This window comes from Schistocerca gregaria, chromosome 5 (assembly GCF_023897955.1).
Source record: "Schistocerca gregaria isolate iqSchGreg1 chromosome 5, iqSchGreg1.2, whole genome shotgun sequence".
Classification (NCBI taxonomy): Eukaryota; Metazoa; Arthropoda; class Insecta; order Orthoptera; family Acrididae; genus Schistocerca; species Schistocerca gregaria.
In genome coordinates this window covers 407,348,404-407,492,582 of record NC_064924.1, presented here as the reverse complement: position 1 = coordinate 407,492,582, position 144,179 = coordinate 407,348,404, and positions in this window count along the sequence as shown.

Below are 144,179 nucleotides of genomic sequence, written 5' to 3'. Positions count from 1 at the left end.
GTTCCTCGCGTCGGAGGTTCGAATCCTCCCTCAGCATAAGTGTGTTGTCCTTAGTGTAAGTTAGTTTATGTTCGATTAAGTAATGTGTAAGGTTAGGGACCGATAACCTCAGTAGTTTCGTCCCATAAGAACTTAGCACAGATTTCCAATTAACCCCTCAATTGAATGGAATCAATGTTTTTCTGTAGAGTTACTGATAGTTTTCGTAGATATCCTGTGCATTGCGAAAAGGAAGATAATCTTATAGATCCCCCCCCCCCTCCCCATCTGTCTTAAGTAACGTATCTCAACTATTTCTTATTCTGAATGTTACGAAAAAGTAATACTGATCTCCACAGATTAACTCTGTATTTTTTCGTTAGGTGGCAAGTAATGACAAACTCTTTCAGAAAAAAAATGAAAATGTTCTGGTGATGAGAAATGCTAAGTAGCCTAGGATAGCAGCACTCCGTCAAAGAAGTTACAAGAAAAGAACAAGTCATAAATTTTGCTAATCGCAGACCATACACGATTATAAGCCAACTTACAATAAAGTATTTCATTACCAATAAATATGTTAACCCTTAGCCATTCTTTATGGCACAGGAGCGACACCCAAGTCACTGCTATTACTGCACAACGCTTCCGTTGTCGCGGGGTGGCCGCGTCGCGGCAGCAGGCAAGGGTGTGAAGTAACCATAAGCCCTCGCACGGGAGGGCTAATAATGCGGCTGTAATAGACTCCACTGTAGACCCCCCTGTTTGCAAGCAGACGGGGAGCGTGGCGGTAATGAGCAAATTGTGGCCGGGGGCGACCGCATCTGATGAAGTCATTGTTGGGGATAGCGGCGTATTGTCGGCGCTGGGGACGCCTCCCGCACAAGTCACAAGGGAGTCTGCTCCCCCACAGGCGACATTAAACGCGTCGCAAATCGCTGTGCCAGGATTTCCGAGTCTGTTGCTCGCAATAAACAGTTATAAATAGCACGTTATGTCGACCTCGTCTCTCCGGTTGTCCGCCCATTACGGTGACAATAACGTTTTTGCGATGCTCATGTTTCCAAAGTCCCGTATTTCCCCCTTTCTCCCTGTGACTTATACAAGTAGTATACTTTTATTACACTCTTTGGTCGACGTAGGAACATTTGTTACAATTAGAAGCACTATTGGAAGACAACGGCTGCTTGTAACACACACATCAAAAAAAGTTCTGCATCACCATGGTTCCCAGAACTCCTGAAGATAGACGTTAACTGTGGATGTTGTATCACAGAGACAGTCCCTTTGACTGTTCAGGGATGGTACTAAACCCGCCCAAAGATGTAAACAACCGCGCATGAGCAACACCTATAGACGGAGGCGGCCCGACGGCCGATCAGTTCCAGTCATTCCACTGGGAAGGAGGTACACGGCTCGTCTTGTCCGTAGCTCAACCATGCCTAGTTGGTCATTACTGCGGTTCGATCGCTTTCGCATTGTTACTTTGTGCCAGGAAGGGCTCTCAACAGCGGGAGTGTCCAGGCGTCTCAGAGTGAACGAAAGCGATGTTGGTCGGACATGGACGAGATAGAGAGAGACAGGAACTGTTGAAGACATGCCTCGCTCAGGCCGCGTAAGTGCTTCTACGGGATGACCACTACCTACAGATTATGGCTCGCAGGACCTTTACAACAACGCCACCAAGTTGAATAATTGTTTTTCGTGCACCCTCAGTACATCGAGTTCCGACTCAAACTGTGCGCAGTAGGCTGCATGATGCGCAACTTCACTCCCGACGTCCATTGCGAGGTACATCTTTGCAACCTTGCAGCGTGGTACAGATGGGTCCAACAACATGCCGAACGGACTGCTCAGGACTGACATCACGTTCTCTTCACCGAGATGAGTGTCGCATATGCCTTCAACCAATCAATCATCGGATGCAAGAAGAAACTCATCGCGAGTTAAATGACAAACTATTGGCTGTGTCCGCCGGTAGATAACGGTACACAGCCATACACTCTCAGCATATCACACGGCAAAGGCAGCCTCCAGTCTGTTGCCACATCGTTATGGTCAGACATCGTAAAGGGTGCACATTACGGATCATACAGAGCGTCCTAGAAACAATGGTCAATATTGAGGTATATGACACGGAAGATCAATTGAAGCAAAAAAATTTCATAAAGACTTATGTCCTATTCCGATTAGTTTCCGAGATAGAACAAATTTAATGCACATTTTTTGGGCTAGTGGAGCGCACATTTATGTCTCACCCACCCATTCTCTTTGAATTTTTTTTTAGCTCATCCCATCTCCTTGCTTTCAACCACTTTGCTTGAGATGTCTTTCTGCCGTTAAAAGAGCCTGTTGAATGCGCAGTTGTCATTGGCTTGTTGTGGTTGAAGTATTGCAAGGGTTCTAGAGTGTATCAGAGGGAAACACCTGTTAACTTTTGTTGTAGACGCGATGGCTAAAATGCCACTCCTCTACACTTATGAGTAGTACGCAAATATGGTATATGTTTAGGGCTTCTATGATGGTATGCCTCCTACTGATGTAAAAGAATACCGTCGTTGCTTTCCGACATGTCGAGTTTCTGATCGTAGAGGGATTACTAGAGTGCTCAGCACAATGAATGAAACAGCTGGTATTTTTCCACGTTCCCATATGTTTTGAACGTGTACTTCAACAACCTGTGTAGGAACAGCAACACATTGTTGAAATACTACCAGCACTCAGCGATTCTCCTTACGCATCAATGCATCACGAAGACGTGCATTACGGACATTATATGTGGGAAGCTTGTACCCATTTCTCATACAGCGTGCCCACAATCTTCACAGAGCTGACTATGCCACACGACTTGAATTTTATCTCTGATTAAATGACGGTCTTCATTTACTTCCCTTAATACTGTTCACAGACAGAGCCAACTTTCCTTGAAATGGAATCAACAACACACATAATACTCATCGATGGTGGCAGGAAAATCGACCCACTACAGAGGAAATCATTTTCCTACCTCGTTCTAGAATCAACGTTTCTTGCGGCATGACCGACAACCTATCGGTAAGTACGGCCTTTTTAGAAGAGCGTATGTCGGGAAAGAATTACTAGCAGCTTTTGGAAAATTCGTTTCTTAAACACGTTGTGGGCGTTCCATTGATCAAGCGGACTGCAGTGTATTTCCAGAATGAGGAACTCCTCCACATTTTTCCAGACATGTGAGGGATTATCTCAGTCGTACTTTCCCTATGCTCTTGATTAGTGGTGGTTGTACTCGTATATTTAACTGGCCACCAAGATATTCAGACCTCACGCCGTTAGATTTTTGTTTATTGTGTTGGTTGAAAGGTGAACACATGACATTAACTGCTTTCTCGCATGGACGTTGCTGCACTTATTAGGAAACACGCACTGAAATACTGAGAAAAGAAACACAACAAAATTGCCACGACTCATCCTCATCATTATAGAAAAGTTGATTGCTTGTAAAGTTCTTTTAATAATTGTTATTAATTTTCACATATCAGTGGTGCTAGCATTATTTCGTTGTAGCTCCATTACTCCGTTTGAGATAGGGAAAAAAATGGCTCTGAGCACTATGGGACTTAACACCTGTGGTCATCAGTCCCCTAGAACTTAGAACTCCTTAAACCTAACTAACCTAAGGACATTACACAACACCCATCCATCACGAGGCAGAGAAAATCCCTGACCCCGCCGGGAATCGAACCCGGGAACCCAGGCGTGTGAAGCGAGAACGCTTCCGCACGACCACGAGATGCGGGCTTGCGATAGCAGATTGGCTTCTCCATAGTTATCAAGCCACCTCAATAACAGCAACTACTTTTTGTGGTAGTTGGTTCGCTTCCTGCCATCTTTACGGACACCAAGTGTAGTTAAATGAAAAATTGGGTAAGAGAGAAACTGGGCAAGTGAGAAACTGGGTAAGCGAGAAATTGGGTAACTAAGAAACAAGGTAAGTCCTAAATTGATAAGTGAGAAGCAGGGTAAATGAGAAACGGGATAAGTGACAAATGGGGCAATTAAGAGACCTCTATAATCTGGAAAAAGAGTCATGTGCCCTTAACTCTTGCGCATCGAGATTTGATTCTACAATAGCAAACCTTGCCAAGCATACAGAATGCAATAAAAAAACAAAAGAAAAAGCGCAGTCGTAAAAGGCACCATTTAAACATCTGAAACGTAAATCGTAGTGGCGTTTCTTTACTGCAATTCCTACGACACCGCAGGAATTTGCCTCTGCAGGTGAGCATTCCGTTGGGACAGGAAGTGAGTGTTTTATGCAGGTGAGCTTTACGGTCAGCGCATTACGTAAAAGACTCTACACCGACGTTATCGGCTTGATGTAGGCAGGCTATGCTTGTCAGCAGATATCGAGCCCCCCCACTGGGAGGGAAGCGCATGTGTGAAGAGCGCCACGCCCACAGGGTGATAACATCGCTAGCCGCTTACGTATCCGCCGTGTCGCAGGACGCATCATTGTGTGAAACGAACACAAACGGACTGCGTGGCTGTCAATATGATTTTCAGTGCTCTCAATTGAAGACGAAAGATGTTTCCTGAGAAGCCGAAAGATAGAATGTTACGTAATTAAGTTCATCTGAACCCACAGCTAAATGCTGTAAGGACATCTGATATCAGGTCCTTCACATTAATCACGCCCATCCTCAGGTTTCAACTCAGCCTGTACCTTCACAGCCATCTGGGATCACACAAAGCCTTCATGTCGTACTAATGAAAATGTCACAGAGAAATTTATTTATCGTCAGTTTCTCAGCACGGCGGGTAGCAAGAAGTATGAAAGCGGAACTTGGTTACAATTATTTCAAATCTGTTGTTCGAAACTGATAAACAGTATTTTATTCAAAATAATCTCCATTACTATTTATACGTTTCTCACACCTTTACGACAGGCTATAAATACCAAGCCAAAGAAACAGTTCTTTTGAAGCCAACCAGTCAGCGAGCCGTTTCCGTACATTTTCATACGAATTGAAGCGTTGTTCAGCGGCAGCATATCTCAGTGATGCAAACAGACGATAATTGGACGGAGGCAAGTCTGGAGAGTAAGCCGCATGCTCTAGTATTTCCCAAGTAAACGCCTCTATCGTTTCCCTGACACGTTTTGTTGTGTGTGATGGGGCGTTATCATGGAGCAATATGACCTTGTGTTGCCTTTTCCCATATTCCCGTCGTTTTTGACCTAATGCTCGATTTAAATCGATCATTTCCTGTTGGTAACAAGCAGTGTTAGCTGTTTCATGAGGCTTAAGGAGCTCATAATAGATGACACCCTTCTCATCCTATCAAACACAAAACATTGTCTTCTTTCCAAAGCGATTTGGTCTTACATTGGATGCCGATGGTTTGCCTAGATTCACCCATGATTTAGAATGCTTAGGAGTCTAAAAATATATTCATTTTCATCACCTGTTACTACTCGATGAAGAAATGACTTTTCTTTTGTTTTATGTGGCAAGCAGCGTTTCGACAGTAGTCTTTCGATTTGCTTGTTGTCTTTCATTCAGTTCATGCAGAACCCATTATCCCACTTTCTGATCCTTTTCCATAGCTTCCAGCCAAAGAGAAACGGCTTTCCGCGTCCCATTCAATTTTTCCGTTAATTCATATTGAAATTTACTATCACTTTCATCTAATAACACCTGAAATTCGTTGTCTTCGAACTTTTTTAGCGGTTTCCCACGCTCGTTGTTCCTCACGTCAAAATAACTACTTATACACTTTTTAAACCGCATGAAACACTGTGTTTTCCCAAGAGCATGTTCGCCGAAAGCTTCGACAAGCATTCGATGCGATTCTGCAGCAGTTTCTTTCAAACTATAACAGAAAACCAATGCTGTCCACAAATCGTAGTTCGTAGGCACAAAACTCGACATGTTTACGGGTTTGAAACAGATACCATTGTGTGGATCTTGCGATATTGTGTGCTAAATTCATCGTCAGCCGTTACATGAAGCAGATGGCGCTGCAGACGCGGTCTCACCGACGTTACACTGACGGCTAGCACCATATATAGGGAAATTCCGGTTTGATATTTGTAAGCCTGGTGCATATACTATGTGATCAAAAGTATCAGGACACCTGGTAGAAAGTGACTTACAAGCTCGTGGCGCCCTCCAACGATAATGCTGGAATTCAATATGGTGTTGTGCCACCCTTAGCCTTTATGACAGCTTCCACTCTCCCAGGCAAACGTTCAATACGGTGCTGGAGGTTCCTTGGGGAATACGTGCCCTTTCTTCACGGAGTGCTCCACTGAGGAGAGATATCGATGTCGGTCGATGAGGCCTGACACGAAGTCGGCGTTCCAAAACATCCCAAAGGTGTTCTATAAGATGTAGGTCAGGACTGTGTGCAGGCCAGTCCATTACAGGGATGTTATTGTCGTGTAACCACTCCGCCACAGGCCGTGCATTATGAAGAGGTGGTCGATTGTGTTGAAAGATGTAGTCGCCATCCTCGAATTGCTCTTCAACATTGGGAAGCAAGAAGTTGTTCAAAATATCAGTGTAGGTCTGTGCTGTGATAGGGCCACGCAAAACAACAAGGGGTGCAAGCCCCTTCCATGAAAAACACAACCACACCATAACACCGCCACCTCCGACTTTTACTGTTGGCACTACGGCCGCTGCCAGATGACGTTCACCGGGCGTGTGCCATAACCACACCCTGCCATCGGATCGCCACATTGTGTACCGTGATTCGTCACTCCACACAACGTTTTTCCACTGTTCAATTGTGCAACGTTTACGCTCCTTACACCAAGCAAGGTGTCGTTTGGCATTTACCTGCGTGATGTGTGGCTTATGAGCAGCCGCTCGACCATGAAATCCAAGTTTTCTCACCTCCTGCCTGTCATACTACTTGCACTGGATCCTGGTGCAGTTTGGAATTCCTGCGTGATGGTCTGGATAGATGTCTGCTTATTACACATTACGACCCTCTTCAACTGTCGGCGGTCTCTGTCAGTCGACAGACGAGGTTGGCCTGTATGCTTTTGTGGTGTACGTGTCCCTTCACGGTTCCACTTCACTGTCACACCGGAAACAGTGGACATAGGGATGCTTTGGAGAGCGAGAAACTTGCGTACAGACGTATGACACAAGTGACACCCAATCATCTGACCACTTTCGAAGTCCGTGAGTTCCACAGAGCGCCCCAGTCTGCTCTCTCACGATATCCAATGACTACTGAGGTCGCTGGTATGGAGTACCTGGCAATAGGTGGCCACACAAAGCACTTAATATGAAAAACCTATGTTTCTGGGGGTGTCCAGATACTTTTGATCACGTAGTGTATATCAAGTCACTTATCCTTTCTTTCCGATAGAAATAACTGATTATTGTAGAGGTGTTTTTTATTCTCCCCTTGTAACTAAAGGTAGACAACGTTCTTCATGTCGGTAAAATTTTCTGGCGGGGAGATCCAGATTTTTGAGGAAAGATACACTCCTGGAAATTGAAATAAGAACACCGTGAATTCATTGTCCCAGGAAGGGGAAACTTTATTGACACATTCCTGGGGTCAGATACATCACATGATCACACTGACAGAACCACAGGCACATAGACACAGGCAACAAAGCATGCACAATGTCGGCACTAGTACAGTGTATATCCACCTTTCGCAGCAATGCAGGCTGCTATTCTCCCATGGAGACGATCGTAGAGATGCTGGATGTAGTCCTGTGGAACGGCTTGCCATGCCATTTCCACCTGGCGCCTCAGTTGGACCAGCGTTCGTGCTGGACGTGCAGACCGCGTGAGACGACGCTTCATCCAGTTCCAAACATGCTCAATGGGGGACAGATCCAGAGAGCTTGCTGGCCAGGGTAGTTGATTTACACCTTCTAGAGCACGTTGGGTGGCACGGGATGCATGCGGACGTGCATTGTCCTGTTGGAACAGCAAGTTCCCTTGCCGGTCTAGGAATGGTAGAACGATGGGTTCGATGACGGTTTGGATGTACCGTGCACTATTCAGTGTCCCCTCGACGATCACCAGAGGTGTACGGCCAGTGTAGGAGATCGCTCCCCACACCATGATGGCGGGTGTTGGCCCTGTGTGCCTCGGTCGTATGCAGTCCTGATTGTGGCGCTCACCTGCACGGCGCCAAACACGCATACGACCATCATTGGCACCAAGGCAGAAGCGACTCTCATCGCTGAAGACGACACGTCTCCATTCGTCCCTCCATTCATGCCTGTCGCGACACCACTGGAGGCGGGCTGCACGATGTTGGGGCGTGAGCGGAAGACGGCCTAACGGTGTGCGGGACCGTAGCCCAGCTTCATGGAGACGGTTGCGAATGGTCCTCGCCGATACTCCAGGAGCAACAGTGTCCCTGATTTGCTGGGAAGTGGCGGTGCGGTCCCCTACGGCACTGCGTAGGATCCTACGGTCTTGGCGTGCATCCGTGCGTCGCTGCCGTCCGGTCCCAGGTCGACGGGCACGTGCACCTTCCGCCGACCACTGGCGACAACATCGATGTACTGTGGAGACCTCACGCCCCACGTGTTGAGCAATTCGGCGGTACGTCCACCCGGCCTCCCGCATGCCCACAATACGCCCTCGCTCAAAGTCCGTCAACTGCACATACGGTTCACGTCCACGCTGTCGCGGCATGCTACCAGTGTTAAAGACTGCGATAGAGCTCCGTATGCCACGGCAAACTGGCTGACACTGACGGCGGCGGTGCACAAATGCTGCGCAGCTAGCGCCATTCGACGGCCAACACCGCGGTTCCTGGTGTGTCCGCTGTGCCGTGCGTGTGATCATTGCTTGTACAGCCCTCTCGCAGTGTCCGGAGCAAGTATGGTGGGTCTGACACACCGGTGTCAATGTGATCTTTTTTCCATTTCCAGGAGTGTAAAATCTCTGCTATCGTGTCAGGTGTGTATGAAGAGTTTTCAAGTATTTGAGATCCTCTTTCCTTACTGTAGCTAAAGACTGCGTTGTTATTTTCCACGTCTCTTCGGTTTCAGTAATTTACGAATACATCTGTAAACGTACGAATGACGATGCAGATATTCTGTCAACACCACATCTTCCAAGTCACAAAACGCAATAGCCGTCACCTATCCGGACTGGATCGCTTTTTTTTAACCTTTTGCTGTGTATTTGCTGTGTAATTTCTTTAATTCAGAACAATATGAAATGTGCGGCTCAACATAACCAGTTACATTTCAATAAATAGTACATCTCTACAAATGTGTTTAGAAAAACAAATAATAATTTGCTTCATGATGATTTAAATACTTCCATTTCTCCAGGTCTTGGGAATGATGTTGTTGCTGTGGTCTTCAGTCCTGAGACTGGTTTGATGCAGCTCTCCATGCATACAGTAAAGCTCCATGCCCTCGGGAAAAATTGCGGCCGTAGTTTCCCCTTGCTTTCAGCCGTTCGCAGTACCAGCACAGCAAGGCCGTTTTGGTTAGTGTTAGAAGGCCATATCAGTCAATCATCCAGGCTGTTGCCCTTGCAACTACTGAAAAGGCTGCTGCCCTTGCAACTACTGAAAAGGCTGCTGCCCCTCTTTAGGAGCCACAGGTTTGTCTGGCCTCTCAACAGATACCCCTCCGTTGTGGTTGCACCTACGGTACGGCTATCTGTATCGCTGAGGCACGCAAGCCTCCCCACCAACGGCAAGGTGCATGGTTCATGGGAGGGGGGGGGGGGGATGATGTAAAATTTCCATTTAAAATTAAAAGTGGCCTTCACATACAGCTGTCATGGAATGGGTATCTAATTAGCCTAAGTTCATTAAGATTTCAACAAATTTTTCTAGGCACCTTTTGTTTTTCAGGTCTGCTGTCCAGTCAGAATAATATTAGGGTTGCATTTCATATGTGTGTGGATCTGAATCAGTTCTAAAAATCCGTATATTGTCCACTATGCACATGTAAGATATTTAACCACTCTTCCATAGCACGAGCGTTACGTTTCAGCTGTTTCAAATGTACTCCAGATGCTGACTGTTTATTTTGGTTTACGTGTTCTTGTCTTAAATTTTCTGCCTGTCTGTCCTATATACTCTGATCAGCCAGAACATAACGACCACCGATTTGCTCTCGAAATAAAGCAGCCCAGGTGATAGCAGCGTAACCTGGCGAGGAATAACTGCTAATGAGACACGCAAGGTGCAAGTAGTATTAGTGAGCGAACAATGTATCTGAGCTGGACCGCGGGCATATTGTGATTGCCCGGAGGCTCGGCGGAAGCATTTCGGAACCCGCACGACTTGCCTCGTGTCGCAGAGTGCTACAGTGTGCGTCTTCAACGCGTGGCTAAACCAAGGTAAAACCACGTCCAGACGTCGTAGAGTGGGCGGCCAACCCTCATTACAGATGACGGACGTCGTAGGCGGCGAACTGTGGGGGCATTAGATTTTAATGCTGGACAATACAGGTGTGTCTGAAGAGACAGGGCAGCGAACACTCCTAACGATGGGCCTCCGCAGCCGACGACCCTGGTATGTGCCGATGTTAATAACGCGACATCGGCCGCTGCAACTGAAATGGGACACATGACTATCAGCATTGGATGTTGGGGCAGTGGTAGAGCATTGTGTGGACTGATGAACACCGATACTTTCTTCATCATGCCGATGAGAGGGCGCGAATCTGTCGTTTTCCAAGGGAACAGTCCCTTGCCACTATGCTGTGGGACGGGGACAAGCTGGCGGCGGCTCCATTATGCTCTGAGGAACATGCACGTGGGCGTCCCTGGGTCGAGTAACGCTCGTGGAAGGCACTATGACCACCAAGGAGTATCGTACACAGGTTTCAGACGACGTACATCCCTTCATGACCATTACGTTTTCCGATAGCAGTGACATTTTTCAACAAGATTATGCGCCATCTCACAAGACTATGAGTGAGATGGAGCGGTTCGAGGAACAAAGTGGCAAGCTGAAATTGATGTGCTGGCCACACAACTGCCCAGATCTGAACCCTGTCGAAAACATATGTGATGTGATTGAACATGGCTTCAGAAGGCATTGCCCCCTGCCCAGAATTTACGGGCATTACGTCACTTGCACGTGCAGATGTGCCAACTTCCTCCAGCGAGCTACCAAGGCCTCATTTGTTCTCGCCACTAGACGTCACCCCTGTTACCCGTGTCAAACATGGACATACTGGCTGATAGGTAGGTGGTCATAATGTTCTGGCTGATCAGTGTTTGATACATTGACCGCAAACTAATTGGTACACACCTGACTGATCATACGTGGAAATCTTGTGAGCAATGTGGATGAGTTTATCTCGAATCTCATTGTCTGTCCGAAACACTCCCAGTATGTGATCACACAACTTTTCTAAATTATCAGTGTGCTTCCTTGGAATATTAGCAGCTCGTTTTCCGTTTGTTTGAATCCTTAAACGCATATTTATTGAAAAGGGTATCTGGATATCTCAATGTAATGATCGCCAGTCACTCCCAAACGTATGGCCCTCGTCAACTAACACAAATATCTTGTTTCTCTCTTCAATACCATTCTCTCTTGCACGCTTGTGCTGTATCTGTTGTTTCTTCCATGGTACGAATGAAAGCTCAGCACTTGGGAACATCTCAGTGTTAAACAATCTCTGCCGTGGCTTCCCATATTTTCCTAGCTATTGAGTGGGATCATTATGTTTAGCAGGTTGCCACATAATTCTGGGTGGTTCATAAGGAATGTTATTGTTTCATGTTAAAATTCTATGTATGGTTAATAATTGTTGAAAACGACTGGTCGATTTTGAATTACGTAAGTAGCCCTGTGTCCCATTATCCAAATTTTTTGGTTCTTTTTGGATCGTGAGGTTTTGCGACCTACAATATCCCTTATGCCGATGCAACCTGACGTTGTGCAGTCTGTATACTACTACTGTTAAGACCAGATCTTAGATCCGGTTCCTCACCTCAACCTGTGAACTTACGTGTCGGCGAGACAGTGTGTTTCACACGGGAAAATTGTACTGACCTGGATATTGTGTAATATTCATTAGTTGCTGTTTTTTCTTTGGCGCTCATAAACGACTTTAACATTACATGATAGGATGTTGCTACATGAGTTTCTTCAGATAATGTGTCACATTGTCTGAGGGTAGATTTCCTTTATGCGGTTTTGCTTGCTTTTTAACTAGAACATCAGTGATCTATTTGTTTTTTTTTTTTTTTAATATGCTGTGGCGTGTAGTTCTTGTGTACATATTTTAACTGTAAAAAATTATGTAAAGCTCTTGGTATCGCTTTTATGTCTACTAATAGTTCAATGCTTAACTTCTCCCAACTTTGGTCTTATTAAAAACTGTCTATCGCTTCGTAAATGTCTTTTTTAATTGCATTGTTTCGTCTACTGCTATTATCAGATATCAGACAACATAGAACTTCCAGAATGGAGTTCAGAGTCAGTACTAGGAACCTATGCCTAATCTGGGCGTGAACTTACCCATCTGTTTACCAAAGACTTAATAATTCTATTTCCCGTACTTCTGCAAATATGGTCGATCAGGAGAGATCTGTATTTTTGCCATCCCTCATGGTTGGCAATGTTAGGGAGCCATAACGCACTTTCAGTCCCCCCCCCCCCCCCCCCCCCAAGAGAACCAGCATGGCCCTCGTTGGATTTTATAAGCTATCGCAACAGGCTCCGTACGGATCTCCGCAAAGTAACTGCTTAATTAGTACCGATATTTTGAGTGGACGCACTTTTTGTAACAAGCTCAGCTGCCTACCTTAGCATTATTTGATGTTTCCTCTAATTTTGATTTAGCATGTGTGCCCAATTTCGAGCCGCGTTTTGTCGAGTACTATTTCCAGTCGTTTGTCGGCTGATTTGTTCAAAAATGTTCAAATGTTTGCGAAATTTTATGAGGCTTAACTGCTAAGGTCGTCAGTCCCTAAGCTTACACACTACTTAACCTAAATTATTCTAAGGACAAACACACACACCCATGCCCGAGGGAGGACTCGAACCTCCGCCGGGACCAGCCGTAAAGTCTATGACTGCAGCGCCCAAGACCGCTCGGCTAATCCCGCGCGGCGACTGATTTCTACCAGCTGCTTTGTTGTTACCTGTCACAGTGCTCCGTATCACCGATGCCGCTACCGGTGTGTACTAAGGAGGTTTCTCTTTCACTTAATCGAGCACCCGTTACTACACCGTAATCACTGTTAATGCGTTTTGCTAAACATATATTGTCGAAAGTATTTTTCGTGGCAGTTGGGGGAAACCACATCCAAAGACTTTAAGAAGAATTTTCGTTCAACCAAATTTACAGTACACATGATTACTACCGCAAATTTGAGGGTTGGAACTTGGTGTGGGTTCCTGTAGTCATGTCCTAGTTCATGAACCACGGGCAATGTATGAGTGGCCAAGTAAGTGGTCCCGACAGTCGGGGTACCAGTTACTTTGGAAGAAGGCTGGGCATCTCGGACATATTCTGAGTCGAGGTCGCCTTTGTGCTCATACGGCAAAGACTACCAAATCCACCGGTTAGTCCCTCAACCGTTAGGGGTAAAACATGATGGGACTCGGGGCAAGTAAGGCTAGCAACTTGCTTCCCTGGTACTTCAAATATAATGCTGGCAACAATCAGAGCAAAATGCCTCGGACCTTTGGAGGTGACGGAGTCCCACCTCTAACTGACAAACCAGGGACTCCTAAGATACGACTTGGCAAACAAATGGTAATGAGATGGGGAGCTATTAATATCAATGGGGGCTACTCTGGGAAGAAGGTAGAGCTGGCAGAGGCTGCAAGTAAGATGGGGCTGGACGTTTTAGCTGTTAGTGACATTCGGGTAAGGGGTGAGAAAGAAGAGGAAGTGGGAGAATACAAGGTCTACCTGTCAGGAGTCAAAGCAGGAATAGCACAATGGGGTGTAGGGCTTTACATCAGGAAAGAAATGGAACCCAGCGTAGTTGCAATAAGGTACGTAAACGAACGACTGATGTGGATAGATTTGACAGTGTCTAGCAAGAAAATTAGGATTGTGTCAGTACATTCACATTGTGAAGGGACAGATCAAGATAAGATGGATAGTTTTTATGAGGTACTCAGTGATGTAGTTGTTAGAGTAAAGGACAAGGTCAGTGTTCTGCTCATGGGTGATTTTAATGCCAGGATTGGAAATCGAACAGAAAGGTGTGAAAACGTTATGGGTAAATTTGGAGAGGATATGGAGCCAAAAGGAAAGGGAAACAACTCTTGGATTTCTGTGCCAGTATGGGCTTAGTAATCACAAACTCCTTTTTTAAACGCAAGAATATTCACCAGTATACTTGGGAAGGCAGGGGAACCAGATCTGTCATTGACTATATCTACATCTACATCCATACTCCGCAAGCCACCTGACGGTGTGTGGCGGATGGTACCCTGAGTACCTCTATCGGTTCTCCCTTCTATTCTAGTCTCGTATTGTTCGTGGAAAGAAGGATTGTCGGTATGCTTCGGTGTGGGCTCTAATCTCTCTGATTTTATCCTCATGGTCTCTTCGCGAGATATACATAGGAGGGAGCAATATACTGCTTGACTCTTCGGTGAAGGTATGTTCTCGAAACTTTAACAAGAGCCCGTACCGAGCTACTGATCGTCTCTCCTGCAGAGTCTTCCACTGGAGTTTATCTATCATCTCCTGTAACGAAGCGCGCTGCTCTCCGTTGGATCTTCTCCATCTCTTCTATCAACCCTATCTGGTACGGATCCCACACTGTTGAGCAGTATTCAAGCAGTGGGCGAACAAGCGTACTGTAACCTACTTCCCTTGTTTTCTAATTGCATTTCCTTAGGATTCTTCCAATGAATCTCAGTCTGGCATCTGTTTTACCGACGATCAACTCTATATGATCATTCCATTTTAAATCACATTTAATGCGTACAATATTAAGAATGAAGTTTTATCATCGGCGCCTGGTGTACGTATAATGCAGACAGCACATTTGCTGACTAAAATGAAGTTGAGAATAGGTGAAAGTAGATCATTGTCATACAACACTACAACAGTCAAAAATTATAACTCTTTTGGGACGGAGGACAGGCAGATTAAGCTAAAGAAACATAATATACACTCAGTTGCTCGGAAGTGAAAGGCTTTAAAGTATTTACATACGAGGGATGTGTTAACGTACATGAGCGACGATACGAGATGAGACATTCTGCGGCTTCTTCTAACACATTGCGGGCACATATGTCATTGGGTAGCGATATGAGCATATAGAGATGGCAGTAGTATCGCGTACATAAGGTATAAAGGGGCAGTGCATTGGTAGAGCTGTAGTTCGTACTCACGTGATTCATGTGAATGGGATTCCGACTTGATAATGGCCGTACGACGGGAATTAACAGATTCTGAACGCGGAATAGTAGTTGGAGTTCGACGCACTAGACATTCCCTTTCGGATATCGTTAGGGAATTCATTATTTCGAAATCCACAGTGTCAAGAGAGTGCCGAGAATACTGAATTTTAGGCATTAACTCTCACCATGGACAACGCATTGGCCAGCTGTCTTCACTTAACGACCGAAAACAACGGCGTTTCCATGAAGTTGCCTGCGTTAACAGACCGGTGCATGAAACAGGCACAGAAATCAATGGGAGACGTACGACGAGCGTAAGCGGTAGGGCAGTGCGGCAAAATTTGGCGTCAATGGACTGTGGCGACCGACGCGGGAGCGTTAGCTAACAGCACGGCATAGGCTGCACCACCTCTCCTGGCTTCGTGAGAATATCTTTTGGACCCTAACTAACTGGAAAAACCGTGGCTTTGACAGATGAGTCCCGATTTCAGTTACTAAGCGCTGATGGTAGGGTTCGTATGTGGCGCAAACCTCACGAAGCTTTGGACCTAAATTCTCAACAAGACACTGTGAATACTAGTGGTAGCTCCATAATGGTGTGGGCTGTGTATACGTGGAATGAACAACACGATAATACGAGGTGTTTCATAACTCGAGTCACTTCAGTGTACATTTCTTTGAAGTCTTTGCTCAACGAAGAATGGTTAACTTTGATGTAGCAGCTCTATAAAAATAAATAGGGCATCATGTAACACTTTTAGTACGGAACTTCTTCCTGCACTATTACCAATTTAAATTGCTGTAGCGTTCCCAGAAAACACCAGCATAATTTTTAAAGATGTAAAAGACTCCCAATATCGTGGAAGGTTTACTGGTTTATACGACGTAGTTTCAGAGGTGTAAGAGATTCTAGTAAATACCACATCATTGAAACACAGACTTGTAAATATGTAAGCACTGTAAGATAAGGGTCCTCTTTAAACTGTTGGAGTACCTGATAAGTATTTAGGCGCGATTAATACGTGACGCGCTGAACGGTAACAAACTATCCGCTCCTGTCAAGGATTAAGCGGAAAGCATTCCGCCGTAATGAGTCAGCTGGCAGCTCCTCCCCAAAGCGGCCTGCTGCCTTCCCAGCAGAGTCGCCGCGCAGGTAGAATCGGCCTGTTAATCCTCATTAACCCGATCTGGCGCACAATGGCATGACGGATTGGACACAGTGTTTTTCCCGCGCCGCCTGAGTGACGTGGTAACAAGGCAGGCAGGGCGGCCGTGCTTCGGAAAGTCAGCCGCCATCTCGTCTCCATTTTTTGGCGTTTATATGCTGGCAGCGGCTGCCGACGGATGATGGATCACCGACCCACCTAGGGATGTCCATAAACAGCAACGATATCTTCGGAGAACTACCATAATCGCCCCCAGTTTACTTTCCCATAAGAAATTTCAACCTCCATAAAGACGTCCGCCGAAATCTACAGTGTTCGTCAATGAATCGTCAGAGGGTCAGCCCACAGGATGGACAGCACCTTACCCAAGGCAGCCGAGACGTATCATTCGGCGCAATATAGCCTAGAATATATCTTTTGCTAGCCGTTGCAGAGATCAGCGGACATTCTCCGATTTAAAAAAAAAAAAAAAAGAACACATTACAGACCGCCTCAGTAGCTCAGTGGTCAGAATCTCTGACTCCCAATTGTAGGACTCGGATTCCACGATAATGACAGGGATATTCCTTGCTGAGAGTAGTAAAACGGCGTGCAAACAGATCCGTCTATTGAACACCCACTCGAATTGGAAGTGGCGCCTCCTATGTCTGGAAAACTCACAAGGTCCGAGAGAGTGGTGTGCTGTCTCCATGACCATGCTCACTGTATCTACATCAGGGCCGGCCAAACGCTGTAAAGTGTGCAGACGTGCGGAAGTGCTGCACGTGTGCGACAGCGACATCTGTTATTAGACATGTGTCCTAAATGAACGGCGGCGACTCCTCTTCCCTGTTTATGTGGTACAAGCAAGAGCGTAACATACCCAGTCTCGTTTACCCGTGGTGACTGTAACTTTAACAGAGAAGTACTGAGAAATGGCAGGTACTGTGAAAAAGCAAAGAACGGAATATCTATGTTCTCAGTCGTTTCGATCAAGCATCAGTGATGAAAATCTCCCGCAACTGCTTGCGTTTGTCAATGAGCCGTGGTATCGTGCCCGATATTAACTATATCATTTTCCATAACCAGTGATAAACGTGTTTGGATTTATTCCTTTCATAATTAAAAATCATTGTTTATTAACTGTGCATTATTGCCTCATTCTGCTCCATGTTACATTATTATCAGTAAAATTGGTCATTAAACCGATTGTTGTATACTTACATTTAGGTTTTTTTATGTGTGGAGGGCTACGCTCAGCTTAAGTCGATAAAACATAACATTCATCTAATGCAGATTTCAGACGGAACTGATGAAAGATGCAGCAATAATGGTACAGGTCATCGTCGAGAGGCCTGCGGTTGTCATTCTGTTCAGAGGTCAGTGAGACAGAAATTATGTGGGTGTAACTGAGGGCACCGAGAATTAGTTTTAGGAAACCTTGCATTGGTTTAATGTTATTTGAAATCAGGACTAAGGTTCGTTGGAAGTCGCTAAGTGCTCTTTTTCTTAAATACTAGGTCAAAAACATTGAGCGTATTTACGTGCCGTCAGTCAAGCTTCCTTAATAAAAGCCCACGGTTGTTAACCTTATTACTTGTCTTACTGGGTTAAACTGCTAACATAAAAGTAGACGTCTCAGTGAGTAGACTGTGACAGTATTTCTAAATGTTTAATACGCGAAATATCTTCTCATGGTTGGCTTGCAAGCTGTGGAAAGAGCACTGGATTGCGCCGGTACAGAGTCTCACAGCAAGTGGATAAAGCGACATCTGTGCGTAGAAACATGCACTACATGAGCGCTGACGGCTGCGGCGTGCACGCTGTGACCCGGAAGTTGCACATGTGCAGGAGCACCGCACGCGTGCACAATTTCTGGCCGGCCCTGATCTACATGATACCGTGTGGCAGGGGATGACAAGGCGGTCGGCAGCACCGAATTTTCCTGTCAGCCTGATCATGCAGGTACTTTTCTTTTACTTTGCTATCGCCGGTATCACACTACGATACGTCGATTTACTCATGATAGATACTTTAATAATGATTAGAAATTTTGCAGTTTTCATGTGTTTATTCACAAAATTCCAGCTTTTTATCTGGGCCGTCTACAAGGTGTCTATATAACAGCCGGTAATCTGGTCACGAAAGCTGACAACCGCGGTGTCTTGTCCATATGCCCCTCCATATCTGCATTCAGTGTCGTTTATCGGCTGAGCACTACACGGTGGTCCGTCGGTACCGTCGGGATTTGCGAGGCCTGTTCGGCGTTCCGGACGGAGACTGAGTATAGTATCCTGTCATGCACATCAGTCTCAAAAGAAATACGTTGCGGCGAAATATGACCAATGACAAAAAAGAAGTCCTGAGTTTTCGATTTGAAAGTGTACTTGACATCGCTTCTACATCTATACTTCGCAAGTCACCTTACAGTGAGTGCGGGGGTACTTCAGGTACCACCACCTTCCCCTCTCCTCCCGTTGTTCTGTTCCATTCATGAATGGTGATTTGGAAAAATGATCTAATTTCTCTAATTTTCTCGTCGTCATCATTTCGCGAGACTTATGTGGGAGGCTACGTGTCTTAGCTGTCTCTCCTGAGAACTTAAGCTCCCGAAATTTTAAGTGTAAACCTCTCCGTGACGTCCCATGTTTCTCTTGTAGCACCTGCTACCGAAGTTTGTAGAGCTTCTCCGTAACGCCCTCACGCCGAATAAACGATCCTGCGAAGAAACGCGCTGCTTTTCGTCAGATTTTCTCTATGTCTTCTAAAAATCTTAATTAGTAATGGTCCGAGACTGATGGACAATACTCAGGAATCGGTCGAACGAGTGTTTTGCAAATTACGGTTTCTGTTTTTTACGGACCTATTTCCTCTAAACTTGTTTATCAGCGTCTGGATACAATTACGAGGTTATGGAAAACAATTTTCGCTTCTTTATTGTGAACAGAAATTCACAGACCTTGTCAGTTTTTAATGAGTCTGTTCCTATATATTTAATAGTTTAGAAAGTAGTCTCATGACAGAAACGAGTCATGTGTGTCTTACTGTTGACACACCCGTTGGACGCCGCGGGCTGCACTTCTACACCTAAAAATATGCGAATATTTACAGAGTGAATTTTTCACCCTGCAGTGGAATGTGCGCTGATATGAAACTTCCTAGCAGGTTAAAACTGTGCCGAAACCATTTGAACAACTGAGCTTCTTTCAGGAGTGCTAGTCCCGATTCGCAGAACTTCCGTAGTTTGGAAGATGAGAGATGAGGTACTGACAGAGGTAAAGCTATGAGTACAGACCGTGAGATGTGCTTGGGAAGCTCAGTTTGTAGAACACTTGCCCGCGAAAGGGAAAGGTCCCAAATTTGAATCTCGGAAGGATCATTCTGTAGAGGAACAGTAATACATTTGACTGAAACGATCCTAAACAAAATTTTAAAACTGAATATCAATACTAAGAAATTTCGACGACAAATTATTTGAGGAAGTGAGGCACGACAAAAAATGTTAACAAATAGATTGTCATCTGTAAATGAACGGGAGGGAATCTGAGAAGAAATTATAAGCTTCAATCACCCTCTGGCAAGTTTGGCAATTAAGAAAATCATTTACTGCTCCAAAAAGGTATTGTACAGTTACTATAGGAATGAGATTTTCACTCTGCACCGGAGGGTGCGCTGATATGAAACTTCCTGGCAGATTAAAACTGTGTGCCCGACGGAGACTCGAACTCGGGACCTTTGCCTTTCGCCGGCAAGTGCTCTACCAGCTGAGCTACCGAAGCACGACTCACGCCCGGTACTCACAGCTTTACTTCTCCCAGTATCTCGTCTCCTACCTTCCAAACTTTACAGAAGCTCTCCTGCGAACCTTGCAGAACTATCACTCCTGAAAGAAAGGATATTGCGGAGACATGGCTTAGCCACAGCCTGGGGGAGGTTTCCAGAATGAGATTTTTACTCTGCAGCGTAGTGTGCGCTGATATGAAACTTCCTGGCAGATTAAAACTGTGTGCCCGACCGAGACTCGAACTCGGGACCTTTGTCTTTCGCGGGCATGTGCTCTACCACCTGAGCTACCGAAGCACGACTCAGGCCCGGTACTCACAGCTTTACTTCTGCCAGTATTCCGTCTCCTACCTTCCATTCTGGAAACCCCTCCCAGGCTGTGGCTAAGCCATGTCTCCGCAATATGCTTTCTTTCAGGAATGCTAGTTCTGCAAGGTTCGCAGGAGAGCTTCTGTAAATTTTGGAAGGTAGGAGACGAGATACTGGCAGAAGTAAAGCTGTGAGTACCGGGCGTGATTCGTGCTTCGGTAGCTCAGATGGTCAGTCTGCGTTCGGCAGGGCAACAGAGCGGTCGCATACGTGTTGACTTCGTGCGGCGCGCGAGCTCGCCTTGTTTACATCCTGACGGCCGTTGCTTAAGTGCCGGCTTACCTTGTACGATCCATGGCGAACCGTTACCGTAAATCAACACTCCGATTTACTTTTTGCAACGATTATGCCCGACGCAAAGCACTCGAGGTGGAACGTTTTCTGCGAGAGGAAGTGAAGATCCCGGCGACCGATATTATCGGCATACATGTGTCCATCGTGAGCAGCACGGTCTATGTGAAAATCATTAACGACGCGGAGTGCGAACGTATACTACTTGAGATCAAACAGGGGCTCCGCTTCTGTCACGCTGATGGCAATGTGGGGGAGGTAACCGTCGACCACGCAGGCTTAGGTATGCGAACGATACGCATTTTCGAATTGCCATTCGAACTTTCTGCTGAGGAAGTCGTCGCGGCACTACGCCCATACGGCACAGTCCACGGCCACACTGCGGTGAAGTGGACACAGTTTCGGACGTATCCTGTCCTAAACGGAGTCCGACAGGTCACCATTGATCTCCGAAACTACGTCCCGTCCTACTTACAGATCGGCGGATGCCGTATAATAATTATATACGACGACCAGCCTCGGACCTGTCCCGGGTGCGGCAAAGAAGGCCATCTTAGATCCGAGTGCCTACAACGGCGCATTACGCAACTTCTAACTGCCGAAGAACCACCCACGTCGCAACCTACGGTGCTACCGGTGACCTATGCCGCTGCTCAAGCTTCTCCTACCGCTTTGCAACGTCGCCCGGTCACCACAAACGGCGCCACCAACGAGCCCTACCAGACCCCGACGGGAGAGCGCCTCGGACGACCCGTCGCCTCGCCCGGCCATCGACGCCGCTCCGAAGATGCCGGCGCAACCAGACGCTGCCCCTGACATCGGAAACACGACGGACATCGACTCGCTCAACGTTCCTACAGCGGCCTTTCTGCGAGAACGACGCGACTCCCTTCCGTCGTCGGACACGGAGGGTCGCACAAGGAAACAACGTTCTTCGACGTCGCACCGTTTCCGGCCAAGAGGAGACGTTACAAGTCGAGGAGGACGTAACCGTCGACCAGCACGAGGCCTCAGAACCGGCTACTGCAGACGAAGACGTTATGAGCGCGGAGACATCTATTGGTGTGCCTGCGTCCCGTGCTGACGCTGAACTAAATCATGAACGTATCACAGGCGACACTACACCACGCACGATTACAAAATCTTCTGCAGACAAAATGGACGATACACCAGTTTCCGCTTACACGGCATGGCACGAGGAGGAGGTCGAGGGGCAGGACCCGTTACGGGGCCCCGCGCCGTCACGGCCGCACCACTGATCGTAATCTCCCCAGACTCCCCTGCGGGCCAGCGGGATAACGTTCCGCTGCGACGCCCACACCCTTGCGCAGACGGCGGAGTGGACCAGCCTCCAGCAATCCGACACCAGGCCTACCGGATAGCAACCATCAACACCAACAACATCCGTTCCAGGGTGAAAATCCGCCTTATGCAGGAGATGTTTTGGGCTTCGGATTTTGATTTCACCCTTCTGCAGGAAGTTCACTTGGCTAGTCTCCCAGATATCAATGGCTATACCGCCCACGCCTCCGCGAGTGATCCAATGGGCCGCGGAGTGGCCATCTAAGTCCGCCACGGGATTTCTGTGACCGATGTCGCGCCGGCCGCGGTGGTCTCGCGGTTCTAGGCGCGCATTCCGGAACCGTGCGACTGCTACGGTCGCAGGTTCGAATCCTGACTCGGGCATGGATGTGTGTGATGTCCTTAGGTTAGTTAGGTTTAAGTAGTTCTAAGTTCTCGGAGACTAATGACCACAGCAGTTGAGTCCCATAGTGCTCAGAGCCATTTGAACCATTTGAACCGATGTCGCCTTCCGTCCATCAGCTCAGGGCATGGCACTCACTGCCATGGGGACACGCATCATTGATGTCTACGCTCCCTCAGGCACCGACTGACGACATGAAAGAGCCCAGTTTTATTCCGAGGAAATCGCTCCCCTGTTTTTAGGGCGTTATGACCATTGCCTACTAGGAGGTGATTTTAACTGCGTTCTGCATTCTAAAGATCAGATTCCCCACAATACTACATGCCAGGAGCTACGTATAGAGGTGCGAGACCTCCTGCTTCACGATATCTGGGAAGTTCAACACGGTGACCTTTCTGGCCATACCTTTCTTACAAGTCATTCCGCAAGCCGACTAGACAGGATATATGTCTCACAAACTCTTAGATCTGCGATACGGGGCACAGAACGCTGGCCGCTGGCCTTTTCCGACCACTGCGCTTACATCTGTACGGTCCTGCTTCCGTCGCAATCAGTATGGCGCAGCCGTGCGCCATGGAAAGTCAATACCTCACACTTGCATGACCTGGCGTGTAGCCAAGAAGTCACTGAAACGCGGACAGCCTGCGAAGGACGCCTTCCCCGCTACCACTCGACATTGACATGGTGGTTGGACTGCGCCAAGCCGGCGATCCGGAGGATACTGATGAGATACGGTAAGGACATGGCCTACTGGCATCGCACCACTGTTGACTTCTATTACGCGATTCTCCGAGATCTGGATGCTCAACCGCCAACCCCGGATAACCAGTTGGAACGGCAAAGAACTAAGGCGAAGATAATTGCGCTGGCTCGCCGGAAACTGCAAGGGGTCGTGATACGGACGCGGCGCCACGATCACGCGGATTTAGAAATTCCATCCATGCACGATATAGTGTCCGACAAACGAAGGCGTCGTCGGCAGATCATCAGCTCTCTGACCACGCCTCATGGAACGCAGGTGACCACTCAGTATGACATCGTCCACGCATTCGTCGAGCACTACCGTCGTACTTATAGTGATGAAGACGCTGAAACTGCAGCAGACGACTCCACTTTGCATTACGGCACGCGCACCCTCCCCCACACGGAGGCGGATGCTTTGACAGTGGCGGTCACGCTAGACGAAGTCAACAACGCAATCGCCAAAGGTGCAGTCAACAGATCGCCCAGCATTGACGGCTTACCGATTGACTTTTACCGTACCTTTTGGGACCTCATGGCACCACGGTGGACGATTATGTATCAAGAACTGATGACATCTGACCAAGCAATCCCACCCGCCTTTGCTGAGGGCAACATTATACCAGTCCACAAACCAGCCCGTGGTTCAATGGTCAAAGTTACAGATCGCTCACCCTACTCAATGCCGATTACAAGATTTTCGCGCGTTTACTGGCAACGCGGCTCCGGACTACACTCCCTCATATCCTCTTGCCAGAGCAAACGACGCCTGGCGGACAGGTTAACATACAGACTGCCACAGGGGAATGCCGAGACTTAATTGCGATAGTGGCGGCCTGCAGACTCCGGGCAGCGGTCGTCGCTATAGACTTCGACAGCGCCTTCGATAAAGTGCGTCATCGTTTCCTGTTTTCGGTGGCAGCCCGAATCGGCATCCCCCCTCCGTTTCTCGACGTCTTCCGGCGTCTTTACGACAGTGCCAGTTCACGTGTCCAAGTCAATGGACGATTAGCAGGGCCGGTACCTATCTGCCGTTCGATACATCAGGGGTGCCCCCTCTCTACCCTCCTGAATGCCACTGCCCTTGAGCCCCTTATTGGTGGCTTGACGACCAAGCTCTCTGACCTCGCCCTACGCCAACACACTTTTCGCTGTCTGGCATATGCTGATGACCTCCTCCTCCTCATTCGCTCCGGCTCTGAGATTCGGGAAGTCCTCGAATTGATTACCTGTTATGGGGCTGCCGCTGGCAGTACCATGAATGTCGCCAAATCTTCTGCAATGCACATTGGACGAGGCCTCCAGGAGGGTGAAGTGGCACCCCTGCCGCTTGTGCGGACTTTCCGGTACCTGGGCATTACCTTTACCCCCACAGTCACACGCACAGCGGCAACGAATTTCCGTCGCCTGTTACACGTCATCCCCAACGACGTCCGCCAGAACCTCTTGCGCCGCCAGGACACACTTCAACGGGTTGAGTTTATTAATTTTTATGTGGCATCAAAATTGGTTCACATCGCGCAAGTTCTCCCTCTGCCAACCGTAACTGGGCGCAATCTTCAGGTGGCTTTTGGCTATTATCTCACGGCTGGTTCAGTGTTTAAAGTCCGTTATGAGACACTGACTCTGCCCTCACGGTATGGTGGCTTCGGGCTCGTCAATGTCCGTATGCGAGCTGCATCCTTATACATGGGTACCAAGAGAAAACAGTGGATGGGCTAGGGTACATCTCCAACACGCAGCTTGCTTGAGGTCCTCCTACCTGCTTCCACCTCACCACCGGTGTCTGTCGGCCATATCGTGCCTCATTTTTCCCATATTTCGACCTTTTTCGTGGACTACAGTTACATACATACCAGTCTCCCAGATACACGCCCACCTAGGACTAAGGATTTTTACAGCCTGTTGCTGCGCTGTGTTCCCCGGAATGTGATGGAGACCAAACATCCCTCCATCCAGTGGCCCATAGTGTGCACTACCGTCCACCAGTCCTTCCTCCCTACGAACGTGCGGGCACTGTGGTATCACATAGTCAACAGGAAATTTGCCACGAAGCAGCGCCTGCACAACATTGGCTTGTCAGAATCCCCTCTTTGTCTCCTTTGCCAGCAACTGGACACTGATGAACACCGTCTGACATGCGCCTCATGGCAAGATGTATGGCGCTTCGTCCAGCAAATCATTGCCTGCTATCTCCGGGTGCCACGAGACACAATCGAACCTCGATTGTTTCTATACCCGGAGGACCGACATTTTCCCGCCGCCAAATGTCATGCTATTACGTGGGTCCAAGGGTGGGCGGTCGCTTATCTCTTTCATGAGGGACCTAAATCCCGCTTCGACTTCTAGACCTATTTACGAACAACCCATGCAGCTCTCGAAACCACGCCACGTTACCGAACATTATTTGCTAACTATCTTCGAGCGGTCTTTGTTAGACCTCCACTGAGTTGGAGGGTGCCTGGCTCAGAGGGCACCCACCCCTCCTCCCCCGGCTGTGTCTGACTTTCAACCGCCTACGATCTATTCTACTTTATACCTCCACGGATGGGAGAGCGCGTCGCAGATTGCGCGGATTTTATTTCTTTTTGCTTTTCCTTTTTCCCTTCTTTCTCTTTAACCAGAATTTTTATTTCGTTTATCTTTCGCCGATGTGTTCCTATAATTCCATGATATTAGTGAATCTTACAAAAACACATGCAAATAAACAAATTACAACGCCTTCCACTACTGTTGATCCTGTGTCTCCCATTTCCCTAAGCACTACAGGCTCGGTGGTGGTGAGGAGAACACTGTGGCCAGGCCTCGGGTTTCGACCCATGCCCACTTTGCCCCCGGAGCCCCACCGGTCCACTACATTGTGGTCAGCACGATAGTATGTCAATCCTAAGGGTCCGGGTTCGATTCCCAGCTGGTTAAAAAATAAATAAACAAAAAAAGATAAAACAAAAAAACAAAAAGGTGGTAGACCACTTGCCCGCAAAAGGAAAAGGTCCCGAGTTCGAGTCTCGGTCGGGCACACAGTTTTAATCTGCCAGGAAGTTTCAGTTACTTTAGGTCTTCTCAAAATTTCACACAATATTAATTGTTGTTGTGGTCTTCAGTCCTGAGACTGGTTCGATGCAGCTCTCCCGTGCAAGCTTCTTCATCTCCCAGTACCTACCGCAACCTACATCCTTCCGAATCCCATTTTCTTAGCAACAAGAACAACTGCACCACAAGATGATTCCTCCTGAATCTACTTAGTGTATTCATCTCTTGGTCTCCCTCTACGATTTTTACCCTCCACACTGCCTTTCAATGATAAATTTGTGATCCCTTGATGCCTCAGGACATGTCCTACCAACCGATCCCTTCTTCTAATCAAGTTGTGCACAAACTTCTCTTCTCCCCAATCCTATTCGATACCTCCTCATTAGTTACGTGATCTTCCCACCTAATCTTCAACATTCTTCTGTAGCACCACATTTCAAAAGCTTCTATTCTCTTCTTGTCCAAACTAGTTATTGTCCATGTTTCACTTCCATACATGGCTACACTCCATACAAACACTTTCAGAAACGACTTCCTGACACTTAAATCTATACTCGATGTTAACAAATTTCTCTTCTTCAGAAACGCTTTCCTTGCCATTGCCAGTCTACATTATGTATCCTCTCTACTTCGACCATCATCAGTTATTTTGCGCCCCAAATAGCAAAACTCCTTTACTACTTTAAGTGTCCTATTTCCTAATCTAATTCCCTCAGCATCAGCCGACTTAATTCGACTTCATTCCATTATCCTCGTTTTGATTTTGTTAATGTTCATCTTATATCCTCCTTTCAAGACACTGTCCATTCCGTTCAACTGCTCTCCCAAGTCCTTTGCTGTCTCTGACAGAATTACAATGTCATCGGCGAACTTCAAAGTTTTTACTACTTCTCCATGGATTTTAATACCTACTCCAAATTTTTATTTTGTGTCCTTTACTGCTTGCTCAATATACAGATTTAAAAACATCGGGGAGAGGCTACAACCCTGTCCCACTCCTTCCCAACCACTGCTTCCCTTTCGTGTCCCTCGAGTCTTATAACTGCCGTCTGGTTTCTGTACAAATTGTAAATAGCCTTTCGCTCCCTGTATTTTACCCCTGCCACCTTTAGAATTTGAAAGAGAGTGTTCCACTCAACATTGCAAAAGCTTTCCCTAAGTCTACAAATGCTAGAAACGTAGGTTTGCCCTTCCTTAATCTTCCTTCTAAGATACGTTGTGACGTCAGTATTGCCTCACGTGTTCCAACATCTCTACGGAATCCAAACTGATCTTCCCCGAGGTCTGCATCTACCAGTTTTTCCATTCGCCTGTAAGTAATTCGCGTCAGTATTTTTCAGCAATGACTTATTAAACTGATAGTTCGGTAATTTTCACATCTGTCAACACCTGCTTTCTTTGGGATTGGAATTATTATATTCTTCTTGAAGTATGAGGGATTTTCACCTGTCTCGTACATCTTGCTCACCAGATGGTAGAGTTTTGTCATTACTGGCTCTCCCAAGGCCGTAAGTAGTTCTACTGGAATGTTGTCTGCTCCCGGGGCCTTGTTTCGACTCAGGTCTTTCAGTGCTCTGTCAAACTCTTCACGCAGTATAGTATCTCCTATTTCATCTTCATCTACATCCTCTTCCATTTCCATAATATTGTCCTCAAGTACATCGCCCTTGTATAGACCCTCTATATACTCCTTCCATCTTTCTGCTTTCCCCTCTTTGCTTAGAACTGGGTTTCCATCTGAGCTCTTGATATTCATACAAGTGGCTCTCTTTTCTCCAAAGGTCTCTTTAATTTTCCTGTAGGTAGTATCTATCTTACCCCTCATGAGATAAGCCTCTACATCCTTACATTTGTCCTCTAGCCATGCCTGCTTAGCCATTTTGCACTTCCTATCGATCTCATTTTCGATACGTTTGTATTTCTTTTTGCCTGCTTCATTTACTGCATTTTTATATTTTCTCCTTTCATCAATTAAATTGAATATTTCTTCTGTTACCCAAGGATTTCTACTAGCCTTCGTCTTTTTACCTACTTGATCCTCTGCTGCCTTCAATACTTCATCTCTCAGAGCTAACCATTCGTATTTCCTGTATTTCTTTCCCCCATTCCTGTTAATCGTTCCCTAATTCTCTCCCTGAAACTCTCTACCACCTCTGGTTCTGTCAGTTTATCCACGTCCCATCGCCTTAAATTCCCAACTTTTTGCAGGTTCTTTAGTTTTAATCTACAGTTCATAACCAATAGGTTGTGGTCAGAGTCCATATTAATTTAACATTAATTAAATAGTTAAATATAGTCTGGATTGACTTTGAGACACACGTCCACGAAGCTCTCGCTAAGTTATTAATATCGAAATAAGAGCTAATTTAATTAATATTACATTTTAGACTAATGCAATTGCTTCTTCTTTAGGCTGCGTATTGAAGTTTTCTCTTTTCTGAGCGTATTTAGACCGAAAAGAAAGTATTTCGTGAAGATTGGTAGTTGTTAGTTCAGTTTACATTTTAGGCGAAATTTCGTGTGAGTGTAGATCTTTGTTTTTGACTTCACTTAGCGGTTGAGAGTTAAGTTATTGAATTTAGGTAGTTAATTAAAACTATCGAAAGTAAGTTTAAAAGTTTGTTTACATTCGCGTTTAGGCACGTATTAGTAGATGTTACGAAACTTCAGTACTCTTGTGCCAAGTTATTCTCTGTTTTTGTGTAAATTTTTCTATAAAACTATGTGTGACAAATGTGATAGTTGCTATAGAAATCGGAGGCAGGGGGTGTTCTATGAAGACTAGGTTATGATTCCACTAGGACGAAAGGAGCGGCGAAGAAACAGGGACGGATTGTAACCTCCCTACAGTATATTTCCGTGACCTCTCGATAAAAATCTGACTAACCTCCCAATGAAAATGTGACTCATATATAATGTTTCAATAATTAAGTGACTGTGAGCCTAAACTGGTAAATCTGGATGGCAACAATGCTGCGTCATGGCCTTTGAAAATTCATTCTGAATAAACTGAAAATGCTTACCTCAATAAAGTCGGCAGATAACGCCTTTATATCTACTCCTATAAGAAATTTTTCTGGTACAGCCCAGTGCAATGCTGACCACTAGATTTTGTTATGTATGAAAAACCATTGATTTTATTTACGATAATTGGCATGACTATGGATAGGAGAAAGTAGTAAAAACTTAAAATTCAGAGGTATGACTGTCAAAAGTTATCTTTATAAGAACGATCATTATTGAATAATTATTGAAATTTATTTATCTGTGACTTTGATATAACAATAGTACAAAATGACTTGTTAAAAATTACATATTCGCGTGACAATAAATATTAATAATTTTTTTTGGCTTTTACCTTATACTACATCGCACAGGTACCGCCATCGTTCTCCACCACTGGCCTTGGTAATGCCATACAGGACACCAGTACTCTCTTTGAGCTATACAACTAGACAACTGCTCTCTAAGAGCGACCTGACGCAACCGCCCGACTGCGAGCTGCTGCAACTTACTGCTGTCGACACTGCCCTCTGGTCTGTGATTGTATTGTAGCTTACGTATTGCAGGCAGTGCATGAGCAATCCATCGAAATTACATCTGCTCGAGTGCGCTAGCAATAAATGCCTTAGTCATGGACCTCTTATGAGATAATGATGCTCTTCCATGGCAATGTATGTTATGTAGACTGGACAGTAAAATCGCTGAACAGCAGGCAAAAATTTGTGCTGTTAAGGCTGAATTAGAAAATGCAAATTTGGAATTATGTAGGCTAAGGGAGGAAAAAGAGACAGGACGCTGAGAAAAGGAAGCAAGCAAAGAGTGAAAAAGTGAAACCGTTGAAAAAACTGAGCAAAGATGCAAACAGACATCCATGAGCATCGTCTATTAGACAGAGGCAGTCTGACAGCCGATCAGTTTCAATCATTCCAAGAGGAAGGAAGTACACGGCTCGTGTTGTCTGTAGTTCAACTACGCCGCGGTTCGATGGCGTCCGCATTCTCACTGTGTGCCAGTTAGGGCTCTCAACAAGGGAAGTGTCCAGGCGTCTCGAAGTGAACAAAAGCGATGTTGGTCGGACATGGAGACAGGGACTGTCGATCATATGCCTCGCTCAGGTCGCCCAAGAGCCACTACTGCACTGGATGACCACTACCTACATATTATGGCTCGGAGGACCCTTACAGCAAAGCCACCACGTTGAATAATGCCTTACGTGCAGCCTAGGACGTCGTGATACGACTCAAACTGTGTGTAATAGATTGCATGATGCGCAACCTCACTTCCTCAATCCATGGCGAGGTCCATCTTTGCATCTACGGCACCATGCAGCGCGGTACAGATGGGTCCAACAACATGCAGAATTGACCGCTCAGGATTGGCATCACATTCTCTTCACCGATGAGTGTGGTATATGCCTTCAACCAGACAATCATCGGAGATGTGTTTGGAGGCAACCCGGTCAGGTTGAACGCTTTAGACACACTGTCCAGCGAGTACAGCGAGGTGAATGTTACCTGCTGTTTCTGGGTGACATTATGTGGGGCCGACGTACGTCGCTGGTGGTCATGGAAGGCACTGTACGTGAATGCCATCCTCCGACCGATAGTGCAACCATACTGGCGAGGCATTCGTCTTCATAGACGACAATTCGCGCCCCCATTGTGCACATCTTACGAATGACTTCCTTCAGGATAACGACATCGCTCGACTAGAGTGGCCAGCACGTTCTCCAGACATGAACCCTGTCGAACATGACTGGAATAGATTGAAAAGGGCTGTTTATGGACGACGTGACCAACCAACCAATCTCAGAGACCTACACCGAATCGCCATTGAGGAGTGGAAGAATCTGGACCAAAGGTGCTTTGATGAACTTGTGGATAGTATGCCACGACGAATATAGGCAGGCATCAATGCAAGAGGACATGCTAGTTGGTATTAGAGGCACCGGTATGTACTGAAATCTGGATCACCACCTCTGAAGGTCTCGCTGTATGGTGGTACGACATGGAATGAGTGGTTTTCATGAGCAATAAAAAGGGTGGAAAAGATGTTTATGTTGATCTCTATTCCAATATTCCGTACAGGTTCCGGAGCCTTCGGAACCGAGGTGATGCAAAGCGTTTTTGATGTGTGTAATCGAATGTAGGTTGATGCAGAATATTAGCTTAAAGATAAAGGACATTTCGGGATCAAATCAGAATAGGAAAACAAGAATTCTACTTCTACTTAACAGCCATGAGAGGGGTGTAGGCCAGCAGCTTCAGGAGAAATTAGATACAGTGTACCACATCACAAATTTTGTGAAACACAGCGGTAGCCTTAGATAGGTGACAGGAAACTTAAGTCAGCTATGCAGGGACTTTGAAAAGGCAGATCGGGTAATTATAGTTGGGGGAGCAGTAAACAGCCTGGCTATAAATCCAAAATACAGTATTGGGAGTGACCTGGATAAAATAGGAGCAGGAACTGGAAACACAAATGTGGGGTTTGTGGAGGTCCTTCAGCGCCATTATCTGCCCCAGGTAGAAACTGCTGTAAGACATGTTAACACTGTGTTGAACAGGATGCTCCAGACAATGGCAAATTCTCACATAAGTGGTGTTCCAGTTGATGCTATTGGTAGGTGGGGACATACTATACCTGGCTTGCGCCTAAATAGAAAGGGGGAAAATAAGTTAGCTTTTGTATTAGCAGATACTGTAAGGGGGCCACAGTCAGACAAGGGATGATCCTGTGGTTAATGGGATCAGGCAGAAAGGTATTTTAGGTTAAATCCAAAGAGCAGACAGACAACAAACAAGAAATATAGAATAAAATAAGCTTCACATATAGAAAATAGTGATGAAGCTAAAGTAACTATCAACGTACTTCCTCAAAATATTGGGGGAATGAAATATAAAGTAGATGAGCTGTTAGCGTGTTTAAATTATCTCAAAAATAAGAATGAGATTGATATACTTTGTCTCTCTGACCACAGTCTAACTGTGGGGATGGATAGTGTCAGTATAAATGGGTAAAATTTAGCATCTTACAGTTGCAGATCTAGAATGGATAAAGAAGGAGTTGCCATTTACACAAAACATGGATATAAATACGTAACTTTAGAAGTTAGCAAATTTTGTGTTGATCATCACTTTGAAGTTTGTGCATGTGAATTACAGCTAGATAATGTAGTCTTTACAGAGCAACAGTGTACAGGTTCCCATTAGCAGGTTGGGAGCTATTTATAAAAATAGTTTGACTCCCTATTATGCTGCCTGTCAAACAAAAAGAAGAATTATTAATCTTTGGTGATTTCAATGTAAACTTTCTCAGCAATTCTGATAGGGAAAGTGAACTAGAAGTTTTATTAATGACATATAACTTAGAAAAATTGATTAACTTCCATAAATGTGTATCTCAAGGCAGTAGCACTGTAATAGATAATGTATTTGTACAGCAAGAGGATATAAAACTAACACATGCTTTCCCTGTGATAAATAGATCATCAGACCATATTGCACAATTGATTAACTTACAAAATCTAGCAGGGTGTACAGTTCAGAAACCATTAAGTAAAAGTGTAAGGCTGGTCAACTTGATGCCTGTAGAGCACTTCAGAGGAAGCTTAAGAAATGGTAATTGGGGAGTTGTATGCAATGAGCCAAATGCTAATAATAAATGCGACACATCTCTTGATAAATTTATATTCCTTGTTGAACATTGTTGCCCAAAATTTACTAAATGTACCACCAAACAGTTTTCGAAGAAACCTTGAATTACTACGGGCATAAAGTGCCGTCAGAAAGAAAAAGAGAACTGTATGACACAGGAAAAATTGTTGAAGACCCAGAAGTAATTTTACTCTATAAAAATTATTGTAATGTGCTAAGAAATGTTGTCAAAAATCAAGAAACATGTATTTTAGACATGAAATTAACAACTCAGGCAATAGAATCAAATCAATATGGAATGTCGTTAGAAGGGAAAAGTAACCATTGAGGTAGGTTGTATTACTATTAAAGAGAATAAGACCATCTCAACCAACAATACACAAGTAGCTTATATATTTAACGACCATTTCTTAAGTGCAGGTGAAAAAATGGAAGAATGGTTCAAAAGAAAAAGCAAAGCACTACATAAAAAACTCAGTTTTGAGACATCTTAATCAGATTAATTTTCATCTAACAACCTCTTGTGAAAAACGAAAAATCATTAATTCTGTTCGAGTAGATGGCATCGCTAACAAGATATTAAAACTATGTTGAACCTTTATAACTGATATGCTGAGTTACATACAGTAAATAATGCATCACTAAATCAAAATAATTCCCCAGACAATTTAAAATATGCCATTGTCAACCCCATCTACAAAAAGAGGCGACCATCAATAATTAGTGGCCAGTATCCTTGCTTACAGCATTTTCAAAAATCGTCAAGAAAGTAATGTACTCAAGAGTGGTTAGCCATCTCAATAGTAATAGGATACTTAATAAATCACAGTTCTGATTTCAAAAATGCTGTTTCCCTGAGACCGCAATATACAATTTCACTGCTCACATAATAGATTCTTTAAATAGTAGAGTGTCACTAATAGGAATTTCCTGTAACTTATCTAAAGAACTTGGTTGTGTGAACCATGACTTTCTGCTACAGAAATTACAATTCTACGATATCAATGTAACAGCATATGAGTAGTTTAAGTCATATATACCAAACAGGAAGCAAAACGTTTCTTTATATGTTTTAAGTGATTTAAGGAAGTTTGCCATTTCATCTACCTGGGTTGAAATTACATTAGGTGTTCCACAGGGTTCGATCATCAGTCCCCTACTGATCTTGGTGTATGTGAATGACCTCCCTTCTTATCTGAAACAATAAGCTAAACACACACTGTTTGCTGATGACATTAGCATCATTATTAATCCAGTAAAAGTAACTACAGTAGAAAAATGATGCAAATAACGTCTTTGGAAAAGTTATTAATTGGTTTTCTGTGAATGGACTTGCTCTGAACTTTGAAAATAGACAGAAGTTTCAGTTTTCTGTTGCAAGGAGTAGAGTTCCTTCAATAAATACTACACATCAACAGATGTCAGTAGCCAGTAGCCAAGGTAGAGCATACTAAGTTTATAGGTGTGCATATAGATGAGAATCTTAATTCGAAAATTCATATTTTGGATCTCCTAAAGCGACTAGATTCAGCAACGTTTACAGTCAGAGTAATTGCTAATTTTGAGAAAAAATAAATTAGTAAGCTAACATGCTTTGTATACTTTCACTCTCTGATGTCATATGGTATAATATTTCGGGGTAATTCAACACCTAGGCAAAAAGTATTTACAGCTCAAAAGAAAGTGGTTAGAATAATGTGTGGAGTTCATAGTTGCACGTCTCGCAGGCATCTGCTGCAAAGGCTAGGAATTCTTACAACAGCCTCACAGTACACTTACTCGGCAATGGACCAGTTTTAAAACAACAGTGACATTCATGGTTATAATACCAGAAGAGAGAAAGACTTACACTACTTTCTACTTAACCTACCTTTGGCGCCGAAAGAAGTAAAATATGCTGCTGTAAAGTGTTTCGATAAATTACCAGATGAAATAAAATGTCTGACAGACAGCAGTAATAGTTTCAAAATCAATTGAAATCGTATCTCCTTGAGAACAGCTTCAATACCATAGATGAATTCTCGAATAGGAATAAATAAATATATAGGTATAATAGAAGCATTTTGTGCCATTGAATGGGATTTGGTATGTAATAAAACTTTTAAGCTTAAAAAAAAGGGACTTGATTCATGCAGTCATTTCTTATGCACTTGACATGTTCCACATCATAACAGTTACTGTAAAGTTGATCAATGGTACACATAACTAACTAACTATTAAAAACATTAGCCGTTTTATTGTTAGTCGTGCATGAGAAAGACCCGCTTGAAATGGTATGAAGTCATTGATGTATTGTAATCCAGTATAATATGTACTTCTGTGGGTTTGCTTTAATGTCAACTACCACACTCTGTAAGAAGAGAGTTGTGTATCTTTTAATCAGGGAACGAGCGCAGTTTTTACAGCGTCATGACATGCCCTGGGTTAACGGAGTTTTTAGCTATGCCTGTTGCTGTGACCAGGAAATGGGGATACGCAAAGCATGGCAGCTTCTGAATGAGAGGGGGAAGGAAAGGTTAACTGAGCATCTTGCAGAACGTGTACAAGGACCTCAAACACATGAGACAAAATCCCTCTGCTTATTGTAGCGAAAGGGATACATCATCTCAGGTCAGAGTCTGGTTGAATACAAACAGTACTGGAAGAATTTCGAGCAGAACAGCATCATAATATATGTTACAGAGTCCATAAAAATAAAATTAATTTGTTTCATCAGAACATTAGAGGGTTGAAAAAGGGACAGATAAACTTTTTGTAAGCCTAGAGGATGTGGAAAGCTCTGCACTGACAGGTGTTCTGTGCCTCTCTGAACATCACTTAACCACAGGGATGGCGAAGTTAAATATCAGGTACGACAAACTAGCATCATTTTTATGTAGAGTTAACATGGAAAAAGAAGGAGTTGCAACTTATGTAAAAGTAGGAAACAAAGTCAAAAATAGAGATACAAATGGCTTTGAGTTGTTACTGTAAATACTTCTCTGATGCCCTATAGAAAATTTCCAGCTGTTTGTGATATATCTAGATGCACTTTTAAGCTACCTATAAGATAAGAAGAAATGCTAAATAGTTTTTGGAGATTTCAGTGCAGATTTCTTAAAAGATATGGATAGAAAAAATGAATTAATATTATTAATTGGTTGTTTCAGTCTAATTTCAATAGTCACTTTTCAGAACAGTGTGCAGCAAGATAGGACACTGGCAGATAACATTTTAATAGACCATTGTCAGGTTGAAACTACTAACGTGTACTCAATGTTTCATGAACTATCTGATCATGATGCACAGTTAATTAAAATAGACAGTATAGCACTTTACAACCCTAAGGCAGTTTCATGAAAAACAGTGTAGCTTATTGATGAGAAAAGAATACAGTATTTTAAGAGTAATTTAAAAGTGCTTGTATGGTATGAGATATATGTTTAAAGAGGAGCAAATGTCAAATGCAATTTTCTATTATAAATTTGTGTCAGTATTTGAAAGTTACTTTCCAAAAAAGTTATCCAGAAGATCCATTAAATAGGAAGCCAAGGACAAGTAAGAAAATTAAAATCTCATGTAAGAGAAAGAGGAAAATTTGTACAAACGCCAAGGTATGTCATTATTCGATATTAATTGCATTCTATAAGAAATACTGTAGCGTTTTACGGAAAGACGTTAAAATGTGAAGAAGTACAAGTATGTACATCCTGACAGAAATTAATAATTCAGATAATAAGTTTATAACTATATGGGACACTGTCAGATGGCATACAGGGTGAGGAGTTATCCTACAATTAAACTAAATGACAATGTTGAGACTGAAAGCTTGCAGGCTGCTAGTACTTTTCTACAATCACTTTCTAAATGTAACAGGAAAATAGGATCAAATGGTTAATTTGAAGAAGCGAGTGAATATTTCATTGTCATTCAATAAAACTTTAAGCAACAGGAACTTGCATCAAAGAATTCCGAAAAGTTCTTTCAGTTAATAATTAATCCCCTTGGTTACATAAGTAATGATTCACTGGGACAGCAATTTTTCCAGGCAAGTTAAAATATGCAATTTTTAACCTCTTCATAAGAATGATGACAGGCAGTTAAACAAATATCGACTTGTTTCGTTACAGACATCTTTTTTCAAATATTCTAAAGAGTTATATATTTATGAATCGTCTGGCTCTTAAGTAGAAACGGTTTACTTACATTTCGAAGTTTATATTCCAGAAGGGTTGCTTGACTGAGGATGATGTTTCTATATTCACTCAACAAATAGTACAAGCCTTAAGTAGTAAAATATCGCCAGTTGTTATTTTTTTAATGGTATAGATCGTGTTACTCTCTTAGAAACGGTAAAATTTTATGAAACTGATGACATAAGACACAGCTGGTCTGAATTATTCTTAACAAACAAAATGCAAAATATTTTATTCAATAAATCAAACAATACTGAAAGGGAGGAAAATTTTAGTGACTGGAGAGAAATCACAAAGTGAGTCACACAGGGTTTAATTTTGGGTTCGCTCCTATTCCTTATGTATGTGAATGACCTTCCACTCAACATTCAACAATCAAATCAGGTAATTCTTGCTGTCAGTTCTAGTGTTACCGTTAGAGGGCAAACGAGAGAATAGATAGTAAATGATCTTATCCAATGAATTTTTAAGTGACTCTCATAAAATTGACTTTACCTACATTTAGAAAAACACTGGGGTGCCAATAGTTATTAATCATATTATTAATTATTATTGATCATTCAATTATATGTTTCTTAGTTAAAGAACAGCAACAACCAACTTTTCAACCTGAGCCTTCCACAGCCCTGACGCTTTTTTCGGACGTTCCACTGCCCATGAGCCTTCACTTGTATCTGCTGGTGCCCAACAAAAGTTGTCTGAGCCACTAAAACCCAAATGAAAATGTGTTGAAACAATGTACAGTTTACATTAGTACAGGTATTTCTTCGTACATCGATAGTTCACTACACAACTTATGTGTCTTCTTTATCCGTATTCTGTCACCAAATGCCTTCTTATTTTCCAGATGGAGAACCTAGTCGAAGTGATGACCCAGTCCGTCTCTCGGTACTCACACGTTTCATGTCACATGTAAATTACTACATATAGATTTCATACTAGCCTTTCTGTTCAGTGTCATGCGCCTAATATGTCATGAATGTAATTTTTTAAAGTTTTCATGAAAATTACGTTCCGATCAGTTTATTCAAAATAATCTCTTTGAAGCGTAATATACCGAAAGTATAGCGTCGATGAAAGGTGGATACCGTAAGTAAATGCATTTTTGGCAATCTTCGCTTTCCTCCCGTCCCACTCTTTAGAGAAAAATGAATGTTACAAAAGTCTCTTGTAGGAAATGTAATGTGTTTCCAGTGGTGTAGGATTTTTTGTTAATAAAATGAATTTTTCAAGTTGTATGGGATGGGAGTGGGCGTTTTTGAGCTAGCTCTAGCGCCAGTATCGTTCGTCAGAAAATCAGATCTGACTAGCACAGTTTGGTAGGATATTTCGTCTACTTGAATTTCACATGGCATCGTCAGCTTCGAAAAACACATGGTATTCGAAATCCTAGCGAAAATCTAAGAAAAGTGGGATAATTTGGAAGTTTTGAGCATTTTTTTATTTTTATTTTTTTTGTGAAGCCGCAAACATGAAATTCACATTAATCACTCAAGAAAACATACAGAACCGTTGAGGAAAACGTTTTACAATTTCGTTATGGGAAAACTACCATTTGAATGGTCTAGAACTGATAACCATAAAAACAAACGAAATAATCTCCTGTCAGGTTTTGGCCGTTTCCACACAGTAAGATTTTATGGAATAATTCTCTAGGGCAACTTACTAGTGAAAAAGAAGCTATAGATTGCACAACAGCGACCAGTAAGGATAATATGTGGTATTCATCGACAGATGTCATGTAAGTACCTCTTCAAAGAGCTAGGAATTTTAACTACAGCGTCACAGTATATATATTTGCTAGTGAAATTTGTCATAAGTAGTCCACCACAATTTAGGACGAATAGTGGACTCTATACGTGCAACACTAGAGGGAAAATGACCTCATTCATTATTAACGCTACGAGTTATTCTGAAAGGCGTTTAATATGCAGCGCAGCAACAAAAATCTTTATGTATTTCCCCTATAATGTAAAATGTCTCATAGATAGCAAAGTAAATTTAAAATGTGACCTAAAATTATTTTTTATTGGCTATCTCTTCTATTCCATGGACGAATTTCTATTGAAAAGAACCTTGTTTTTAACTGTAATTGCACCAGTGGAATTAAAAGAAATGTGTTCACCAGTGTTGTTGTTGTTGTTGTCTTCAGTCCTGAGACTGGTTTGATGCAGCTCTCCATGCTACTCTATCCTGTGCAAGCTTCTTCATCTCCCAGTACCTACTGCAACCTACATCCTTCTGAATCTGCTTAGTGTATTCATCTCTTGGTCTCCCTCTACGATTTTTACCCTCCACGCTGCCCTCCAATACTAAATTGGTGATCCCTTGATGCTTCAGAACATGTTCTACCAACCGATCCCTTCTTCTGGTCAAGTTGCGCACAAACTTCTCTTCTCCCCAATTCTATTCAATACTTCCTCATTAGTTATATAATCTACCCATCTAATCTTCAGCAATCTTCTGTAGCACCACATTTCGAAAGATTCTATTCTCTTCTTGTCCAAACTATTTATCGTCCATGTTTCACTTCCATACATGGCTACACTCCATACAAATACTTTCAGAAATGACTTCCTGACACTTAAATCTATACTAGATGTTAACAAATTTCTTTTCTTCAGAAACGCTTTCCTTGCCATTGCCAGTCTACATTATGTATCCTCCCAACTTCGACCATCATCAGTTATTTTGCTCCCCAAATAGCAAAACTCCTTTACTACTTTAAGTGTCTCATTTCCTAATTTAATTCCCTCAGCATCACCCGACTTAATTCGACTACATTCCATTATCCTCGTTTTGCTTTTGTTGATGTTCATCTTATGTCCTCCTATCAAGACACTGTCCATTCCGTTCAAATGCTCTTCCAAGTCCTTTGCTGTCTCTGACAGAATTACAATGTCATCGGGGAACCACTGCTTCTCTTTCATGTCCCTCGACTCTTATAACTGCCATCTGGTTTCTGTACAAATTGTAAATAGCCTTTCGCTCCCTGTATTTTACCCCTGCCACCTTCAGAATTTGAAAGAGAGTATTCCAGTCAACAATGCCAAAAGCTTTCTCTAAGTCTACAAATGCTAGAAACGTAGGTTTGCCTTTCCTTAATCTTTCTTCTCAGATAAGTCGTAAGGTCAGTATTGCCTCACGTGTTCCAGTATTTCTACGGAATCCAAACTGATCTTCCCCGAGGTCGGCTTCTACTAGTTTTTCCATTCGTCTGTAAAGAATTCGAGTTAGTATTTTGCACGTGTGGCTTATTAAACTGATTGTTCGGTAATTTTCGCATCTGTCAACACCTGCTTTCTTTGTGATTGGAATTATTATATCCTTCTTGAAGTCTGAGGTTATTTCGCCTGTTTCATACATCTTGCTCACCAGATGGTAAAGTTTTGTCAGGACTGGCTCTCCCAAGGCCGTCAGTAGTTCCTATGGAATGTTGTCTACTCCGGGGGCTTTGTTTCGACTCAGGTCTTTCAGTGCTCTGGCAAACTCTTCACGCAGTATCGTATCTCCCATTTCATCTTCATCTACATTGTCTTCCATTTCCATAATATTGTCCTGAAGTACATCACCCTTGTATAGACCCTCTATATACTCCTTCCACCATTCTGCTTTCCCTTCTTTGCTTAGAACTGGGTTTCCATCTGAGTTCTTGATATTCATACAAGTGGTTCTCTTTTCTCCAAAGGTCTCTTTAATTTTCCTGTAGGCAGTATCTAACTTACCCCTAGTGAGATAAGCCTTTACATCCTTACATTTGTCCTCTAGCCATCCCTGCTTAGCCATTTTGCACTTCCTGTCGATCTCATTTTTGAGACGTTTGCATTCCTTTTTGCCTGCTTCATTTACTGCATTTTTATATTTTCTCCTTTGTGTTCACCAATGTAAACACTAATAATATACACTTATCCTCTAAACTGACGCGTTCCACATAATTTCGTTTAAGCAATCGTTCAGATGATCTATGAAACATGTAACTAACCGCCTAATATGGAAAGAAAATACTTATTCGGTCTGCAAGTGCTGCTACAGATCAGTGTTGTCTTCCTGATCTTGGTAGTAAAGAAAATGATTGGCGTCACATATTTCCAACCAACGTATTCATTCTTCAGACTAGTAAATGACTAATGTAGGTGAGTGTTGTCGCTGCTTGTTAATTATACCGATCTTGAGGTTAGGTACAAGGAGAAAAGGAAGCCTTAGTGCAAAGTCTGTTTCTGTTCTCCTTAACAGCACCGTGTCGTGTTACTAGAGCACGTGCTATCGGCTTATGCGACACACGTGATGCCGTTATGAGACGGAACAGCACATCTGCCGGCGATCCTGAAGACCCGATCAACCTTCAGCGCTACTGTATTAACAAAATAGTTTATAATAAGGTTCGCTAACATTGTGTTTACTCTCGAAATAAGGATAAAGGGTCACCATTCTGACACAAATAATCATTTCCCTGTAGCTTCAACATAGATGCAAACTGTCCTGTGAAAGCTGTATCAGAAAATTGCAAGAACCAGTATTAAGTGAATGGACTATCAATGATTTTTTTCCCAGCGAGTCAAACCAGTATTCATCACTGTCTCACTGAAACTAAAGAATTACGTCAAGCCTGCGATTAACTATTACAAGAGAAATTACGCTGTGCTCCCTTTGTTGCTTCATGTCTTTCGTTTAGCATCAAAATGAAGGCTAAGCGACATCGAGAGAAAGTTCAACTAAAATGCACAGGCCGTCTAATCAAGAACTTTTGTGCAGTATTATTCTTCTGCGTGACAGTTTTGGGAGCTCAGAATAGATACAGGAAGCAGGAAGCACGCACAGCACCGGATATCGGTAACTTACGTATCTTTCCTTCCGCAGACGTCTGTGTCCTCGTGTACTGATAAACGAATCAGACTCTCAAGGTGTTCCTAATATTGGCCAGGGTCGTGGTTTCCTGTTTTTCTGTTGTCCTTTCCTCCTTCGCAACAAGCAGATAGTAGCACTACGGAAAATTTCTGTGGTAAACAAACATCTAATATCTTGCATGAGACATAGATCTGAATTCTTTCTTATACCTTACTTAGTATTATTTCGAGCAGAATGATACAAAATGTCGCGACCTAATAACATGCACAACATACACTGCGCGTCAAGTATCATCTTTGCTTTTGCGATGACCCAACGTACTCACACAGGATGTAGTTAATGACGTCGGTTAGGAGCTCCACAGGAAGTAGATGATCTTTTCTTGGAAAAATACTGTCAAAGGACTAGTGTACATAGAACCGGTCATCGAATTTGCACATCTTTCGCACGACTGTAGGATATACTTAGATGTAAAGAACGCTGCTATAGTACGCTGCATCTTTTCAAGTGTTGGCAAGATAATGAAGTTCAGAGTTTTACGTGCCCGTTACTTACGACACTAGACTTCTTATAATCTTCTGTCAGACACTCGTGAGAATGAGTATTCTTCATTCGCCATTGAAGGTCTTGGTAATGGCTCTATTACAATAACACAGTAAACGTATCAATGCAGTGTACAGAAACGAACGAATGTCCTAAACAGTTATGAAATGTCGACTAACACCTGTATTACTTCGGTCTGCAACGCAACAGTTAGGAAAGGCAGATAACACCCAGCCACTTCGGAAATAGATTAGACAGCAGTTTTCTATGTTGTTGTTGTTGTTGTGGTCTTCCGTCCTGAGACTGCTTTGGTGCAGCTCTCGACGCTACTCTATCCTGTGCAAGCTTCTTCATCTCCCAGTACCTTCTGCAGCCTACGTGCTTCTGAATCTGCTTAGTGTATTCATTTCTTGGTCTCCCTCTACGATTTTTACCCTCCACGCTGCCCTCCAATACTAAAACTACTAAATTGGTGATCCCTTGATGTCTCAGAACATGTCCTACCAACCGATCCCTTCTTCTGGTCAAGTTGTGCCACAAACTCCTCTTCTCCCCAATTCTATTCAATACCTCCTTATTAGTTATGTGATCTACCCATCTAATCTTCAGCATTCTTCTGTAGGACCACATTTCGAAACCTTCTATTCTCTTCTTGCCAAAACTATTTATCGTCCATGTTTCACTTCCATACATGGCTACACTCCATATAAATACTTTCAGAAACGACTTTCTGACACTTAAATCTGTACTTGACGTTATCAAATTTCTCTTCTTCAGAAACGCTTTCCTTGCCCTTGCCAGTCTACATTTTACATCTTCTCTACTTCGACGGCCATCAGTTATTTTGCGCCCCTAATAGCAAAACTCCTTTACCACTTTAAATGTCTGATTTCGTAATCTGATTCCCTCTGCATCACCCGACTTAATTCGACTATATTCCATTACCCTAGTTTTTCTTTTGTTGATGTTCATCTTATATCCCCCTTTCAAGACGCTGTCCATACCGTTCAACTGCTCTTGCAAGTCCTTTGCTGTCTCTGACAGAATTACAATGTCATCGGCGAACCTGAAAGTTTTTAATACTTCTCCATGGATTTTAATACCTACTCCGAATTTTTCTTTCGTTTCCTATGTACTCTAAAAGCAATACAAATACAGAGTACATTATTCGAAGCATACAGATATCCACATAGGACAACGATAAGCGCAGTACTGCGTCCATAGATAAATGATCGTCACGATTACTTATTGTACTTTATTATGTCTAGCCTTTAATACCGTTATTACTGTTTCTTTTCAAAGAAACATGATTCGTTGAAACGATGCAAGTGTTTGGTAGAACATAAAAAAAAGAGACGAACGTAATGCGGACAGAAATCTAGTCCATCACCTTTGCCGCTTGCGCTAACGCTGCTGTTCTCGGGCGTAAAATTTTGAACTTCAGTTTTCCAGAAACAGCTGAAGCGCTTATTGTACTATTGTTATTGCAGCTACATATGTACTAAAATCGTGCGAAACATGAGACAAATAGTTAACCCTTTGGATCTATGCTTCCCTTACCGCAGAGCAACATGAACAGAAACACTACTAACAGGAACTGGGCATCATAATCTTTCGCTTTCACATGCTTCAGGAACGCTTTTCGGCTTACAAGTCGTGTCAGTTCGAATAAAATACTCAGGCTTCCCACAGCTGTCTCCACCAAAGTCATCAGGTGTTACATGAAATAACAGCGCCTAGAACCACACAGACATGGTCGGAGTGAAGCTTGCGCGCCAACCAACTTGGGAAACTCCTAGCAGCTCCGTCCCGACGCGGTAACTGACCGAAGTCAGATGGAGCGCGGGGCCGGCGCCATAATTGAAACCGCCGCTACCGCGTCACTAGAAACATTATGCCTCTCCGTCCTTGTTTCCATTCAATATTCAAAGGCCGCCCCCATGTCCTACTAAATGTGTGCTCCTTTTCTCTCTTAAAATAGTTGCTGATAATTCTGCCGTTTCTTTCATAACATAATGACAACACGATGGTGCTTGAAACAAACTCTCGTCTTTTCAGTTTATATTTTATGCCTATTTTCTAGGCAATGTTTAGCGACGGAAGACTCCGCAAGTTCCCTTTGTGTAATACGCCGTGATTGCTCTGCACAAATCTACGTGAATTTTACCACATTCACACACAGATGACACCATGCACGCCAGGAACTCGAAGACCTTTGTCGTCTTTAACGGGATATAACGAATGTCTTATCTTGGATATGGGCTGAAACACTGGTCTCAGTCAATATCTCTTAAGCATCCGTCCTATGTTACTAGTAGCTGCTGCACACTATGGGAGGAAAGCTGCTGGCATAATATCTTCTGCCAATTCATGCGGGGTCTTTCATCGATAGTACCTGAAATCTTTTACAGTTTCTCCCTTGTTTTAACCATTTTTTCTACGCACGTGCTCCAAATGCTAAAGTTCAGGCACTAGGTGGTCATCGTCAGAAATAATCTTGGCCCTGTGTACCAAAGTGTTTAGGGTCGCTTTCTCGTGTATTATTTGTGGTGAAAAATGTTGGTGTTCAAGTGCCAGTCAATGTGCGTAAATTACCCGTACACTGCTATGTATATTTTTACAACATAAAATTAGTCACCAACTGAAGTACTTAAATATTTTACTGCACTTTGCCAGTTTGGAAGATAAATCTGTCACTTGCGAAAGTCTATAACATGTAGAGAAAATATAAATCATTAGAACATAGTGAAACGTCGCCTTAGAAAAATTATGAATGACTGTGCTAGTAAACATCAATGTTATTTGATTTTCAAAGAGCTGAGCAAACCTCAACGCACCCAAACAGTTCGCTCTTTACTTATTCTGATCATCACTAAACTGACACACAATATTTTTATCGAACGCAATCTGACTTTCAATAATCCATACAAAAGAATGGCCCTGACTAGCAATAATCTATACCTTTCATGAATCACTTACCTCACAAAAATCTTCCTTACTCGAATTACTGCAATACAGCGAGCGCCAATACTGCCAGCTAAATAAAAGATTGTAACTACTGAAGGTACAAACTACTGATTCACTTTATCTCGTTGAGAGAACATCCATTGTGATGTGTGCAACTAGCAGGTGAAAGACGAGTGGAAGACCTATTTGATGGTTCTCTAGACATGAGAAACACCTTAGTTGACTCTGTAATTTACAAAGATGATTTGGAATCTGTTATATCCCAGTTATTGGTATTCGCTAGTTTAAATATCAGTTTCCCCTTTTTTTTCGAGATTTTACGTAAAGATATTCGCAGATGGGATACATTTCTAGTTACTCAATGTGAGCGGACGATTTGAATGGGATTCGTTTAATGAAAACGGGACATACAATTCAAGGTTTATTTCCCGCAAACAATTAATTAATTGTAATAAATTACACTGTGGCTTACGAATTACAGTGACACAAACAAATCAAGCTGCTTACAATATGAGGCAATAAAAATGTTATATGCATAGGTGAAAAGAGAAAATTATTTGTGTCGTTTGAATCACTGCCAAACAAAACTGTTTACAATTTGATACATTAACAAATAATCATTCTGCATTAAACTACATACTTTCACCTAATACAGTTAAATTTTATAATGTGAAGCACAAATGTATAATTTACAAGTAAATTTTCAGTCGAAGCTACTCCTTCCTATACCTTCTTCAAAAGAGTGATAAAATTTTCAAAAGGTATCTCAATTAAAAATGCCTAAATCCCTTTACACAATAACACGTACATGACTACCTCAAATAATAAATATATGTACGGCAAAGCCCAACATTTGCTTCCTTACAGAAAGTTTGCTGATTTCAACAGCGCAGACCACATTCATACTCTAGCCAACATGGGCCGCTTGCCGGTCGAAACATGTTACGACTGCGGCAGCGGGCAAACTTACATAGGTAATAAAAGACCACAAGCCACCTAGCAATCTTACGAAAATCAGTTTATACGAAGGGGGAAGAGGGGGGGGGGGACATAATAAAATACCATACAAAGTGCACTTGCCAAACCTACTACTACAAATACAGTATAAACGGATCTCATTTAATGACAAAATCCGGGATAGGCCCGGCAATATTGCACCTGAGCGCTAGTAGCCAAAATAAGGTTGACAGATACCAAAGTCTGGCATCATCTAGAGCTAACTGGCACAACAAATAAATAAGAGTAAAAGAAGAAGCACATGCTAATGCTTAAGAATTTAATTAGGATTAAGTACACACGTGGCTAAAATCAATTGCTAGCACCTTGGACATCGTCTTAGGCTTAATTGGCACTACAAATAAATAAAGGTAAAAGACCAGGCAAATGACAGTGCCCAGCAATTTAAATAAAAATAAGTAAGCACAAGGCTAAATGCTATTGCTAGCAACTTAACAAGCACACATAAGAGTTTCAGACTGCTGCCAAATCACAAAACGGAACAGCCACGCGCGCAGTCCCTAGCAGGCCAGAAAACCAACAACAAACACCCCAGCAACCGAGCGAGCCTGACCACAGTAATTTCAACTCAAAATCAGGGCGCATGAGCACACCGGGTCCACGCAAAACACACACTGCCAAATAATTCCCACCAACAGATACGGCTGCCCCCCCGGTCGGGAAAACGGGGGCGATGACCGGGTACACACCAGCAGAAAACTCGACAAGACACCGGCCAAAACGGAATCAGAAGAAAATATAAACAACAGCCGAAGTAAGGTGAAACGAACCGCGCCACACAGACCAGACAGAGCAAACACACAGGAAGCCTGCCCTGCAGTCCTTACAACTCCTGGGTGCGGAAACCAAAGCGATATCGTGGCACCCTTTTCAGAGGCGGAGAACGTCGAGCGATCACGTGCGGGGAACCATCAGTTGTCCACTTCAGCACGTCACCAACACGCCACACCACCCAACGGCCAAATCAACGAGGTCCGCCAACGACGAGATCACACCTCCGTGCCGGGGCGGAAGGCAAAATACCACCAGCTCGGTGCTAATCCAATTGCCGATCCTAGCGCGCGCGGCCCCCCGCGAAAAACGCTCCAGAAGGCAGCAGCCGCCTCAGCGCCTGCGCAGGCCGAACCAGACGGAAACAGAAATACAAATCGCTATCGATAGTGCCGGATACGCAACGCGCCAGAGAAATGGCACACAGTGGTTTACAGCATACTGCACCTAACTACAGTTTCCAATCTCTGTCATCAGCATTATATTGCAGAAGTGTTGGGTGGCGTTCTGCTATGTGCTTGATATCGAAAAGTATCGCGAAAATAGTATGTTATTCTGGCAAACCATGTGAAAATACAATGTTCTTATAATAGCAGAGTATGGAGATGAATGTAGAAAGCAAGCAGATCGGGACCAGAAACAGTAACGCCTTTGTGCTGAGGGGAACTGACACAGCCTTTATACAACAGGTCAGACAGTGACTTACGTCCACTGAGGTTGCTCTGGCCATGCGTTGGGCCAGTGTGAGTGCGGGGACTGATGACTTGTGACTATCGGCTGCGGTGGATGATCTAACAACCTCTCGATAATACATAGTACTGCGAGGACTATATACAGTCCAAATGCTTGTCATATCTGTCTTTGCGGTATATGTACGAGTGTCTGGTGGTCACTAGCTATTTGTAGGATGCAGAAGTGATAATACGAACTGTGTGTTTACTACATCAAGATGATACGTGGTGACATATGGCCAGATAGAAGATCGGTTTCAAGGTGAAGTATTAAAGTGTCTTCCCATATTTCGTGATCTGTAGACCACTTTTGCAAGGTTTAACTGTCAGTGCAATATGGTGATGTGTACAAAACAGTTTTGCTGCTGAAAGTCTGGTCTGAAAAAAAAAAGAAAAAAAGTGGCACTGCTTCGATACCAGCAGCATCAGTAATTTGGTGAGTAAATTCAGTAAGAGCCAATCAGAATGCTAAATTCATTCACAAGACATCTTTGTGCTGGGACATACGAGCCTCTACATAGCAGTGAGAACGGTTACCATTTCGGAGACATTTGTTGGAAGAATGACGTCACGATTTCCAGGAAGGGTAACACATGATGGATGGGGTGCCTCGTTAAGACCATCAGGAAGAATGCATTCGGTGCTATTGTGGGGTATTTTCGTGAACAGGTCCTGGTAGGACAAGAATTTCTATGCAAACAAGCTGATCCATCACGAAAGCTCTTACAACAAAAGCGACCATTATCTCTTTCTGTGACCATTTACGATTTCGGAGGGGAGACTTGGCTCTTATTTACATAGCCACGTGACGTCAATATGACACTGACAACCCTTTAGGTACTCCGCTATGCAAGTATCTCGTTCAGCTCTGAACCCGAGGTAAACACCAGTGCTGACAGACGAGTCTCATGTGTGGCACAGGTTGTCCCATTAGGATCGCTAGGAAGAATGCAAATGGTCATCATTCCACCTTGGAACTTGGTAGGGAATAGTTTGCTGATACGTCGCGGTCGAATTTCTTAACGATAATTCGAAAGCGTTTTCACATGCAATGATTGTTTGTGCACTGCATTATTTCGTCTGTTTAAGCATTGTGATCGTGTTTGCATAGTGTAATACATGCATTATTTCGTAATTTTACGCGTAGTGAACGTGTATGTGGATCATTTTACTGTATTATTTCAGTAATTTACGAATAGATTGCAGCTCTGTATGCTGTGCAACGCATTATTTCGACTGTTTACAATTAGTGAGCGTGTGTGAAGAGCGTTATACATACATTATTTTGTTAAATTACGAGTTGTTTTTGTGTCTGTACATCAGTGTACTGCATTATTTCGGTAATTTACGAGCAGTTTGCAGGTCTGTAGACTATGATTGTGACCTGAAGCACACCAGGGCGAGTGTTTCGTATCAGAGTAATAAATAAATAAGTAAGCTACATGAAATCTCTCCCTAAATAAATTGTTCCAGCTTTCCACTGAAAATAAATACACTCCCACCCTTTTCCCCCATTTTTCACTAGACCGCCATGGGACGACAGCACCCTCTGGTTGTAGTACTGTGTACTAGATCAGTTGGACTCCCGTTCTCATGGTGAACCCACTGGATAGAGCACTCAAATTGCTTAAATAAACATTGCATGCAAAACAGAGTCTTACCTCCATATTATCCAGCAGCTCAGCACACACTGAGTCTTTTCCCACCAATTTCAAAGAAAAAGTGGCGCTGGATGACTTAGGTTAGTGGAGGTCTCGCAAGTGACCTGTTTACCGCTGAAATTTTAACTTCCTCCCATTTCCTTGGGGAGTGACTGGGAGGGTGGGAGGGTAGGAGGTTGGGTGGGGGTTGGGAGGGGAGGTGCTTAGGTTAGTAGAGGTGGCCCAGTTGACCTACTTTCCCACCAAAATTTGAACTTCCCACCATGACGTCATTGCGACATTGCCATGTCTATCACCGCCATCTTGGATCCGCCATCTTGAATAAACCTGGCACTCTGCTGAGCGGGGCACTACGAACTTTCCTCTACTACTAATATTAACCCTTTAACAAGCCAGACTATGCTAAATAATTAATAAAATATGTTGTTGTTGTGGTCTTCAGTCCTGAGACTGGGTTGATACAGCTCTCCATGTTACTCTATCCTGTGCAAGCTTCTTCATCTCCCAGTACCTACTGCAACCTACATCCTTCTCAATCTGTTTAGTGTGCTCATCTCTTCGTCTGCCTCTACGACTTTTACCTTCCATGCTGCACTAAATAATAAATTGATAATCCCTCAGAACATGTCCTACCAACTGATCCCTTGTTCTAGTTAAGTTGCGCCACAACCTTCTCTTCTCCACAATCCTATTCAATACCTCCTCATTAGTTATATGATCTACCTACCTAATCTTCAACATTCTTCTGTAGCATCGCATTTCGAAAGCTTCTATTCTCTTTTTGTCCAAACTAGTTATCGTCCATGTTTCACTTCCATACATGGCTATGCTCCATACAAATACTTTCAGAAACGACTTCCTGACACTTAAATCTATACTCGATGTTAACAAATTTCTCTTCTTCAGAAACGCTTTCCTTGCCATCGCCAGTCTACATTTGATATCCTCTCTACTTCGACCATCATCAGTTATTTTGCTCCCCAAATAGCAAAACTCCTTTACTACATTAAGTGTCTCATTTCCTAATCAAATTCCCTCAGCATCACCCATCTTAATTCGACTACATTCCATTATCCTCGTTTTGCTTTTGTTGATGTTCATCTTATACCCTCCTTTCATGACAGTGTCCATTCCGTTCAACTGCTCTTGCAAGACCTTTGCTGTCTCTGACAGAATTACAATGTCATCGGGGAACCTCAAAGTTTTTATTTCTTCTCCATGGATTTCAATACCTACTCCGAATTTTTCTTTTGTTTCCTTCACTGCTTGCTCAATATACAGATTGAAAAACATCGGGGAGAGGCTACAATCCTGTCTAACTCCTTTCCCAACCACTGCTTCCCTTTCGTGCCCCTCGACTGCTATAACTGCCATCTGGGTTCTGTACAAATTGTAAATAGGCTTTCGCTTCCTGCATTTTACCCCTGCCACCTTCAGAATTTGAAAGAGAGTACTCCGGTCAACATTGTCAAAAGCTTTCTCTAAGTCTACACATGCTAGAAAGATAGGTTTGCCTTTCCTTAATCTAGCTTCTAAGATACGTCGTAGGCTCAGTATTGCCTCACGTGTTCCAATATTTCTACGGAATTCAAACTGATCTTCCCCGAGGTCAGCTTCTACCAGTTTTTCCATTCGCCTGTAGAGAATACGCGTTAGTACTTTGCATCCGTGACTTATTAAACTGATTGTTCGGTAATTGTAACATCTGTCTGCACCTGCTTTCTTTGGGATCGGAATTATTATATTCTTATTGAAGTCTGAGGGTATTTCGCCTGTCTCATATATCTTGCTCACCAGATGGTACAGTTTTGTCAGGACTGGCTCTCCCAAGGCCGTCAGTAGTTCTAATGGAATGTTGTCTACTCCCGGGGCCTGGTTTCGACTCATGTCTTTCAGTGCTCTGTCAAACTCTTCACTTTGCTCTACTACTAATATCGACCCTTTAGCAAGTCAGACTATGATAATTAAATTATTGATAAAATATGTACCGATTCTATAAAATTACACCTCAATTTAGGGAGTAAGGTGGAACTACATTAATGTAATAAAAACGGTAGTGAAAATTGACATGAAGTATTTAATTGATGATTGGAAGGAATCACGTAAAACTGCGGTCACAGGCCAGGTTCCACATATTGAGAAAAGTGTGACACATAGTTTCATACTATCTGGTGCAGCATTATTTCCACGTAAAATTAGCCGATTTACATATTTTTGTCAGAGAAGCAAAACCGCCAAAATAGTATATATTTTTCACTGAGAGCTAATTATTTAGTAAATCTTTAAATCTTTGCCGGGAATGTTTACTTATTTCAAGCTCTTCTGAGACGTTCATTTTGAAGCCCTGTCAACTATATGCAAAATTTCCGTATTAAGTAACTATGATGGAGGAAGTGTGTGTTTTTCGATTTTATGGTTTCTACGAAAGTTGACTTACAGTAGCTTAATTTTCACCGCCTGTTTGATCAAGTGCTCGGGAAATATTGTCTTCAATGTCTTCCATACCTATTGTATGTAAAACCTTTGGCATCTAATACAATGAATTTTGTATCTCCCAGATTTGAGAAATTTGCTAGTTGTAGGCCTCTCATTCAGTATAACAAACAGCTTGGTGGCGTTATGGGTGGTGAAGGACACATTTACGTACTAATTTTTGAACAATTTGGCAATACGATATCAAAATTCACCGAAATGGTACTGTAATGTATTTCTTCACAGTAAGGTCATTTTTATTGAGAGAAGAGGAGTTAATCTTTTTATTGGTTTAAGCTGCATGAAAGTTTCCGCTAGAAGACTAGCATTATTCCCACTGGTGGCCGCAAATACTTTAAATTATTTAATTCAGTAACAACAGGAGAATGGGTTAGCAGAAACTCATGCGTACAGTCTACATCTACATCTACGTTTGTACTCCGAAAGCCACCCAACGGTGTGTGGCGGAGGGCACTTTACGTGCCACTGTCATTACCTCCGTTTTCTGTTCCAGTCGCGTATGGTTCGCGGGAAGAACGACTGTCTGAAAGCCTCCGTGGGCGCTCGAATCCCTCTAATTTTACATTCGTGATCTCCTCGGGAGGTATAAGTAGGGGGAAGCAATATATTCGATACCTCATCCAGAAACGCACCCTCTCGAAACCTGGCGAGCAAGCTACACCGCGATGCAGAGCACCTCTCTTGCAGAGTCTGCCACTTGAGTTTGCTGAACATCTCCGTAACGCTAACATGGTTACCAAATAACACTGTGACGAAACGCGCCGCTCTTCTTTGGATCTTCTCTATCTCCTCCGTCAACCCGATCTGGTACGGATCCCACACTGATGAGCAATACTCAAGTATAGGTCGCACGAGTGTTTTGTAAGCCACCTCCTTTGTTGATGGACTACATTTTCCAAGGACTCTCCCAATGAATCTCAACCTGGTACCCGCCTTACCAACAACAGTCGATCACAGAATGGAAGATCGGGTGATCAAGTGGATGACAAGGAGTGTCGTTATATATGTGGTGGGTGTCCTGTAAATGTCAAAGTTAATTTTGCCGTCTATTAAACGCAGTTTATTGAACACTCTTTGATGGGTTTAAATCCAGTCATTAGATTTTTAATGGATGGTAAAAAGCCCTTTCTAGAACAAATTCTCCTGCAGTCGGCTTGCATGATGACGAAGGCACAAATTTACGAGCAGAAAAGTTCACCACTGTTCTGAAGTAAAGCATACCTCTTCTGCATCGTACGAAAACCTTTCCCGTAGCAAACTGTAAACGCTATACACACGGTTAATCGCATCGATGTTCCTTGAGGACAAACATCTCCAAATATCTTGTGCGCGTCAAGTACAACTTTCACATTCTCTGTTCAAATGATCATTAAACGCAACAGGCCGCTTTGTTAAATATTTTGCCTTCACTCGTGGATAATCCAACGCCTAGAGATTTCCTCTGTGGATTGACTCGATATATGTAGAGCGAGTACTAAGTATCTAGACGCTATAGGAAACAACAGATTTAATATATTCTACAGAATCGAGGATTAAATTGTGGAATGGGACCCCCGCCCCCTGACTGTGATGACAGATTGATGTGTAGCGTAACCTTGTGTCAAATAAAGATTGACAGGCTGACCTTTAGCGCCACCTGTGCATAATATATCAACGAACTTTGTCGTATTTGACGCACTATTCCTCATAAAAGGTAGAAGTGCAAGGTAAATTTAGAAAATGTACATTACGTAATGGACAAGTCGTCGATGATATTCTGACATTTTATGTGCATATATCGTAGCTACATAAACTACTATAAATACATGAGGGTCCGCTACATAACTTTTATCAAATCCAGATCTACTTAAATGATTTTATTTATATCTCCTCATTTGGAATATAGTATTGGTTTCGTTTGCTCGTTTATTTCTGTGATGACTGTGATACCATCAACCATTTATGCAGTTTCTCCTTGTATCTTCTGAGGAATACGTGCTTCGTAATACTTAACCTTGTAGTGTTTCATCTACAGATGCCGCAAACTACATCTTTCGCAAATCGACATAATTTAGTCCTACAGAGTTTGAAGTTTCGTAAGTAGTTGATATACTGTTGGGTTGTCTGTTGGATTTGTCCCTATACTATGAATATTTGCTCTGCAACAGAAGCAGTTTGCCCTTAACGCTCAAGCCTCAAGATGTCAGACAGTCAGGTCGGTATCAAACGTTGTATATCGACCCAGTATCAACCACGGTTGCGATATAATATGTGCTACTTACTGATGCCCAGGAGAACGTGCGTGGACGGAAAGTAGTAACATGTGACCTACAAAGCACAACAAAAGCACAGCTATGAGCTGCTGCTGCGTAGACTCCTTGTGAGGAAGTCGGTAGAGCGTTGGTTTGTCACACTAAGGGCCCCGGGTTCGAGCTCTGGTCATGCCAGGTTTTGTGCTGTAGTGGATGTGAAAATTTTGTAAAGGATAACATGTTGCTAATATCTAAAATGACTCTTCGGAGTTCTACTAGCAGTCTGCTTTCGCTTCGTTTACTTGAAAGTAGTAAGCACACAGGACACATTTGTAATTTTACAGAATAAACATAAACAATCGGAACAGAAATAGGAAGAAACAACTGCACCACAAATAAGAAGTATTAATAGTGATAATAATAACAATAATAGTAAGAATAATAATTATTATTATGTCTGGAACACTAAAGAGGGGAAAATGTTATGTCATTACTAAACCATCGTAAAGTTTACTTCTCCACGTTTTATTGACAGGAAGACAAATTTCTAGGGTATGCATTAGTTAATTACAGTTATTATATATCCAGTGGTGGGTTACACAACCAATTAAGTACAAAGCGTCGTATTTAATTCACTATTACAGTCTTAAGTTTTACAAGGGTTCAGTAACCGGAGTTTTGGTTGATTGTTGATGCACATCGTTTGGTACCAATATGACTGACCAACATCTCGAAATTTTTCATTTATCTGTTCCTACGTCGCTTTAACCACTTCTAACATTTAACCATAACGTTACCCGTTTACGTCTGAACTTGGAAAGAATCGTTTCTGTCACAGACATAACGCCGAATTCTTACAACAGAGTTACCGCACTTTGATTATTTATTGTTGACTAATTACAAACTAACGCTGCTAATACAACCACCGATATCGCAGTGAACGTGTACGGATTTATGGAAGCCTACAAATAAATATGTAAGTGCAAGGGGGGTAGATGTGAATGCTACGACTCACTGTTTGCTAAGCAAAGGCAGACTTGTTCGTAATTTTGAAGCTTTACGTCATTCAAAAATGTTCCGTTTAAATTTCAATACTCCACCATTTTCTTTCTGTTCGGATTTTGGAACCAAGTTGCAATGTTGCAGTATATTATTATCAGTATCAGCAATATTAAGAGACAGGACTAGCACATTTCGTCCCAAGTAAACTTTTTTGAAGCACACATATAATTTACGTGTGTATACTCTTTTCTCTGACACCGCAGTTCAACTTCTGACTGTAAGTGTCAATACTTCGCGCACCACTCCAGTGATAAAGCTGTAAGAATGTGGCGGCCAAAGATTCATGCATTTCGTTTCTCGCGTAGTTACAACATGACTTCCACGAAAGTCACGCGAATGCAAAACGAAAATCCTTTTCGATTTTGTTACCACGTGAGCCTATTACAACGGATAGTTATATAAAGTTCAGAACCAGAAATAAGTTAAAAATTCTTTATCGTGCACAAACCGGTAGACGACATGGTGGACTATGCAGAGTACTGGAATTTACAGGCACGCCAAAGTTCCTTGCTGTGGGATCAGAGATCTATATCAGGGTAGTGTAGAGATCATTGCATTACTTTCCATACGAGCACAATCTGTGATACTACCGAACGGAGAACTGGGTCTTGGATCACAGAACTTACACATCCTTGCAAATTCCTCTGTCTGGACCGTCCCTAAATTGCAGTTAGACAAAAATATTTGATCTGTGTGTATGTGATTAAGAATTATTTACGTATTACAAGCTATAAAAGCCTTACGTCTTTGGCTGTACCAGTGTTCAAAGCAAGGAAGTTGCAGACCGGTGTAAGAGTGCAATAGTTCATAAGAAGGCGTCCACATAACCGGAGTAATTCCTTCCTTCACATTAGCTACAAAATTTTACACTGTTTCTTGTGGTGTTGCTCCTGCAAATTGAAACAATATTTAATGTTCCAAAAATATTCCGTGTGACAAGAAAGGACAAGAAAGTGACAAAAACGTTTGCAACACTGTTTCCTAAATCCATTGTCTGCCACCTTGTACAACATCTCTGCTGGCAGAAAGACTACGTGCTATAGTCATAAATGTAGATAGTCTACTCAGTAGCAAGATATTCAGCGCGCTGTTGAGAGAAACACATTGTCGCATTTTGAATACGTGTATCTGTCTTCCTTTAAATTTCCATTTATACTTAGTACTTTTTTAGTTAACTCGAAATTTTTATCAGTAGTAGCGGCAAGTCTGAGCTAACAATGTCATCTTCTAAGGAATTATACGTACCTAAAAGATTCATTGATTCGGTACCCAGTTAGTCATTTTCTGTAGTATTTTTGCCAGACTATCAACAGTGAGTCTGCAGCTCGTGGTCTTGCGTTAGCGTTCTCGCTTCCCACGCACGGCGTCCCGGGTTTGATTCCCGGCGTGGTCATGGATTTTTCCTGTCTCATGATGACTGGGTGTAGTTGCGTCGTCTTCATAATCATCTTTCATCCTTACAACGGTCAGAAGAAGGCAATGGCAAACCACCTCCACTAGACCTTGCCTAGTACAGCGGCGCATCGTACCTTACGCTCCTCGGAGTATGGGACCTTATCGTATCATGAACAGTGAGTAAACTCCAAACTAAACATAGGAAAACCAATTTTCTGATCAGCTTTGAAATGTCAGAAACGCACTAGTTTTTAAATGACGCAGCAGAGCAGTCAGTACGTTTGGCACTAATTTTGAAACTACTGGTTCTCATGTTGTGCAGAAATACGGAACATTTGAAACACTAACATAATGTGGGTGAAGATGAGGAAATATGTACTTTTAATTTATAGTGACACTTTGTGACCACCTTGTTAAACAAGAAGCGAAGAACGAACATCTTTTGTCAGCATGTTGTAGCGTTGTAGTTCGGCATACAAATTAAGCAGGGAGTACTAATCAGTACCATCGATCTGTGCAACATGGATCTCGCTACCTCCTTTAAACCGGCCAGGAAGCGGTAGGAGCAAGTGGGATAAATAGTAGGAACAAGAATTCACATAGAGTAAGTTAGCGTGAGCTATATTGTTATCGAATTACTGTTAGCAAGGTTCTAACGAAGTCAACACAAGGCGCGAATATGCTCTCCCAGCTAAAAAATTCGCACGCAGCAGGAATGTAACTTGCGAGTGAGATGTCTTGGTCTGGACATAATAGTATGTGTTGTTCTAAAAACTTTTTCTTGAAAGCATGCGTTTGTGAGACATGAGTTCACAGGATGTGGTCTCCACAAGGAATATATTGGCCTTTAGAGACAGGTGAAACACTTAAATGCCTCGTGAGGATAATCCAACCTACTCTCATCCTTAAAAACCAAGACAGCCACATCAGAATACGTAATTCATTATCATTACTACGAAAAGTAGTCTTATGCTTCATAAATAGTTAACATCAATGAATTTATGACTGCACGGTATTGAATAAAGATATCAACGATGTAGTAACAAGCTCCAAAGTAATTCAGAATTTGCAATCTATTCACACATATTCGACTGTGTGGATACACGCCATCGAATACCTGCGGGCGGAACGATACCAGTAAACATAACCAGCTAACCTAACACGCAAAACTAAACTACAGTAGTGAATATAATTTGGGCTGATCTTACTAGATTGCTTTTACATTGAAATATCTACTCAACAACTAAGTCGGCCATCACACAAAGGTACTTCCATCGCGTACGTGACCTCGAACTCTAACTCACCATCGGAACTAGACTAGAGCTGCCATGGCACACTAACTCACTTCAGACAAAGCTTTCATATGGCCAGCACCAGCGAACGCTTGCTAATGGTCAGTAGCAAAACCAGTTTGCCAGAGACGGACTTAGAAAAAAGATTGCGGAAAGCCTTCTATTGATATATATTGAAATTGATTAGTGAAAGATCTGAGAGATTACAGAAAAATAAAGACTGCGATTCCCAAAAGGGTAAAATATATTGAGAGGGATTGGGCGAGCCGACTAACAGGCGCCTTTCAAGCTTTACGAGTTTTCTGAAAAATTGACATCAATTATTCCGTATTTTATCTGTAGCTAAACGGAAATTATTGAATTTTCTCATTTTGAGAGTACTCATGGCGCGATCTGTTTTACTCGCTAAGAAACATTCAACAGCCTAGATCGCAAAAAATATTTCTGTACTTAAGACAACCAGTTTCGACAGACTTTCCTGTGATCTTCAGCTCTTAAAAATCTTTTTGTTGCACGTCAAGTTGTCAAAGTGAATAACAAGCAAAATATTATAAAAGTGAAACTTCTTTGCTAAGAATTTTACTTAAACTTCTGAGTGAAACTGAATGCAAGTGAACCTATTTTCTCTTTACTTATTCTTATCATGTCAACACTGACCCATAACGTTCTAGCGCAACGCAATCTGACTGCTAAAAAAATTAGAACCTGACTTCAGTTAATTACTTCAAAACAATGGCCCTGACTAAAAAGAAATCTTAACAATAACCTATACATTTCATTAAGTACTTACGTCACAAAAATCTTCATTACGCGAACTACTCCAATACAGCGAGCGTCAGTACTGCCAGCTGAATAAAAGAATCTAACTACTAAAGCCACTAACTACTAACAGGCATGTGGTCATCAAAGGAAAAATGTTGCTGCAAACCAAAAAATGTATTTTTTTTACCTTAATAATGAGACATCCATTTCAGACACAAATCTAAATCGTTGACATCCAGTACAATGATATATAATCATGAATAATTTTTAGTCGCCAAATTGGGTACTTCCAGGTCGTTAGCCTACGCAAACACTTCAGACCTCTATCCTCGATCAATGCTAGCTTCTCACATTAAACATCCATCACTGCTGTCTATTCACCTTCAACTGCCCAGTAGTACTTCCATCACTTGCTGGCGACAAACTTCCAACAACGAGTGCAACCAGCCACAGAGTCTCTTACAAAGAAAGTGCTGTCAGAGATCCAATGCAACAATGCAAAGCGCTGCACAGCACTGGCAATACAGAAGCAGCCCATTTACAAAGCTCACCCCCCACCCTCTCCTCCCGCTCCCCTCAAAAAATTTTACTAATTATTTTGGGCAGTGGCCAGGATCACTTTGTTAAAAATTTTTATATGAACAATAGCAAATAGATCAAATGCACACAATTGTTTATGCGCTGTTGGTCAAAAACAAATATTGTCGTCAAAGTCCCTCAAGACAGTCCTAATCATTTATCATAGTAGCAGTCTATGACAGATTTGTGTACAATGTCTGAGCAGTAAAACAAAATGCACACGCAAATAGTGGATCACCATGCAGCCTTGGAGAAGTGTTGTTCCCCCACAGGAAACACAATGCTGACTCTTGACATGAATATTGGTAATGGGCGACAACAGGGAAAACCCACAGAAGAGTCAGTCGAAGTCTTGAAGAATATTGGTAGAATTAGTAGGTTACCACAGAGCAGATACACAGTATTTCTTGTAGAGATTATGGTAGTAGTGAACCACCGAGGGGTGCAGGCCCCCTCTAGTCCTTGCAGAGATTATTTTAGTAGAGCGCCACCAAGGGTGCAGACCCACTGTAGTCCTTGTAGAGATTGCCAGCAACCATCCATTGTGACTGTGCGGATGCACAATCACAATTGAAGAGTCTTGCGGATAATAAAGCAAGTCCATAAACCATCACTTGTGCACAAACTAATTTTTTTTGCAGTGTCCTTAGAACCAGCAATGCTGTTAACCAGTCCCTTGCTGAATACTCAACACATGTCCAAACACTAACACAGTCATTTAGCCTCTGAGATTTTACACTTTCATTACGACCAACAGAAATGTGTGCAGTAAAATGAATCCCTACTATTTACTTAATTTCAAGAAATTATGTGTATACAGTTTACAATTTTATGGCATAAGAATACAATTACAAGGATACAGGAAACATCATTAAGAACATGATAATACTGATAACGTTTATAGTACTAAGCATATACATGGGTATTCCAGGAATTGTGACACAAGTAAATAAATGAAACATGAGAATATTCATTGAAATATTAACTTGACACATCAGCATTAAAAGAAAACAAGACAGAATAAATAATGTGTAAACATCTTTCCAAAGTAAAGAATATATTAGATTTGAGGATAACAGTATTCTTCGTCATATTGAATGCAGATTAGTACTAGAAGAGAAACATTCAATTAATCGTATCAGGTAAATACACAGAGACAGGAAAAACACAGATACACAAGGGTTCACATGAACACATAGCGGAGTAACACAAAAGGAAAGGAAAGGGATTGTTTTCAGTGTAACATTTGGAACTGCAGTCCAGCCAAAACTTCATTCCCCAGATCTTTTCTTCTTATTTCAACATTTGTTCCCACAAAGAAAAATGCTATCTGTGCATGCTTTCTGTATTTACTTTCACATGTTTCTTACCTCATCATTTATTTTCCATTATCTTACCTCATCATTTGTTTCCAAGAAAATCCTACCTAAACCTGTCGTTCCTAAACCCTACGTCCATCTGTTCATCTTCTCCTTGAAAATTAATTGTTCCTCAATATACAATACTCTTTTGACCAAACGTTTTTATAGCCTCTCAAAACATTTCTTCCCAATTCATCACTACTCATTCTCTTACATTGCCTATCCCTCCTTAAGCTAACTTAAATCTACTGAGATTAGATACATAAACTAGAGAACGAGGCAGTGCAGCAGCTCAAAACAATTAACAAAAAACAGCAATGACAAATTATGCGAATAGGCAAAACAAGCAGCAATATATCTAAATTAACAAATCGAATGCACCATTACAACTATTATAAGGCAATATGCAGCAAACAAGAAAAATAAATTGTTGATAACTTGTTTATCAGAGTAGTACAAAGTAACATTCTGTAGGACAACGCCTGGCAAATAGCAGCAGCAAATGCAATAAGTTATACCTAAACATGACAAAGCACAAGCAGAAAAATATTACAGTAAAGATAGCAATGCAGGTAAGGGAATGGCTATTTACATCTTAATGACTATGTCACATCTTAACACTAAAGCGATGCACCACAACAACCAAAAAAATTACCAAATCCTTGAAAAGCAAATTATGTATGCATTCCTGTTATCAGTCACTTCTCCTTCTTATGCTTCTTTCGTTTCCTAGTGCTCCTTTTCCTTAAGAATGTAGATCTTAAAATTATTATTTAATAGATCTGTACACCGAAAGTATGTACATTAGTATATGTATAAAATTTTATTTTATAAAACCAATGCTACAGTGCAACTAGAAACTGGATATCAAATAAAATAAACAAATATGTACAACGCAATGCATGAAAATGTCATTCCGTAGCCATATAGCATTTCATACGTCAGTAAAAGTTCTCTCAGCTCTCGTAGAAAGACACTTGCCATAATCAGGTGTGTAGACGTAAAAATATTTCTCATCACTTCATAAGAATTTCAGTAAATAGCACAAAGTACGAGCTCCACTTTGTAATTATATGTTTCCAAGTAATAATTTGTTGTGTTTGTGATGCGTTCTGCAAAGAAATGTCAATAACGAGGTCAACAGCCTCTCTTTTCTACAAGCATGCGAGCACTTGCGAAAGTACAGGTAACTTCAAAGCGACTAAAGCACCACAAGGAAAGATAAAAGTCCACACAACAATAAGTATATTTCAAAACATGTAGCACGCAGCCCATTGCAGCGTTACGTCAAGGTCACATACACACTTTACCGAAATATTTACGACAGCAGTCTCGGCTACAATGGCAGCTTGATACCAATAAAAAATTTCACAGGTTGAAAATTTACATTAGAAGTGAACAGAAACGAAATCTCATGAATAACAGTGTTCAAAAAATTTCCATCGGCATTATGGTACTCACATTCACATACGTATATTCACATCTCATAACTCTTCACATACGATTCTAAAACAACATCTCATAACAGATCAATAACATCTCAAAATCGTCGTAACTTCCTTCAATAATCTCAAAACCTCTAAAACAATTCTCTCTGCTCTCTTCAATAGAGTCATCTATCTCAAACGTACTTCAAAAAATCCCATACAAAATACATCACTCAAATCTCTTGTAGTATCACAGTGGTTCCTAAAGCAAATGTGGACAGTTTCCAAAATGCAGACAAAGTACCATGTTATAAGGGTGAAGTAATCTGCGTAATTACGTAAATATGTGTCACCGGCATGGAAAAAAAAAGTTTGTCTCTGACAGCTAAATGTGTGAAGTAATGTAACTGTGTAATTACATGAATATGTGTCACTGATGTAGCAAAAAAAAAAGTTTTTCTCTCTCAGTTAAATGATTAGATAGCTGTGTAATTCTGTGTTAGAGAAATGTGGTCGCGATGTGTAAAGTTGTATAAGAAAATATCATATTAGCTAGGGCTCCTGCGCTTGCCACACGCATGGTACACAAAGTAAGCGTGTTCCGACCTGAGGACTGATGTAATTATACCCTCAGATGCTGTAGATTAAACTGCGGAATGAAATGTATCGCCGAAAATCTTCTCTGTATCATAATAGTTCTTAAATATTTCTAAAAATATTCCAGGTATGAAAGGTAATCACTCAAATGCGTGTCATATAGAGCTAAACTGTGCGTCTTACTGTACGATAATTTCTGTCATTGGCTAACAGTAAAAATGTGCCAAGTGTCACAGTTATCGTTGTTCATAAGCAAAGTTCTCCAGAAGTCAATGTACTTACCTTGTCATACACAAAAGTAAAAATGCTATGCGTGTAGATGTCGTAGTTATTACGTACATTACCGTGTCCAAGAAAGTACTGTACTGTAACGTATTCTTGTGTTACGAAAAATACCTATGTCATTGTAGCTATGTTACAAGAGTCATTACCAAAATATGTTTTACTTTTCAGATGAACTCAGAAAAACTGTACAGACATAAAACAAATACAGCGCGAAAGTAGTAATAAAAACTGTGTCACTCATTAGTAGCGTTGTAGTATAATCATGCAGCCGTCAAACAAATCGAATACTCTGTCATCTGTAATCTCTTAGAAAATACTTTAAATAAAATATGTCTTTTCAAGTGAACCAATTTGTTGCACTAAAACCTCATTATCAGTACATGTTCCAAGAACGTGGACTTTATAGTCGTGATGTAATCGTGCAACTAACAAGCAAAATGAACAAACACTGTCACTGTGTCGTCTGTTCCCTATAAAAATGCATTCATAAAATTTCTGTCTTAGGTTCTTCCCTCTATAGTTTACTTCAAAACATTGTTGCATGTTAACAGTTTCTAAGTGTGACAAAGCGTAATAGTAACTTGAACTAAAAAATGTAATAGAAAAGACTAAGTTAGAAAGCAAATCATCTCTCAATAAAAGGTTTTACATGAGAAATGTGGTGTAGTCTTTTACTTTTCTTAGTATGCAGAGTTTCAGCTTCAATACAATTATCATGCGGTGTACGTAGGGTCCTATAAGGTCCATTGCAAATCAGAAAGAATTTGTGACTCAATTGTTTCTTCTTATGTCACAATGAATGGGCTTTAATGAGAAATTTCTGACCAATACGTAGTTTCTTTGGATTTGTCTTACGATTTAATTTTCTCCTTTTGTCTGCAGAGAATTTATATTTTTAACAGCAAAATCATTTGTGTTTTTATGTCGAAATTTAAGTGTATTTGTAAAAGGTAAAGCTCTCCAATTCTGTTCGGTGGTTCCTCTTTCTTCAGTACAAGAATATGTGGTAAAGCAGTGGAGTCATGAGGCATTTCATTGAGCACATTTTGAAATAAATGTAAGTATCTGTCCCCAATACTGATGCATCCTGTGTCAATAAATTCTGCAGAGCATATTGATTTCTTTCATAAACCGTTCAGACGGGTTATAATGTGGTGAGTTCAATGAAATAAAAACTGGTTTGGTTTTACGATTCAGAAGTGAGCGTGGCCAAATAGCAGATCCGAATTTGGTCCGTTATCTGAAATAACTTTAGCAACATGTCCAACTTCATATAAGGAGTTTTTAGCAAAGGCATTGGATACAGACCGTCCAGTGGCTTTGTGTAACGGTGAGAAACAAAAAAAAGATTGAAGTAAGTTCAACAGCGACTAGAAAGTACGAAAATCCATTCGATGTTTTGACAAGGAGTCGCAGTATATTAACAGCATCAAATTCTTTTAATCTAGCCTGAATGATTGGAAACAATGGAGCTCGATGTGAGATGGTAGATGGTTTAGCTTTTTGACAAAGTCTACAAAAAGGCAAGACTCTCCGAATTCTCTTTTCCATTGTTAAAATAACAAGTCGTTGTAAGAATATGATAACATTTTCGTGGATGACAGTGTGCGTATCTGAAATGAATGTACCAAATGAGCTTATTAATAGAATCGTGAGCAATACATAGTACCCATAACTTATCATCAACAATGCAACGTTTGAAGAGTATGTTGTTTCTAACCAGATAATAACGACGAATCTGTGAGTGTATCTTTTCATGCCATTTACTTTTGATATCTTTCCAAATCGGATCTTCATCTTGTTCACAAGCAATGTCCTTTAAAGATGCAGTGATGAAGTTCTCAAAAGCTACTTTTTGAATGTAAAGAATACTGAAAGTTTTCTCAATCTTAGCTTCTGTGTTTCTGACTCAAGGCCAGACGGTGTACGTGACAGTGCGTCCGCAACAATGTTTTCCTTGCTGGGAATGATGACTATTGTGAATTGGAATTCTTACAGAAACAGTGCCCAACGTTTTAACCTGTCATGGCTTTGTGTTCGATGACATAAGAAATTGTAATGCTCGATGATCACTATAAACTTTTACGTGTTTGCCAGAAATAAAGCAACGAAATGTAGGAAATGCCCAAATGATAGCTAAAGCTTGTAATTCAGTGACGAAATGAAACTTCTTTATTAAATATTATACTTAAGCTGCTGAGTGAAATTGAATGGAAGTGAACCCAGCTTCTCTTTGCTTTTTCTTATCATGTCAACACTGACCCAGAATATTATAGCGCAACGCAATCTGATTGCTCAAAAAAAATTGCACTAAAAAGAAATCTTAACAATACCCTATCATTTCATTAAGCATTTACCTCACAAAAATCTTCATTACACGAGCTACTGCAGTACAGCGAGCGTCAATACTGCCAGCTAAATAAAAGGTCTAACTACTAAAGCCGCTAATAAGCATGCGGCTAACCAACCAAATAATGTATTTTTACCTTAATAACGTCACATCCAGTTCAGACACGAGTCTAAATCGTCATTGACATCCAGTACAAAGATATATAATTATGAATAATTTTTAATCTCCAAGTCGGATACTTCCAGGTCGTTAGCCTGCACTAACACTGCAGGCCTCTACCCTCCATCAGTGCTAACTTCTCATATTTGACATCCATCACTGCTGGATGTTCACCTCCAACTTCCCAACAGCACTTCCATCACTACTGGCGACTAGCTTCCAACTGCCCAAAACTATTTGCACCACTGGTGGCGACTGACTTCTAACGAGTCCAACCAGCCACAGCTTCTCTTACAAAGAAAGCGCGGTCAGAGATCCAATGCAAAGCGCTACACGGCGCTGCCATTAGAGAAGCAGCCCACTTACAAAAGGTTTGTCATAACTAAAATATTTGGTTACATAAAGCACCTGGTGCAAAAGGCACAAGTGCTGCGTACTGTGTTTTTGTTATGTAACGAGTATCCTTGAGCAATATACATAAGGACATGGTCTTTTTCACATCGTGCTTTATGTTTACAAATATGTTAGTGATGACAAACCTTTTATAACGTGCTGATTTTTATACACGAAACAGCTTAGCGTGGGGTATCAGAGTATAGTGAACACATTTCATAACAAAACGGTTTTTAAGACCTGAAGATGACAGCAAAGCCTGTCAAACAGGTTTTCTTAAATAAAGAAATATTTTATTCGATCCAGGCTGTTGAATGTTTCTTAACGGAAATTATTTTTGAAATAGCACTGGTAGTTTGCAAATGCACTCCACACTAATGCATGAATATGGTAATGAGGATGTTACAGTATAGTCAGAGGTTGGGAACTACTTCGAATACTGCAGGCATAAGACTTTCAGCTGAATGAACTGAAGTACGACTTCTCATGAAATTTTCCTAACGAGGGAATGCATAGCTTCTTATCACAGTTATGCACGTTTTGTGGTGCTGTACCTCGACTACACCCACTGTTTGCGCTAACATCTGGAACCTAATGAATGTTGTCTGTCCTAAGGATAATTTAGGTTAAGTAGTGTATAAGCTTAGGGACTGATGACCTGAGCAGTTAACTCCCATAGGATTTCACACACATTTGAATATTTTTTTGAAGCTAATCATGGGGATGTAGGTGAACAGGAAAGGCAGTATCACAAATACAACAGAAAGAACAGCCCAAACTGGGCTCCTTCATTGTATATAATCTGCATTCAAAATTTACGAAGCAATATAAAATGAGTATTAACCCTTTGAGATGTAACTATAAGAAAATGCATAAGTTTCAAATGTTTAGCAAACTTAACATCTATTATCACAGTACGGCGAATACTACAAGCACTTGTCAAAAATAAAGAATTTTTTAAGCAGATTCTTCCACTTTGGAACCACTGAAACATACCGTTTTCAATCACCCATCATTTCATGAGCGACATTAGAAAACAATTTCGCCTTTTTCATAGACACAGTCCCACATCTCGAAAATTGCATGAACTCACTACGTCTATAACGAATTATAACACTAAAAACCAAGGAAGAAACTGACCCTAAACTTTAATAATTTACAACATATTACATAATTTGTGGAAGTTCATAATGCCAAAAGCATTTATAAGATCAGTAGGACAAACTCAATCGTAAGGTAGAGTAATTTAACACTGATGAGCCAAACCATTATGACCATCTACTCAATAGCACTTTTGTCCGCCTTTGGAAGGAAATACATTACTGATTCTGTAGCCAGCCGGGGTGGCCGAGCGGTTCTAGGCGCTACAGTCTGGAACCGAGCGACCGCGCGACTGCTACGGTCGCAGGTTCGAATCCTGCCTCGGGCTTGGATGTGTGTGATGCCCTTAGGGTAGTTAGGTTTAAGTAGTTCTAAGGTCTAGGGGACTGATGACCTTAGAAATTAAGTCCCATAGTGCTCAGAGCCATTTGAACTGATTCTGCATATCAGGAAGGCGACAGATCGGATTGTTTTTGGAGGTATGTAGCTTTAAAGTCCCATAGTGCTCAGAACCATTTGAGCCAGCATCAAACGTCGTGGAGGGCAGTGGTCATAGTGTTTTGACTTATAAGAGAGAGAGAGAGAGAGAGAGAGAGAGAGAAAGAGAGAGGGAGTACTTACTTCCATTCTCGGTTATCTCCTCAGTGTGATCACTATTAAAAAAACCACACGTCACGATGTCCTAAAATCACGTAGCAAAGACTCTTCGCCCATTGTGGCGTTGAACGCTATAACTGACAACTACGATTCACTACATTCATGAAATAAAGAGTACTTCGTTGTACTGATACCTCTGTCTTGTAATAGCATCGCTGGTTTCAATCGAAAGGCAATGGTACTTCCAACCAAAATAAATAAAATGGTAGTTTCAGGCAGAAATCAATGTTAATCGAAAATTGGGAGGAAAGGGTCTGTTATTGCTCACAACGAATTTATCAAGTGTCTGTCAAAATAAAAGTTTCAAAAATGCTGTCATGTTGATTAATTGGGATTCTGCCGGTTATTCTTGTCTTTCCTGCACGATATTGCAACTGCGTGACCCTCAGTCTTCTTCAGGTGCTGTCTGATACTGATTCTAGTGTGTCTTATTTTCTTTCTTGTAATTTAATTCCCGTGCCATATTTCCAGTGGGCTTTTTTTGTCACTTTTCATTCCCTCCTCTGAAGGAGGAGGGCGGGCTGTTTGAGGGCATGCTGGCGTCCCTTTTCAGCCGTAAGGTTTTTACATATTTATTTTTATTTGATACAACTTATTTTTCTGCAAGTGCTTTGTTATATATGGTTGACAATTTCGTTACAGCAGGTTTCTTTGCGAAAAGCAAAAACAGAAACAATAACATAATAGAATTTAAGTACATAAAAAATATAAAATACACAATGTTCGTAACGATGGAAGAGAAAAGACATACAAAAGGCAAAATCATTTCAACATCATAGGAATTAATTGGGTATTTAAGTTAAGTATATATATGTATATATATGTGGTTGATAAGATGGTGTGTGAGAAGTTGAGGTATACATGGGTGTACGTTGTTTATTTTGTGGTTAATCTGTTATTCTTTCGTCGAGGTGAGGCAATCGCGGACTTGGTTACCTGTCTCAGTCTGGTCAGTCAGCGATTGCCGAGCATTGTTTAGAACTCAATCATTCTATGAAGTATAATGATGTCAATCTTTTAACACAAACATCGAGATACTGCGACAGCGTCATCAAGGAATCTGTTGAGATTAAGGTTGCAGAGAATCTCATTAACCGGGACACCGGTTTCCAGGTGAGCTCGGCTTGGAACCCACCACTCGATCTTCTGAAGACGCAACGTAGGCAACATCCAGACCCCAAGGGACACAAGTATAAAGAAGGAATTAGAGATAGCAGCACACTACGTGTAACAAAGGACTTACGTGAAATGGCACCTTAGACCACAGACACAGTATCTGAGGACCTTCTTCCGAGTCTCGACCGACAGTTTGAACGCAATCGGCCTGAATATAACACTGCTCCCACTCCTGAGGCAAAGAACTAAGGACGGAACGTCTAACACGACACAGCACGGTAACATAACGTCCTAATTCACAGAAGGACTCAAATGACGACAAGCTGAAGATAAAACGGCTAGCACAGTTTGGACGCCATTTACAACTTTATTCAGCTATATTGACAACGGTTAATAACCACAAAGTACACGCACGGCGTTCGAAACAGCCTGGCCAGAAGAAAATGCTACAGCCGTTGCTATTGGTCGGCGCACACCACGTACAGAACACCAGAGACGGCGCGGACCGCAGAGAGAGCGCCTAGCACAACGTAGGCATAAATACCGGACTCGTTCCACACTGGAATCATCCACAACCACAGGTGGAAGCACAAGCGGCCAAAGACACTGCTAGCTAGGGCATAGCCACCTATGGTAAACTAACATACGCAAACAAGCGACAAACGTCGGCAAGCCCCAGCATATCAGGAACACTGACTGGTAACTACCAGCTGCTATTAGATCCGACCAACAGGCCACAGCAGGGACACTGACGAGCTCGCCCACTGACGCCAACATTCCCTCACTTTGTGCTTCCGGTATATGACCTATCGGACACAAGATCGATAATAAACCTAACTGTTGCAGGTTGCTGACGCTGAACGAGGACCCTGTACCAGCACCCAGCGCCAGCCGTCGAGCAGCACAACCGCACAACGTCAAGGTATCCACATGCATGATACCCACTACTAATAAAGCACATCCTTGCACGACCTATCGCAGGGAGCAAGACACCGCTACTGCTCTTACCACCCGACCTAACTATCGCAGAGGTTTTTTTCCTTTGGCCCTTGCCTTGGCACTTTTTTCCTTCTGCCCTTCAAACCGCTACCCTTCGTTCGATTTCGACCCAATCCATCTTCAGATGCGCGCCTATTAATGGTTAACCCTAACCAGACGTACGCTAACATCGCAGTACCCACATCCTGCGACACCTCACTTTAGTGAATACACTCCTGGTAATGGAAAACAGAACACATTGACACCGGTGTGTCAGACCCACCATACTTGCTCCGGACTCTGCGAGAGGGCTGTACAAACAATGATCACACGCACGGCAGAGCGGACACATCAGGAACCGCGCTGTTGGCCGTCGAATGGCGCTAGCTGCGCAGCATTTGTGCACCGCCGTGTCGGCCAGTTTGCCGTGGCATACGGAGCTCCAACGCAGTCTTTAACACTGGTAGCATGCCGCGACAGCGTGGACGTGAACCGTATGTGCAGTTGACGGACTTTGAGCGAGGGCGTATAGTGGGCATGAGGGAGGCCGGATGGACGTACCGCCGAATTGCTCAACACGTGGGGCGAGAGGTCTCCACAGTACATCGATGTTGTCGCCAGTGGTCGGCGGAAGGTGCACGTGCCCGTCGACCTGGGACCGGACCGCAGCGACGCACGGATGCACGCCAAGACCGTAGGATCCTACGCAGTGCCGTAGGGGACCGCACCGCCACTTCCCAGCAAATTAGGGACACTGTTGCTTCTGGGGTATCGGCGAGGACCATTCGCAACCGTCTCCATGAAGCTGGGCTACGGTCCCGCACACTGTTAGGCCGTCTTCCGCTCACGCCCCAACATCGTGCAGCCTGCCTCCAGTGGTGTCGCGACAGGCGTGAATGGAGGGACGAATGGAGACGTGTCGTCTTCAGCGATGAGAGTCGCTTCTGCCTTGGTGCCAATGATGCTCGTATGCGTGTTTGGCGCCGTGCAGGTGAGCCCCACAATCAGGACTGCATACGACCGAGGCACACAGGGCCAACACCCGGCATCATGGTGTGGGGAGCGATCTCCTACACTGGCCGTACACCTCTGGTGATCGTCGAGAGGACACTGAATAGTGCACGGTACATCCAAACCGTCATCGAACCCATCATTCTACCATTCCTAGACCGGCAAGGGAACTTGCTGTTCCAACAGGATAATGCACGTCCGCATGTATCCCGTGCCAGCCAACGTGCTCTAGAAGGTGTAAGTCAACTACCCTGGCCAGCAAGATCTCCGGATCTGTCCCCTATTGAGCATGTTTGGGACTGGACGAAGCGTCGTCTCACGTGGTCTGCACGTCCAGCACGAACGCTGGTCCAACTGAGGCGCCAGGTGGAAATGGCATGGCAAGCCGTTCCACAGGACTACATCCAGCATCTCTACGATCGTCTCCATGGGAGAATAGCAGCCTGCGTTGCTGCGAAAGGTGGATATACACTGTACTAGTGCCGACATTGTGCATGCTCTGTTGCCTGTGTCTATGTGCCTGTGGTTCTGTCAGTGTGATCATATGATGTATCTGACCCCAGGAATGTGTCAATAAAGTTTCCCCTTCCTGGGACAATGAATTCACGGTGTTCTTATTTCAATTTCCAGGAGTGTACTAACCCTTATGCAGAGATGGCAGTAGACCTATTGTGTTGGCCATCATGCCGGTGTGGGCGTGGAGAGGGTCCACCTCTAGTGAAAAAAAAAACACTGGAATAAGTATCATACAAAACATGAAGAGGATTGCAATTCACACAGTTGAAATATCGTGCAGGATGGACGCGAATAACCGACAGAATCCCGATTAATCAACATTATAACGCCTTGCCAACAAAGCTTGATGAATTACTTCAAAAATGTTATCAGCGAGCATCTATGACGTTGAGATGAACGAGAGAAGCGCTGGTAATGAAGAGCAATAATGGATCATGATGGGTGGTTGCCTAGACTGTAGCATCTCGCCCTGTTGGACAGACGGCTAGCTGTTGTCCACGAGGTCACATGTGTGGGAGCAAATGCAAGTGTTGACTGCTCCAGGGCACCGACGAAAGTGAGTCTGAGTGATCTTGCTGGTATTATTTAAAAACATAATCTCAGCAACAAAATAGCAGGTCTTTACGGTAGGCACTATGTTATATTGCCAGCCTAAATGGCTGTTACCACAAAATGCTATGTCTGTCTTACTAGCGAGTTCTGAGAGAACTTTCCAGATCATCTTAGTTTGCCACTACCAGGCTCGTCCTAAGTTAAACTACCTTCCAGGAATCACTGTGCTCGTCGCGTCCTCCTCCAAACCAAGACGTTTCTGTAAATGTCAGCGTCATCTTGCTGACGAGTAACGATTACAGTTCGAAAGGCGTCGCGTTAATATTAACCTGGCCTAAGGTTACTCCTGTAAAGAGGAAATAATGTGAAGTAGTTTCCATTTCACTCTCGTCTCGGGTCAAGAAATTCGGAAGGCGGGCTTTTTTATTTTAATTTATAGCTAACTCACCAATTAAATAAATGAACAACAAGTTCTCGCAACCGAAAGCTTCAGACGTTGTCCGCTGGAGAGAAAGACCTTACCATGACCGGACATTTCTGCAGAAAGCTAGTGCTGTGCCGTGGCAGACACTGGACGACCAGCAGCTGTTAAGAGGCGACCCGTGTCGCTTTTGGCGGGACAAGCCGTGCCCCGCTAACGGCTGCTCTGTCGTTGGCGACACGGCCGACGCGGCTGCCTCCGTTCGTGTAATGGATAACCGGTGTTCACCAGCTCGCTCTGGCCCGGTCACCGGCTTGGGTGGCGAATCAGCATAGTTTTCTATGCTACAGCATACAGTGTGCTGCTTGATCAACGTATTTCCAGCGTATTCAGTTGTAATTAAGTCCTATTTAAGCAACAGAAAGTAGTTTGTTTCGGTCAAAAGTAGATATTCTTTGATCAAGGAATTTATGAGTGGTGTCCCACAGAGCTCAATCCTTGGTCCTTTTCTGTTCACCATTACAATTAACGATTTAACTTACCATCAGGCAGCTCATTCAGTAGTGTGCTCTGCACATGACGTGACACTGTTCAAAACACCATGACTCCATAAATTGTGCCAGGTAACACAGGAAAAATTATTACTAGCAATGAAAAGTTTTCTTCTTCTGAGCTCTTTTCTAATTCTGATAAGATATAACCAGTTACACAGGATTATTTAAAACAGTACTAAGTAAATCGGCAAAAGTTTTTGGCTTTTACATTAATTTCTGCTAAACTGAGAGGAACGTACTGGCTACGTCTACAACAGGATAGCAATATTTTGCTACCTTATGTGGAAATTGGCAGATGTGGTCAGTAATGAGTATCTGGAGCTGGCATATTATGGCCTATTTCTTTCACACATTTCCTAAAATATACTGATACAGGGACATTCCTGTTAAGTCAAGAAATTCAGAAAATTAAAAAACAGGTAGTCAGAATAATGAAGAAAGTGACACCTAAGGAACAATGCAGACACCTGTATATGAAACTCAAGGCACAAATTGTTTGAAATATATACATCTATATTATATCAGAAGCAACTTAAATGAGACTGTCAACAGAGAAAATGTACATCTTCACAACACTAAAGACAAATTGTACTTCGTTGTAACCATACATAAACTGACAAAGACTGCAAACTCACATAAATAACATGTTTAAAACTTTTAATACTCTTCCAATATCTGCTCGGTTTGTCCTACAATATTTTTAAAGTTAAGATTTGCGACTAGTTTCTGAAACACCCATTTTACAAGGTAATAGAACTATTTGAAATAAACGTTATGGACATTAATTTTTAAGAATATTTAGAAGATTAGTGGAATTAAATTGTAAGATCTTCTCTACAGAATTTTTTATTAACTCTCTTTTTAATGTCTAAGCCTATTCTGCTGTAAATTTTCAATGGTGAATAAAGAATTGAATTCTGTCCTTAGTGTGTTATTATGGAACGTCTATAAAATATTTCTTTGCCAAATCTGGTCAATAGGATGGGATTCATAAAAAATCATGCTTCAGATCCGTTAGTATACCGCACTGTGGACGCAAATTCGGGGATGGGGCGTATATTTCTATGATAAAGTACGATAATATTCCTTTGGAAATAAATAATCTTACACTGTAATCTTTCATCCAGGTGGTCCAAAAGGCTAGAGCAGTATTCATCAGCAAGTTTCACGGTTTGCAGTGTAGTCCTTAATAAGAGTTTTTAAGACTCCTATGAAACACAGGTCAGAAGCTTTCCGGCACTCAGCTTTGAGATTTTTGGTGCAGTACATCGGCTCCTATAAGCACACAGCTCTCTGAAAATTAATTAGTCGGGTAAATGATACTTTACATTCTCTTCTAACATGATGGTGACGTTATTTTATACATTTAATCGCAGATGGTGTAACACCACTACTTGATATTTTCATTTGCGGTTTTAGTTTTGAGACAAACATTTTAGCCTCATGTACTTCCTGAAGAAGGTAACACTTCACCAACATATAATTTTCCGTTGATATTATACAGCCACAGGGTTCAAGTTTATACACACTGATGGAAATGGGAAATGTTGCATCATGAAGAATCAGTTCGAAAATTATCAAACATGGCGAAGATGTTCATGACATAACAGATATTGAATGATTAAACTTTCATTCAGCGATGAGGCTTCATCGGTCACTTACACCAGCATGACACGAATACAGTCTATTGAGGTATGGAAGCATTCTCCAGATGTTATCTCGACGAATTTCTTACCATGCCTGAAATATGTTCTTGCAAATTCATGAAAGTTGTTGACTGGAAGATAGTATGAAAGTAAACGTCTTCCCATCGCATCCAAGACATGCCACTTGTTTGACGAATCAGTGGATGGTGCAGACCAGTGGAAGATCAATACATTCCTTAAGGCGTTTGTGGTTGAGCTGTAGTGTGGGTTCTGGCATTACACTGCTGAAATATGCCATTTAGTACACTGGTTATGAGGTATAAGAAAGCAGATTTTACCGTTCTTGCCACATACTTCAACAACTACCATATCAGAGCTGTTGTCACGTCATATACATCCAGACATGAGTGCAGGATCTGGAGAGCCGCGGGTCTCGAAAATAACTGCTTCTTATGATCTTTCAGCAGGTCATCTGTAGATATGATGGTGTCGACCTGACCACCACAAACAGAAGTGAGCCTCATCGCTGAACACTACAGAAAGCTTTCAGTGTACAAACTGACTCTGGCTCCACACCATGCAAGTCTCTACTGTCTGTGGCATTGTGTCAATGGTGAACGACGCGTGGAAATTCTAAATCTAATCCTAAATTCCATTAAGCTTTTCTCGGCGATTTGTGGTCACACTTTACCTGTAACTTCTGACCGGACTACAGTTGTCGAATCACTTCTTACCATCTTCTCGAGGAGTAGTCCTTCAGGACTATCTGTCAATCTGTCGAGGTAATGCTCTTATGACTCTCACGCTAATGATTCGACATTTCTCAGCGTCCTGTGGACTTTCTGTGTTATGACATGCACTTGAGAAGTTCCACAACATTAGACATACCCATCTGTCAGAAATGTTTTCTTCTGTACTGAAAGTACCGGAAATAACCTCGCAACTAATGTAACAGAGCGTGCTTTGCTGGATAGTAAGTCACCGATGTCATCACTGATGACATCCCTTCCCCTTCCACGCCTCTGCCAAAGATCGATTGCTCTATATATACAATGGCGTTAACATAAAAAAGTTAGCCTGATACTTAAAAAAGCGGTGTTTTTTTCCAATCCTGTGACACAGGGCTGTTGTATTAAGTATATATTGGCAGGAAATTAAAAAATCCAAGATGGCACATGATCATACTGCAGACAGCGACTATGAATACTCTGCAAGCCTCCAAACAACGAAGTGTTGAGTACTTCTTATATTACTACTAGTTGTTCTTTTCCTGTTGCACTCACAAATGCAGCAATGGGAGAGTGATTGTGTGCCTCCATACATTAGGTGTTCTATTTTAAGTGACTTTAAAGTATCCAGATGTCTTAAGCCTGTCTGATTTGTACTCCGCAATACGGAACACTCTGGAGAGACTCAGTATATAGTGGGCACATCTTAAACTGTGTGCTGCTGGCTATCATCTGATACTGCTGACAGGTTTTTCCTGTTGGAGTGCTATGAATGATGATATTGATTTTTCGTTATTTTAATCTCCCATATTTTTGACGGTTGAAGTTCAGTTTATAAATGAGAGTAAATTTGTCTGATTCTCAAATGTGTTTGATACATAGCTGTTACAGATAATAATGCCGAGTTAATAACAGAACTGTGGTGGCAGTTAATGAGCATAATCTTTGCCATTAGTCACCCTTCTCACACGTAATTTCTTTGGGGTGAATACTACAAGCATAGTACCTGCAGCTACTTTTTTTTCGCCAGGGACAGAGCAGAGGTTTCGATGCAGTTTTGATGCAGAACGTATGTGTGATCCATAGGTTATTTCCATTGTACATGAATTTTAAACCACCATCGTTTTTCATGGGGTTTAAAATACAAGTATACTTTCTACATTTTTCGTGTTTCTCATCATTTTATCTCAAGACTCATATTTCTTATGGGGCACAGCGTCCCCAGCAGCTGACGTTTCGGTCCTGCTAAACCTGCCAGTGATGGCATTGGTGAGCAGTGACTCGGTTGAGCACGTTGTCACTGAAAGGGGCGGTGGTAGACTTCTCAGCAGGTCTAGTCATCATTAACTGCGTCACCACAGAAATAAAGATATCCCTAATACCGATCATACAGTTTGGAATTTAACTCAGGGGAATAAGTTCGTGTATAATACTGTGTGATTTAAGTGTTGGCCAAACGTAAACAATTGTTTAAATGGTGATGTCAGAAAGGGTACCGAGTGAGGTGGCGCAGTGCTTAGCACACTGGACTCGCATTCGAGAGGACGACGGTTCAAACCCGCGTCCGGCCATCCTGATTTAGGTTTTCCGTGATTTCGCTTCATCAATTCAGGCAAATGCCAGGATGACTCCTTTGACAGCGTATGGCTGACGTCCTTCCCCACCCTTCCCTAATCCGATGGGACTGATGACCTCACTGTTTGGTGCCTTCCCCGAAATCACCCAACCAACCAACCAGAAATGGTATTTCCTAACTGACGATGGGCAGGCTGGAATTTCACAATGAACTGAGTGCTATAAAATACCCTATAGGACTCGATGCCTTCTATCAGGCAAGTTATCTCCATTTGTCCTTGAATCATGGTTTATGATGTCTTAGAGCTGCACCAGGACGCACTGGGCACCATGTTGGACCTCCATATTGGATTATGACGTCATACTAGCGTTGTATCAGTATTCCTACAGCATGACAGTGCACAATATCGGATGTTTTAAATTTTCCATCAATTTGTACTTCAATGGAGTGAGAGAAAACCACCATTTGTTCCAGTTTCCTGTTTATTCTTGAGATAGATTAAGTGGCCTTTGTGAGAGGTGAAGAGAATCCAATGACTCATCAGCTACATCATTTGTGACGTCATAGGTGACCCAATCTGCATCAGAACGATCTCTGTTATACTGCTCTCGCATAGGCATGAAATTTATATCAATATATCCTACGTTTGAGGAATTGTTGGAGTATGAATCTGGTAGCATTCGGTGAGCTGTCAACATTTCCTGTTTCCGTCAGTATACTTTAAAAGAAACATACATAATACGACTACATCAAAATACGCTGATGGAAAAAAATTGCTACACCAAAAAAACAGAAAACGTAGAGTAATGAAATAACAGAAATCCGTTTGTCTAGGTAACATCTTTACTTGATTAAGATTGGAAAATGACAGGTTAATGTAAGCGCGAGATAAGCCGTTGCAAATGTGAAATGGTGGTACATTCAAAACCGGGGAAACCGCCAGAATGTTGAATGATAGCATGCAAACGTGGATGCATTCTATTGTACAGGTGCCGGACATCAGCTTGTGGGGTGGAGATTCATGCCTGCTTCGCTTCGTCGGTCAATACAGGGGTGCTTACTGCTGTTTGTGGTTGATGCTGGAATTGTAGCCAGATGACGACTCATATGTGCTCGATTGGAGACACATATGGTGACTGAGAAGGGCAAGGCAACATGTCGACACTCTGTAGAGCATGTTGGGTTAAAACGGCGCTATACGAACGAACGTTATCCTTCTGGCAAACACCCCATTGAACGCTGTTCATTAAATGCAGGTCGAATCACCTGATTGAAGCATAAATTTGCAGTCAGGTGCGTGAGATAATCACGAGGACACTCCTGGTGTTATACAAAATCGCACTCAAAATCTTAACTGCAGGTGTACAGTAGGTCCATTGAGTCTAGCAAGCACATCTGTTGGCTGCAAGTCCTCAACTTGCCTCCTTCTAACCAAAACGCGACCATAATTGTCACCCAGGCAGAACCAGCTTCCATCAGGAACAACAATACACCTCCGCCCTGCCGTCCAATGAACTCTCTCTTGACACCACTGAAGTCCGAAATGGCGGTGGCTTGGAGTCAGTGGAATGCACGCTACAGGGCCACTCGCTCAGAGCTGTCCTCGAAGTAAGCGATTTGTAACAGTTCGTTGTGTCACTGTGGTAGCGACTGCCGCTCAAATTGCTGCTGCAGATACATTATGATGCGTCGGAGCCATACAGCGAACACTATGGTCTCCCCTATCGGTAGTGCCACATAGCCGATCAGAGCCCAGTCTCCTTGCGATTATATACTTTTGTGATCACCGCAACCAGCAATCAGATAAATGGCTACATTTCTGCCAAGACGTTATGCAGTTTTTCAGAAGGATCATCCAGCTTCTCGTGCACCTGTTACATAACCTCTTTGAAACTCATTAAGGTGCTGATAATGTCGTCTTTGTCACCTTAAAGAGATTTCTGAATGTCATTAACTCAGCACCTCCCATCTTGAAGATAAGTAACGCTCTCGACCGTCACAACGTGTGTTTAAAGCAAACCTGATATGCATCCTCATACATACATGAAAGAAAGTTTTGTATCATCTTGGTTCCGAGAGTACAGAAACCTGAATTAAAGATCACCATAAACCTGAATTCCGCCCTTTAAATTGCTCATGGAAACCACACATTGCGTGTTGTACCACCACACAGCGAGACCTTCAGAAGTGGTGGTCCAGATTGCCGTACACACCAGTACCTCTAATACAAACTAGCATGTCCACTTGCATTGATGCCTGCCAGTTTTCGTCGTGGCTACTATCCACAAGTTTATCCACTCACTGTTTGGTCCAGATTGTCCCACTCCTCAACGGAGTTTCGACGTAGATCCTTCAGAGTGGTTGGTGGGTCACGTCGTCCATAAACAGCCCTTTTCAGTCATTCCCAGGCTCGTTCGATAGGGTTCACGTCTGAAGAACATGCTGACCCCTCTAGCGGAGCGATGATGTTATCCTGAAGGAATTCATTCACAAGATGTGCGCGATGGGGTGCGAATTGCCGTCCATGAAGACGAATGCTTCGCCAATTCGCTGCCGATATGGCTGCACTATCGGTCTGAGGATGGCATGACCACCAGCGGCGTACGTCGGCCCAACGTCATGACACTCCCAAACAGCGGGGGACCTCCACTTTGCTGCACTTGCTGAACAGTGTGTCTAAGGCGTTTAGCCTGACTGTCTAAGGATTTCAGCCTGACCGGGTTGCCTCCAAACACGTCTCCGACGATTGACTGGTTGAAGGCATAAGAGACACTCATCGGTGAAGAGAACGTGATGCCAATCCTGAGCGATCCATTCGGCATGTTCTTGGACCCATCTGTACCGCACTGCATGGTGTCATGATTGCAAAGATGGACCTCGCTTTAGACCTCGGGAGTAAAGTTGCGCACCATGCATCCTATTGCGCACAGTTTGAGTAGTAGCACGACGTCCTGCGGTTGCACGAAAAGCATTATTCAACATGGTGGCGTTGCTGTCAGAGTTCTCCGAGCCATAATCCGTAGGTAGCGGTCATCCACTGCAATAGTAGCCCTTGGGCGGCCAGAGCGAGGCATGTCATCGACAGTTCCTGTCTCTGTGTATCTCCTCCATGTCCGAACGACATCGTTTTGGTTCACTCCGAGACGCCTGGACACTTTCCTTTTTTGAGAGCCCCTCCTGGCACAAAGTACCTATGCAGACTTGATCGATCCGCGGTATTGACCGTCTAGGCATGGTTAAACTACAGACAAAACGAGCCGTGTACTTTCTTCTTATTGGAATGACTGGAACTGATCGGTTGTCGGACCGCCTCCGTCTAATAGGCGCTGCGCATGCATGGTTGTTTACATCCTTGGGCGGGTTTAGTGACATATTTGAACAGTCAAAGGCACTGTCTCTGTGATACAATATCCACAGTCAACGTCTTTCTTCAGGAGTTCTGGGAACCGAGGTGCTGCAAAACTTTTTTTTTTTAATATGTGTAGTTGCCGGACTAGTGCCCCTCTTAAGCGATTGACGTGAAATGTGAATGGACATCATTTTTAAGACGTGGAAACTCGTTTACGAACTTTCGTTTATTTCGCACAACTCCTACTTGGTACTGCGATTTCTTTCCATCAGTATAGCTGTGGAAACATTTTTTTGCGCAAACCATGTTGTCGCACAGCATTAATTGAGGATGTTGCTGCAACGTAACATAAATAATATTTTATTGATAGCTATATGATTTCTGTATTTTCTTGAGAAATATTCTCCTAGCACTTGGCTTGTTGAAAATGCCATTGCCATCTACGACGCCTTCTGTGTAGAAATTAAAAAGAAGTAGTCATAAACTGTGAGCAAGAAATTCGTCTCTAATTGCATTTTTTCGTTCTTTTGCTTGGAATTTAACTGAACACCAGGTTAGTGGAAAACTGCCCAAAGGAAAGGAAACAAAAGCGCACTGATCACTCCAACGTTCAGTACAGATTTCATTGACAGATCTTGTTGTAAATCGGCTGTGTCCGTCAAAACGACTAACGCTCTGTTCATCAGTGGTAGCCTACCGGGTCACATGGAAGCGACGCAAAAAAGTACTATCCAAGTCAGTTTAGAAAACTGGAAGAGTTCTAAAGACTCTCGAATAGCCTTTTCCGGGTTCAATGTGATCATAATTCACAGTTGTGGATGTTACATTACTGAATAAACAGGAAGAATAATAAATGGTCACAGATATCGTAATTTACCGTATTATATACACTCCTGGAAATTGAAATAAGAACACCGTGAATTCATTGTCCCAGGTAGGGGAAACTTTATTGACACATTCCTGGGGTCAGATACATCACATGATCACACTGACAGAACCACAGGCACATAGACACAGGCAACAGAGCATGCACAATGGCGGCACTAGTACAGTGTATATCCACCTTTCGCAGCAATGCAGGCTAGTATTCTCCCATGGAGACGATCGAAGAGATGCTGGATGTAGTCCTGTGGAACGGCTTGCCATGCCATTTCCACCTGGCGCCTCAGTTGGACCAGCGTTCGTGCTGGACGTGCAGACCGCGTGAGACGACGCTTCATCCAGTCCCAAACATGCTCAATGGGGACAGATCCGGAGATCTTGCTGGCCAGGGTAGTTGACTTACACCTTCTAGAGCACGTTGGGTGGCACGGGATACATGCGGACGTTCATTGTCCTGTTGGAACAGCAAGTTCCCTTGCCGGTCTAGGAATGGTAGAACGATGGGTTCGATGACGGTTTGGATGTACCGTGCACTATTCAGTGTCCCCTCGACGATCACCAGAGGTGTACGGCCAGTGTAGGAGATCGCTCCCCACACCATGATGCCGGGTGTTGGCCCTGTGTGCCTCGGTCGTATGCAGTCCTGATTGTGGCGCTCACCTGCACGGCGCCAAACACGCATACGACCATCATTGGCACCAAGGCACAAGCGACTCTCATCGCTGAGGACGACACGTCTCCATTCGTCCCTCCATTCACGCCTGTCGCGACACCACAGGAGGCGGGCTGCACGATGTTGGGGCGTGAGCGGAAGACGGCCTAACGGTGTGCGGGACCTTAGCCCAGCTTCATGGAGACGGTTGCGAATGGTCCTCGCCGATACCCCAGGAGCAACGGTGTCCCTAATTTGCTGGGAAGTGGCGGTGCGGTCCCCTACGGCACTGCGTAGGATCTGTGCGTCGCCTCGGTCCGGTCCCAGGTCGACGGGCACATGCACCTTCCGCCGACCACTGGCGACAATATCGATGTACTGTGGAGACCTCACGCCCCACGTGTTGAGCAATTCGGCGGTACGTCCACCCGGCCTCCCGCATGCCCACTATACGCCGTCGCTCAAAGTCCGTCAACTGCAAAAAACGCTGTCGCGGCATGCTACCAGTGTTAAAGACTGCGATGGAGCTCGGTATGCCACGGCAAACTGGCTGACACTGAAGGCGGCGGTGTACAAATGCTGCGCAGACAGCGCCATTCGACGGCCAACACCGCGGTTCCTGGTGCGTCCGCTGTGCTGTGCGTGTGATCATTGCTTGTATAGCCCTCTCGCAGTGTCCGGAGCAAGTATGGTGGGTCTGACACACCGGTGTCAATGTGTTCTTTTTCCCATTTCCAGGAGTGTAGTATATTTCAAGCTGTATGTATATTTTAGATCATTTCTTCAACTTTTAAGAGTGTTGCCATTTTGGAAAAGTGCGTACCAGTTATGGAAAGGGTTTGTAATTTGAGGTTTTGGAAAATGTGAAACATGGGAAACAAAAAGAAAGTAGAGACAAGTCAGAAAAACGTTAGAAAAATTTGTTCGGAGAGACGGGCGATAGTTTTCGTTACTTTATAGTATCTAATAATCTAAAAGAGAAATTCAGTAAGGAATATCACACTCAAAATGTGTATGTTTATGTAGGTCGACAGGCCCAAACAGTTCATGGATGACGTTTACTATGAGGGAACCAAAGATGAAGCTGCTGCTTCATGGAAATTTAATCATTTACAACGCAGTTGCATTACATTCTAGTTTCAAATACTGCAATAAGAGTGGAATTCAGTACTGCGGAGGGTCATGAGAAATCCGGTTACACATGTCGTCGCATGCCAAGACCACTGAGCAACAAAAGCCGTGGATTGTCACAAGAACGCAGGCGGCAGTGTTCGAGCGGTTCTAGGCGCTTCAGTCCGGAACCGCGCTGCTGCTACGGTCGCAGGTTCGACTCCCGCCTCGGGCATGGATGTGTGTGATGTCCATAGTTTAGTTAGGTTTAAGTAGTTCTAAGTCTAGGGGACTGATGACCTCAGATGTTAAGTCCCATAGTGCTCAGAGCCATTTGAACCATTTTTATCTAGTTTCGCGTTTAATGCAGAACACTGTACTGCTGCATTACGGATGACAGGCGCACAGCAGTGTGCAATAGATAGTGAGTGGCAACTGGAAACGTCGGAGCAAATGGGACTTTACGCTTCGTGTGGGCAAAATATCTAAACTGCACCCAGATTCACCGTCAAGTTATGGCAGTATATGGACCAAAGGCAATGTCGTCTCCAGTTGTAATGACAAGGTGCCAACAGTTTTACCAAGGTCTCCAAGGTTACGGTGATACTGATAGGCGTTTCCGTATTTGCAGCGAACTGAAAACCTCTGAGGGAAATAGATTTTCCAGCGATGAAGACGTTCACATCTCGGCACTTCAATGGTTTAGTGATAAGGAACGGATTTCTGTCGTCGATGAATTGAACGATTGGTAAAAAGTTCCAGCCGTTGTTTACAGATGCTTAGCGACTACCTCGGAAAATTGTGTCATTTCTGTGTGTAGTGCAGCATTCAGTAAAAGTTTTTGGGTCTGCTTTAATAATATGAAGTATCCTCGTACTGTATTAACTGGTGTACTATACTGTCATTTAAAACGACGATATGATACAACGACACAAGTCGTTAAAAATGCTAGATTAACTGTGGAGAGGGAAATTAGCTCCTTTAGTAGAGTTGTTAAGTGTGTTTTTTATTTTATTGTACGTTGTTAAGTAGATTCGGCAATGCTGCAGTCACGGACTGTGCGGCTGGTCCTGATGGAGGTTCGAGTCCTTCCTCAGGCATGGGTGTGTGTGTTTGTCCTTAGGATAATTTAGGTTAAGAGGTGTGTAAGCTTAGGGACATCCCATAAGATTTCACACTCATTTGCATATTTTTTTTTAGATTCGTCAATGACAGTTTGAAATGTTTTAATCCGAAAGCATTAGTGCTGTGCTGAATACAGACCTGGAATGTATAATGAACGGTAGAACTATGACCAGGTAATGTATGTGACGTATAGAAAGAAAGGTAAAAATCCGTAACTGAAAAAAGAAAAAGAAAATATGCTTCTCTCAATTTCTCGACATAGGAAAAGAAGAATAAATAGTAACCATGTTGAAGTTTACCAGTTCCTTTTCGTAGGAGAACCTTGATTAAATTTTTTCACTTTGTTGTGAAAAAATATGGGTGTGCGTTTTTCATTCGACAAGATGTGTATTACGAACATCAGTGACCCCATGATCGTGGCCGGTGGCACTTTAGGAAATGAATAGTTTCTAAGAATGATAACGGTTGCAAGAAAATAAATGTTATTCGCTGAATTCCACAGGTAGTTATAATAGGTGAGTAATGTAGTTAGACAACACTGAAATGAAAAGCAGTGAAATGAAAAGCAATGGAAAAGCGACTGTCTTTGTTAGGAGATTTGCAATGAGCACAACCTTAAAAATCCCTATGAGTTACTCAACATTATCGAGTGAGCGGGAGATTTGCAATGAGCACAACCTTAAAAATCCCTATGAGTTACTCAGCAATATCGAGTGAGCGGTAGAATATGTATAGCTATTATATCATCATCGTAATTTTATTTGCTTCTGTCCCCATTCTAGAAAATCAGCACAGCAGTCCCACGTATTTCCATAACAGACTATATAGTACCCGTAGCTTTTGATTATTTTTTTTAATTCATATGATAGTATATCAGTATTATAGTAAATTGATGTAAGCTAATTTTAAAGTTAGTGAGAGCTTTCGGCTCCGTTGAATTCTCGTGTAACTGTAAAGCACTCTTCTGTTGTCACCTCCTAGACGCGCACATGTTTTGTATCTGTTCTATTGTCTTACGAGTCGCGCATTGATAAACAGCTAGCCTGTGATGGAAGCGAACACTTCTGACAGGACGTGGTGAACGTAGAGACTCTCTGGTGAGCGGAGCAGACAAAGGCCTCTGGCACACACGCGCAGCACCTCTCACCATGTCTGTCCGTTGTTTGGCGCAAGTGCTAAAATGTGTTCCCCGCTGGCGCAAATACTGGATGGCGGACATCGATCCGCTTGTCGACAGGTAAACAAAAGTACCGCCCAGACTGACCCCCCACTCCACCTACCTCTCATTTGTCAACAGCTGTTCCCACTGTAACGAGAGCCCTAGTTTCTGACCCATGAAATTCTAATGCATCTCCTTGGAACAGCCTTTCCAAGGCAAATAATAGTACGAATGTAATGATGTGTTTATGAAACACTATTCGCTAATGTTCCAGCATAAAAGTTTCGTGCCTTTCTCTTCTTCCCCTGCCGGCCGGGGTGGCCGAGCGGTTCTGGGCGCTACAGTCTGGAACCGCGCGACCGCTACGGTCGCAGGTCCGAATCCTGCCTCGGGCATGGATATGTGTGATGTCGTTGGGTTAGTTAGATTTAAGTAGTTCTAATTTCTAGGGGACTGATGACCTCAGAAGTTAAGTCGAATAGTGTTCAGAGCCATTTGAACTATCTCCTTCTCGTTCTCACCTACGAAATATATTTTGTAGCAAGAACAGTATACATGAAAGAACTTCTGTGTATCAAGAACTTTAACGTATTTTTCTGCTTAATGAAACACAGTGGAACACACACAGATGTCAAAACAAAAATTTAGTAAAAGAAGAACTTTGTTTCCCTTTAACTGGTTTTCACGCCAGAACTGGAATATGAAACAGTTAGCAGTGGAGAAGGGAACGTGATATGGTTGTAGTGTACAAAGTATGCTATTTAATGCAAATATGAAGTACACGACAAGGATAAACAGGCAATCATTTAGAAATTAAGTTAAAGTTCAAAGAGAAGAAATGAAAACCTTAACGTTTGCCAACGGCGTTGAAATACTCTACTGGCCATTAAAATTGCTATACCAAGAAGAAATGAAGATGATAAACGGGTATTTATTGGGCAAATATATTATCGTAGAACTGACATGTGATTACATTTTCAAGCAATATGGGTGCTTAGATCCTCAGAAATCAGTACCCGGAATAACCACCTCTGGCCGTAATAGCGGCCTCTATAAGCCTGGGCATTGAGTCAAACAGAGCTCGGATGGCGTGTACACGTACAGCTGCCCATGCAGCTTCAACAAGATACCACGGTTCATCAAGAGTAGTGACTGGCGTATTGTGACGAGCCAGTTGCTCGGCCCCCATTGACCAGACTTTTTCATTTGGTGAGAGATTATTTATTTATTTAAATTTCAAGTTTCGTAGGACCAAATTGAGGAGCAAATCTCCAAGGTCATGGAACGCTTCAGTACATGAACTTCCAACATAAAAAGTAGTAACAGATAAAAATAAATGTTTATGAACCTGAAAGAAAATCAGTCCATAAGTTTAAGCAAACGCTATCAGCAATACAATGAGAATCATCTTAATTTTTCAAGGAACTCCTCGGCAGAATAGAAGGAGTGACCCATGAGGAAACTCTTCAGTTTCGATTTGAAAGCGCTTGGGTTACTGCTAAGATTTTTGAATTCGAGTTGCAGCTTATTGAAAATTGATGCATCAGTATACTGCACACCTTTTTGCACTAGAGTTAAGAAAGTCCGATCCAAATGGAGGTTTGATTTCTGCCGAGTATTAACCGAGTGAAAACTGCTTATTGTAGGAAATAAACTACTATTGGTAACAAGAAACGACAATAAGGAATATACATATTGAGAGGCCGACGTCAAAATGCCCAGACTCGTGAAACTCTCACCACTTATTGCCCGAACCGCCCGTTTCTGAGCCAAAAATATCCTTCTAGAATGGGAAGAGTTACCCCAAAACATAATATCTTACGGCATAAGTGAATGAAAATAAGCAAAGTAGATTAATTTACGTGTCCAAATATCACTCACTTTCGATACCGTTCGAATAGTGAGAATGGCAGTATTAAGTCTTTGAACAAGATCCTGAACGTGGGCTTTCCACAACAGCTTACTATCTGCCTGAACACCTAGGAGTTTGAACTGTTAGTTTCACTAGTCATATGCCCGTTCTGTGAGATTAACACGTCAGGTTTTGTTGAATTGTGTGTTAGGAACTGTAAAAACTGAGTCTTTCTGTGATTTAACGTTAGTTTATTTTCTACAAGCCATGAACTGGGATCATGTAGTGATCTACTTGAAACCGAGTCAATGTTGCACACAACATCCTTTGCTACCAAGCTAGTGTCATCGACAAACAGAAATATTTTAGAGTTACCCATAATACTAGAGGGAATATCATTTATATAAATAAGGAACAGGAGCGGCCCCAACACTGATCCCTTCGGAACCCCCCCCCCCCCCCCCCCCCACTTGACAGTACCCCACTCAGCTCCCACATCACAGCCGTTTTGTGAATAATGACCTTTTGCTGCCTGTTGCTAAAGTAAGAGGTGAGCCAGTTGTGAGCTACTCCCCTTATTCCGTAATGGTCCAACTACTGGAGCAATATTGTGTGATCAACACAGTAAAATGCCTTTGTTAAATCAAAAAATACGCCAAGCGTTCGAACTTCTGGAGAATGTGCTGGCCAGGGCAGCAGTAGAACATTTTCTGTATCCAGAAAGGCCCGTACAGGACCTGCAACATGCGGTCATGCATTATCCTGCTGAAATGTAGGGTTTCGCAGGGATCGAATTAGGGTAGAGCCACGAGTCGTAACACATCTGAAATGTAACGTCCACTGTTCAGAGTGCCGTCAGTGCGAACAAGAGGTGACTGAAACGTGTAACGAATGGCACCTCGTACCATCACGCCGGGTGATACGCAGTATGGCGATGACGAATACACGCTTCCAATCTGTGTTCACCGCGATGTCACCAAACACGGATGCGACCATCATGATGCTGTAAAAAGAACGGGGATTCATCCGAAAAAATGACGTTTTGCCATTCGTGCACCCAGGTTCGTCGTTGAGTACACCATCGCAGGCACTCTTGTCTGTGGTGCAGCGTCAAAGTGTAAGCGTAGCCATGGTCTCCGAGCTGATAGTTCATGCTGCTGCAGTCGTCGTCGAACTGTTCGTGCAGATGGTTGTTGTCATGCAAACGTCCCCATCTGTTGACACAGGGATCGAGACGTGGCTGCACGATCCGTTACAGCAATGTGGATAAGATGCCTGTCATCTCGACTGCTAGTGATATCAGGCCGTTGGAATCCAGCAGGGCGTTCCGTATTACCCTCCTTAACCCACCGATTCCATGTTCTGCTAACAGTCATTGGATCTCGACCAACGCGAGCAGCAATGTCGCGATACGATAAACCACAATCGCGGTAGGCTACAATTCGACATTTATCAACGTGATGGTACGCATTTCTCCTCCTTACACGAGGCATCACAACAACGTTTCACCAAGCAATGCCGGTGAACTGCTGTTTGTGTATGAGAAATCTGTTGGAAAACTTTACCCATGTCAGCACGTTGTAGGTGTCGCCACCGGCGACAGCCTTGTGTGAATGCTCTGGAAAGCTAATCATTTGCATAACACAGCATCTTCTTCCTGCCGGTTAAATTTCGCGTCTGCAGCACGTAATGTTTTTGGTGTAGCAATTTTAATGGCCAGTAGGGTAGAATTTGGAAGTTCACTTCAATGGTACAGATAATGTCTTAAAGAATGGTTGTCAGATGAACACAAATAAAAGTGAAAGAATTTTTCGGGACTGTAGTTGAATTAATTGAGATATTGCAGAGGATTAAATTAGGAAATGAGTGGGTAAAAGAACTGAACAAATGTAAATCTATTATGTTCTTGTTTCCAAATCAGGTAATTTCATTTTAATGAAATCCTTCTGCCAATGTAAATAATTAGTAGCAGTTTCTTTTTAATACCTGTTTAACTACTTAATTGATTTTAAACATATATTGAAACCATCAGTTTACTTGACCTGTTTCCTTACGGGTGAGTACAACACATAAAATAAAAATTTATTTATGGAGGGATTATTAATGACGCCGAGTGAGAAGGTGTGGAAGTAAAACTATCAGCTCGCATGATAAGGAATTTCCTTAATTCGGGTAAGGCGAATGACTGGGTGGTTCCTTTGCAAGGTAAAGGTCATCCTTTTTCCCATCGTTCCTCGATTCGAGCTTGTGCTCCGACTCTAATGATCTCGTCGTCGACAGAGCTCTAAACCCTAATCTTCATGTTAATGCCACGCCCTAAATACCGTACCATTCTACTGGCAGTGTAAAAGGCCGAATGTTGCAGAAGGGCTGTTCTCCTAACTGCGGACGTCATTCTTCTAGATGACAACGCCCTCCCATCTTCACACAGTTAAGACAAAAGCAGGGTTATGGAAGAAAATTACACTGCTAACGTTTGAAAAAAATTCAACGTACAACTTCGACTTAGCCCCCAGTGATTATCCAGAGAGTGAGCCTCCAAAACCTCGTCTGGGAGACCAACACTTGGAAGACGAAGATTTCGTAGCCGGAGAAATATTTGCTGAAAGCCACATTTGCCAGAAGAATTCTTTGCTGCAGTCTTTGAAAACCGATTCACAATGAGTTAAAAGTCTAAATCTACAATGCTAGTAAGTTGGGAAGCAAAGTGAATTTCAAGCTGCTAATCGTGGTGCATCCTTAGCCCGTCTTGCGATTGATTGAAGACTCAGCTTTGTCCTTACCTTGCTTGGACACACAGAAGAATCTGTAATATTAAAATGTTCAAATGTGTGTGAAATATTATTTGACTTAACTGATAAGGTCATCAGTCCCTAAGCTTACACACTACTTAACCTAAATTATCGTAAAGACAAACACACACACACACACATGTCCGAGGGAGGACTCGAACCTCCGCCTGGACCAGCCGCACAGTCCATGACTGCAGCGCCCCAAGACCGCTCGGCTAATCCCGCGCGGCTCTGTAACACTGATAAAATCCATAGGGCTGTTGGTGAATGATATGTAAGGGAAAGCTGCCACTACAGAAATGGAAAGCGAAATGCTGGAAGGCCAGCTGTAGACCAAGGATGAGTGCAAGCAATTGAAGTTGAGCCTCCACGTAAGAAAATGTTACCTATTGCGAGTAAATAATTGAAAATATTCATTTCTGTATGACGATGCTACTGGAGATGGATCACTAGACATAGTAACCACTGTAAAGTACATTCCTGGAAATTGAAATAAGAACACCGTGAATTCATTGTCCCAGGAAGGGGAAACTTTATTGACACATTCCTGGGGTCAGATACATCACATGATCACACTGACAGAACCACAGGCACATAGACACAGGCAATAGAGCATGTACAATGTCGGCACTAGTACAGTGTATATCCACCTTTCGCAGCAATGCAGGCTGGTATTCTCCCATGGAGACGATCGTAGAGATGCTGGATGTAGTCTTGTGGAACGGCTTGCCATGCCATTTCCACCTGGCGCCTCAGTTGGACCAGCGTTCGTGCTGGACGTGCAGACCGCGTGAGACGACGCTTCATCCAGTCCCAAACATGCTCAATAGGGGACAGATCCGGAGATCTTGCTGGCCAGGGTAGTTGACTTACACCTTCTAGAGCACGTTGGCTGGCACGGGATACATGCGGACGTGCATTGTCCTGTTGGAACAGCAAGTTCCCTTGCCGGTCTAGGAATGGTAGAACGATGGGTTCGATGACGGTTTGGATCTACCGTGCACTATTCAGTGTCCCCTCGACGATCACCAGAGGTGTACGGCCAGTGTAGGAGATCGCTCCCCACACCATGATGCCGAGTGTTGGCCCTGTGTGCCTCGGTCGTATGCAATCCTGATTGTGGCGCTCACCTGCACGGCGCCAAACACGCATACGACCATCATTAGCACCAAGGCAGAAGCGACTCTCATCGCTGAAGACGACACGTCTCCATTCGTCCCTCCATTCACGCCTGTCGCGACACCACTGAAGGCGGGCTGCACGATGTTGGGGCGTGGGCGGAAGACGGCCTAACTGTGTGTGGGACCGTAGCAAAGCTTCATGGAGACGGTTGCGAATGGTCCTCGCCGATACCCCAGGAACAACAGTGTCCCTAATTTGCTGGGAAGTGGCGGTGCGGTCCCCTACGGCACTGCGTAGGATCCTACGGTCTTGGCGTGCATCCGTGCGTCGCTGCCGTCCGGTCCCAGGTCGACGGGGACGTGCACCTTCCGCCGACCACTGGCGACTACATCGATATACTGTGGAGACCTCACGCCCCACGTGTTGAGCAATTCGGCGGTACGTCCACCCGGCCTCCCGCATGCCCACTATACGCCCTCGCTCAAAGTCCGTCAACTGCACATACGGTTCACGTCCACGCTGTCGCGGCATGCTACCAGTGTTAAAGACTGCGATGGAGCTCCGTATGCCACGGCAAACTGGCTGACACTGAAGGCGGCGGTGCACAAATTCTGCGCAGCTAGCGCCATTCGACGCTCAACACCGCGGTTCCTGGTGTGTCCGCTGTGCCGTGCGTGTGATTATTGCTTGTATAGCCCTCTCGCAGTGTCCGGAGCAAGTATGATGGGTCTGACACACCGGTGTCAATGTGTTCTTTTTTCCATTTCCAGGAGTGTATCTGGAAGTATCCGTTCGGAGTGATCTAAAATCGAACGACCACAAACTGGCGGCGACTCATACCCAGCGATTGTGGACTGCAGTGTTACACCTGTGCGTTATGCTTCGCTCCACAGATTTGAAGCGTAAGTTCTATCCTTCATAGAGAAGATAAGCATAGAAACATTTTATCCTCCTGTTTCAGATCCGTATCGCTTCAACTAGAAATTTGAATTTTACAATTCTACTTATGAAAGTTTTGCAGCGAATAATGCTAACAGATATGTTTTACCAAACATTTATTATTCAGTCTTTACTCCATATTTTCAAATTAGTTTTTAATCTTCCTGATAAAAACCTGTGTATGTTCATAAATATTTAAAGCGTTTGGGAGCAACTGTGTTCGTGAGAGAAAGAGTATAACACGTCAGTTATTCACTGCCAACATCAGGTATGGAGGGAACTTGAGAGTTTAATGAAGCTAGCACTGTGGTCATTGAATACACATTAATAACCTTGCTCTACAAAAATAGAGACACGGCCAATTTCATCTCCTTACTCGATTATATGCAGAGTGGCTTTCGGAATTTTAGAATAGTAATGCATTTGTCCATTATACTGTAGTCAAAAATTATTTTAATACTCCGAAAGGAAAGGGTAGAAGACAGCCAGGTCACTTGCACACTAGAAATTTATTACCGACGTGGCACACGCGTTAACAGGAAACTGACAAATATAAGTGTGTGATTCCAACTGACAAAGAAATGTTAATTCGTGTACAGCTGCTCGTCCCTTTATCACGTAAACAAAACATCTGGCTCACAAAAACTAAGATCAAGATGCTAACACAAGTAGTCAGATAGTGATACTTCAGAAAGTACGTTGCACATGCCGTTCCACGATCAGACCATTGCACAAGTATAATGTCGCATTCTCAGAAAAAGAGTACATTTCCGGGTTCCTCGCAAAGACAGTTCTGTTTCGGTATGGACAACAGGCGCATTATAGCAGCCGACTGTAATGGCGCGGCAACAGGAAACGTGTTCCAAAGTTGAAGTCGACAAGACACTACTAATTTTTTCGGCAAAAATCAAAATTGCACACAGATTCACTGTGAAATTCTGGCGGTGTATGGATCAAATGCAATGTCGAATCAAGCCCCAGTGAAATGGTGCCCACAATTTGACCAATGCCGCACGGATGAGGGTGACGTTGATCGGGAGGGCCAGATCTGCAGCATGCGATTTCAATCTTTTCGGCAAGAAAGAGGAACATCTGGAATGACAAAGATTTTGCAATGAAAAAGGCATTTACCCAGTGGTTCTCGAATGGTTCCATCACCAAGGAATGGATATGTAAGGTCGAGGAACTGAATGGTAAATGCGGCGTTCGACCGTTGTTCGCCGTGATTTGAGACAATACTGAAACATCGTGCCACGTATCTGTGTCACTTTGAAATGTAGTGCAGCATTCAGTAAAAGTTACTTGGCCTCCCATAATAATTTGAGCTTCCTTTTTTTTGAAACCCCGTCGTATAAGAGAAATTAGCTACGAAAATAAGAAAATTAAATGATGTATGAAACATTCTCGATATTTCACAAAATAATTCTTGATGCACACACCAAATTAAAATAAAAGATCGAGCTTTTCTAAATAACCTCCGACATCATGTTGCGAGAGAACGTTGTCGATATCTACGACGTTATTAGCGCCCGTTGAAATGTAACTCGATGAATTCACCTCTAGTCTCTCAACTTCGAGATTCCACTTTAGTACATCTCTAATGTAAGTTTACAGCCACCGTCCAAGTTAAAGTTATTGTGATAGATTCTGATCTCTACGGCTGCCTTGATGACTTCCAGTCCTACCAGACTGATGCAAGGAGGAAGATGTTACGTGAAACCCAGTTTCATGTTTATTCATGATGCTGTGCTCTGAGAGAAATGATTTCTTATGCTCGATTTTTAACGTACATTTGGTGTTCTGCACGACCAACGGAAATTGTACAGTCTGATTGATCGATATACTGCGATTACTTATGCAGTCACAGGTGACACTGTAAACACGGTAAATGAAAGGGATCCTGGGACGAATACTGTTCGTTACCTGGTGCAGCTTCTGTTTTAATCTCATGGGCGCCTGGTCCTTACGTCAGACGCCTTGTTAAGGACTGTAAATAAATTGCGTGCGATACAAACTCTGTTTATTTATCTCTGTGATATAACATCTTTGACTGGAGAAGTAATAACAAAGCTGTAAGATATTTGGAGTCTGATTAGTTACTACACGAACTTCGGAACCTGTTACTCGGTGAAAAAGATGAAAAGCGACTTCTGGTTGTTTTACGTCTTCGAATCGAGGCAAAGCGAAAAACATGTAGGAGTGTACCCAGCCGTCACGTAACTTCTACGCAGCAGTTAGGTAACAGCCTTTCCACTGTGGAAAATGTATATTAAATAATACAATATAATTTAAGTTCAAACTCGGGCCGAGCACACACTACTAATGGTGCTGTGGAATATCAACAATACAACTAGTGATCGTTTAAGGTTATAATCACAAGCAATGCTGTCTGTTATATGTTCATATTACTACATTCTTTGACTGTTCCCACGTAACGGTAATCTGAGAATGTTCCATCTACTGACTGGTCTTAGTACAACGTACTTCGGTTGTTCGCGTGAGACCGCAGTACAGGATACCAAGAATGACGCGGATACTGAAATACGTATGCGAAATTTGAAAAGAAAACGAAAGACTGAAAGAAAACAAGATACGTAAAATGACTTTCTTGCTTAAGACAGGGCAGACAAAGAAATCAACGTGATCTGCGGCAACATGAAGACAATTGTTGTTCCTGACGATGAGGATGGAGAGTGTCACCTAGTGCTGGAATTCTAATTTGAAGTGCAAGGAATAATAAGAAAAGAGCGGTAACAAGAATCGTGGTTTCAATACCGATTGATTAAAATGAAATGATCGTGCGGCATTGATGGCCAGGATTTTTCGACTGGTGAAATTCTGCCTCCGAGACGTACTTCTTTTAAATTGACGCCACATTCGGCTACTAGCGTGTCGATGATGATGAAATGATGAGGACTACCTGCCGAAGCAGGTTAAATCTCCGACCTGCCCGAGAATTGGACCCGGGCCAACTGTAAAGCAGTGCACCGCTCTGACCACTCGGCTGAGGGAGCAATTACAACCGCAGATCCGCCCAATACAGCCTCTCAACAAGACCATGACTAGTGCTGGTCAACCCAGTATTCGAACTGACGGCAGCCTAACTTAGGTCTTTAGTAACCGTTGTGAGTAAATGTTTTTCTTCTGTTCAGGTTATTTTCTAGGTACAACGAAGTACCATGGACTGAAGTCCAGCAGTTATAAACACCATTTGAGACCATGAGATTTCGCTGTAGAATTCCTCATGGTGTTTGACATGATAAATTAAATTATACTAAAATTGAAACTGCCGGCATTTTTACTATTACTACTGACAGTGTTTGTCAGTCACCGTATTTATGTTGGAGATAGCCTTCCTCAAGCACACCGAGGCTGCCTAAAATACAACCCAACAAACCGGCAGTTTTTTCGACATTTCACTAAAAGAAAAGACGCATCTAAACATAAACCACATCTGAAAGATGTAGTTATTTCCATAGTTGTTTTATGGCTCAGACATATTTCAAACCAATCGCAACACTTAACCGTCTTTAAGGATATGTATTTTGTTTTAGTAAGAAGCAGTCAAAGTATTGTTTTAAGGCAAAAGCGGCCGACAAAATCTTCTTTCAAGTCAATGAATCTTGAATAGAACTTGTCTCTTCCCTGTGCTGTATCTGAGTAGTCGATTAGTGCGTGTGCTTGAATGACGAAGAAATTCTCGGTACATTGTGAGCGATACCGAAAACTCCTTCTTAGAGAAGAAAGCTACCTATCCACAGTGATGACAGACACATGTCACAAAACATGTTTGCCCGCATCTCGTGGTCGTGCGGTAGCGTTCACGCTTCCCACGCCCGGGTTCGATTCCAGGCGGGGTCAGGGATTTTCTCTGCCTCGTGATGGCTGGGTGTTGTGTGATTCCTTAGGTTAGTTAGGTTTATGTAGTTCTAAGTTCTAGGGGACTGATGACCATAGATGTTAAGTCCTATAGTGCTCAGAGCCATTTGAACAAAACATGTTTCTTTGTACGACTGCAGTCCCTCGCGAGAGTTGCTTCTCCTGCACCTTACAACCCCATTGAAAATCAAGCTAATTAAAATGCGTGCACTCTACTTACTCACTTGATTGCTGGACACTTTACTTCGAATTGACATAAACTGACAGACTAAATGCTGCTAATGATTTGTGTCTGACCAGTGCCATTAATAGTAAAAACAATAATAAGTACTATGGTAGCCATGTTGTTGTTATTCTCTCAATTAGTTTTCAGAGATAGTAATGAAACAACTTCTAATGCATTGCAGCAGATGTCTACAATTTGACAAGAAAATTTCGTGAGATGTGTAGCATTTGTTATGCGTCTCACTTTTACTGCCATGGAGGCACCGGTACAAAGTGCAAATTATGTGTGTAGGGGATGGATAGGTGTGCATGTGGCTCATATATTTGTTTCACTACCTGTAACCTCCACAGAATCATGTCACGCAATAATGATAGTATTTGAAAAAAAAGTAATCATCGGTCTTACGCGATCGGTATTAGAGTTTGACAATGTCTACGGTAGTAACAATAATCTTTCAAAAATGGATTCGTAACTGAGACACAGTGGAACGCTTTTGGTTTCTACCTTCCAAAATTTTCATTTTACGCCTCGGGGGATAATAACCCCTGGTTGAGAACCACTGCACAGGTCATTCATATGCAACATGAAACACGACGTCCCTGCTACCCGCTTTTGGGAACACGATATACTGGGTATCCGTGAAGTCTTGTAACTCGTAAACAGAGACAGAACATCGTGATCTTGTTGTAGAACTTTTAGCGGATCTATAAGTTTTTACTTTTTTCATTACTACGGGAATGCTCCGTGAACACAAATGGGAATCTCTGGAGGGAGGAAGACCTCATTTATCGCGAAACACTGATATGAAAGCTTACGGAACCAGCATTTGCGACAGACTAAAGGACGGTTCTACCGCCAAGAAAGTACGTATTACATTAGAACTGCGAAGGCAATTTATCAGAATTCAGGGTTTATTCGGAAGTGTGTTGAAAAAGTATTTTTTTTCGCACTACATTTGCGAATGGAACATGAAAGGTAATCACTAGCAGTGATACAAGACATCCTTCGCCATGCACGGCTTGGTGGCTGGCGGAGTATCTACGTAGATTTTGACCCATTACGAATTTCGTTTTGGCAGTGAATGTGTCATTGCTTGTTCCTTAATTCGGATACTGTATTCCTGTTTTCCTTTTTATTCTTTTATTTAGATCGTAGATGGTATTTCATAACGTAGCTTTCACTGCTCGGTACTGGACTAAGTGAAGTGACGCTACGTTACGTTCCATTCTGGTGTGGGCGCGCCGCATTTAGCGGTGACACTGCCTTCCATTTCATTCCGTTGACTTCTGTTTTGAGCTGACCTTTATGTATAGTACTATTATTTAATTTTCTTAGTTACCTCACATCTGCTTTGATGGTGCTAGTTTCTAACGTATTAGCCCTTTCTCAAACGATTACCCAGTTAAAATTGACCAATACCATTAATTGCCATATAAAATGCGAAAATTTGTCGAATATAAACAGTTTCCTAGCACTTTGTATGTACAACTGAAAAGCACTACAGATTTTTGCAGATTAGGCAGGGACCCGACTAAAACGCGGCAAGCCATCCTAAGGAAGAAGACAGAAAACATGCAGTTTCTGCTACTCGTATATCAGTAACGTAGGCTGGTTAACAAGGGTCCTAAGCTCCCACCAGCCACTGCCTCAACAAAACTGCACAAACAGAACAAAAGTGTGCATAAAACGCGAAAGAGTCTCCAGTAGTAGAACGTAACAAATTTTTTATTTAAAGCTAATGAATGCATACGCATTCCCGTGAGTCATGGTGTACGCAATGGTTTAGTTTATGATTATGAAGATAAAAATCTGCCCATCACAGATGACATCGTACTTGCGTCATTTGATACAGCAAAACTATTCCAGAACGTGCGAATAGATTAAACCTTAAAAATAACAGGCTCATATTTGTTAAGCTATCTCACTCAGAGGAAAACGGAACTGCTTGTTTTATTGGAACCGTTGGAGTTTAGCATTAGCTTTAACTACTGTGAATTTCTCCGGTAAATATATTAATAAAAACATGATTTGGTAACGGTAAGTTGACTCTCTGGGTTGCTAGCAGACGTTTATTACTAGTATTTTGAAAGAACCAGCTTGTGGCACAGAATATAGTTATATACGAATGAAGAACTGACGAAACGTTTATTTCAATGCGGGGAGAGTAAAAGGATTGCGCGCCTTCCATATGGTTTTTAACCACCACCACCAAAGCACTAATTATAATTTACAAAAAGAGTCAGACAGGAACAAACAGCAGCAGTGCACGGGTTCAGGAGATGTTTAGTCACACAGATTCTCAAAATGCAAAAGAACGCGGCAATAACCAATACAAGGATACGAAATGCATTACACTGAAGTAACTTAGTCGTATCACATTAAAATTAGGCACGCTTTTCTAAGCAGTGCTAAGTAATAATTCGAACAACAGGCCAGTTACGGTTTAAACTAAGACATAAAACTGTACTTAATGAGAACTGAATAGAAGATATGAAGAATCTAGTGTTTGCAGATTACTGCGTGAATCAAACGATCGTTTTTACATAGGTCAAACAGGTCGTAACATAGCACCAGATCTAGGGAAATTATTAGTCTGAACAGTAAAGCTGCTTTTGGATTTCATTTACGAAACATAATACGTGGAACAAATAGTACCGCGAATACTATGAGAGATTTACACGTAGCGCCCAAGACAATGAAACTGATCATACTACAGAAGTAACAGGTATTCAAGTGGAGAACAATGTAATCTGAAATGATTTATGAACGAAAATTATATGTTTTTAAAACCATGTATTATCAGTGTCGGAAAGTTATAGAGTTTAAAAGAACGTAACGGATACAATGTAAAGTATTTTTATTTACTGGCGCACTAAATTCTGATTGAAACTGTTGTAAAATTTATCTGGAATTATTAGTGTCAAATATCGATAGCTCACTTATAAGGTTACTGTTGACTAATACGCGGAGGGATACTAGAACTGTGGAATGAGGACATGGTGTAAGAATACATAATGAATGCAAATGATAAACGTCATATGCTGCTAGCCACATTTCATCAACAGATGACTCAGTGCAATTTTAGTCGACATTGTGTATTTTCAGGCAGATGTGTGCGAAGTATCAACGCATGTTACATATCAGTCTTGCCAAGCTGCCATGAACCTTGTAAGCAGTTCACACCAGCAATTTTAGATGGCGTGTTTGCATATTCTATGGGTCTCTGAAGTTTCAAAGAGGCTGTGTGCCGCTGTGTTGATTGTTCTTTTTACAGGGCGGAGTGACCGTGTGGTTCTAGGCCCTGCAGTCTGGAACCGAGAGACCGCTACGGTCGCAGGTTCGAACGCTGCCTCGGACATGGATGTGTGTGATGTCCTTTGGTTAGTTAGGTTTAATTAGTTCTAAGTTCTAGTCGACTGATGACCTCAGAAGTTAAGTCGCATAGTGCTCAGAGCCATTTGAACCATTTTTTGTTGTTCTTTTTAGTGCATTGGTATTCAGTTATAGTTTGTTATTTTGCGGTATATGCTAGCAGTAGTTGCATCATTACCCGTAATTGTGTAGGAAGCTACAAGCTCCACGAGTTCGAGTAGAAGATCTAGACCTTCTCTATTACTTATTCCCGAGCAAGGAAGTTGAAAACGCCAGGGAAGCCACACTTTGCATGGAAGAATCAGGCAGTTTGTGCGAAATATGAAGGCATCTGTGTGTGTTTCCGAGAAACAAACATACTGATTGTGGTTACTATAATCATAACATAAAATTAATACTAACACATCCGGAATAGTGATGTTCGATGCTACATACTTGTATTGTTGTCTCTTGGTGTGTTTGAATCAGCTGAACACAAATTCCTTACCGCATTGTCGCAATTGACTCTCTTGTAACAGTGATTTTAGTATTATAGAGAAGCGCAAGAGAGGCACAAAGACATATGTACCCGATGACTTGTGTGATGTCATTAATATGCCAAACATTTCAAGCCTTTTCGAGCAGAAAAAATACAAACCCATAACTTCTGTAACATTCTAGAGGCAAATGATGAACTGCTGAACCTGAGGCACAGTAAGATCACTAAACTTATGGTAATAAGATCAGAAGCTGAAAATTCTGGAGTATTATGCTACAAGAAAACTGTCAGTGTACTTGAACCGAGATGAAAAGTGAACATTATGAAACGTACAAAGATTATTCAAGACAAGAGGAGCAAAGAGACCAAGAGAAGCGTTGGTGGCAGCAACTAGATAAAAGAAGAAGAAAATAAAAGCTATTAAGTATTTCTTGGTAGATTATTTGCCACACAAAAACCACCAATAGTTTTACCTTAAACTTCTTGTTTAATTGTGAGTACCAGGTTTCAGTGCAAAATCTGATAAGATAAAAAATTTTGTAACAAAAAACTGATACGTGTATTATGACTGAAGACTTAAAATTACTTTAAAGAAGTTGTAACGGATAATTTATTGCACTTAGCACCATTCATAGGATTTATTTCTAATGCCGTCACAGAGGAAGTTCGTTTATATGGTTTTCGATGATAATTTCTTTTGAAGAGTCCGTGGTCGCGTTCTCGCTTCCCGAGCACGGGGTCCAGGCTTCGATTCCCGGCGGGGTCAGCTATTTTCACCTGCCTCGAGATGACTCGGTGCTTGTGTTGTCCTCATCATTACATCCCCATTCATGAAAGTGGCGAGACTGGTCTGAGCAAAGACTGGGAATTTGTACGGGCGCTGATAACCGCGCAGTTGAGCGCCCCCCAAACTAAACATCATCATCATTTCGTTAGAAGAGTCGTCGCATTTTGAATATATATAGCCACCTACGTACAACATGCTTACAATGACTAATCAGTTTTTCCCGAATTAGCCCATTTGATAATTCAAAACTTCAGTTAATAGCATCAAGGACTCAAAATGTTCAAATGAGAGCTGGTGAGCAAACTTCGAAGTATATAAATCTTATGCTATGAAGTTTGCCTTAACCACAAGAGAACGACACGGGTATGTTATAAACATCGTAATGAACCATCTTGATGTGCACAAAGGGTCTAAGTTCGAAAATAGTTTATTTGAGTTAATATTTTCTATTTTACATTTTGGATAATAATATACTTTTGACGCAGGTTGTGACTGAAAAACGAAAGAATACTTTCGACGTTAGTCACAGTTAACTCAAATGTGAACACTACTAAGACAGAAAAAAATTAACAATAAGACTGAATAAAGTTGCTAATACTAATACCAACGCAGTGTTAGGATTACTGTATAGCTGTATGTTCTGAGACGGTTCTGCCAACGAGCCGACCACAGGTTTCTCCATCTTCCACTGCCTTCCGCTCCCTTCCCACCACCGCCCCCCTCGTTGTCAAAATGAAAAGCGGGTCCGGTGCACAGACTAATGACTTCACTGTCGACAAAAAAAGCTGTACTCTTTTTGTCGCGCGCCGGTAATGAGAGCGATTTTCTAGCGCGGCCGCCAGCGCAGTTGGCCAGCGGCGGTGCCGGGTTCCAGGGTTCAGGGTTCAGGGTTCGGCTGTGGCCGCGGCTGTGATTTATGGCGGTGCGGCGGCCGCATTAGCCACGGTCGCTTCTTCGGTCTCGCCAAATGTGCAGCGGCGTCGACCGGCGCGCCGGCCGCCGAGAATAAAAATTTGAAATTGAAATTAAATTCAGTTTCGCTTCGCAGAAGTGAAATATGGACCGAGGAAAGTGGTACAATAGGGAGAGATCGTCACGCTGCCTAATTCCCGGGCTCACACCCCCGTCCGAGGACGGTTGTGCCCCACACGGCGAGGGGACGAGGGGAGAGGGGAAGGTCTTTTTGCGCGGCGGTATCGCATCGCGCCCCCGGGTCGGTTCCCCGTACTGCACAGACAATATTGGTTCACGCCTTTTGTCGCAGTGACATGTTATAAACTAACTACATTTTTGTCTGGCAGCGTGCAGCCGTTCTGCGATCGCTACAGACCTGTGGCGGAGCAGTTGGGCGCACAGAGTTTCCGCTTCCAACTCGGAGAAGGCTTTAGCAGTGGAGACTTTGTTTGCTCTGCCCAAAATTACGTCCACTATCAAAAGTGAACATTCCTTTAACCCATGCAGCCCGGCTTCTAGAGAATGGGGATTGAGGGGGGGGGGGAGGGGGGGTGGTTAGTGTTGTGTTATGGGGTCAAGACCCTACCTCCAACAACTTGTTAATAAAAGCGTTTACACTTTTAGACATAAAAATGCCCCACATCTCTCAACCATAAAGAGTATGACTATCGAAAGGTGCAAGAAATTCCATTAAATTTGCAGTCTGTGTTTATCTTAGAGTACTTTTCCATTTCGTTGGCTGAACTAGGTTGACGTGTATTGTTTGACAGGGCAGCAATGAACATTGTATTTTACAATGTAATGAACGTTGTAGGTTGCATAAAAGGAGACTTGAGGTGCTAGATGGATCACAGCGCATCTTCGTCGTTGTTTTGCCGCTGAGACCTTACTTCATATTACATGTCATTACTTTAAACCCATCTGGTATTGATGGTTAGCTGTATTATGCCATCAAGACATTAATTTTTTTTAACTTTTCCAACCAATCCAAAAGCTTCTTCAACATTAATGAGCAGAAACTTTGGTAAAATTACAGAAAGATAAGTGGAGATCAGGTTTTCTAAGTTCTCTCTTTAAGTACCAATACGTGAAATATAAACAGGTTCGTGCGGCACTACTTTAGTTGTCTTAGTTTAGGTAACGTTTATCGTTCCGTTTCACTTATATATAAGGCTACACTCCATATAAACACCTTCAGAAAGAAAGAACTTCCTAACAATCAACTCTGTATTGAAGTTAACAAATTTCTCTTTTTCAAAGACGCTTTTTTCGTTTGCTGTTTCCAGTCTGAACGTAATTCCCTACAACGGCCGTAATCAGTTATTTTACTTTCCAAGTAGCAAAACCCATTTGCTACTTATAGTTCTCATTTCATAATCTTTTTCCGTTAACACCTTCTCGTTTAATGCTATTACGTTCTGTTTATTACCTTTGTTCATTTCATCTTATACATTCTTTTCGAGTCGTTATCCATTCTGTGCTCCTGATCTTTCATGTCCTTTGCCTTTACTGTCAGTATTGGGATGACGTCAGTGACCCTCGAAGTCTTAATTATTTCTCCCTTGATCATTAATTTCCTTTCAAAATTTCTCCTTTATTTGCTATACTGCTTGCTCGATAAGGCTGAAAACTATATAACATCTTTATTTACTCTTTGGATGCCTTCTGTGGTTCCTCTCCTGTGCTGTCACTGGGAACAGCAGTGTCAACAATAAAGGCATTACACATAATTATTCATGAACAATAAACCATATCGTACTGATTTTCCGACTTGTAAAGATGTATGTGTAATTTAGTACTGGAAAATTAATGCTTGTTTAGTACCATCTTTTTCTTGTTTCTCTAATGTATTTCTTGATATAAAAAAAGGGGCCGTATATGTTAGAGATAAGTGGCTCCACTTTGAGGCTGCTTGCTAGGCAGCAAGAATCAGTTTAATTCCAGATTCTAAAGCGTGTCATCTTGACGCCACAAGTCCTAGCTCACCCCAGTTACAACAACCAATCTTACTGTGATTATTATGTACACTGGTCGAAACAAACGGATGCAGTCATTGTGGGTATTGCATATAAACGTGACATCAGTAAATTCAGTTGAGTGGGAAAAGAAAAGAAACGAGAAGACAGGAACAGAAAACGTAGCTTTCCCTCCGTGAATTATTTGTCGGCTGTACACTTTCTTACCACTGAAAATCAGATGGTGCATGAAGTCACTTACATGGTGAGGCATTTTTGAAATTGAATCCTTTTGTATTCTCTCTGTAATTTATTCTGCAGCAGCTTGCTGATGTTTGTGTCCCTTCACCTGGCCAACCATCTACATCTGGAGCTGCGTGAGCCCTAATTTCTATAAATTTGCTTCCGTAGTATTTTATTTCGAGGAAAATATACATAGCAGAAATCAATATATCTATGACTATTCTAGGAACGTACTCCCTCGGAATTTTGACGATAAACCACATAGTGATGCAGGACTCCTTTCTTATAGCTTCGCTACTGGAGTAGGCTAAATATCACCGTAACGCTTTCGAACTTACTAAAAGAACCTGTCACGAAATGTGCTGCTCTTCTTTGGGTCTTCTCCATCTCATCAACACTGTCTGCTGACATTCAAGTATCGGTCGAGCAGGTGTTTTCTAAGACGACTCCTTCGTGGGTGGGCTAAACTTCCTGAGCATTAATCCACCACATCTGGAGGTTTTCCCGCCAAAATATGTGCAATAGGCCACACTTTTTATGCTGAGGGTCAACTGACAGCCCTTGCACCAAGCGCCGATTCTCTGCGGGTCTCCCTGCATTTCGCTACAAATTTCTACTTTTGCGACTCCTTTATATATAACAATATCATCTATTAACAGCCTCTTCGAGCTCTCAGCCATATGCATTAAGTTGTTTATACATACTGTGAACAGTAACATTCCATTTTGGTACGTTTTTAATGATTGTTACCGTCTACAGATTAGAGAAACTTATTAAAGAAGTTCAAGTAGTTTGTTATCGGTGCAGCCAGGATGGACTCTCCTTTCATAAGAACAACCCACTGTAGATCCGCCAATAATGCAACGCGTCAGTATCGGCTAAACTGACTTCGTTAAGACGGCGTCCATGTGCGTCTTCCTTATTGTTCCCATCTACCACCAATGAGTTTCCTGGAATGCAGGAATTGCCCGTTCGACGATGTTTTGAGTAGTAGTTACGAGCTGGAATGCTTAGCAAAGAATCTCTGTGAGTATTTACTTTTGCAATGGTTGCACCAGTTTAGTGTACATTGAAAGTCTCCTCCATTCCCTGCTAACAAAGCCGTTCTTGTTCAGAGAGTACTGTTCAAATCAGATATATTAAATTATAATAGCTGGGCGAGCGTACTATTAACATTTTATGTATTTAGACGAATTTCTGTGACCTTCGGAAGATTATTTCTAAAGTCTTCTGTCGGTTTGTCTTCCCAGTAATTGTTAACTGAAGTAGTCGGCGGAAGAATGTGCTAATAGAGAAAGCGTATTTTTTAGTTAGCTAACTTTGTAAAGTTCGTTAATACAAAGGAAGGTATATTAATAAAACAAAGTAAATCTGTTTATAAGACTGTTCTTTCAATCGGTACCAGTCTAGTTACTTGTTACCAGTATGAAATCTACTAGGATATACAACAGATAAGCAACCAGAATAATCAATACTAAATTGAGGTTTAGTACTTTCTTCCGCTGACTCTTTCAGTTAATACTTTCGTCAGCTGATTCCAAGATATTTCCAAGTTCTATTCGCAATCACTGTCTGAGTTATCCCAGTTCATTTTTTATTCAAGAATTTTCAGAGCTTTCAGAAGTATATCTTTAGCAGTATAGTTACCTGACATCCGCTGTGCCGTCGGTTCGTTGTTCGTCTTAGTTTCTTTTTCCCGTGGGATTGCTTCATAGCTTAATGATGTTCCAGGTTAAATAATGTAATTAATCGAATGACAGAATAGTTAGGTTTTCAACTGAAAATGGCTAAGTACAGACCTTAGACGTACTACTCAGAAAAGCTATACTTACATCCTTCTTAAGCGATTTAAAGAGGCCAAAGGAGCACTAAACATGAATTCCAGGAGGGTATTCGAACTCTGCTCCTCCAGAATGTGAATCCATTATTGCCTAAACTCCTACCACACTGTTCGGTGTCTCATTTCTGGACCTTGACAAGTATTTCATTATGTTTTTACACGTTTTGTGATAGTCTACCGCCTTACGTTTTGTGATTGTCGCCTGCTGCATATATCCTGTGTTATTTATAGAAGAAACCTTGTTAAAAATACTAGCAGAGCAATGTATCGTAGTGAATCAGATGAACAGAAAAGAGATTGTAAATTTGCTCCTTTAGCCACACGGATTAACTCTTTTATCAGCCGCTGAGCACATTCGTGAATAGATTTTCTTGTTTAGTATTCTAAACTAAAGGAAAGTTAATTTTCTTGAGGCACCATTAAGTTACCTGACATCCGCTATGCCGTCGGTTCGTTGTTCGTCTTAGTTTCTTTTTCCCGTGGGATTGCTTCATAGCTTAATGATGTTCCAGGTTAAATAATGTAATATACTCTGTTTTGCCTGGAGTTACTATACTTTTAGAAACGTTTAACACGAAAAGCTAAACGCGAAAAACAGTTAATACAAAACAATGCTGCAGCCTCGACATCATACTACTTAATTCCATACGTTTTCTTCCTTTTAACACGAAGCAACAATTCTTTAACTCGAATGGGTTGCTCTTTTTGGACGAAAAAGTATACCTGCTTTCTGCTTTTGGGAACGTCACTTGGATCTGTTAGATCACATAACTCAAACGAGACTATTATTTATTGCTGCTATTTTACTGCTCGTCTTTGGGTACGGTCATCGTCAAATTTCTTCAGTTTTCGAATTTGATGTTGGTTGTGTAGAAATGTTTGATCTGTGCGTCAAAACCGTGAATTTTGTGCCAAAATATTTCGTGTACTTTGTTTTTAAATAAAAAGGTATACATCTAGGTTTGAAAGTGTAATGGCAGAGAAATCAAAAGAAAAACTACTACTTCGCTTAAAATGCAGATAGAGTTGCTCAGGGCGGTTTATGAAAAACAGTAGTCGTAAACAGAAATATACGTTCTTGAAGCAATTCAAAATGCAGATCAAATTAACATCATGTTTGAGCACAGGGTATATTCGAGCCAGAACAAGATGTATGAAAATGGCTAAAGAGCTTTAAAGACTATGTTGCTTGTTTGATTCAAACAAGGCAGGTCTCAGAGCACTCCCGTAGCTAGAACCTTATTGCAGACGAGAGCACGATAAACTCTCAAAACAAATGCGTATTCAATTTTCTGCTAATCCAGGCTCCTTTGACAGTGTCAAAAAAGGGACGTACAGTGTTGCAAAATATCTGCAATGAAACTAACCACGTTTTAGTGACTGTAAGTCGAGAAAGGTTGTAGTCAATGTCTTCAATACATGAACAATATGAAGCCAAATATGCCTCCAGTGCCGACAAAAATTGCTTGTCTTACCGCTGCTTACCACGTAGAATCTGTTAAGGGGCAGTCGTATTCAACAGGGAAAAATCGCAAAGCAAAAAGTTACAGTACGGGTAGAATGTAAATTTTGGTCTATTTGAAGAACTACCTTTATTTTTTAACTGGAATTATTTTAGAAACATTGAGAACATTACTAGTCGAATGCATGACGACAAAAAATGTACATTCACTGAGTGGATTCTCAGTTCGGATGAGCTATAACAGATGTTTTCCTAAATACAATAATATACTGCTTATACCCTTTCATTTGTACAGTACGTACCTACAAGAGTAAATTTTAGCAGAAAACAGAGTTATTGTATGTAGTAAAATTTGAGAGACTGAAAATACAGTACTGTTTTTCTCGTATTCATTATGTAACACGAAATTCCTTTAACACATTAAAATATTTTGGTACCAACGGTTTCAAGTTAAACGTTTTTGACTTTATTGTAATTCCAACAGTTTAACGTTATGCTTTCCCATACCTTTCTATAATAATTCCCATCCACTGGCTCACCACAGAATAACAATTATCCTGTACTGTCAATATCAATTAAGTGTTCTGTATTTATATATACTTAAGAATATTCTGTTTTATTATAGTTCTCCTACTGCAAAATAAATAAAAAAGAGAACCGTGGCTTTAAATAATTCATTTTAATGTACAAGTTGTTACGTGTATACATGCAGATGCTGCTTTTGGTGACTGAGCACAGTGCACTGAACAACACATCAGTATTTGCAGACTGATAATTATAACTAACAGGAACAGTATGTTTTTAAGTTCGTTAGTACCTGCACATGTGGCAAGATCGAGCCATTAATGCTTATTTTCTCCTGAGCAGCAGGTCAGATACTGAAGTGTGGACATGTTGATGCAGAATGGTAAGCCTACACTGACAAGCAATTACGACCGTGAAGAAAAATTAGGAATTAAATTATGTGACGTGTTTGTGAGAAAACTGTTCGATGCAGAAAAAAAGAAACAAATGACACAGTGAAGTAGGTACAATGAAGGTACCAATGTTCAGAGTATCTCCACTTATATCCCTAACGTCCCATATATCTCTTTCGTAATGAGACAGTATTGTATCACAATCGAATATTCAGGCCGGCTATGTTACAGTACTAGCAGTGATAACTGAAACTGAGTCACTGTATTGTCAATGGCGTCGGTGAATGCAGCTGCTAATCTGTAATGCACACACACAAAAGGAGAAAAAACGGGAAAGCATTGACAACAATTTTTTTTTCGCATTCCATCCGAATGCAGCATTATTGGGAGACTGTGTCACCTCGCTTGATTTATTTCCAGTACACCACTTTTATTTATTTGGCAACATCCTCCTGTTTGACCGACAAAGAAAGTAACAATTCGGGATATAACTCTTACAGAACAAGGAGCAAGGAGTGGAATATAATCTACCTAAATGGCTCTGAGCACTATGGGACTTAACAGCTGTGGTCATCAGTCCCCTAGAACTTAGAACTACTTAAACCTAACTAACCTAAGGACATCAGACACATCCATGCCCGAGGCAGGACTCGAACCTGCGACCATAGCAGTCGCGCAGTTCCGGACTGCGCGCCTAGAACCGCGAGACCACCGCGGCCGGCATAATCTACTTAACTGGGAGCTTGTTTCTGCATGGATTGGTCTTTTGAGAGGTTATTTTCTCTTTGCCTACAGATGACAGGTTTTTGGCCTTCGTTCGTGAAGTAAGATCGTGCATGTAACATACCTGTTTCTCAACGTTTGTCGACCTTGAAGATCACATATATGGCAGCCAAGACTATATTACAGTTAAACTCGAAAGGTTTCTAATATGAGATGTGTTTTCCGAAAGAGTATTTCAAACTGCAAGGTACTATGGGCTATGTAAAATTTCTTATTATCGTGGGTGGATAGAACGTAGCCCTCGAAAAGGTTCGAGCCCCGAAGCAACAAAGTTTTAATCATTTGAAATATTCATCATTCTGTTGCAGATCGCAAGATTCATTATGGATAAACGCAGTTCCTTCCTAACACTTTCCTTTGGCGCCTTTCTTCGCATGTGTTGCGTTCTCTTATTTGAGGTCTACATCTACATCTGCATGTATACTTTGAAAACGATTCGTTGAGTGGTGGCGGAAAGGACTGCTGTCAGTCCCAGATCCGCTGATTTCGTGCCGTTAAGAACGATGTTTTAAGTTATGAGGGGACTTAAAAAAGTAAGTTATATATTTTTATGGCAGGTCAAGTAAGTTTTATTGAATGTTGCACTAAACTGCAAAATGACAGGTACATGTTACTACTTTTCACCAAGACGATGTATGCAACAATTGAATCGTTCCACCAGTCGTTCAGTTCCTCGACAATAGAAATCCGCTCCTTGGTAACGGAGCTATTCTATTTCTGTGTAAACCTCCTCGCCGGTGGCAAATCTGTGGTTGCTGCGACTCAGTTTCTCGATTGCCTGGACGTATTCGTCTGCGGTCAAAGTCGATCGGCTTCCTTTTCGATCAACGTTTCATTCATTTAGCAACATCCTCCTTTCTCCATTGTCGATACAATGTCATTTCAGCTGGTTGCGACATTGCATGAGGTCCCGGTGTTTTTTCGAGACCGTTTGCAAACACATACACAAAATAACTAAAAGGTGATAACTGCGGCACTGATGTCACTCTAGAGCATATTAGCATTTACATATGTATGCACTAATATTATTTTATAAGAAAGTGGTATCGTTCTAACTGGCTCTCTCTGCCTGTAACACTCTTCTTTAGATGCTAGTTTGATGCTGCTCGAACTATTGAATATCGCATGTCCAGTATTTATTTTTCCTATTAAACTTTTATTTCACTCCGTTAAACAAAGCAGATGCATATAGTCTCCCAACTAATAATCGTAATAATACGAGATATAACTTTGCAATGAATCACAACATGTAACAACTTCAAAAATGCTAAAACACTACGTATTATATAAATAGAGAGAGTAATTTTAAAGGAAGCAATAAAATAAATACATTACAAAAATAACACCAGAATTTCACGAAGAGTCTGAGTGCAATTTACAAGTTGTGCCCATAAGAATCATATTATCCCGCATACTTCCACGTCTCCCACTCCAAGGTTCTACGAAAAACTGCTTCTCGACAGGACGCTTGTTCTTTCGAAAAAACTAGCCTATGTAGAATCATCCAGGAACTCCATGATGTTCAGCTGTTTCTCCTCTGTTAAGTAAAATGAGCTGTTTTCTCTTCTGTTCTCTGATCTATGATATCAGTATCTGACCTATCGATAGTCGTGGGATGATTCGAATGAGTAACCATATTACAATATGCCACAGTGAAACTGCTTTGAAAACCAAATTGAGTCTTTCCGTCTTCTCTTTGCCACAGCCGACATAACTGCTTAATTTCTTCCACTAGATCTTCCACAGGTTGGAATTAAAATGTGGTAATTTTTCTTCTTGTTGCCATTCTTCATCATACAGTTTTCGCTTGTTCATAATCTTAAGTTAGCACAAAAGTGAGTGCATATTCTGTATCATACATCTGGTCAGTTTTTCATTCCTCCACCTGTAATGACATTCTCGTTTGTAAAATTTACTTTGCTGTCTGTCGCTGCTGCCTTTCTACTTGTAATACTTGCGTTGTTTTATTTCATTTCTATCCTCGTCTCTTCGACATTATACTGCTAGCAAACGTCATGTTTTCGCCCATTTTGCCACGAGATAAACATTTTGATTTTACCGCTAAGTCATAGTATAATTTAATCGTTTGTGCCAATAATTCTTCAGTGTCCTCAGAATTCGGGAAACATTATTCCAGTTCAAGGTAAAGAAGTCTTTGTCAAGATCTAAAACGCAATTAAGCTACATCCGGTTTCTTCGTGTCTTCCTTCCATAAATGACACTATGTACCAAGATAAAAGACTATTTCTTGGAAAGTTGATAATTTTTTGAAGTATAAATCCTTTATTTACTGATTGTCGCCGGGAATCTCTTCCCGTCTTTTTTCTATCGTTGAGCTTGTCTCAAGAATGAGTTCAAATTTTATCATTTTTTAGATTCTCTTGGTGCGCAACTTTTGGTTTGTGTCAGCTAACAGCATTGTTAAACGTTTCCGAATAACCATCAAATGACTACTGATGTCAGTGAAACAGTATGCAATAGTTACAACACCCTCCTGTCAAACCACTTGAAAATTCATCCTGCAATAGACAATTCACTTATCAGAATCATTTGCAACCACAGATAGCAGTCGTTGGTATACGTTTCATTTACTGTCTCTTTAGTTTGAGTTCATTCGGCTTTCCAATTGCCATCCTGACGAGTGGGTATTCTTAATTTTTGCGAAAATAAACCTCACGTACATACTGAAGTGAATCGTTGTGTTCCTAAAAAGAGAAGACTGATGATCCCTTCGATGGGACGCACAGATTCCGATAGCTAGATGTGCATATTTCAATAAAACAGAGTGATTAATTACTGCGCCTTTCTTGTCAAATATCAACAATTAATTACTGTCGATCAGAAAAGTGTATTTATGTAATGCTGCGTCGTCGCCACTGAAGTTAATGCACGAGGTTAGTGTGTGGACCTGATTGGTGGACGATGATTAATGGATGCCGTGCCTTGCCGCTGATGGAACACGTCCATGCTCCCGAACTGTCTGCCCTCTGTTAAACCAGAGTAAATGGTAGCGCACTGAATTGAAAATTTCCCTTTTTTGGTGCTATAGGCGTTGATAAGACAGAAAAATGTAATCATTTCTTCTAAGAAATCTAGTGACTATGATGGATGCCCACGAATGTCTGACGCAAGACACTTTGGGCGGGAAAAAGTTATTGTTCTGCTGGACTGCAACAGGCTGAATGAAGGATAGTTTTCTGGATAAATTAATACTGTAAGAACGTAAGATATTTGTTGATTAAGTTTCGCGCTTTTTCTGTTTTTCTTTGCAATAATACTTTCGGTTACGTACGTATTCCGGGGCATCTTATTTTTTCCTTGCCACCACTGTGAGTTTATTCCTCATCTCTGTGAAAAGATCTTTGCAGAAGCAAACTACGTTTGTAATACTACATCCTTTAGTCTCAGACGACACCTTGAAGGAAGAGCAGAAAGAAGCTTGGACTTACCCATCCTGTCGACGAAGAAGGCATTAGAGATTATTGATTGACTTAGCTTGCACAAGTGTGGGAGACACAGACAGGTGTGGCTTTTCTAAAAGATTATCGAGGCATCCTGTCGAGAAAAACAAATGGAAACGTGAACCTAGATATCTTCACAGAGTACTGAAACCCTCCTCTCCCATATACCCGCAGAGAACATTGTGCTAGACTCTGATACATCTGTTAATACACTGATGAGCCAAAACATTGTGACCACTGCCCACCACGAGACTGATTACTACCCAATGGCGTTGTAGGAACGTGGGGCGCAAAGGAGCAGACAGACAGCAGATGCAGAAATCCACTGACGTAAGTGACTTTGACAGAGAGCACACACATTTTCATATCGCGGCACCAGCAGTATAACTAAAGTATTTCTCATCATTCAAAAAGAGTCGAAGCGAGTCGTTTTTAGTGTTTCGTATCTCAATCGATAAAAGTGAAACACCTTTAGCCGTGGTCGTTAAACTGCGGCCCGCGGGCCGTATGCGGTCGGAATCAAATAATCGTGATGCCCCCGGTTCTCAACCGTATGTTATAATAATGTTCATGCAGCAACTAACAGGCAAACCCAGATACGTCGACTAACGTTAAGAGCTTCATAAAAACGTTGTGTTTCTGTTCAGTAACAAACAAAAATACTAACAGAAACTATAGTATTTGAAGACGTGCTTTATTTTATTTGACATTTGTGAATTCGATCGTGAGGTAAGTTAAGTTGGATATTTACGAGTGTTTCAGGAGCAGAAGTCATTAGTGCAGCCACTTTGGGTTTTGGGGGGAAGGTGAGGGCATGACACGAGGAATGTTTTCTTGAGTGTCTTCCAGTGCTGATAGATCACAGGTATGTGTGCCTCGTATCGGTCCGATACTACAATATAAGTCACAGACGGAAGTAACGTGGATTCTTGAAAGCTCGTCACGGAGACCGTCATCTACAAATGCTGTACAAATTTGTAGCAAGAATTCTGAACTTACATTAAGGCTGTCGTAATACAACCCAGTGAGCAGAAGAAACTTGACTCTGAAAACGTTTAATAAACATTTGCGATTTCCGCAGCTCGTGGTCTTGCGGTTTCGTTCTCTCTTTCCGCGCACAGTGTCCCGGGTTCCATTCCTGGCGGGGTGAGGGATTTTCCCTGCCTAGAGATGACTGGGCGTTGTTGTGTCGTCTTCATCATCATCATTCATCTACATTACGGTCGGAGGAAGGCAAAGGCAAATCACCTGCGCTTGGACCTTGCCTAGTCGGCGGTGTGGGTCTCCCGCATCGTCCCCTACGCTCCTCGGAGTATGGGATGTCATCATCATTGCGATCGTGTCTCATAGCGCATAGAAATATAATTACAATAACTTTTATTGATTATTTAATCATCCTCACGCAGCACAACAACATTTCGTCAAGCTGTTACGGTGTCATAACTTTGGGATCGCTGAGCGTGATTGCTATCTGGAAAAGGGAATAGTCGACACGATGTGTTCCGGCTGGTGCCGACTTTTAACGATTAACATTTGGGGGCCGGCGGTCACCTTATCGCTCTCGTCATACTATGGGGCCTCATAACATACGAATTTATATACAGTGGGCGGGGGAGGGGCAAATTATTAACGTGCCTCATATGGCACAGGAAAACGGGTGACATTCCAAACAGCATCCAGTCATCTATGAATCGATAAATAAAGTATACCATTCTTCCTGCTAAAAAGAAGCAACTTCAGGTAACCAAAGTATACCACAAAGGCACAATAGTAATGAGATCTGTTGCCTGTGGCGGCCAGGGAAGAGTGACAGTTCACCCTCGTGCTCACGTCTTGTGGCACAGCATCACCGTTGGGGGACAAACATTGTACCATGAGATGGACCTGATCCGCCAGTGTGGTGACGCAATCCTTGGCGGTAGTGTGACATTGCAGAGTAACCATGGAATATCGCCATAAGCCTACTCAAGTCACCGTCTTTTATGACTTTTCGCAAGTAGACTCGACCAGAAATTAGAAACAGTGTCAAACAGGACTTATCCGACCAAATTACTTTCTTCCAGCGTCCCATACTCCAGGTCTTATTGCTTCAGCATCACATTACCCTATTGCGGGCATTTGCATCACTCTTGAGTAGTTTTGGAATTCCAGTTCGCACTGCAGTTTTCTGCTTACGGAGCACCATCACTCAGCACACATTTTCGTAGACACCGTGACTTTTAATGTATAAGGTATTAATCTTCGATGCAGTGCCTCTTGAAATACCAAACGCTTCAATTACCTTGGTTACGGGAGCACCCAGCATACGAACACCAACAGTTTGCCCAAGTTCAGCTTGACTTAGCTCTGACATGATGCACTCACAACTACACAGAGCGTTGTTTTGACCACAGGTGACACCTGAAACATATTGAGGATATTGCCAAGTACCGTTCGTTGTCAAATTCAACAGCGCAACCTAAAAGCTTGGTCAGAACCTGCATTTCTGATCAGGCACGCATTTCTCGCGGTGTTTTCATATCTTTGTCCCACTCCTGTAGGTCACAAATTAATAATAAGATCTGCACATGTGCAGCCCAAGATGCCACCCGACAACGTCAGAATTGGCTCTTGAACAAAAAAGTTTAACGATCGCTTTGCTGTCCATCTGTCTGTCTCTCTGTCTACCCGACATTTTCCTAGGAACGGTTAGACGTGTTAAGTTCAGATATAAGTTCCTAAGTGAACGCAATCAAAACATACGGCCAAGTACGTCACATACTTTGGAACTCGTAAATTCGCTCATCAAAATGTTCAAATGTGTGTGAAATCTTAGGCCATCAGTCCCTAAGCTTACACGCTACTTAACCTAAATTATCGTAAGGACAAACACACACACCCATGCCCGAGGGAGGACTCGAACCTCTGCCGGGACCAGCCGCACAGTCCAAGACTGCAGGGCCCAAGACCGCTCGGCTAATCCATAGCGGCAAAACTCGCTCATCAAAACCTGTAGGGTACTTCCCATTGATCTAGAATCATGGAATTTGGCGTGAAGCAAGATTCCAAAGTATGAGCAAGGAAATAATACGAAAATTATTAATTTTTAACTATGTCGTATGAAAGAATTTTTTTTATTTGTTATCAGAGTGTTTGTCTCTCCACCTCTTAAGACTTCTTTCCCTCAGGAACGGATAGTCGCATATCTTGCCACCATTGATATCGACAACTGGCAAAAATCGTGGAGATCTTCGATTCCTAGGAGGAACGAAGTATCTGTACCGATAACTAAGTTTGTACGGAACCATTGGGGCGGGAGTTTAATTCGCAGTTATCCGGTTTTTTCTTTTTTTTTCTTTTTTTTTTTTTTTTCTTTTGCTATGCAGTCCAGAAAATTGGAGTCCTTTGTGATCTGGATACAAGTCTTTTATTTCTACCACGTGTTTTTTGTTACGTCTCAGCTTCGACTCTGTCAAGAGATCTCTACACAGAATAGTTTTGGTTTTAATACTGACTAACTTCAGCTCATTTTACTGCAGATGTGGCCCTATATTTCAGCAGATTCGGCGTCGCTCCAATAGTCTAGTATTGGGGCGGCGGTAGTCGAGGGCAGAGATAGGGTAGATACCCAATAAATTTTATGTTTGTTTTGATGGTGAATGATATGCAATAACGCAAGGCATCTACCAGCTATATCTACATGACAGTTTTGCTTATGTGAGTTATGAACTAATCGATCTATGTGTTTCGTTTAAATTGATCAACTAGAGCTTCGTAAAGAAGTCTAGGCGCGCAGTCCTGAACCGTGCGACTGCTACGGTCACAGGTTCGAATCCTACCTCGGGCATGGATGTGTGTGATGTCCTTAGGTTATTTAGGTTTAAGTAGTTCTAAGTTCTAGGGGACTAATGACCACAGCAGTTGAGTCCCATAGTGCTCAGAGCCATTTGAACCATTTTTTGAAAGAAGTCTATTTTATTCTTCCTTTCGAGTTTATCTCCAGTGGAAGTCCATTTCATGGGAAACACGTTACAAAATTGAAGCCATCGATGAAAGCAATTAAATGCTGCCCAGTTTCTTATTGGGAGATCTGCGATTAAAGATGTGTAATACAGCAGCTGGCTTGAGTATACGACAAAAGTATCTTTTACTTTACGTGAAGATTTAACTGCAAGGACAACTTTGTGCAAGATTGAATCCTGACTAAAAGGAAATAAGCATACTAAATACTGAACATTGATCAGACCCTTTTGAGAAGAACCTGTATGCCGATTTCCCAAGGTGGAAGAGACGTCGCGCCAGAAACGGAACTGCAATCAGAGCAGCAGGCATAGGCCGATGGCATGGCCATTGGTTCCTCACATGAAGTGTTTCTTCTTATTGTTTAGTTTGCAAATGTGAAAGAAAAAGTCTGGAGGATGACATTCAGATCTTAACGACTTGTGTCCTGGAATACGTGAGAAGCCGGCCATTGTGACCGAGAGGTTCTAGCCGCTTCAGTCTGGAACCGCGGGACCGCTACGGTCGCAGGTTCGAATCCTGCCTCGCGCTTCGATGTGTGTCATGTCCTTAGGTTAGTTAGGTTTAAGTGGTTGTAAGTTCTAGGAGAATGATGATCTCAGATGTTAAGTCCCATAGTGCTCAGAGTCATTTGAACCATTTGAATACGTGAGAAGATTCTGAGCTTTCAAATGAAAGTAGTCAGATTACGTGTGGCTTGGTATCTGGGTGGAAAAAGAAGTGAGTGAATGTCAGACTAAAAATGTAACGGTTAGTCCTGAGTGGATCGTAGGATTTTTTTCTGCCCCTTACGGCTACTTTCTGCCAATGCAATGTGCGTGTGAAAAATTCCAAATGCACAGTAGTTCTGAGTACAAATTAAATTGTAATAACCGGCTACTGAGTCAGCGCCAGGCGAGGGCTTGCCACTTCCAGTAGCACAGCAGTGTTGTGCTGAAACGAACCTTCTAGTTGGAGACAACTTTACTTTATCAGTTCTCATATTTCATTACGACAATGCATCTACCCAAGAGGTGGCTTGATAACGCTAAAGTAGAAGAATCTGAAATACAAACCCTTAGGTCATCCGCCATATTCACTAGCCCTGACACAATCTAATTTCAACATGCTCCCACACCTTAAGAAAATTGTGAGTAGAAAATGCTTTGTTTCCAATTAAAAGGTTATGGCAGCTGTTGATGGGTATTTTAGACTTTTTTTTGCAAATGATCTTAAATGTCCCACTTTTTTCCACGATAATCTCCATTAGTTTATGAGGAGATTCATACATTGTCCAGTCACATTAATGTTAGCACCTGTAAAAAGCCTTTTGGAGTCGGACTGCTGTGACACATGCAGGAAGAGAGTAAATACGATTCTGGGAGGTACCGACAGGGATGTGGAACCAGGCCCACTACAGAGCCTCTGTTGTGGAACCATGGCACGAAGAGCCCGATCCAGGTGGGCGCACCGAGTCTAGATTGGACAATCCCGGGCAGTCTAGTCGGCAGGGGGTATGGTAGGTTCATCGTGGTGCACTTCCAGCCACACACACAGACTGCAAGCTGTGTGAAACGTTGCAATGTCCTGCTGGTAGATGCCATCGTGCCGAGGAAAAAGAAACTGCATGCCGTGATACATTGGGTCATCCACAATGACGAGATCATTCAGGGAAAGCTACGAAAATGTTCCCCAAACCATAACTCCCCCTTCTCCGGAACGGATCCTTCGCCGATTGCTGCAGGCTGTTGATTTGCAACGTTTCGTGCCGTACATGACAACAGCCATCTGTCGGACGGCGCGTAAAACGTGATTCATCCTAAAAGGCCACATGTCGCTTCCCAGGGAACGTTCAGTTGCGATACTGGAGTGCAAATTCCATCCTTTGTCGTCGATGAAAAGCAGTAAGCATTGCTGCATGAACCAAGCTCCTGCTGTGGAGGCCCGTAAGCGGCAATGTTCCCTGAATGATCATTGAGGAGCCGCTATTGATGTCGTTGTTATCTTCAGTCTTGAGACTGGTTTGATGCAGCTCTCCATGCTACTCCATCCTGTGCAAGCTTCTTCATCTCACAGTACTTACTGCAACCTACAACCTTCTGAATCTGCTTAGTGTATTCATCTCTTGGTCTCCCTCTACGATTTTTACTCTCCACGCTGCCCTTCAACGCTAAATTTGTGATCACTTGATGCCTCAGAACATGTCCTACCAACCGGTCCCTTCTTCTTGTCAAATTGTGTCACAAACTCCTCTTCTCCCCAACTCTATTCAATACCTCCTCATTAGTTATGTGATATACCCATCTAATCTTCAGCATTCTTCTGTAGCACCACATTTCGAAAGCTTCTATTCTCTTCTTGTCCAAACTATTTATCGTCCGCGTTTCACTTCCATACATGGCTACACTCCATACAAATACTTTCAGAAATGACTTCCTGACACTTAAATCTATACTCGATGTTAACAAGTTTCTCTTCTTCAGAAACGCTTTCCTTGGCATTGCCAGTCTACATTTTATATCCTCTCTACTTCGACCATCATCAGTTGCTGTGCTCCCCAAATAGCAAAACTCCTTTACTCCTTTAAGTGTCTCATTTCCTAATCTAATTCCCTCCGCATCACCCGACTTAATTCGACTACATTCCATTATCCTCGTTTTGCTTTTGTTGATGTTTATCTTATATCCTCCTTTCAAGACACTGTCAATTCTGTTCAACTGCCCTTCTAAGTCCTTTGCTGTCTTTGACAGAATTACAATGTCATCGGTAAACCTCAACGTTTTTATTTCTTCTCCATGGACTTTAATACCTACTCCGAATTTTTCTTTTGTTTCCTTTACTGCTTGCTCAATATACAGATTGAATAACACCGGGGACAGGCTACAACCCTGTCTCACTTCCTTCCCAACCGCTGCTTCCCTTACATGCCCCTCGACTCTTATAACTGTCATCTGCTTTCTGTACAAATTGTAAATAGCCTTTTGCTCCCTGTATTTTACCCCTGCCACCATTAGAATTTAAAAGAGAGTATTCCAGTCAACATTGTCAAAATCTTTCTCTAAGTCTACAAAGGCTAGAAATGTAGGTTTGCCTTTCCTTAATCCATTTTCTAAAATAAGTCGTAGGGTCAGTATTGCCTCACGTGTTCCAACATTTCTGCGGAATCCAAACTGATCTTCCCCGAGGTCGGCTTCTACCACTTTTTCCATTCGTCTGTAAAGAATTCGCGTTAGTATTTTGCAGCTATGACTTATTAAACTGATAGTTCGGTAATTTTCACATCGGTCAACACTTGCTTTGTTTGGTATTGGAATTATTATATTCTTCTTAAAGTCTGAGGGTATTTCACCTGTTTCATACATCTTGCTCACCAGATGGTAAAGTTTTGTCAGGACTGGCTCTCCCAAGGCCGTCAGTAGTTCCAATGGAATATTGTCTACTCCCGAGTCCTTGTTTCTGTGCTTTCCCTTCTTTGCTTAGAACTGGGTTTCCATCTGAGCTCTTGATATTCATACAAGTGGCTCTCTTTTCTCCCAAGGTCTCTTTAATTTCTTGTAGGCTTCACTGTTGATAGCCCCTTGGTTTATTACGGCAATCAGTTGATCAAGCATTGCCCGTATATTTGCTCGCAAACGTCTCCGCAGCCGTTGTTCACTCTTGTCATGAATGGATCGTGGTGCACAACAGTTGTCTCAGCGCCTGTTTTGGACAGTGACACTTTGCCATGCACGGTGGAGCCTTTTCGGAAATGCTTGCACCGTTGACCCAAAAGCCAATCATCACGCCCTTTTGTACGTCAGATAAATCGCTCTGTTTTCGCTCAACGACAACGACTGCAGTTTTCCGCGTCCCTCTGATTTGATTTATACACCCACCACTGCTGGTGCTGCCATCTGCCGTCTGTGAGTGGTTATTGCACGTTGACGTTGAACATAGGCAGTAGTCACATTAATGTGAATGGACCGCGTACAGGAGGTTGCACAATTCATGCTGCACGCCTCTACTGGTTGTAGAGGGGACTTAGCAGATCAAGTTTTACATAGGAACTCAGGTCCGGAAACGTGACACAGCGTCGCTAAAGAACGTCAGAGTTGTACGCGCCGGCGCCTGTAAATGTATGTGTCGGAGGGTGATTCCGTGACGATGGTGCAAACTTTCTAGGATGATGATGGAGGATAATAGTATCAGCTTGAGGTAAGCACTTGTTCAATTGAGATGTGTTTCCCAGTAGCGGAAATGAACTAGAGTTCATAGCTCCTGAGGTATGCATTTTAGAGCCCATATTTTCTAGACTTTTTGCCTGTTCTGGTCCATACTACCACCTCTGAAAATTGCCTACCCCCAATCTTAGCAGCAACAGTACCAGTACATGTATTCCACTATCAGAAATATAAATAACTTTCGATCCGTTCTTGCAGGTACAAGGACCCTTGCCTCAAATAGATCCATTTATCCTTCTCCATCATCCAGAAAATTTGCAACATCATCCGGAATCACCCTGTATGTACAAACATTTACTGACTCTGTCACCTAAAAATTTGACTCCTCGTACCCTCATTGGATGACGTTTCTGGACGTGGGTTCCAATGTAACAATTGATCTACTAAGTCCCCTCTACAATATCTAGAAATGTGTAACATGGATTGCGAAACACCCTGTGGGAGCCGTAACTGAGACAGTATACTTGAGTTTCATCTAACTCCTGTATTTTCTTCTACGATGTTGTGTGGCTGATCCCAAGGTGTCTCAATGAACATATTTAGTCAAATGGACATTATACTTGGTGCAGCGACGTAGACATGCACTAATCTATCTCCATGTTTTCTGAGCTACCTTTGAATTATATGCATGATCCACAGTGCGTCCAGAAAGATCAGCCGGAGACATAGGCGTCGCCAATTCGGGGTGGGGGCAGGACAAGAGGGCGCACTTGCTCTCTCTTGTACATTAGGGTACAAACCTTTTATTCAATCCCCAATTCCTACTTTTTTTCTGTAAATGATTACCTGTGCTTAAACTGCAGGTGTGTCATAGCCGAGTGGAATGGGAAACACCAAGGCTTCAAGAAGGACTACATGACTTGGGTTATTTTGCAACCCCTGTTATGTCCAAACACTGGGCAGCAGGTTGTTAATTTATTGCGCCCAGAATTCCCAAGCCACAGCAGCTGTCTCTGCTTTTGGAGAAAAAACTGACATGAACTAGGGATGTGTTTGACATACTACTCAGTCCAGAACGTGTGTGACAATCGAGTTCATCTATATTTACAGGTGGTCCCTGACAGTAGGAGAATGATGAAAGTGGACAGGTGATTGGACACAAATAAAACAGGTTAGAGATTAACAATAAGATCTATTATATCAGAATCCCCGAATATAGAGCCGAGAGCAGCCTTTCACTGTCGTGATAATAGTACTGGTACTTACATAAAAGAAAGACAATGACTGTGATATTAGCCAATGAATACAGGAATTAGTACCTGAAGTTACAAAACGTAACTACTGCACTACTAACGTACTGGAAAGAGTTGATCAATTTGGGAATTCTGACGTATTAGAGAGAGAACTGAATCCCCTGAGATAACAAATGAGGTGGCAAAGATGAGTGGTTGCAGTGACTTCCTACACCTAGCTGAAGACATCGCCCACGCCGAATGAAAACTTTGACAACTGTCCGCGAGTTGTATTCCGTACAAGATAATGAGCAGGGTGCACTTACATTGGTGTCGTCTGCAAGACCTTCCAGTAATTTTCAGGTTTGTAGTCGGATCCTATCAACATTCTGCCTCGATATTTCGGCCCAGAGACGTCTGGCCATCCTCAGTCGAATAGAAGAAGTACTGAAGAGACCTAAGCAGTCATGTTATTTATAGCGAGTTCCGCGCATGACTGCATCAGGTCTCTTCAGTACTTCTTATATTCACCTGAGGATGGACAGACGTCTCTGGGCGAAATATCGGGCAGAATGTTGATGAGATCCGGCTGCAAACCTGAAAATTACTGGAAGAAGAAATACGCTGCGAAAATTTCAGAAGTCACATCAGGAGTCAACTCTTAGACTTGCAACTCAGCAGCGGAATTTTCCTGGGTAATGACTCCCAGCCATCATTTACGACACTGACAAAATTGCCGAAGAAAATGGTCATAGTGCGTTTGGATGATGATGATGATCTTTGGTAAGTGGGGCGACACTAGATCGCGTGTTCTGTATTAAAGACGATCTCAAACAAATACAGAAATTTAGTGTTCTGTAGGCGTTTTGATAATAGACCAAGCCATTCCTCGTGGCTTCTTACCAACAGAGGAGTTCGGTTTGTGCTAGTCTGTGAGGACTTGCGTTAATCCCCAGAACACCAGGAGCTAGGTGGCTCACCCTGTAATGGAGAACTTCTAGTTTCTGTAAAGTAGATTTCGATGTGTTGCCATGTACGACGTTCCCTAATCGAAGACAGAGCGTTTCAAGAGTATGATGGATGTAGATAGAGATCGTCAAATATGCATTAACATATGTATTGGAATACTGAAACTTCGTAATATTTACTTTATCTCAACACGTATTTCCAAACTCTTCCTTTTTAATTAGGATAAGAGTATGTATCAACTTCCCAAGGCTATTAGCGGTTTTTCATACTTCAGCAGTAGGGGATTGCGAAGGCTCTACAATTTCCGGGAGTGACATTCGTAGCAGGGCAACCGATACGGCGTCGACAGCAAACTGCAGCGTACTAGCATGGCCGCCGGCTGTCAGGGACGTTCTTTCAGCCAGTCGACTATACGCGGCAGCACTAAACAGATAATGGACATTAATGTCCCAAGGCTAAAACCTGCTCCTTACTTTAGTGGAACATATGAGTCCCTTATTCTTCTTCTTCTTCTTCTTCTTCTTCTGTTGCTGCACATCCACTAATGGATATTTGCGATCACAATTGCTCAGTCTTCTGTATCGCTTCCAGCACGGATCAAGTCGCCGGCGTTTCTTATTCCTGTCCACTGTCTGGTGTTGCGGAGCGACGACATTTTTTCTCCTGCCAATTCCTCTTTTGCCTCCAATCTTCTCCTCGATTATTAGTTTAAGAAGATGATACCTTTCATTTCGTATCACATTGCCAAGCTGTTTCTTGCGTTTCATTGTGGTTAGCTGTTCGCGCTCTCTTTTTACGATTCGTAAGATCTCTTCATTTGTTTTTCTTGCTGCCCAAGCAATTTTAAGTGTTCTTCAATACAACCACATCTCGAATGCTTCCAACTTGTTCACTTTCAACGTCCAACTTTGCACGCTGTCTAAAAACACTGACCGCACATAGCTCTTCATAAATCTTGCTCTGAGCTTAAAAACAGAGTCAATGGTTGTGAACACTTTGTTAAATTTCATGAATGAGCAGCGGGCCTTCTCTATTCTGCATTTGATTTCCGAAGAACTAATTTCGCACAACCATGTCTCCAAGTAGTTTAATCTGTTCACACTGTCTATGGGTTGATTGTTCTGCATTAATTCTGCTCATTTGAATTGCGAGTGACTATCACAAATTCGGTCTTTTTGGTGTTCATATTGAGAGTCCCATCAACCATAAAAGAGTTAACTCCTTAGAACCGCTGGAATTAATAACTGGAGAATGGATTTGTAGATAGATAAATTGGAATGGTGGTACCCATTTTCACACACTGACGGAAAAATATCGATCAAGAAGGTGTTGTGCGAAATAAACAAAGTTGGTAGGCGTGTTTCTATATCTAAAAGATGATGTCTGTTCAAATTTCGCGCCAGTCGCATAAAAGTGGCAGTAGTAGGGCCATTATGAGGATATGAATTAGGTTTGATTTAAACTCACGTTGCAACGATCGAACGGTCGTGATCTTTAGTTACCTTTGATATGGGACTAGGTGATCTGACGTTAGTGAAGAGTGCCTTTAAGGCAACAGAGACGCCGTTATCAACACCTCAGCGAGTTTAAACGACGTTGTGCTGTAGGACTATGGGAAGTTAGATGTTCCTTCTGCGATACTGTGGAGAGACTTTGCAGGAATGTAGCCGCTATACATGACTGCTAGCAGCGTTGATCACGAGAATATTCAGTCGCAAGAACACTGAGCTCCAGACGGCAATGTGGAACTACTGGGACATCGCGTTTGATGTTTGGCTCTGGCGCATCGTACTGCATCTGCAGCAGCAATTTGAGCATATGTTGGCACCACAGTGGCACACAAAACTGTTGAAAATCAGTTAGTTCAAGGATAGCTCCGAGCCAGACGCCCTGTAACGTGCATTCCCCTGAGGCTGGACCAATGTCAAATGGTTCAAATGGCTATGAGCACTATGGGACTTAACGTCTATGGTCATCAATCCCCTAGAACTTAGAACTACTTAAACCTAACTAACCTAAGGACATCACACAACACCCAGTCATCACGAGGCAGAGAAAATCCCTGACCCCGCCGGGAATCGAACCCGGTAACCCGGGCGTGGGAAGCGAGAACGCTACCGCACGACCACGAGCTGTGGACAAGGACCAACATCATTTGTGATTTCAGTGGTGTCAAGCGAGTGCTCATTGGAGAACACGGTGCAGGTCTGTTGTGTTTTGCGATGAAAGTTGGATGTGAAACGGTGCCAGTGCTGGCCGTGTGATGCTTAGAAGGCGGCCAGATGAGGGCCTGCTATCAACCTGTTGCGTGGTAAACACACTGGACCTACAAATGGAACCGAGCGAGGTGGCGCAGTGGCTAGCACACTGGACTTGCATTCGGGAGGACGACGGTTCAATCCCGCGTCCGGCCATCCGTATTTAGGATTTCCGTGATTTCCCTAAATCGCTTCAGGCAAATGCCGGGATGCTTGCTTTCGAAGGGCACTGCCAACTTCCTTCCCTGATCTGATGAGACCGATGACGTCCCAGTTTGGTCTCCCCCCCCCCCCCCCCCCCCCAAAAAAAAAAAAAAAAATCAAGCCAACCCCATCCCTATAACTGGAATTATGGTCTAAGGTGTGAATTGCGCGAAAGCAGGATTACTCTCGTGGCTATTTCAAGTACCCTGACTGCAATTTTATACGTCAATCTGGTGATTCCACCTGTTGTGCTGGCATTCATGAACAATATTACAAGGGTGTTTTCCAACAGAATAACGCTCATCCATACACCGCCATTTTAATCCAGAATGCTCTACAGACTGTCGATATGTTGCCTTGGCCTATACTATCACCAGATCAATCTCCAATCGAGCAAATATGGAACGTAATCGGACGACAATTCCAGCGCCATCCACAGCCAGCGGCACCGTCCCTGAATTGACCGACCATGTGCAACAGGCATGGATCTCCGTCTCACAAACTAACATCCGACACCTGTACAAGCACAATCCATGCACGTTTTCAGTGCTGGCATTCAGCTTTCTTGTAACGTAAATCAGTTTAATTTGTTACTTAGGCAAATGTGCTCCCAAAATTTCATTACTCTACATCAATTATTTTTTGGTGTTGCGATTTTTTGTAAAACTTTAGAAAAAAGTTGATACATCGTTGAAATATGCTTATCTTTTACTATAACAGCAGTCTGCCTTAAAACTATTGGATAACTGTCGGACCTCTGAGATACCGGGTGATCAAAGAGGTAGTATAAATTTGAAAAATGAATAAATCACGGAATAATGTAGATAGAGAGGTACAAATTGACACACATGCTTGGAATGACGTGGGGTTTTGTTAGAATCAAAAAAATACAAACGTTCAAAACATGTCTGACAGATGACGCTTCATCTGATCAGAATAGCGATAATTAGCATAACAATGTAAGTCAAAGCAAAGATGATGTTCTTTACAGGAAATGATCAATATGTCCACCATCATTCCTTAACAATAGCTGTAGTCGAGGAATAATTCTGTGAACAGCACTGTAAAGCATAGTGAGGCATTGGGGTCAGATGTTGTCTTTCAGCATCCCTAGAGATATCGGTCGATCACGATACACTTGCGACTTCAGGTAACCCCAAAGCCAATAATCGCACGGGCTGAAGTCTGGGGACCTGGGAGACCAAGCATGACGAAAGTGGCGGCTGAGCTCACGGTCATCACCAAACGACGGGCGCAAGGGATCTTTCACGTGTCTAGCAATATGGGGTGGAGTGCCATCCTGCATAAACACCATACATTCCAGAAGGTGTTTATCAGCCAGGCTGGGGATGATGCGATTCTGTAACATACCGGCGTACCTCTCACCCGTCACGGTAGCAGTTTTGCTGTCGAGCGCCATCTGCCGGACATTTTGTGGTTTTTTTTTATTCTAAAAAACCCCATGTCATTCCAAGCATGTGTGTCAATTTTTACCTCTCTATCTACATTATTCCGTGGTTTATTAAGTTTTCAAATTTATTCTGACTTTTTGATCACCCTGTACAATGCGTTTTTTGTAGGTGCTGTTAAATTTAGCTCTTGGGGAACGACGCGTCCAAAACTCACCGAAAATGGCAATGCTAGACAAAAATAAAGAAAACCACCACATAGGTGAACCGCTCCCTCTCAGTCAGTCGCACAGGGCAAACTCACAATGTATGGAAAACCCGTTTGGAGAACAGTGGCGGTGGACGGTGTCGTTCGGGAGGGGCAGTCGTGCTCGCGACTTGCAGCCTTGCAAAAGCCAGCTCGCAGTGCGACCGCACAGAATGGAATGCGAATGGGTGCAGATTCGTTATGAAGTGCCGAGGGGCTGGAGAGTGAGCAGAAGGGTGGCCTGGGGTGGCGCACCCCTGTCACGCCGCGTTCGGCTCACGCCGATGGAGATAAAAGGAAGCCATTAAAAGCGTCGCGGCCTACCGGCGGCGGGAAATAAAAGGTATATATCACAGCGGGAAAATACAGAGTCATGGCCATTAATAAAACATGTCTGGCGACAAACCCACAGCCCCAGAAATAAAATAATCGGAAGAGGGCAGGACGGCTTCACAAATGCAATTCTTTTCAGAAAATAAAAATGTAGGCTCCTGAGATTGCTACCGCCTCCGTTCTTTTACGCATTAAATAGCGAATAGCAAGCTTTAGATACAGAGAATAAAGAAAATGTTTCGATCTCGCGGGAGCGATAACGTTAAGCCGCACTGGACTGCTGTATATGTGATTCGTTGTCGGATTCGACATTGATGAAATTGCCCAGATTTTTAAAAGAGGTGAGAAATTGGACTCGACGTGTATCTCACTGGGTTGTTGAAAGTCAATGTCGCATACATTCATTTCTGTACGTGAAGTGGCGACAGTACATATTTTTCATTGCGCGTTTCTGTACCGTTGTGGCAAACGAAGTAATGGGGGAACCATTAGTCCCTTCTGCTCTAAACCTGAATATTCAGTCTTCTGCCAATGTTGAAAAGAGTAATGACACAGGTTTTATTAAAACCGGTTCTAGCTGTCTTTAATGAAGGCAACAGAAAGCTAAAAAATGGCTTCCTTATTGTTTTTATTAGAATATCATACATTGCACGGAAGGCATTATTTGATATCAGTGATCACAGCTACAGTCTGTTAAGTAATATCGTGGACGGTTATTCGGAAGAAAAATGTATTTGACAACAAACTAAAACATTAACATACATCACATGGCAACATAACAAAATAACAATGGCAGCTAACGATACGTACAGTCACCGACAGCGTGGATAATTGCTCTGCATCTCGGACGCATCCTTGAAACCTGGTTTCCTGCGTTTTCACGTGACAGCTGTTTTCAACTTTTTTGTGTAAGAGCATACATTTTGAGTAGGATCAGCGTCAGGCGACTGTGAGGGCTAATGCAGTATCTGCACACATTTCTCGTTTTTTCAGTCGCTGCAAATTCTGCCGCGGTGCTTCGTGTCATTGTCCTCCTGCAGAATCCAACCTTCATTTTTGTCAGTGAACCAACGTATGGCTGACGGCATCAAATATCTTTGATAAACGCGACGCATAAGATGCACTCATGTCACTTATTGTGTATCTCAGTGTGGTGTGCGTACTGTAAGACCTTCGGTACACACACCATCAGATTATTTGACTTGTCACTCTAACGAAGTAGGCGAGTGTCAGCAATATGTCTCGTGGTCTTATCGTGGCGTGTTTATCTTCTGCTGTTAGGTCAGACGATAGAAATGCCACTTGCACGCTTACAGTAGCAGATTGACAGTGACCAACTTTAAACAGAACTTGATTAATTTTCACACACATTTATTAAAATAATAAAAAGCATAGCCATTACGTAACTTGATTCTGGATGCTGTTTACAATTGACAATCTGAAGTTCCTTTGCTCTTGGTACGTTAATCTTATTCTCACATATCTCTGATACTTAATAAAGTGACTAAACATTTATCTTCATGGCTATGTACAGGAATATGATAATCTTATTAAGCGCAGACTGAAACTTGACTATAGACTGGTACAGACTAATGCAGGCTGGTACAGACTGGTGCCGACAAATGCAGACTCGTACAGACTAATGCAGACTGACTTATCGGAGGTCTGTACACTCGTTATAATGCCTTGCGCATTCAGGTATCACTGTGCGAGTGTGATCCGCAAGGAGAAAAGGTTCTACACTAGCAGCAATCTCATTGGCTGTGTTAGATACTAATACGCGGATCGGCGGAAGCAGAATTTGGTCCCTCTCTAAGGCAGCGCCATCTCGCTGTGCGGAGACGGACGAGCGCTGCGCCTGCGCTGTTGTGCTTAGTAGGGCGAGCTCAAGTGGGAAAGCTGTGTACGCGCTGACTACGCGGAAATATGTACACAACACTCAGTAAGTGCTGCATGGATATTGCATGAAGAAGAAAGGTTCCCTTTCTTGGGGTGCGAAAGAACTAATGCGGGATCTTCTGCCATCTGTGTGTAGTGCATACCATGATCTTACTTAAAACACTGTACATAACGGAGATAATGCTCTGTTTATAAATTGTGTTGCACATAACTATTTGGTTACAGGCCACTTATGTTGAAGTATTAGGATAGAAGGATAAATAGCTGTGTATGTAGTGCTGTGCAAATACACAATTAGTTTTGCCCTCAGACCATTGATAAATGCTACATATGAACTTCACTATACAATGGCAAGGTCGGGAGAATAGCCAGAATAGAAGTGTGTCTTTATAAAGAGCACTTCTTCATATTTATAAGCGCCTTCCAGGTCACTGTGTAAAGTACTTGCTCTCAATATAAGCCAAATATCACGTCAGCCTCAATGACTTCCATCTCTGTTAATCTTGCCATACATGTTTTATTAATTATCTCGCCTTAGGCCTGTACTCAGTTTTACCAGGATGACTTATGACAATACAGAATATCTCTGGATGTGCGAAATAGTTCAAATGGCTCTAAGCACAATGGGACTTAACATTTGAGGTCATCAGTCCCCTAGATTAAGAACTACGCAAACCTAACTAACCTAATGACATCACACACACATCCACGTCCGAGGCAGGATTCGAAACTGCGACCGTAGCAACCTCGTGGTTCCAGACTGAAGTGCCTAGAACCGCTCGGCCAGAGCGGCCGACCTCTGGATATACGTCTGAAGCTATTTGTTGGTCTTGATATCCGATCACCTTTCCGCTGTCCTCCGTTTTCCTACGTACTAAATGAACCATTCAGTGCCACATTCTTTCCGCTGCCACCTTCATTTGGTATTGTGTGTGCTTCTCGTGGCTGAGCCGCAGTACAGAGATGACAGAGTAATAAGGTTTATTTTCAGCCTACTGAACATTTGCCTACGTTGTTCTCATTGTATCCAAAGCCCACTCGCAGCAGACTACCTTCGCAGAAAAGCGGCTGGACTTAGGGTGAACTAAACATATGTTTCTGAACTGAAGGGTCTTAAGACGACGAATTTACCGAAAACCTTCCTGAAAACTAATTAACTATTCCACCGCCAGACTGTTTGTTCTAGTAACACGTGGCTCAGCCCAATGTCGCAATACACACATTAAAAAAAAGGTTTTACATCATCCCGAGATCCCAGAACTCCCTAAAATAGACGTTCACTGCGGATATTACATCACAGACACCGTCCCTTTGACTGTTGAGAGAATCGCTAAACCCACCGGAAGATGTAAACAACTATGCATGAGCAGCGCCTATTAGACGGAAGGGGTCGGACAGCTGATCATGTCCAGTCATTCCACCAGGTAGGAGGTACACGGATCGTGTTGCCTGTAGTTCAACCATGCACAGACGGCCAATATCGCGGTTCGATGTCAATAAGCGAAGCGTTCAGGAGTCTCAGAGTGAACCAAAGCGATGTTGTTCGGACATGGAGGAGATACAGAGGGACAGGAACTGTCGAAGACATCTCTCGCTCAGGCCAGCCAAGGGCTAATACTGCAGTGGATGACCACTACCTATGGATTGTGGCTCTGATGAACCCTGACAGTAACCCCACCATGTTAAATAACGCTTTTTGTGCAGCTACAGGAAGTCGTGTTACGATTCAAACTGAGCGCAATAGGCTGCATGATGCGCAACTTCACTCCCGACGTCCATAGCGAGGTCCATCTTTGCTACCGTGACACCATGCAGCGCGATACAGATAGGCCCAATAAAATGCCGAATGGACCGCTCAGGATTGGCATCACGTTCTCTTTACCGATGAGTGTCGCATATGCCTTCAACCAGACAATAGTCGGAGACGTGTTTGGAGGGAACCAGATGAGGCTGAACGCCTTAGACGCACTATCCATCGAGTGCAGCAAAGTGGAGGTCCCCTGTTTTGGGGTGGCATTATGTGGAGCCGACGTACGCCGCTTGTGGTCATGAATGGCACAAACAAGTGTCAGTGTGGAAAGGTTTCAAAACATTTCTTCTGAACGACTTGCACTGGACACCGGCAACAAGCGCCACTGGATTTCTAATTTATCCCACTTTTATTTTGTTGATGTCAATAGGTATTGTTCCATTTAAAAAAAGTATATGTTTGCACAAAATACACTCTCTCAGTATTATTACAATCTCTTTATTGGCTAACAATTCGAGCCCCTGACTACCAAGCCATGCTATGAAAGCCGCAATAACACTTTCCATTCCCGAAATATTTGCAGTGCAAATTTGAGATGATTCACCAGATACATCTGATCAGGTTCACAACGTATTACCTACTGATGGTACGTAAGCAGGACACTGGAACAGTAGCACCTGCTATAATTATAGCTCTGCATTGGGAAGGCTATAGTAGTGCAACAATAGTAACAAAAATTGGCGCAGTCTAATCTACAGTGATATATACACCTAAGGGTTTCACGTTCTGCAAGGCCCCGAGTAACAACATACAGGGAAGATTAGTTCAAATGTGTACAGGGTAAACGTCAGAATGCTCGTAGTCCACGTGAAATTCGAGACGAAGTAAACAGTATGCGGTCACCTCCACTCTCTGTCTTAACAGTGCAACGCCGTCATTGTGGACAAGACTGAAAGGGGTGCATCACTGTTAAAAACCTTTATTACGCTAACAAAATGAGGTGAAAAGATTGTAATGGGCACAGCAACATAAACACTGAAGCTTGCAGCATTCTACTGACGAATATAAGTTTGAAGTATTTAGAAGCTATCGTCGAATGTTTGTTACTCAACTTCGTGGAGAACGAATGAAGAATCGGTGTATAACATCAACGGTGAAGCATGGTAGAGGGTCGGTCATGGTGTGCCGACGTTCTGCAGGTGATACAGTCGATGATAATGAAATATTAAAGAATGAAGGTTCTCAGAAGATACTGGTCAACGATGGAGTGCCAAATGGCAAGTGACTTATTGGTCATAGGTTTATTCTGCAGTGGGACAGTTATCCCGAACACGATTCTAAATTGTACAGAGACCTGTCAACAGAAAAGATAAATTTGGGGAACTGAAGAGCATGATTTGGCCAAGTCAGTCACCTTACTTAAGCGCAATTGAACTCTTATGTGATGATCTTGACAGAGGGGTCAAAAAATTGAGGCCATTTAATGTTCAATACCTATCGAATAATTTACAGACATGTTAGACCGCAGCATCTGCAAAAACAATAGCAATTCTTATCTGCAGAATGCCAGGAGTTTGTGCAGTTGTTCCGAGGGCAAAAGATGCATACTTCGAAGAGGCTGAAATCTAATCCAAATTTTATTGTATTTAGTGACAGGGAGAGAGAATATTTATTTTGTAGATCTGTTTAGCTTGTAAGGTGTGTTTGTACATTGCCATAAATTATATAGCTATAATCATGGGTGATCGAAAACTAATGATCAGTAGTGTAGTTTACTTAAAGCGGACGGATCTAGAATTTAAAAAGAAGGATGCATGATTATACGCTTCTTCAGGATCAAGTGAAACAAAGATGAAAGATTTATGGCTACTTAGTTGCTGGGACAAGAGGTGTGCGCTTTGGTAGAAAGCTGCGGTGGTCTTCAAAGAAGACATGCGGCAGCTGTAGGTTTCAACGTGAGGTCGGCCCGAGATGGCATCTGCGGCGTTCTTTAATTAGTCGTGAACACACTGAGCACCGGGACAGGTGAGCAGCGAGAATGTTCACGCAGCTATCGGCAATTACTGTCCGCTTATAACGCAGCGGTAGCGATAACATTGTGCCTCGTGGCAGATAAAGCCCTTGCCAATTTCCTGCCGCTGACTATGTTGAGTGGCTGTATTTCCTGCCTTCACGCTGTACCCAAATTGTTCCTTTGCAACAATTTTTTTGTGGCCCAATGAAAACTTTGTGTTTGTCTCGAATGGGTCAGGAAGAGAGAAAGTGAAGTTGAGGATGAAGGAACGAAGAACTACAGATAAAGAAATAGAGCAGAAAAATGGCCAAAGAATATATATATTGGTAACGAGCCTACATTATCTGATGAATAATGAGGATAGCTGCATTTGACTGTCAATGTACCATGGTGGATTTATGAAGGGACGTCGCATCGTTTAAAAATTGCTGCAAATTTCACGTAGATCTACAATGGAAAGCAGGTTGACGAAGGTGGCGGCGGTGATTTTTCACATGAGCAAAAGTAATGTATTGCATATAATTACGTGAATGGTATGACTAAACAATTTTTCATAAATCACTGGAAACTCTAACAACTGTAGAACACCTGGGAGTACCGTATACACCTGATCACTAAAATGGAAAGACTGCATTAAAGTGGGTGTAGCCCAGTTAATATACTAATCTAATAATAATTTAATAGAAAGAATTTGTATGAAATGCAATACACCCATAAAAATATAGCTTCCAGACAGACAGTTCCACCAGTCCACTAGTGTGAACGCATTAAGTCAGGATTAATACAATTGACAGTTAAAGTCTAATGAAAAGCACGACTGTTTGTCATGGTTTCGTCTAATTAGTACGCAGCGCGAGATGTTCATCAGAGTATCATCTGTCACTTGTGGAGCATAGATATCGATGCCGAAATTTGGTCCGATAGCTTAACCTGTTTGTAAACTATGAAATACAGTTGATGTCCAGTTACGACGGACACCATGTAAATTAATATTAAACCTCCATGAAACATTTATTAAAGAAAAGAGGCAGACATATAGTATATACTTCAGGATTCTCCACATTCTGGTGGAATACATTAGATCCGCAACTGTGGAACAAAATTTTTTCTCACCGAGAAGCTACCAAGTTAAGTCATTTTTACACTGGCTCCCCAGTGTTTTATATCCATTTTCAAAGCAACAATTCGTTTACTTCATGTAACGCAAACGCATTACGTCACTGAAAATTCACCGCATTAAAATTAATTGTTGAGATGAAAATCGAGCTGTTACTACCGTAATCTATAGATAAAACTTACAAAATAACTTACTCATATATGAGGTACTTACAGTGCAAATGACATGTGTGTGTGTATGTGTGTGTGTGTGTGTGTGTGTGTGTGTGTGTGTGTGTGTGTCTGTAAAGAACGTCGTGAAAGATTTAAGGCCAAAAAATTTAGTAATATTCATAGCAAATACACTGAAACATTTATTAATATAAGATACTGAGGAATAAGGTACATTTAAAGATAGATTGATGGAAGAAAAATGAAATGAGAAGAACATTAAAAAAATATTAATAGTGCATCGAAATTTTTGAAGAAACTGCTTTATTTGTTTCAAGGCAGTAAATTTTGATATGTTTTCCTTCTGTGAACGTCTGTCTCGCACACATTCAGATGTGGATTTTGGGCAAAATGTGCAGCATCTTGATATCATCATCAAAACAAATGTTTGCAATGAAAGTGGCTCAATCACACTATGAAAACTATATGCAAATTAGGACATGTTGGTCCATGTCTCAAGGTATTTAACATTTATACAGGGTGTAGACAAAGTCCGGGAACAGTTTGAATTATTTATTGCGTAAGAACCAAACATTGCACAGGTATCATAGATATGTCATTTTGAAGAGGAACCCTGGAAGTATCTTTGACCGGTAAAGAGAAGCGGACGTCCCAGTTTGAGTGAAGTGAATGTGGAACGCATACGAGAGACATTCATAAGGAGTCCAAAGAAATCGGTGCGTCGTCGATCCCGTGAACTCGAAATGGCTCCAGTGACAGTGTGGAAAGCTCTGCGACAGAAGTTGTCTATGAAACCATTCAAATTGGAGCGAGTGCAGAAGCTCAGTGACGACGACAAAGGCAAGCGTTTTGAGTTTTGTTCGCAGTTACAACAATTGAATTAGGATGAGCATGGCATTGTTGATCGTTTAATTTTTAGCGACGAAGCCGCTTTTCACACTAATGGGAACGTGAACAGGCATAATTGCCGGATCAGGGGTACAAAGCATCCACACGAATGCATTGAATTTGAGTGTGATTCCCGGAAGGTAAATATTTTTTGTGTTTTGTGTTTTTTGTGTCGAAAACTGTAAGGGCCATTCTTCTTCACCGAGAGCACTGTCACTGGATATTCCTACTTGGACTTGTTGCAGCAATGGCTGATGCCTCAAATGCAATCGGACTCTCCGTTCATATTTCAGGAGGATGGGGCTCCAACCCATTTTCATCGTGAAGTTCGTGGGTGCCTGAACACGAAGTTGCCTCATCGATGGACCTGCCGTGCTACAGAAGGGGACAGCTGGTTCATGAAGTGGCCTCCCCGATCACCAGATCTCACTCCGTGTGACTTTTTTCTGTGGGTACACATTAAAGATCTGGTGTATGTACCGCCACTACCACCTGATGTAGCAGAGCTCCGGGAGAGAATACGGGAAGCGACTGCCACAGTCGACGATGCCACGCTGAGACGGGTACGGCAAGAATTCGATTACCGTATTGACTTCTGCAAGGTCACTCATGGTTCGCATATCGAATGTTCGTAAAAAAACTTTCAGAGTTTCTCTTCAAAAGAAGTATGTAAGACATCTGTACAATGTTTAGTTCTTGTGCAATGAATAATTGAGTGTACATCCTGTATTTCCGTGTAGCAAATCTTGTTAGATTTGAAGCGAGGAGACGTACACGGTGTGCGGTGCCCGCTGTTCTACCGATGTCTCTGACTTGTTTCTTGTCGGTGGCAAGTTTCAGACAGCATACTACACAAACCTGACATCTGGCGAAACTGTGTTTTGTTGTTCATGTGTACGTTTTTCCAACTAGTGTATCTACATCTGCGTCTGCACGCAAGAAGACATCTTATTGTGCGTGACGAAGTGTACTTCCTGCACCACTCTCACTTCCCGCATTTACTGTTGCAGCGCACGCTCGCATACTGCAGATGCGACGCAAAGTAAGCTTTACTACCACTTCCTCGGCAGCGATCTGATGTCGTCCCCAACTCCTGTTCCAGTCTCGCGTGGACGGCGGGTACAACAATTGCTTGTAAACCTCCGTGTCTCTACATTTCCCTTCATGATCTTATCGCGAGATACACGTAGAAGAATACAACACACTTGTTGACTCGTTTGGGAACGTACGCTACAGGATCTTTCAACAGTAAACCACATCGCGATACAGAGTGCCTCTCTTGTTGCTTGTGCCACTGCAGTTGGCTGGAAATATCCGTGACGCACCCGCGCTTACTAAATCAACCCCAAAGAAATGCAATGTTCTTCTTCTGATCTTCTATAAACCTTCTATCAGTCTTAATGTGGTACGGTTTCACAGGCTGAAGAGCAGTATTCAAGTATTGGTCGTACAGGGCTGTGTCGCTCCTTGCTTCGTAGATGTAAAATTCTCGGAGATTCTTGCAATGAATCTCAGTCCGGCCTCTGCCTTACCTACGATTGGTTTTATGTGGCTCTTCCACTTTAAATCGCAACGTACACGTACTCCGAGCTATTCAAGGAACGCAGCTACTTCTAGTGATCTGCAATCGTATAATCTGCGTCTTCAGTAGCAATATAATACGTTTGTCCATGATGAGGGTCACCAAGCGTAAACACTTTGCACGTGTTCCTGCATTTCGTTATAATTTCCTGTCATAGTGACCTCTCTGTATCATCCGCGAAAATCTTTAAGGCACTTCTGACTTTATCTGGTATGCCGTTAATGTAGGGCCTACAACACACTCATGGGGTGTACACGAAGTTAGTTTTACGTCTAAAAATTTCTCCTACTTAAGAACGACATGATGTGCTCTGTTTGGTACTCTGCAATTGAAAAAGCTGCTTTGCTAGTCCTCAGATTTGTATTTTGTTCGTTAGGTGACCGGGATTTTATCGAACTCATTATGGAATTCAAGGATCCCAGCATCACCCTGGGCGCCGGTATGTACTGCATTACTAGTGCACGAACAGAACGAGCTGGGTTTACAACGTTGTTGTTTATGGAATCTACTTTGAAGATTGCAGAGGAGATTTTCGATCTACAAAAATGACATTACACTAGGGCATAAAACTTCTGTTAAAATATACTGATGTCAGCAACATAGTCCTATAGCCTGTTCGACGACTCTTCTTGGAAACGAGGATGACCCACACATTTTGCAAATCATTAGGAACCCTTCGTTCCTCCAGCGATCTACTATACAGTGCCGCAGGAAGACAAATTCTTTCGCATGCTATGTGCATAGTAGAATCGCATATGTATCCCACCAGATCCAGTCGCCTTTATTCGGTTGCACGATTTCATTTGCTTTTGTATCCCGCAGTCAATTATTTCGATGTCTATTATTTGAGATTATTACAATGATTTAAATCCAGGGAAAAGTTTTTAGAATTTTGTATTTGTCACTGTCCTACTCAATTCCATTAAGGTCACAGAGTGTCGGATGGATTTCGTCCTCTTACTGATATAAGGCCGAAACTTCTTAAAATTTTCTGTCAGATTCATAGATCGAAGATTACTATCAAACTCGCAGAATTCTTCACGCATGGGTGCCTTTATTATAGTTTTGGTTTCGGCGAGTTTTGCTTGTGTAAGCCCTTCGCTACAATGAAATCTGCCTTGAAACTCTTCTTTCGGAGGAGTTTTCTAATCCGGCTCCTGTACCATGACAGGTCTTTCTCAACCCTCCAACTTGGCTTCGCACTTACGTGTCTAAGGTACTTTGTACAGTAAACTTGAATGTTATCTGTTTAAAGTCGACATTTACATATCAGAAATGAATATTCCAGTTAACGGCACAGGTCTTCCGTAAATTTGTGGTCCATTAGTAACGAAGAGTTCAACGACGCGACTTTCACGAGACGAATTTCTGATTAAATTGTACATTCAGTTTCGGGCAAGGTATTTTGAACAATTTCACACGATTCGAAGTCCCTACTAGCAACACCAATCATCGGACCCTCTCATTCTATAGCTGGTAAATGTCAATATTATAACATGACCAGGAACTAAGCGTGCAACTTTCGAGTTTTCTATGAATTTTTTTCGCACTACTACTCCTGAGGCAGCAGTCTATAAAAATACCCAAATACGACGTTTGATACATTTTTAACACTTACATTTTCCCCAGGTATTTTGTTTCGGAGTCTCTAATAGCCTTACCGAATTTCGTCGTGTTATTTATGGCTATAAACATACCTCCAAGACCGCCACCCTGTCTATCTTTGTCATGTACATTCCAATCGGAATTTAAAATGCCATTGTTATTAATATTTGGTTTCAGCTTGCTTTTCATCCCCAAAACTACATGGCCATTTTTACTGTTTGTAAGCGAGACTAATTCTGGGACCTATCCATGGACGTTCCTGTTGTTAACTAGACTGTATTAAAGTTTTCAGTCTGCAGTTTATCATGACGAATGCTACTCCCTTAAATTAAAGAGGATGATACGGTTCCCTGCCTGAAATCAGAACATATCTAATCGGGAGTGTGGAGGGATTTCTATATCCTAGAAATCCTCACGTGCTCGGGGATCCTGTGGTTGGATCCAAAGAGGGGCAGTGGTGTATTGGGCTAATTTTAAAACAAGCGTTTACGTTTTTGTGTATCTAACAATTTCCAAGTTTCACTGTGAAATTTCGGAGAATAAAGGTATCATGAAAAGTGAGTGTCTCGGAGATTACAAGGAATTCTAGAAATCATAAGTTTCGTTTAACACGGGTTATTTTTCAGTTAATTGTGTGAGAACCTTCCACCGTGGATGAGTATGCAGCTTGTCCAGTAGCATTCCAGCCAGGTAAAGGACTGTATATGCTGTGTAGGTATTAGTGATTGAAAGGACACATGAGAACACACAAGGCAAGTTGTAATGTTATGTCTGTTCTAGTGCTTTGTCGTGGCATTGTGGCACTCATCCGTCAGCATCAGTGACTATTGGTGACTGCCTTGTGGGGCCAATCAGCCAACCACAACGCCTCATAGGCCAGGCGTCTCTCACCTCTTGAGGTTGACCCTGCCTTCCCTGCTAGAAGGAGTGCCTTTGATGCTACGAAGGGTTCTGTGGCTACTACATGACGGTACTCCAGCTCACTTCCGAGTTTTCGTGTGGAGGTATCTCGACAACATATACCCCGACCACACATTGAGGCTCAACAAGTGTTGACAATTCGCTACAGCTGTACCACTGGAAAACCTAGCCGGCTGGGGTGGCCGAGCGGTTCTAGGCGCTACAGTCTAGAACCACGAGCCCGCTACGGTCGCAGGTTCGAATCCTGCCTCGGGCATGGATATGTGTGATGTTACGTTAGGTAGGTTTAAGTAGTTCTAAGTTCTAGGGGACTGATGACCTTAGAGGTTAAGTCCCAAAGTACTCAGAGCCATTTGAACCATTTTTGGAAAACCTAGTGCAGACAGAGCATTTCCAACAGCTTAATGTGTTCTCACGTGCGCTTTCAGTCATTTTAACTGTGGTGTCGTCCAAAGATCGTTGCGCCACACCATAGTCGGCAACGTATGTCGATACCACAAAGTTTATTATGTCTCGCTGTAATCTGAAACAACGAATAGGAGATACTGCTGAAGACCATCTCTCTCACACTGCAGTGCCCTCGCACAGAGGTCAATATAGAGCCGAATTTGGAAGCACTCTGCCCCAGTTCGTGTTTTCAGCTGAAGCAGTCAACATCATCGAGTAGGACAGGAGGGTTACTCAAGACTCTGATGGAAAAATAGTTTTGTAAATATTGGACATTGTATTTCAACAGAACAGCTGGTTAATTAGTACATCAAGTGATGCTTGTGAAGATTGTAGTTTCGTGTGGTCATGAGAGAAACTTACCCTGTCAAATATTTTTTATCTCCACCTTCAAGTTCTGTTTAGAGCAGTTTGTGCCTATTTAGCGAATTCATCTTGTATATTTTATTGCTTCATTATTGAAATTATAGGCATTTGTAGCTATCGGAGCTACGGCAAATTAAATGAGAGAGGGGGGGAGAGAAATAGTAACAAACGGCGGCTCGCCTCTCGCCCCAGAAAGGAACGCTGAAACCGCTCCTGTCACGGCGTCGACATATAAGCCTGTAAGTAGGCTGTTTAGGTTTTTATGTTGGTAACGTCACGTAGCGCTCTGTATGCAAATCACTAGCTCTGCTGTGTGCAGTCTGTAGCTGGTTGGCATTGTTGGAATATTCTTTATTGTAGTGTTGGGAAGTTAGATGTAAACAGCGCGTAGCGTTGCGCAGTTGGAGGTGAGCCGCCAGCAGTGGTGGATGTGGGGAGTGAGATGGCGGAGTTTTGAGAGCGGATGATGTGGACGTGTGTCCATCAGAAAGAGTAAATTTGTAAGACTGGATGTCTTGAACTGATATATATATTATGACTTTTGAACACTATTAAGGTAAATACATTGTTTGTTCTCTATTAAAATCTTTCATTTGCTAAGTATGCCTATCAGTAGTTAGTGACTTCAGTAGTTAGAATCTTTTATTTAGCTGGCAGTATTGGTGCTCGCTGTATTGCAGTAGCTTGAGTAACGAAGATTTTTGTGAGGTAAGTGATTCATGAAAGGTATAGGTTATTGTTAGCCACGGCTATTCTTTTGTACGGATTATTGAAAGTCAGATTGCGTTGCGCTAAAAATATTGTGTGTCAGTTTAGTGATGATCAGAATAAGTATGAGTACTTTCAGTTTTGCTCAGCTGTTTGAAAATTAAACAACGTAAGAGCTTTACCAGCACAGTAATTCATTAATTTTTCTAAGAGGACGTTTCAAACCCTTAGCAGTATATGGAGATGAAGAGCTGTCGCAGTATAAAGCTATGATCACACACGAAACAAAAGCGTCGCAACAGCTAGTGGCAAACTGCAGCTGCAATGCAGTAGCATGTGTGAACTACCAGTTTTTTGTCGAAACTTTCGAAGCACAACTTTGGTCATCCCACAAAAATTTCAACAACTTGGTTGCACTTAGTTGTGCCAGTTTTCTTGCAACACTGTTCCCTGGTAGCAGTATTTAGAAACAAGAGCATTCGGTCGCAGTTATCGTACTGTACTCCATTCGAGTCCAGTTTGTTGTCATTTCTTTACTGACAAAGGTGAAACCAGTGGTCGGCAGGAACACTTTCGCAGCCCCTCACACTACCAGAATAGCAACCTATGTTTTATTTTCTGCAGTTATGTGTGCGTGTAAAAAGATTTTTGTATGAAACTATACTAGTATGCAACTGAAAAGCAAGTCGTATAAACTTCGTGATTTGTATAAATTGTGGATTATATGCACGAAATAGCTCACGGGTGTGATGCTGCACCTGTTAAACTAAAAATTAGCTATTTTAAGGAGTGGCGTGTCTGCAGATGATATTACATACCAGCATGACATTGCAGACAGATCCAAAGAAACTGGTAGACCTGCCCAATATCGTGTAGGTCTCCCGCGAGCACACAGAAATGCCGCAACGCGATTTGACATGGACTTGACTAATGTCTCAAGTGGTGCCGGAGGGAACTGACTCTAGGAATCCTGCAGGGCTGTCCATAAATTCGTAAGAGTACGAGGGGGTGGATTGGTTGGTTGGTTTGTGGGGGTTGAAGGGACCAGACTACAAAGGCCAACAGCCCCGAGGTGGTGGAGATCTTTTCTGAACAGCACGTTGCAAGACATCACAGATATGTTGAATAATGTTCATGTCTGGAGAGTTTGGTGCCCAAAGGAAATTTTTAACTCAGAAGAGTGCTCCTGGAGCACTCTGTAGCAATTCTGGACTTGTGGGGTGTCGCATTGTACTGCTGGAATTGCCCAAGCCCGCCGCATTGCACAATGGATTGAATGGATGCATGCGGTTAGACAGGATGCTTACGCACTTGTCACATGTCAGAGTCGTATCTATAGATATCAGGTTTCCCATATCACTCCAACTTTACACGATCCACACCATTACAGAGCCTCCACCAGCTTGAACAGTCCTCTGTCCATATGTAGGGACCATGGATTCATGAGGCTGTCTGCATACCCGTACACGTCTATTTGCTCAATACAATTTGAAACGAGACTGGTCCGACCAGGCAACATGTTTCTAGTCATTAAGAGACCAACGTCGGTGTTGATGGAGCCAGACGAGACGTAAAGCTTTGTATCATGCTGTCATCAAGGATACACGAGTGGGCCTTCGGCACCGAAAGCCCATACCTATGATCCTTTTCTCGAATGGTTCGCACGCTGACACTTGTTGATGTCCCACCATTGAAGTCTGCAGCATTTTGCATTCACGTTTAACGATTCTCTTCAGTCGTGGTTGGTTCCATTCATGCAGGATCTTTATCCGGCCGAAGCGATGTAGGAGATTTGATTTTTTACCGGATTTCTACATTCACAGCACACTAGTGAAATTGTCCCCATTTGAGCTCCAACTCAAAGAAGATGTGTCCCACCACTCGTTCGTCGACTATAACACCTCGTTCCAACTCACTTAAAACTCATCCCATTGCAGCAGCAGTAACTAATCTAACAATTGCGCCAGACGCTTGTCTTATATAGGCGTTGCCGACCACAGCGGCGTGTTGTGCCTGTTTACATATCTTTGTATTTGAATACCTATGCCAGTTTGTTTGGCGATATATATATATATATATATATATATATATATATATGTGTGTGTGTGTGTGTGTGTGTGTTTGTGGCCCGCTTTGAGAAATCTGTTTTCAGATCTAATATTTGAGTTTAGTCTTCCTTGGATTTAACTCTCGTTACATCTCTAATGCCCTAACCCGCACTACAACATTCGTACCCGCCCATATAATTTCAATTGACTCCATATTGAAAGCTGTATGACTACGTAGAACTTCTGGCGTCGTGTGTCGATGGTACCTCACGATACTAGTACAGAAATGTGTGTGTGTGTGTGATCCCGCCTTAATGCTGTGCGGTGTCGCAGGCTGGGGCTCCACTTTCAGGGTAACAGCGCGTACGGCGATCCCGCACCCCGCGCACGGCGCGTGTTGTGTACCGTGCGGCCGGCGGTCGCCACACATGCGGAGCGCAGCACAATAGCGCGCTGCGAGACAATTGGCGCACGCATGACACGGGAACGCACTCAGGGGGCGGCACACCCCCGCACCTGACGATGGGCCGCAGGTTTTGTCACAGGTGCCGCGCAAGTGAAATATTGGCACGCGGCGCTGTGATACATGCGTGCCAACAGCGACACCGCAATGCACTCTCGCCCTGCCGCGAGTGTGTTTAGAAGCACTGAGCCTCGGATTGTTCGCTTCGCTTGGCTAAAATGGAAAACCGAAAAGGCATCATCTGACACAAGACCTTGACTATTGAGACTGCATGGATCAACCTTTTGAGCTTACACTAAAATTTAACCTGCATACATCATATCGTATTTGTTTATATGTTATATAGAACTTCCCTTATGCACAGCATCCAAGAGTAGCTTATTATGGCGTTTCCAAACCGTATAATAATCACACGAACATATATTGTCACCGAGAAGCTCGGACTTATGTCCATTTGACGAATCATCAAGCAGTTTCTTATCGGTCAATAGGTTACCAGTGTTGCAGGATAAGTTTTAGAAGAGGATGGGGAAGGGCTATTACAGAACGGTTTGAGAGCTGGATAAATCGATCTCTCAAATAACTACGCATGCTACAATTTTAAGGGCTTGAATGGAACACTTACATAACAAGCCGTCAACACAAAATACAACTACAGTCTTCAAGCTCTCATCATTTCTGCCTGCCTACTAGTCACCTTGTCTAGATCAGTATTCCTGGATGATTTAACACACGTTCCACTTCATTCACACATTCCATAGACTTCATTCATAATTTATTCTTACACATATTTGTTGAATTCCTACTTTATCTGACCGATTAATTTACCGTTTCTTAGGGAAGATTATAAAACGTTCAGGCTGTAGAGTTTTGAAATATGAACGAAACCAGCTGTCACGTTACTTTTTCAAGGGTAATGTCCTGTACAGGCAACCTGTTAGTTCTCTGAGTTCATCTTATTAAATACAGTGGAAAACATCCAATTTAAAAATTCTGAATTTTGTAGGATCTATTATCCTAAAATTTTGTGATTAACACATTGTAGAGCACTGCACGGCCCGTAAACACCTCAAGTCTTATCATTTTGTTAGTAATATTGT